Source organism: Orcinus orca, chromosome 11, assembly GCF_937001465.1.
Source record: "Orcinus orca chromosome 11, mOrcOrc1.1, whole genome shotgun sequence".
Taxonomy (NCBI): domain Eukaryota; kingdom Metazoa; phylum Chordata; class Mammalia; order Artiodactyla; family Delphinidae; genus Orcinus; species Orcinus orca.
The window spans coordinates 85,321,088-85,465,266 of NC_064569.1; the positions used below are offsets into that span (position 1 = coordinate 85,321,088).

The 144,179-nt window shown below is 42.7% G+C and overlaps 3 protein-coding genes, 1 long non-coding RNA gene and 1 other non-coding gene across 8 annotated transcripts; 3 read left to right on the top strand and 2 right to left on the bottom strand.

Moving 5' to 3' along the window:
* The first annotated feature begins 12,047 nt into the window (after nucleotides 1–12,047).
* Nucleotides 12,048–105,406, top strand: TXNRD1 (thioredoxin reductase 1). 4 transcript variants are annotated; one of them, XM_049694698.1, is made up of 14 exons: nucleotides 12,048–12,066; nucleotides 50,696–50,818; nucleotides 52,282–52,354; nucleotides 53,927–54,046; nucleotides 68,656–68,798; nucleotides 69,212–69,327; nucleotides 72,764–72,989; nucleotides 75,250–75,342; nucleotides 75,932–76,008; nucleotides 77,298–77,454; nucleotides 82,803–82,910; nucleotides 85,714–85,809; nucleotides 93,663–93,797; nucleotides 103,586–105,406. In XM_049694698.1, the coding sequence occupies exons 2-14, from the start codon at nucleotides 50,732–50,734 to the stop codon at nucleotides 103,646–103,648; spliced, it is 1,494 nt and encodes a 497-aa protein (XP_049550655.1). In that variant the 5' UTR covers nucleotides 12,048–12,066; nucleotides 50,696–50,731; the 3' UTR covers nucleotides 103,649–105,406. The 4 variants fall into 4 exon arrangements, with proteins under 4 accessions (XP_049550655.1, XP_033283477.1, XP_033283478.1 ...); XM_033427586.2 differs by lacking the exon at nucleotides 12,048–12,066 and adding an exon at nucleotides 29,499–29,653; XM_033427587.2 differs by lacking the exon at nucleotides 12,048–12,066 and adding an exon at nucleotides 29,660–29,812.
* Nucleotides 22,368–22,439, bottom strand: TRNAA-UGC (transfer RNA alanine (anticodon UGC)). Its single transcript has one exon. It is a non-coding gene; the product is annotated as a tRNA-Ala (tRNA).
* EID3 (EP300 interacting inhibitor of differentiation 3) lies at nucleotides 36,181–42,330 on the top strand. The gene has a single exon (XM_004269441.4). The coding sequence runs from the start codon at nucleotides 41,087–41,089 to the stop codon at nucleotides 42,191–42,193; it is 1,107 nt and encodes a 368-aa protein (XP_004269489.1). The 5' UTR covers nucleotides 36,181–41,086; the 3' UTR covers nucleotides 42,194–42,330.
* On the bottom strand, nucleotides 60,362–62,601 carry LOC101288131 (kelch-like protein 15). Its single transcript, XM_012532922.3, is given in 2 exon segments — nucleotides 60,362–61,605; nucleotides 61,608–62,601. Coding segments are annotated over 2 exon segments (1,776 nt in total). The 5' UTR covers nucleotides 62,275–62,601; the 3' UTR covers nucleotides 60,362–60,496.
* Nucleotides 105,407–126,868: 21,462 nt separating the features above from the next.
* Nucleotides 126,869–139,583, top strand: LOC125960510 (uncharacterized). The gene is made up of 2 exons (XR_007470243.1): nucleotides 126,869–127,358; nucleotides 138,494–139,583. It is a non-coding gene; the product is annotated as an uncharacterized LOC125960510 (long non-coding RNA).
* Nucleotides 139,584–144,179: the final 4,596 nt, after the last annotated feature.

The window sequence follows — 144,179 nt, forward strand, 5'->3', positions numbered from 1 at the left end:
AGACTTTCAAGCTCAGGTGTAAACAATTGGATTTCACCCTAGGAAGGGTGTGTGTGTAGGTGTAACTTGCTTCCGAGTACTTGGAGAGTGTTGATATGAGAACAAAATATTGCTTGAGTAATCGTTTTCTGAGCTTCTGCAAAGTACTAGAAGTCGTCAGGTAGTCAAGGTCAGGGAAGATGAGGTAGGGGAGTTACCAAACCAGGTGATTTGCTTCCCTTTTAGGCACGTCTATAGGCACTATATCCTAAGGAGCTGTTACTTAAGGTACTCCAAATTTGGATAAATATCTCTTTATGCTCTGGTTTATTATGGGCAGAGAATGAACTGTGCTTCCTACTTGGTTCATGATCTTAGATTATTAGAGAGACAAGGTCAGTGATCACAGCCATGGAGAGGACTGGTTTAATCCATCTCGATTTAACCACAGATTGAAGTTGAGGATTTAAAGACAAACCTGATCAGGTGCTTAATAGGAAGGTTGAGGGCATTTAAATAGCACTGAAGTTTAACTTTAAATTATATTCAGGGTTGCTCTAGGACTAGACACGATGGACTCTTAAGTAAACATAACTATCTGTCCAGGTAATTTATTAAGTTCAGTTTTCCCTCAGCTTGTCTATCTCTTGACTTATTTTCCAGTTCTCACAGAGGTTGAATTCAGAAGACTTTTTTTTCTGGAAGCCTTATGTAGAGACAGGTTTTTTTGGCTCTGCGTGTGTGTGTGTGTGTGTGTGTGTGTGTGTGTGTGTGTGTGTGTGTGTGTGTGTGTGTGTGTGTGTGTGTGTGTGTGTGTGTGTGTGTGTGTGTGTGTGTGTGTCTCTTTTTCCAAATAAGAACAAAGGGAAGGCGGGCAAGCAGTGGAAACAAAGTAGGGAGAACCTTTCATCTTTGTTTTTCACCTGAACATAGTCTGCTTCATTGTCACCTGAGGCTTCATCCCTATTAATGTCATCATGGTGCCTTTTGTGTGGGGCATCATACTGGGAGTAGGGTTACCAAGAGGTAGGTATAGGTCCCATCCCTAGGGGGTTTATTCAAACTGAGAAGGCAGAACATATGTTTAGAAAGAAAAATGATCTAAGATAACCCATGCTAACTTCTAAATGATTAGTATAAGCAGTAAATGGTAGAGAATTTAAAAGAGGGCTGGGTATTAGAAATCTGTTGTATGATTCTGGCCCTCTGGGGGCTCAGTTATCTAGCTCTAGTGATCTTTTGAGATTCTTCTCGCTTGTTTAATCTTTAAAATGAAGAGCTGAGACTAGTTGATGATTGAGATTCCTTTTAGTTCTGAAATTATGTGGTTGTCTAATCTTCTCTGTTACCAAATAAGGTTAAGAACCTGAATTCTGAAGTCAGAGTTTGGATCTTGGTTCCGCATCCTATTAGCCATGTGACCTTGGTTAAGTTATTTACCTATTGTGCCTCAGTTTCCTCATCTGTAAAATATGGATAATAATAGTACCTATCTCAGAACTTTGTTGTGAGGATAAAATTAGTAAATATTTGTAAAAAGCCATAGAACATGCCTGGTACATAGTAAATGCTATTAAAGTGTTGATTAAATAAGAGAACTACTTGCTCTTCCTGTTTTCCTATCAAGACTTAAGACCTGGGATGGTGATCTTCATTCTATCAATTCTGAGCCTTGGTTAAATCGCAGTCAACAAATATCTGTCTCTGTTCCAAGCACAACTGATCCTGTTAAAAAGAGGTTTCTTATTCTAGCCTAGCCTCTCCTTTCATAGCTGCATGCTCACAGTGGTACAGCAGAAGGAACACCTGGACTGAAAAGACCTCAGTTCTCTTTCCGTAAATCTCAGTTCCCTCAACAACAGAATGAGGATGGCAGTGCCACCTTATCTACTGTATCTGTAAAATACACAGCTTTATTGTGAGGCCCAGATGGTTTCAAGTCTATGTGAAAGCACTTGGAGGCCTACAGTGTACGCTTTTATTAATAACAACCACCACTGAGTGCCTGCCATATGCCAGGCACTGTTTGGTCACTCTACTTTTATATTTTAAAACACTAGTAAAGAATTAGAAAATTCCAATTTTGACTCTGCTCTAGTTCTGCAATGAAGGGTTGGGCTAGTGTGGTCAGGGTTGCTGCTAGTGATAGGCCGTCAGATTATGTGTTCCTGACAATCGCAGATCTCCTTGACCTGTAACTACTCTCATTCCTACTATCTTATCCCTGAATTCTCCTGACTTCCTCATTTCTCAGCTCTCTGCCCTGTGTCTAAAAAGGTAAAGCCTTGCCATTTATTTATTTATTTAGGCAGTTTTACTTAATTGCCTGTACTGTGGGAATGATGAACTTTTCCTACACAGCTCGTGGTAGGTATTTGCACACTTATTAAAATGTATAATTATTCTGGCAACTTTAATGTCATTATCTGAATAATTTAATGTCATTATCTGAATAATTTCTGGGTATGCCAGGACTTCTGGACAAATATCCTCTGGTTTTACCTTGGCATGTAACAGTTCCTTAGCTTTTCAGAATATAAGATATTCAATTAATATGGAAATGAATTTTCAATGTCTTTGGCCATGAAAGATGGTTAGGTGTCTCTCCTGGTAAAAACAGTGATTTTCTTCTGAGGGGGTTACAACTTATATACTTGGCTGTTCACATTCATTAAAAAAAAAATACCTTGGAATAGAATTTCCCCCAGGTTATTTCTTTCAGTTTTGCTTTTTATCATCTCATTTAGCAGTTGTGATGTGAGTGAGTCAGAGTGGTGAAACTTTGTTTTTAAATTTGTACTTGGCCTGATTAATTCATATTTCTCTCTAGGATGAGAAATGCATTAATTCAAATTGGAATTGCCCACAAGGAAATTAACTTTCCATAAAGTTAGTTTCCTGCTTGCTGCATAACACATCCTATTGTGATCCTACTGTGAAGTCTGGGTTTTAAAGGGCAAAGATAGGAGATTGGTTCAAGATGGCAGAGGAGAAGGATGTGCTCTCATTCCCTCTTGCGAGAGCACCGGAATCACAACTAACTGCTCAACAGTCATCAACAGGAGGACACTGGACTCACCAAAACAGATACCCCACATCCAAAGACAAACAAAAAGCCACAGTGAGACGGTAGGAGGGGCGCAATCACAATAAAATCAAATCCCGTAACTGCTGGGTGGGTGACTCACAAACTGGAGAACACTTATACCACAGAAGTTCACCCACTGGAGTGAAGGTTCTGAGCCCCACGTCAGGCTTCCCAACCTGGGGGTCCGGCAACGAGAGAAGGAATTCCTAGAGAATCAGACTTTGAAGGCCAGCGGGATTTGATTGCAGGACTTTGACAGAACTGCGGGAAACAGAGACTCCACTCTAGGAGGGCACACACAAAGTAATGTGCGCATCAGGACCCAGGGGAAGGAGCAGTGACCCCATAGGAGACTGAACCAGACCTACCTGCTAGTGTTGGAGGGTGTCCTGCAGAGGTGGGGGGTGGCTGTGTCTCACCATGTGGACAAGGAGACTGGCAGCAGAAGTTCTGAGAAGTATTCCTTGGTGTGAGCCCTCCCACAGTCTGGCATTAGCCCCACCAAAGAGCCCAGGTAGCCTCCAGTGTTGGGTTGCCTCAGGCCAAACAACCAACAGGGAGGGAACCCAGCCCCACCATCAGCAGACAAGTGGATTAAAGTTTTACTGAGCTCTGCCCACCAGAGCAACAGCCAGCTCTATCCACCACCAGTCCCTCCCATCAGGAAACTTGCACAAACCTCTTAGATAGCCTCATCCGCCAGAGGGCAGACAGCAGAAGCAAGAAGAACTACAGTCCGGTAGCCTGTGGAACAAAAACCACATTCACAGAAAGATAGACAAGATAAAAAGGCAGAGGGCTATGTACCCCATGAAGGAACAAGACAAAACCCCAGAAAAGCAACTAAATGAAGTGGAGATAGGCAACCTTCCAGAAAAGGAATTCAGAATAATGATAGTGAAGATGATCCAGGACCTCAGAAAAAGAATGGAGGCAAAGGTCGAGAAGATGCAAAAAATGTTTAACAAAGACCTAGAAGAAGTAAAGAACAAACACACAGAGATGAACAATACAATAACTGAAATGAAAAATACACTAGAAGGAATCAATAGCAGAATAACTGAGGCAGAAGAACGGATAAGTGACCTGGAAGACAGAATGGTGGAATTCACTGCTGTGGAACAGAATAAAGAAAAAAGAATGAAAAGAAATGAAGACAGCCTAAGAGACCTCTGGGACAACATTAAACGCAACATCATTCACATTATACGGGTCCCAGAAGGAGAAGAGAGAGAGAAAGGACCTGAGAAAATATTTGAAGAGATTATAGTCGAAAAATTCCCTAACGTGGGAAAGGAAATAGCCACCCAAGTCCAGGAAGTGCAGACAGTCCCAGGCAGGATAACCCAAGGAGAAACACTCTGAGACACATAGTAATCAAACTGACAAAAATTAAAGACAAAGAAAAATTATTGAAAGCAGCAAGGGAAAAACGACAAATAACATACAAGGGACCTCCCATAAGGTTAACAGCTGATTTCTTGGCAGAAACTCTACAAGCCAGAGGGGAGCGGCATGACGTATTTAAATTGGTGAAAGGGAAGAATCTACAACCAAGATTACTCTACCCAGCAAGGATCTCATTCAGATTCAATGGAGAAATCCAAAGCTTTACAGACAAGCAAAAGCTAAGAGAATTCAGCACCACCAAACCAGCTCCACAACAAATGTAAAGGAACTTCTCTAAGTGGGAAACACAAGAGAAGAAAAGGACCTACAAAAACAAACCCAAAACAATTAAGAAAATGGTCATAGGAACCTACATATCAATAACTACCTTAAACGTGAATGAATTAAATGCTCCAACCAAAAGACACAGGCTTGCTGAATGGATACAAAAACAATACCCATATATATACTACAAGAGACCCACTTCCAACCTAGGGACACGTACAGGCTGAAAGTGAGGGGATGGAAAAAGATATTCCATGCAAATGAAAATCAAAAAAAGCTGGAGTAGCAATACTCATATCAGATAAAATAGACTTTAAAATAAAGAATGTTACAAGACACAAGGAAGGACACTACATAATGATCAAGGGATCAACCCAAGAAGAAGATATAACAATTATAAATATATATACACCCAACATTGGAGCACCTCAATACATAAAGCAACTGCTAACAGCTATAAAAGAGGAAATAAACAGTAACACAATAATAGTGGGGGACCTTAACACCTCACTTACACCAATGCATAGATCATCCAAACAGAAAATTAACAAGGAAACACAAGCTTTAAATGACACAATAGACCAGATAGATTTAATTGATATTTATAGGACATTCCATCCAAAAACAGCAGATTACACTTTCTTCTCAAGTGTGCATGGAACATTCTCCAGGATAGATCACATCTTGGGTGACAAATCAAGCCTCAGTAAATTTCATAAAATTGAAATCATAGCAATTATCTTTTCTGACCACAATGCTATGAGATTAGAAATGAATTACAGGGGAAAAAACGTAAACAACACAAACACATGGAGGCTAAACAATACGTTATTTAACAACCAAGAGATCACTGAAGAAATCAAAGAGGAAATGAAAAAATACCTAGAGACATGACAATGAAAACACAACGATCCAAAACCTACGGGATGCAGCAAAAGCAGTTCTAAGAGGGATGTTTATAGCTATACAAGCCTACCTCAAGAAACAAGAAAAATCTCAAATAAACAATCTAACCTTACACCTAAAGGAACTAGAGAAAGAAGAACAAACAAAACCCAAAGTTAGTAGAAGGAAAGAAATCATAAAGATCACAGCAGAAATAAATGGAATAGAAACAAAGAAAACAATAGCAAAGATCAATAAAACTAAAAGCTAGTTCTTTGAGAAGATAAACAAAATTGATAAACCATTAGCCAGACTCATCACGAAAAAGAGGGAGAGAACTCAAATCAATAAAATTAGAAATGAAAAAGGAGAGGTTACAACAGACACCGCAGAAATACAAAGCATCCTAAGAGAGTACTACAAACAACTCTATGCCAATAAAATGGACAACCTGGAAGAAATGGACAAATTCTTAGAAAGGTGTAACCTTCCAAGACTGAACCAGGAAGAAATAGAAAATATGAACAGACCAATCACAAGTAATGAAATTGAAACTGTGATTAAAAATCTTCCAGCAAACAAAAGTCCAGGACCAGATGGCTTCACAGGTGAATGCTATCAAACATTTAGAGAGGAGCTAACACCCATCCTTCTCAAAATCTTCCAAAAAATTAGAGAGGAAGGAACACTCCCAGACTCGTTCTATGAGGCCACCATCACCCTGATACCAAAACCAGACAAAGATATTAAAAAAAGAGAAAATTAGAGACCAATATCACTCGTGAATATCAATTCAAAAATCCTCAACAAAATACTAGCAAACAGAATCGAACAACACATTAAAAGGACCATATACCATGATCAAGTGGAATTTATCCCAGGGGGGCAAGGATTCTTGAATATACACAAATCAATCAATGTGATACACCATATTAACAAACTGAAGAAGAAAAACCATATGATCATCTCAACAGATGCAGGAAAACCTTTTGAGAAAATTCAACACGCATTTATGATAAAAACTCTACAGAAAGTGGGCATAGAGGGAACCTACCTCAACATAATAAAGGCCATATATGACAAACCCACAGTAAACCTCATTCTTAATGAAACTGAAAGCATTTCCTCTAAGATCAGGAACAAGACAAGGATGTCCACTCTCACCACTGTTATTCAAAATAGTTTTGGAAGTCCTAGCCATGGCAATCAGAGAAGAAGAAGAAATAAAAGGAATACAAATTGGAAAAGAAGAAGTAAAACTATAACTGTTTGCAGGTGACATGATGCTATACACAGAGAATCCTAAAGATGCCACCAGAAAACTACCAGAGCTAATCAGTGAATTTGTTAAAGTTGCAGGATACAAAAGTAATGCACAGAAATCTCTTGCATTCCAATACACTAATGATAAAAATTCTGAAAGAGAAATTAAGGAAACATTCCCATTTACCATTGCAACAAAAAGAATAAAATACCTAGGAATAAACCTACCTAGGGAGACAAAAGACCTCTATGCAGAACACTATAAGACACTGATGAAAGAAATTAAAGATGATATAGGGGCTTCCCTGGTGGCGCAGTGGTTGAGAGTCTGCCTGCCGATGCAGGGGACATGGGTTTGTGCCCCGGTCCGGGAAGATCCCACATGCCGTGGAGCGGCTGGGCCCGTGAGCCATGGCCGCTGAGCCTGCGCGTCCGGAGCCTGTGCTTCGCAACGGGAGAGGCCACAGCAGTGAGAGGCCCGCGTACCGCAAAAAAAAAAAAAAAAAAAGATATAAACAGTTGGAGAGGTATACCATGTTCTTGGATTGGAATAATCAATATTGTGAAAATGACTATACTACCCAAAGCAATCTACAGATTCAATGCAATCCCTATGAAATTACCAATGGAATTTTTTACAGAACTAGAACAAAAAAATCTTAAAATTTGTATGGAGACACAAAAGACCCCGATTAGCCAAAGTGGTCTTGAGGGGAAAAAATGGAGCCAGAGGAATCAGACTCCCTGACTTCAGACTATACTACAAAGCTACAGTAATCAAGACAATATGATACTGGCACAAAAGCAGAAATATAGATCAATGGAACAGGATAGGAAGCCCAGAGATAAACCCATGCACCTATGGTCAACTAATCTATGACAAAGGAGGCAAGGATATACAATGGAGAAAAGACAGTCTCTTCAGTAAGTGGTGCTGGGAAAACTGGACAGCTACCTGTAAAAGAATGAAATTAGAATACTCCCTAACACCATACACAAAAATAAACTCAAAATGGACTAGAGACCTAAATGTAAGACCGGACACTATAAAACTCTTAGAGGAAAACATAGGAAGAACACTCTTTGACATAAATCACAGCAGGATCTTTTTTGATCTACCTCCTAGAGTAATGGAAATAATAACAAAAATAAATAAATGGGACCTACTGAAACTTAAAAGCTTTTGCAAAGCAAAGGAGACTACAAACAAGATGAAAAGACAACCCTCAGAATAGGAGAAAATATTTGCAAACGAATCAACGGACAAAGGATTAATCTCCAAAATATATAAACAGCTCATGCAGCTCAATATTAAAAAAACAAACAACCCAATCCAAAAATGGGCAGAAGACCTAAATAGACATTTCTCCAAAAAAGATATACAGATGGCCAAGAAGCACGTGAAAAGCTGCTCAACATCACTAATATTAGAGAAATGCAAATCAAAACTACAATGAGGTATCACCTCACACTGGTTAGAATAGGCATCATCAGAAAATCTACAAACAACAAATGCTGGAGAGGGTGTGGAGAAAAGGGAACCCTCTTGCACTGTTGGTGGCAATATAAATTGATACAGCCACTATGGAGAACAGTATGGAGGTTCCTTAAACAACTAAAAATAGAATTACCATATGACCCAGCAATCCCACTACTGGGCATATACCCAGAGGAAACCATAATTCAAAAAGACATATGCACCCCAGTGTTCATTGCAGCACTGTTTACAATAGCCAGGTCATGGAAGCAACCTGAATGCCCATTGACAGACGAATGGGTAAAGAAGATGTGGTACATTTGTATAATGGAATATGACTCAGACATAAAAAGGAACGAAATTGGGTCATTTGTAGAGACTTGGATGGATGTAGAGACTGTCATACAGAGTGAAGTAAGTCAGAAAGAGAAAAACAAATATCATATATTAACACATATATGTGGAACCTAGGAAAATGGTACAGATGAACTGGTTTGCAGGGCAGAAATTGAGACACAGATGTAGAGAACAAATGTATGGAAACCAAGGGGGGAAAGCGGCGGGGAGGTGGAGGTGGTGGTGTGATGAATTGGGCGATTGGTATTGACATGTATACACTGATGTGTATAAAATGGATGACTAATAAGAATCTGCTGTGTTAAAAAATAAATAAAATAAAATTCAAAAAAAAAAAAGGGCAAAGATACACACCCCCCCCAGCCTTTTCAGAAAATGTGATTTTTGTTTCAGTGGGAAGTCAGAAGTATGCAGTTGGAATTAGCAAATGATGTCTCATTACAGCTTATCCACTGCTTGATATCCAGATCCACTGCCATTTCTCCATAGTGTGTCTGCTTTACAGACAAAATTTACCATTCTCTACTTTTATCAATAAAAATACACTAGAAACTGGCACTTCTGATATTCAGTACAGATCTTTAATCTTATACTAATGAACAATGCTTAAGTTTAATCAGAGTTAAAATAACCTACAAAATAGTTTCTTGAAGTGGGGTCATGTGTCCTCTGGAATTTAGAGAGTATATTTTCTAAAATTTCACGTATTATCATATTTTGATAATTTTGAAATTTTGATAATTTACTTTTAGGATTTACTCTCTAAATCTGGAAAACTTTTTTTTCTTTTTTTTCTGGTAACAAACTGCAAATGCTTTATTTTTAAAACTAAGCAGATAAGGAAGTCTTAAGAGTCCATGCTTTCATGTTATGACCTTTTTATTTTTAGTCTTAGAAAATGAGCACTGGCAAATGAATTGACTTTTGTCCATGCAGTCTTCCAGCTATAGCTTTCCTTGCCCTTTCCTTCAAGTCCCTTTTTATATAGCCCATCATTCTTAGAAAGGATTCTTATCTTTAAAATTTGGGGGTTTGCCATTAAAATTTATGTAACCTTGCTCATATGACTTTTGTAACTGATTTGTTGGTTAAAAGTTACTTGGCCAAAAAGAAAGAATACTTTGACTATAGTAGGATGTGTTTTTTCTCAGGGTTGCCACATGATGTTTTGGAAACCTTAAGTATTCCAGTGCCTTTTTAAACATGGTTAGTATTAAACCCATTTTATAGTGGGGTAGACTGAGTCACTAAACATGTAAAATATATTTTATGGAGCCATACAGGTGAATCACTGAAAACAGATTAGAATCAACAGATTTCAAATACCCTCTTAAATACCTTTCTGTTAACAGGGAGTATCTTGTGGGTTACATAAAAATGAACTAGAAAGTATTCAGAGGAGAAGGCTGATTGAGGAGGAAAGTAACAAACGTGGGCAAGAGACTCTACTGTTGGTTATAACTTTTTTTTTTTTTACATTCTCCCCCTTGTTTTTCAACTTCTTCCAGGTAAAGAAGTTATTTAAATCTATATCTGTTCCTTATTTTTTGCTCGAACTTGATCAAGCAGGTAAGATTCTGTTTAATATGTAAATTATATCTGATGACTGTACATTTTATTTAATCTGTTCTGTCTTGTTTTTATTTTTCTTCCTTGAGGTTTTTATTGTTTAATAAGCTCTTACCAGTTGATTCCTCTTTTTGACTGTTTAGGCAGGGCTTTCCCCTAGCACTAATCATATTTACCTTTAGTCTTTAGTTTATAGCCTTGGTATTACTCAGAGTTTCCTATTGTTGAAATCATTATTTCTACTAACCTTGAGTCTAGTTACAGGTACAGTATTTGCTAGTTTTATGGTAACTTTATTATTTTTGCAAATTTGCCTCCTTTCTGGAAAGTCATATCAAATAATATTTTAATTAAATATAAATTGAGATGTATTTAGAAACTGTGGCAAGAACATATAAAGACCAGTAATGATAAAGATCCATGAAAGGAACCATTGGGAAATAGTTGCATATGGTTAGAAATCCCGGGGAAAGAAAGGTAGGTAGAGGAAAGTGGATGGCCTCTTCCTAGGACCAGGGCAATCATGCTTTTTGTTCATGGGTCAGAAAATCCCAAAGACTCAGCAGTCAGACATTATTAAGAATCTGATCAAGTGGCCAGCATCATCATTTCTCTTCTAGAAAGTGGGTCCTTCCAGATCAGGAAGTATAGGTAATCTTCAGGCCTAGTAGCTTGGGGAAGCAGAGTCCTAAGCATTTATAGTCTCAGCCCAGTCTCCAAAGGAATAAAACAATAGAGAAGAGACTCAGCTAGAGAGAGACATGGTAACTAGGATAGAAAGCTCATTTCTAGGCTCAGCAGAAAGGAGGTAGTGGTGGGGCAGGAAACTATTATTTGATGCTTCTAAAGACAGATTCCCTAACACAGACCAGATAATAGCCGCCTCTTATGGAATGCCTGCTGTTTCATAGGGACTCTGCTGGTTTTATATACAAAGTCACTAATCCTTACAAGAAGAGATTATCTATATTTTACAGATGAAGAAATTGAGTCCCAGAGAGGTCAAAAAACTTCCCTAAAGTCATATAACTAATATATCTGTAATTTGGACCCAGGCCTAATTCAAAAGTCTATGTTCTTTCCATAACACCATGTTGTCTGTCTCTCCTAGCGTGAGCTTTCTATCATTCCATCAAGGAAGACTCTTGCTCCTAAACACTCCATAGTATATGAAAGGAAATCCCAATAATTAAAATTTCATTCAGGCCAAAAAGTAGCCTTTTAAAAATAAAAGTTTTCCTGGGAAAGTTAAGTCACTTGCAACTTGGTGTGAATTAGAAAAAAAAAAAGTAATTAAACTAACAAGATAAAGCAAATGAACATGTCCTTAAGGATGGGAAAAGTAAGGGAGGTAACACTGGAAGAGGATAGGCAGGATGGGTGTGCCAGGTGCTTGAGGGGCATGAGTCAGAAGGCAAGGAGGTTGGCAAGGGTGCCAAAAGGTGGATGGGAGATCAATTAGGCAAGCATCAACTTCTCTGAAATTTTGATTCTGGCAACACTAATCAGACAGGAAGCTCTCGCCCTGTGAGCCATAGATATATAGGTCACTGCTGGGAGCTCCCACTCCCCCCTTGCTAAAGTCCTGCTTTAAAAGCATGTGTATTGGGATAGGTTGAAGCTGTCTGTGGTTGAAGAGTGGGAGCCTCTTACTAGATGAGGGAGTGGATGGTGCTCTGTGTCCTCACCTGTTGCCTCATCACACATAAGAAGCTTTCTTCCTGTTCATGCTCACAGTCTGCCCAGCTTGCAGGGACAGATCAGGATTTATAAAGTAAGCCAGCAGTTCTCAAAATGTGGTCTGCAGACCTCTGGGGGTGCCTGTGACCTTTGGGGATACTCAAGGTCAAAACTTTTCATAATGATGTTGAAATGTTATTTACCATTCCTGTTTTGACATTTTCATTGACGGTGCAAAGCAATGGTGGGTAAAACTGCTGATGGCTTAGCATGAATCAAACTAGGGGTACCAAACTATACTAGTTTATATTATATTCTTCACCACCACACACACACAGTGAAAGAAAATGTCTATTTTACTTAAGACTATTCTCGATGAAGTCATAAACATTATTAACTTTATTAAATCTCAACCCTTTGAGTATACATCTTTTTAATATTCTGTGTGATGAGAAAAGAATGCATAAAGTGTTTTGCCACAAGGAGTGTGATGATTTTCTCAAGAAGCAGCACTTGTGCAATTAATAGTTTGCGTTGCAAACTGAACTAGCTGCTTTTTTCATGGAACACCATATATACTTGAAAGAATAACTGACAGTCAAACTATGGTTATTCAAACTTGAGTACTTGGCAGGCATTTCCCCCAAAATGAAAAAAACAAGTCTGTCACTTCAAGGAAAACAACTGACAGTGTTTGTTGCTAATGATAACATTTGACCTTTCACATGAAAATTAGAATTTGGGAAGTTGTATCTGCCATGTGAGCTCAATAGCTTTTTAATACTTAAAGACTTTTCTGATGAGGTTGGTGGTACTATTTATGAATATAATTTTTAAAAAATATTCTGGTTGAAATATGTCAACATTTGGAAGAGCTGCATAGCTTAGTGAATGAATATTTTCTTAATGATCAATGTATGATCTTACAAAGTCATTCATGGGTAAAAGAGTCATTCAAAGTGTAAGATAGACCAATGCGTTTTAATGTGATAGAGTATGAAAACCTCATCCACATGGTTTCAGATTCCACACTGCACCTAACCTTTAATCAACCACCACTTGTTGAGTTTTGGTGTAGTATCAAAAAAGAATATCCACAATTATCTGAAAAATCTATTAAGTATTTCTCTTTTTTCTAACTACTTGTCTTTGTGAGACTGGGTTTTCTTCCTTCTTTTGGGCCAATTTTGAGCCTGTGTACATGAATTAAGGTTATTATTTGAGAACAACTGTCAAGGTGAACTCAGATCTATCGCGATTGGTATTGGAGAGGGGCACTCAGCACCGGAAGGCATGGCATTAGTATCTGTGCTTGGGCTGTGGTAATGGTCACAAATCCTATCCTCCCTGTGCCAGAGGCTTATGCATGCTCCTGTATTTAATCTTCAAAATACCATCAGTGAGGTAGGTAATATCACCTTCATACGATGAGGAAACAAAGCATGGAAAAGTATTAATAGGATAGTTCGCTTGCCAGTGAACCCACTGGTAATTCCTGGTCCCTCCCCTCTACTTCCACTGCCTCCATCCTCAGAACGTTTCGTGCTACCTGCCTTGTGTATGGTTTTCATGGCACTGATACTATGGTAGGTGTTCCTAGATGTGAGGATGGCTGTTGTAACCGGAGGTCGTGCCACCTGCCACCGTGGCAGCTGTACCTTGGCTGCCACTCACAGGGCTGGCTGATACACGAAAGCTTGTATCTTGGTCTCGAGTGTCTGCCCAGTGACTTTGATCTGAGTAACAGACAACATCAAGGTAATCATCTTAATTTGGTCTGGCAGCTGCTACCATTCTTCAGCTATCGATGTGGAAAGCAGATATAAGGTTTGAGAGGACATGTGTGACAGTTTGCTGAAAGTATGGATCTGGATGCCATATGTTACTAGCCCTGGGGTTCTGAGGTGTATCATCCTTGTCCCCTGGCTGCTTATAGAAGGCACGGCTTTAATGCCTTCAGCAAGAGGGAGAGGAACTAACATTTGAGACATATTGATGAACTAACATTCCTTTTTTATGCCAGTGTTTCACATCTCTCTCACTCAGTCCTCACAATGACCTTGTGGGGTTGCTGGATTTAATTCTGTTTCGCAAGTGAAGAGGAAGATGCTCCGCGTTTTAGTAGCTTGCTCAGTGTTGCTGTGTCAAGCCCAGGCTCTCTGGTTCCCCAGTCGCCTCTTCAGAGATTGCTTGCCTTAAACAAATAAAAGCCCCTACAGGCAGAGGAGCCCAGGCTAGCTCAGGTCTCACCACTTTGGTACTGATGCTTATTCGTTCAGCAGATGTGTTTTGGGCACCTGTTTATGTGCCAAGCACTGGCTGGAGAGAAAAAGATGAATAAGGCAGTCTCGTTCTTTAAGGTCATTCTGCTTATTTGTATCTGTCTCTCTTCTAAAGGCTGTGGGATCACAGAGTAGCTGTGATAGGGTGTTGATAGGTGTTCTCCCAGTGGAAAAAAGTAGTAAGGGAGGAATTCACGGCCGTAAACAAAAACAAGTTAGAAAACATCACGGCTTGTTCATTTAGAGCGAATGTAGTAAGGAGGGCCTGACAGAGAGCACGATCAGAGATAAAAGTGGAAAAGTAAAGAGACTTTATCCTATAGGAAGTGGGGATCCATGGAGGTTGTTCTGTTTGTTTTATGAATGAGGCTTAAGATATTCCTTAAGCATTTTGGTTTGGTCTGCAGAAATGTTCATTTGAGAAAATATAGAGACTGCGTTATAATAAAATACAAAAATAACATATAGTTATATCCAGAGATAACCACTATTAATATTTTTGTGTATCTTTTATGTATCTTGTATTCTGTTTTATTATTAAAATAGTTTGCATGTTATTACAAGTTCTTAATAATTTTCTCAGTTATGAAATATTCCATATAATATTTTTATTTAGCCATTCCACTATGGTTGGACAAATAATCTGTTGCCAATTTTTTGCTATTATGGAATAACAAGTTAGAAATATTTTTCTTTGGGCATAAAGTTTTTGCTGTATTTAGAATTATTTCTCAGGATAATTGCTGGAATGAATATCTGGGTCAGAGTATGAACATTTCTAAAGTTCTAGAGCCTTTTAAGTGATGTGTACTAATTGATAACTCCACAAGTTCAATGAGTTTTCCCTGTTCTTAGTGAGTCTTAGAAATAATAGGTTTTTAAAAATTATCATTTGCCAATTTGAGAGGTAAAAAAATATAGCTTTATTTCAATTTGTATTTCTTTGATTACTAATGCAGCAGAATTTTTCCATATGTTATATTGTTATCTCTATTATCTGTTCATGTTTCGCAGGAAACCCTTATATGGCAATTTCTATGAGTCACTGCTATAAGCACTTCAAGTGTTAACTAATTCAGTCATACAGTTCTGCGAGATATTAACTGTTTTCTCCATTTCACAGAAAAGGAAATAAAGGCACAAAGAGGTTAAAGAACTTGCTCAAGGTCATACAACCAGTAAGTGACAGAGCTAGAACTTGAAACTAGGGAATCTGGCCCAAAGGCCAGGCTCTTAATCAATGCTGAACTGTTCTCTGAGCTAAGCTGTGCTTATGATCTTATTGGACATGGTACTCCCCACTAATTTCTACACACATGCATGCACACACAGACACACACACACGCCTCACACACCAGGCCAGTTTTTACACCTGTATTAGTGCTATTTACGGAAATAACCACTGCATTGGTTGGACCCCTCATGTGTGCTTTGCTTTTGTATAAATGGATCAAGAGGATGGAGACCAATGGTTATATAGAAGTCACATCAGAATCCATACATATATACTTCTATTTAAGTAAATTTCTGTTTTGGAATGAATGCAAGGCAAGTAGGGAAGCTGATTATCTATTTAAGAAAACAACTTACACATTTTATAAAAGGATTTCTCTTCAATAGGAAGTAGAAAATATATCTTTGTATTATGCAGACCTGGGTTCAAATCCATGCAGGTGGGATAGTGTTACTCCTCTGTTTGAGTCGTTAGGATTAAATAGGGTGTTTGTAATGCATCTAACATGGCATTTAATTAATGTCCTCTTCCCATTGTATTCAGATATGAAAAGGATAGATTAAGCTTTTTATAAGGCAAGATAAATCTTTTTAATTGCCAGATACACATTCTAGTAAATTATTGATTATTTTAATTCTTTTGACAAATACTGGAGGGCCTGCCCTTATACATAAAGGATATGAGTTCTGCCTTTCATGGGCTCATTGTCTATTGTGGGTTATTAGTTATAGTCACCACAAGTAGAGGACTCTTTGCTCCTCTGAGCCTTTGTTTTCTTATCTATAAAGTGAGATTGTATGTAAAATGCTTAGTACTGTTCCTGACACATAGTCAGTGCTTAGTAGTAGCTGCTAATTCATGTAATATTATGCAGCCATTAAAAATGATTCACATAGGGCTTCCCTGGTGGCGCAGTGGTTGAGAGTCCGCCTGCCAATGCAGGGGACACGGGTTCATGCCCCGGTCCGGGAGGATCCCACATGCTGCTGAGCGGCTGGGCCCGTGAGCCATGGCTGCTGGGCCTGCGCGTCCGGAGCCTGTGCTCCGCAACGGGAGAGGCCACGATGGTGAGAGGCCTGCGTACCGAAAAAAAAAAAAAAAAGATTCACATAGAATATTTAATAGCATGGGGAAACTTTCAGTACTATAATGTTTAATGAAAAAACAAAGAGTTTAAAATAGTTTTTATAGAATAGTCATATCTTGCTTGAAAAAGTGTAGGAAGACTGGAAAGAAAGGCACAAAATATGAATAATCACTCAAATATTGTGCATCTATCTTGCCATGCAGTAGGTACTGAGGAAACACAGGTGAATAAGATCTGGTTCTTCCTTAGGGGGAGGTTTTAATAGACAGATGATCACAATCCAGCGTTGGCTGAAGCAGAGGGAGAAGTCAGGCAAGCTGCTTCAGTTTCTGCCGTGAAGAGGGAGGATGGTAGTATCAGTCATTGAGAAAGGAGACAGGGTTTGGACCAGGGAAGATGATGAATTTGGTTTTAGACATGTTGTGATTGTCCAATGTGGATATATAGGCTAGTAGGTACATAGGTCTGGATGAGTGGGAGATACCGATTTGGAAAGGTTTAATCTATAGCTGAGGTTTGCAGCTGTGGGAAAAAATAGAAGCACTCAGGGAAGTCTGCGGACTGAGCCGAGAGTTAGATCTTGATTGCGTCCAGATGGTGAAATTTTGAATAACTCTTTTTCTTCCTTTGCTTTATTTATTTATTTATTTATAAAAGTCCTATAGTGTAAATGTAAGTGTTTCCTACAGTGTAATGTAAATGTTTCAGTTAGGATTAGGTTTTGCCACATGTGACAGCAAACCTAAAATAACAGTGGCTTAAACTAAATGTAAGCTTATTTCTCTCTCACCTAAAAGAAGTTTAGATAGGGGTAGTGTGTCCAGGGCATTTATGGTACTCTACAGTGTTGGAGCCAATGTTGAGTCCTCCTATTTTCATGTTCCACAGTCCTCAGCATTTGTCTTCCATCTTATGTCCCAAGATGAGTGCCCAAAGTCCAGCCATCAGTTGGAAGAAGAGTTGAAGGACAGCATGTCCTTTCCATTTAAGATCATTTTCTGAATGTTGCACATGACACTTTGCTTACATCCTATTGGCCAGAATTTAGTCACTTAGCCATATAAGAAGATGGGGAAATGAAATTATTTTAGGAAGCTGAAAGTCAAGAATCCAGTTCGTGATTCTAGTAACATCTTGGTTTTGCTCACCTGTGGAACAGCTGAGGTTGGTTTGTCTGAAGGGATTAGTACAATAATTTCCATACATTTTTCTTCTACTTCAATTATAAGAATAGAGGCACCATACTAAGGTCATCACATGATGGTAGTAAGCTGGAAAATACTTTGTTTTCTTAGAAAGGCCAATGACTTTACAGAGTGAGGTAAGTCAGAAAGACAAATACCATATGCTAACACATATATGTGGACTCTGAAAAAAAAATGGTTCTGAAGAACCTAGGGGCAGGACAGAAATAAAGACACAGACGTAGAGAATGGACTTGAGGACACGAGGAGGGGGAAGGGTAAGCTGGGACGAAGTGAAAGAGTGGCATGGACATATATACACTACCAAATGTAAAATAGATAGCTAGTGGGAAGCAGCCGCATAGCACAGGGAGATCAGCTCAGTGCTTTGTGACCACCTAGAGAGGTGGGATAGGGAGGGTGGGAGGGAGACGCGAGAGGGAGGAGCTATGGGGATATATGTATATGTATAGCTGATTCACTTTGTTATAAAGCAGAAACTAACACACCATTGTAAAGCAATTATACTCCAATAAAGATGTTTAAAAAAAAAAAAGGCCAATGACTGAACATTGAACTAGAGGCCTAGTAAACTCACTTAATGGGTAACATTGAACCCTATCAAGATGAGTAGGAGGTAGTCCAGCCTCCTTTATTGCAACAAGGCCTCAAAAGAGTTCCTGAGATTATTGAAAGATTAAGTGAGCATTGTAAATCTGTAGATAAATGAATTCAGAAATATTCTGGTGGAGAACCACAACGTTCTCATCTGTCTTTAGAGTGGGAAAGTTGGTCTTAATAATACAAGTTATAAATGAGACATAGGTCACTCTTAGTTCAAATCAGCTCTGGAGTATTAGTTGCCAATCAGGAATATTCAAGGCTACTTTATGGGTGAACATAGCCCTCCACCAACGATTTGTAGTCATAAACTCTCTTGGGATTCTGGAATTTGGGCTCTTGGAGAATTAGAGGGGGATGTTCCTCTCAATGTCAACTACCTAATAGGGTTTAAGAATTTGGAGGTTAATAATGATAATAAAGTATATGGCACTCCTTTCATCTGTAAGATCTAAAAGCTGTTTAAGACTATTAATACTCACACAACCCCTTGGCTCGCGGTGAGGGCGACTGATCTCCAGTTTTATAAGACGAGACGTCTGAGGCTTGACTGCAGTAAAGCCTGTACCTCCTGAGGTTCTGCTGGCCAGTTGGTTTTCTAGATTAAAAAGGTTTTCTTTCCTCTAGAGTTGAAATGGGACGCTGAGAGACCTAAAACAAATGGAATGCAGGAGGGGGATGTTTCTGCACTAGTGTTTGTACATTATGCATGTAGGTACATGTGATACAAAATGGATTAAAGACATGAGGAACTTTTTTTTAAGTTCCTCATGTCTTTGCATTTCTTTTAGCAAGTTGTTTGAGAAAATTACATTTTTCTTCTACCAGAGAAAGAACAAGCTGTGAGCAATGAGAGGGGATGACTGTGAAAAACGGCATGCTTAACAATAGACTGCTAATTAAAAGAAAGATGAATAGGTTACCCCCTTGAATTAAGTTTTAAACGGAGTCTAGTGTAACACTTTTTTTTTTTGCGGTACGCGGGCCTCTCACTGCCGTGGCCTCTCCTGCCGCGGAGCACAGGCTCTGGACGCGCAGGCCCAGCAGCCACGGCCCACGGGCCCAGCCGCTCCACGGCACGCGGGAGCCCCCCGGCACGAACCTGCTTCCCCCGCATCGGCAGGCAGACTCCCAACCACTGCGCCACCAGGGAAGCCCCTAGTGTAACACATTTTTAACAGTTACTGTGAATAACTAAATTGTCAAAGGAGAAAATCCAAACTCTTAACCACACTGAGGTCTTCCTAGATTTGTACCATGCCTAAGGACGTAATGGTGATAATAACAACTGAAATATTGAATACCTACCACATTCTGAGCCCTTTACGTCTACTTACTCATTTAATTTCCACAACTGCCACATAAAATGCAGGTGCTATTTTTTATGGCCATTTACAGATAAGCAAACTGAGGCACAGAAAGGTAATGGAGCTTGCCTAAGGGCATGCCACTTGTCAGCAGAAACGCCAGGTTATGTGATGTCAGAGGAGGCTCCCGTAACTATTGGGCCATACTGCTTGTCAGCAGAAAGCTAGATGAGGCTGTGAGATCAGCTGAAATATTCACAAAAGAGGAGACCTGGGCACATTTGAAGACAGAAGGCTTAAATATTGAATGGTCAGGGATGCAAGTTAAGAAGAGGATGTTTAAGGGATGTGGAGTCCCTAAGAGTACTTGGAATTAGAATAGGTCATGGGCTCTGATAAAGGTAAGCTTTAGCAGAGGTAGAAGAATCCTTATCCTTTTGGGGTTGCAGTGAAGTCTAAGTGTAGAGAGCTGCCATGCAGAAGACATGTAGGAGGGAAAGTAGTTTGTACCTGATGACCTTGAGCTTTTAGATGGTGTGCTGGAGCTGGCTCTTACCAGCACAAGAGAGCCATGGTTAAACGTTCGGGAATATTGCAGGCAGGTTTGTAGCTTGAAATCAGCCAAAGTGGGGGTATTTATACCACGGAAGCTGGCAGATGCTACAAGTGAGGGCTTCTCCCCGCAACTGCCACCCAAAGCTGGTTTACCAGGACACCTTAGACTCTCTTCTCTTTACTTCATGAACATTCGAAAGCCTGCTATCCTGCCAGTTGAATTCAAACCTTGAGTGAGTGCCTGCCTACTATGGGGAAGGCACTGTGCCAAGTACGGGGGGTGCAAAAACCAGCCCCCAGAGTGAAAATGACTGTGGTGGAGAGGAAAGAGCATGAGGACGTAAGTCCTGGACTAGCTCTCAGAACTTTGGCCACTCTCTTATCCTTGGTTTACTCATCTGCAAATGGAGATGATAATATGTATCCCAAAGGGTGAGTAAGAGGATTAATGAGAACATGTAAAGCTCCTGGCACAGAGGTGCTCACTAAGTGACAGTTCTGAGAGTGGCAGACATGTAAACAGACAGCTTTTCTGTAGCTTGACATAAGAAATAAAGGAGTAACTAATTCTGTTTGATCAGAGAAGGCTTCACAGAGATCTTGGTGCCCCAAGCAGGATTTCGGGTAGATGCTTCATGGATGAATTCTGACCTGGCTCTTGTCAGAAAATTAATCTTTTTTTTTTTTTTTTGGCCCTAGAGCATGTTCCTTTTGCCTTTTTTTTTAGCCCTTACCTCACTATACATTATTGAGTAGTAAGACAAACAATAGATTTGGAGATAGGCACACCTAGATTTATATCCCATCTCCAACACACCTGCTTTGTGAGCTTTGGCAAAATTCTTAACTTCCTGGAATTTCTGTTTCTAATTTTATAATATGGGTGTAATACTTGGATGATTTTAAAAATTAACTGAGAATGTAGGGGAAAGAGCCATACACTTAGCTGCCTTGGGAACCCCAAACTGAATCCAGCATATATTTATAGTTTCATCTCCCCTTATGTTTCTGCATGTCATGCAAAAACACACCATTTCTTTCCTACTACTGTGTCTTTGTACCTATTGCTCCCTCTGCTTAGAAAAATTCTGTTTAAGAGTTGAACAGGGGCTTCCCTGGTGGTGCAGTGGTTGAGAGTCTGCCTGCCGATGCAGGGGACACGGGTTCGTGCCCCGGTCCGGGAAGATCCCACATGCCGTGGAGCGGCTGGGCCCGTGAGCCATGGCCACTGAGCCTGCGCGTCCGGAGCCTGTGCTCCGCAACGGGAGAGGCCACAACAGTGAGAGGTCCACATACCGGAAAAAAAAAAAAAGAAAAGAAAAGAAAAAAGAGTTGAACAGCATCGTGGTAATAGCCAAGGGCTGGGCATCAGTCTCGGTTCTGCCAGTTATTAGCTAGGTGACCATGGGAAGATAATTTTCCTCTTTATATCTCAGGTTTTTTTCAGATATCTGTAAAATGGGGGAAATAATGGTATCTTACTCATTGGATTATTGTGAGGATTAAATTAGCCATGTAAAGACCCAAGTTTATGCCTGGCATGTGGTAAGCACTGAAAAATTCTTAGGTATTACTCCCACTCCCATTACTACTACCTTTATTATTCCTCCAGGTGTGGTTCAAATATCACCTGCTTCCCCAATTTCCCTACACCATTATTTGCTTGCCCTCTGTGAAGTTGATGGACCACCACATGTTCTAGGCACACTCCTAGGCATATTACAGGTGTTATTTTATTCAGATACCCAATATGTTCTCAGCCACCCTCTGGGATTGATCAAATTCTTGAAGGTCAGATTCACCTTTATAAGAGGACTGAGAATCTTTGACAGTTACTATGTAAAGACTCTTTTTCCTTTCCTCTTAGAAAAATATGAAATCTACAAGTTAACTAGTAATATCCCCACTGTACAGATCGAATCTTTCGACAAACATTTTTTGAGCAATTACTAAGTGTGGGCACTATATTAAGTGCTGGGAACACTGTGGTGAACATAAATAATCCTGATCCCTGCCCACATGTAGCTATTTACATTTAAATTAATTAAATATAAATAAAGTTTAAAACTCAGATCAGCACTTGCACTAGCCATATTTTCCAAGGATTAAACAAGGAGAAATCAGATGGAGATGCTGGGGATTGAACCCAGGACCTCATACATGCAAAGCATGCGCTCTACCACTGAGCTACATCCCCATATGCTCTAGTTATGTTTTATTTGCTCAATAACTACATGTGGTTAGAGGCTATAGGGTTGGACAATGCTAATATAGAATATTTGCATCATCATGGAAAGTTCTATTGAACTAAGCTGTTCTAGAGGGGGAGGCTGACATTGATCAAATAACCATACTTAAAAATATAACTGCAATTGTGGTAAGTACTAATCAGAAAGAATACATGGTAACACAAGAGCATTTCATAGGGGGATTTGGCTTATGTGACTGAGACATGTTTGAACTAAGATGTGTTGAGTGATTGGGAGTTAGCAAAGCCTGTGGTTAGATTAATTAAAGGGATTGAAAAAAGGCTAATGGCTGGGGCATAGAGACGGAGGGAAGGTTTGGGTGAGATAAAGAGGTAGAAGGACCACAGATGACCTTGTAGAAGGACGATGAGAAAGCTGAGAGGCTTAGTAATTTGACTGTCTAATCAGTGATGGAACCTAGATTTGACTTAAGTCTGCTGCATAATAGATGTATATAGTCAAAGTACTTTGCCTCTGTAATTTACAGATCTCATCTTGCTCCTTTCCTCTTTGGAAATCACTAAATTTCCTCTACTAGATTAATTCTTCAGCATTGAAACATGCTATAATAACTTCCTTCTTAGACAAAATCCCATTGTTTTCTGCTTTTATAGCAAAACTCCTTGGAAGAGTTGGCTATACTTACTACCTCCTTGTCCCTTTTTTCTGTTTCTTGTTGTTGTTTTTTTTTTTGCGGTACGTGGGCCTCTCACTGTTGTGGCCACTTCTGTTGCGGAGCACAGGCTCTGGATGCGCGGGCTCAGCGGCCATGGCTCACGGGCCCAGCCGCTCCGCAGCATGTGGGATCTTCCCGGACCGGGGCACAAACCCGTGTCCCCTGCATCGGCAGGCGGACTCTCAACCGCTGCGCCACCAGGGAAGCCCTCTGTTTCTTGTTGAACCGCCTGTACTTAGGCTTTCTTTCCCCCAATCATTTTCAGTAAAGTCAGCAATAACTTCCATGATTCAGTCCTTATCTTGCAGGTTTTCTCAGCAGCACCTGATATAATTGATCTTCCTCCTTTTCGGAGCACGTCTTCCTTGGCTTTTGATTTAGCACATTCTCTTGGTTTTCCTCCTACCTCCCTTCTCAGCCTCCTTTGCTGGACCCTTCTCCTTTGCACTTTGCCAGGGCTCAGTCCTGGACTGTCTTCATTTCTCTAAATGCATTAACTTACTAGGTAATTTCATCTAGTCGCATGATGTGATGGCTGATTTTATGGTACCCACTTGTTTGGTCAGACACCAGTCTACATGTAGTTGTGAAGGTATTTTTTAATGTGATTAACACTGAAATCAATAGACTTTTGAGTAAAGCAGATTACTCTCCATAATGTGAGTGAGCTTCCTGCAATCAGTTGAAGGCCTTAAGAGAAAAGATTGAGGTCTCCTGCAGAGGAAAGAATTGTGCCTCCAGACTGCCTTCAGACTGCCACATTAAGACTGCTGGAATTTCCAGCTTGCTGACCTGTTCTGTAGGTTTCAGACTTGCCAGCCACCAAATGCTGTGAGTCATTCTCTCAAAATAAATCTTTCAAACTTCCCTGGTGGTCCAGCGGCTAAGACTCCGTGCTTCCAATGCAGGGACAGCATGGGTTCTATCCCTGGTTGGGGAAGTTCTGCATGCTGCGCAGCCAGAAAAAAAAAAAAAAGAAAGAAAGAAAGAAAGAAAATCTCTCTCTCTCTCTCTCTGTCTCTCTCAGTTTCTCTGGAAAACCCCAACATTATCTACAATGCAATATCCATGTCATTAAATACCTTTTATATTTGACTAACAATTTTTATTGTTTATTGTTTGACTAACAATTTTTATTTCTAGCCCTGACTTCTCCCCTGAATTCCAGATTTGCATACCAGCTACCTACTCAAAATCTCCATTTGGGTAACAGTAGGTTTCTCAAACCATACTATGCATTTGTCCCAAACTATTGCTTTCCATCTCTCCCATTCCCATCTTTTCTCCTCCTCCCTGAGTATCCCCCCTTTCATCAGGGAGTGCTCCCATCTACCCAGTTGCCAAGGCCAAAACCCTGGAGTCATCATTGATTCTTTTCTTTCTTTTACACCCCTCGTTCCATCCATCTGTAAAACTAATTAGTTTTATCTTCAGATATATGTTCTCAACTCACTAATCCAAACCTTCATCATCTCAGCTTGGACCACCACGGTAACTTCTTGACTGGTCTGTGTTCCTCCACGCTGAGTCCCTACCTTAGTCTCTCCTCCACACAGCAGAGCAATCCTTTAAGGATACAAACTAGATCATTTCCCTCTCCTCTCTTGTGACACTTTGGCTTCTTATCACATTAAGAATGAAATCCAAATTTCTGACTATGGCCTTTGGGATCTGACCCCTGGCTACTCCTCTGACCTCACTACCTACCACTTTCTTCCTCACTCACTGAGCTGTAGACACATTGGTTCCCTTGCAGATCCATGGACAAATCGGGCAGGCTCCCAGCTTAGGGAGCTGTTTCCTGTTTCCTCTGCTTAGAAAGATTTCCCTCTCTTAAGGCTTGCTCCTTCATCTCACTCTGGTCTCTGCTCGAGTGCCATATACTTAGATCTTTCCTGACCTCCCTACCCTACTTTATTCTCAGGGTACAAAGAATCCTTTCCAAAAAAAGTTTTTTTCGCCCTGTGAAGGGAGAAATGATGTTGGGTGGTAACTACTGGAATTGGGCATATGGGATCTTGGGAGACTTTAAAAAATGGGAACATTACAGTGTGCTTGTATGATGATGGGAATGATCAGGTAGAGAACAAGAAACTGATGATGCCAGAGAGGGAGGCTAATGGGAGGAGTGAAATTATCGAAGGTTGAGAAGTCAAGAAAAGATGAAAATGCGCACACAAGTGGAGAGGCTGGCCTTCATTAAATCAAGAGCGAAGGTGGGGAATATGGCAGCTTGGTGGTTGAGATGGAAGTTGGTGGGACTTTGGGACTTTCCTGGACAGGTCAGTGATTAAGACTCCTTGATCCCAATACAGGGGGCACGGGTTTGTCCCTGGTGGGGGAACTAAGATCCTGCATGCCGTATGGCACAGCGGAAAAAAAAAAAAAAGGGAAATAGGTGGGAGTTCTGTCTGGTTGATTCTCTTTTCTTAAAGTAGAAAGCAGGTCATGAGCCAATGGCAAGGTGTAGGTGTTGTCGACTTAAAGAAAAACACACAACATAGAAGTTGTGAGTTTAAGTTTTATTCAGGGTCTTATTGAGGACTATAGCCCAGAGACAGCACTCAGTTATCTCTGAGGAGTTGCTCCGAAGAAGTAGGGGAGAGACCCGTTTATATATGATTTTTTTTTTTTTTTTTGGCTAGGAAATACACACTGTCAAGCATACATCTTGGTAAAAGATTACTGCTAATCACAAAGAACAGATATCTCAAGTTTAAGTGCTTAGCTAAATATGAGAAGATGCAAGAATCTGGGGTCATTAAAATTCTTCCCGAGATACGCATCTGGCTATTTAAGGGCCTGTTTATCTAAAGCACGGAGTGCTTCATCCTGTTTCCATCCTGAATTCCTCTCAGGTTGGTGGGCAACTGAATTGGGTTCCGACTTAACCCTTGTAGAACTGGGTGGTGAATGTTGGCGAGGGGGAAATTTCCCAGTCTACCTGTCTTGAGTTCTTATATCTGGACCAATAATAAAATTGACACAAGACATTAACAGGAAAAAGAGAAACAAATTTTAATTCATGCACATGGAGATCCCATAGAAATGGTACCCAAGAAGTGGCCAAAGCAGGCAGCTTTTATACTTTTTTAGACAAACAATACATTTGTGAGGAACTGACAGGACAAAGAAACTTAGGTTTTGGGTGCCCAACTAGTGACGATTATCAGCAGAGTTTGGGCTTGGGGTAGTATATTAAAGAAGTAATGAGTTTGTTTATATAGGCTTCCTGGCCCCAAATTCCCTATCTTTTGTGTTAAGGGTGTCCTTCTACCTCTAGATGCAAGGAGTGCACATTTCACATGAGTGACTTATTTCCTATTTTCAGTGAGACAGAAAGAAGAGTCAGAGTGTTCCTCTTGCGTTGGCTGTTTCTTTTTTTTTTAAATTTATTTATTTAATTTCTTTTTATTTTTGGCTATGTTTGGTCTTCGTTGCTGTGCGTGGGCTTTCTCTAGTTTCGGCGAGCGGGCGCTACTCTTCTTTGCGGCGTGCAGGCTTCTCCTTGCGGTGGCTTCTCTTGCTGAGGAGCACAGGCTCTAGGGGCGCAGGCTTCAGTAGTTGTGGCTTGCAGGCTCTAGAGCACAGGCTCAGTAGTTGTGGTGCACGGGCTTAAGTCGCTCTGCAGCATGTGGGATCTTCCTGGACCAGGGCTTGAACCTGTGTCCCCTTCATTGGCAGGCAGATTCTTCACCACTGCACCACCGGGGAAGCCCTAAAGTGAAATTACTTTTAATTTCTGTGTTTTCTCCAGCAATGTTTTCTGGTTAAGTAGGGTACAGAATATGTGGACATCTAGGTTTAACAAGGGTGGCCGTTGCCAAGTCAGTACAATTGAGGAGTTTGGATTTTATTTAGAGGTTCCTAGAGAACTACTGGAGGATTGCGCAGAGATCTGGGTGTCAGGAAGGTGGTTCTAGCTCAGTGTGTATGTATGAGAAAGACTTATTGAGGAATGGTAGTTTAGTGCAAGAGGACCCTTGATTGAACACCTTCATAGACCTGTTAATAGTGTCCTTAGACGACAGCTCAGGAACAGAGGGTCTTTTCCAGCATTTTCTGCATACTTACAATATATAACAGGTTCTGGGAGGGCATGATAAATCAAGCAAGGTTTTGCCTTCTCAAAACTCTCTTGGCTTTAGATGATTTGTAATTATTTTTAGGTGTTTGGGGACACAGAAGAGGGAAGGAGCGATAAACACAGGGTAGAAATCAGGCAAGCCCTCCCACAGGAGATGACGTTTCAGATGAGCTTTGAGGGAGTAGGCCCTTAGGGAGGTAAGATAATTTTAGGCAGGAGGAATAACATGAACCCAGTCAAGAGATGCAAGATGTACCACTAGAACAAATGCTGCATGATGAGAAATGGGGGAGGGGGGTGTGAGTGCCAGCGAGCGGCTCTTCTTCCATTGACCAGCAACTAAATAGAACTAAGGCGTTCTATTTCCTGACAAGGGTAAGGCATCTGGGCCCTGAACTGTAGCAAGAATGGTTTGAAAGGAAAGTGAAGCTTTTTTTAACGGTGATATTTTTTTTTTAACTTAAAAAATAACTACATGGAGCTGCTCTTGGGATTTGTGCTATAATCTGCTCACTTAAGGACAGTTTGAAGTTAAAATGCCTTATCTAGCCTTTTCTGGAATGCCATTAGAAAATGTTAACTATGGTAACTCGGACCTGTCTGTCCCAGAAGGCTCTTAGAGGGCAACCCGTATCACTTGCTCTTAGCACATTAAGTTAAATGATTTTAAAGTCCCTCTGTATCCTAAGACATGCTTTTGCAATAAACTGTAGCTTCTATAGATGTTTAAGAATATGGAGTTATGACGCCAGCTCATGGGTTGTTTTGTGTAGATTAAATGAAAGAAGGCATGTAAACTGGTTAGTACAAAGCTTGGCACAGCAGCTGGGAGTAAATGGTAAGTTCTCTGCCTTAATCCCAGCTGTCTTTCCTTCACATTTTTCATTCTTTGCTTCCTAAGTCATCTTGTTTCCTGAACACCTATGTGCTAGACCCATCTTCTCTTCTAAGGACCTCAGAATCAGGTTAGGCACTCACATAAATAACCACCAAACAGAGTGTCAGTTTAGCACCTTGTAGGGGAACAAAACTTTCCACCCCCAAATGTGTCTCTTTGGTTTGAGGATGATTTGGGGCTGATTATTTTTAAGAAACAAAACCTCAGGAAGAACTTTCTACCTTCTGCCCTTAACCGCCTAAAGGGCCTATTCAGGAAGAACAACTATCACCATAGAAAACTAAAGTATACCATGAACTAGGTGTGGTAGACTAGGGGCACTCAGCAAGGCCTGTTTGATCAAAGTCCTCTCTGGGGCCCATTGTGTCTGCAGAGGGTTTTTTCCCCTCCCTCACAATGCATAGAGTGTGTGTGTGAGTGTGTGTGTGTGTGTGTGTGTGTGTGAACGCGTTCTGAAACTGAGAGGCTGCAACAAGCCTCTGCCTTGCACCTGGGAGGGGACTCAAAAGGAGCAAATTGTGGCTTCACGGAGCCTTTAGAAACCAGCAACCTGAGCGTGTTTCAGTCTGGCAGTATCCAGACAAAGAAGTGGGAAAGACATTCATTTATTTATTTCTTCATCAAATATTCATAGCCACCTGCTAGCACAAGGTGCTGAGTAAGAATATGAGTAAGAGCAGGGAAGTATGAGGGAGTGTGGCTCACTCGGGTAGCTGGCTGCAGGTGCCGGGCATGGCTGGAGTTAAATATACGCAGTTTTCCTTCAACAACATGACGAACCAAAATCTGAGTGGGATAAGGAGGAAGTACTATAAAGCGAAGTTATGTGTTGGTGAAAATTTGTCACTTCTTTTCAGAATTAGTCAGGATGGACTAGAAGTTTTTTTTTTTTTAAAGCCTAATCGCTTCCTTTAGGGAATCACCAGACTGACTAATCCATTACTTTAGGGCAGTAGGTCGCAAACTGCTGTTCACTAAAATCATCCAGGGAGTTTTAAAAACCTCAGATGGCCAGGTCGCAAGCAATACCAATTACATCAGAATGTCTGCGGGTGGGAGCCAGGCGGCAGCGTTTTTGAAGATCCTCGCATGATTACAATCAGTAGCAAAGTTCGGGAGTCACTGCCCGAGGGCATAGTCCAGTTTTGTTCAATTAAGGCACACTCTTGGTTCCGGTTCCAAATATTTCTTAAATTGTTTTTGCTCCTTTCTTGGGTTGGAGGCGCTGTGAGCAGGAAGAGGATATGCTGTCACCCAATTAGGAAATCCCACTTTGCTAAGCGCATCAGCCTAGTTGCCAGTGCTGCACGAAGAGTGGGTTTTTGCTTTGTCATTCTGACTCTGGCGGTTTGCCCGCCCATTCAGAGGAGGGCGCGGCTTCTCGGAGCTACTGGGAACCCGCAGCCTTTCCTCCTCAGTTTGCTTCAGTCCCGCATTGCACCGGAGCGGCGGGTGCTGGGACGTCTGAAGGAGCGCCTGGTGCCCAAGGACTCGTGTTCGTGTAAGCTTCGGGTTTACTGAAAACGGAGGAAGCCCCAAGCCCCTGGGCTGTGAACACTCTGGGCCGAGAGCATTCTCCTGCCGGGTGCCTTGTGGATGCAGGGGAAGGGGAGACGTTTGAATGCGTGTCTGAGTAGGGCCGAGGCTTCTCTTAAGTCGGGTGAGCTTCTTGGCGGTGTTCATTGTTTCGCCCGGGTCGGTGAAAGCTTGGCGTGTTGGTAGGTGAGACCGGCCCCCTGTCGGCTGGTGGTTTCCTGTCTCCAGCTCTTCTTTATAGAGACGGTTTGCAGAATATCGGAGAAAATAGTTTCTGTATCATTTCTTAATGCACGAGTCTTGAAATGTAGGTGATAATATGATGAATAGATTGACAGAGCCTTGTCAGCATTAAGCGAGTATAACGATTAAAGGATGCCTTTCGAGGAATTTTCACACCACTGAATCCTCAGAAATTGTGAGAGATTGGCAAATCACGTGTGTCTTCGTGTGTTCAAGTGGGGAGACCAAGGCTTAAGACTCCTGTGACTTTCCCTAGGCTGTTAAAGGAGACAACTAAGGAACCGGTGCTTATCTCACTGTATCAGGCAGTACAGGGTAGGGGTTAAAGGCTACACTGCACTGCCTGGTTTGAATCCTGGCTCTGCTGTTGACTAGCTGCTTGAATTTGGGTAGGGAAGCTTTTCTGTGCCTTAGTTTCCCTATTGGTGAAATGGACCTGATTGGACCTACTTCAACAGGGTAGTTATGAAGATTAAGTATTAACATATGCAAAGCACTACAGAATCGTTAGCTGCTATTATTATTGTTATTGTCAAACAGCCATACTTTGGGGGCTGGTGTGGTTTTTGTCTCATGAATGGACCTGATGTCAGTATAACTAGAGTCTATTTTTAATTCTCACTGACTCATTCTTTACCTGAGTTCGCCCGTTTGTAAAATTGGACCATTTGCACCAAGCATGTCATTTAGGGTGTTGCTGTATTATTTCAAGGTTCTCTAATAAAAGCACCCCAAGTGGGCAGTGTTCTTAATTTTGCCTCGAGGTTTCAAATTTCAGAGAAACTTTGGAAGTTGGTTTTTTGGCATTCTGTGTATACGATGCAGAGTTCAAAGGAAGATTAAGTTGGGAGGTGTTAGTTGGCCTCGAGGCCATGTTTCCAGCCCGCGTGTAGGTGCGCCGGTCCGGGACCCGAGCTGGTGGCCGGCCTTAGTCAAGGTCAGGGCCGGGGCTGGGGCCTGGGCTGTCACCCGGGCGAGTGCAGTTTGGGACGCGGAAGCCCCGCCCCCGCCGCGCACTTCCCGCCACGGCCCCGGGCGGAAAGACTGACCGGATCCGCTCTGCTTTTGCGCCCCAGAGAACGGGCGGGGCCTCGAGGGAGCGCTCTGCGAACTGACCTTGAAAACCGACGTACCCGTTGTGTTTGTGAAACGGAGAAAGCTAGGCGGCCATGGTCCAACCCTGAAGGTAGGTAGGGGTCCGCCTGAACTGCAAACGAGCTCATCGATCCGGCCGTGGTCTCAAAGCCAGGGTGATTGTGAGCGAACCTCCAAACGGAGCACATCCTTAGAAAACGACAAAGAAACGTGGGGGCCAGCTCACGTGTTAATCGACGTGGATGAGACACACATTTCAGAAGTGGGAAGCTTGGAAGGGCAGACGGCCTATTTTCTTCTTTTAAATAGGTTTTTTAAAGTGTCCTTTTTCTTTCCTTCCCAGTAAATCCAAATAACAAAATTTTTTAGCAGCAATGTAAACTGCTGAAAGTGAGTCGTTTAGAGAAGTACTGAGAAAAGTGGGTCAAGAAATGCTTTATCTTTGTCCGTCCCTATCGTCTTCCTCTTTAATTCTCAGGGAGGGAAACCCAGAAACCCCAGGCTCAGGGGAGAGCAACCAGCAAGCTCCTAGAGTAAGTTCATTTCCCTTCATGTATCTCTTTTCTAGCCCAGAGTTAACAACTGGGTAGAGGGAAAGAAGAGAAAGAAATCTTTCCTTTGGGTGGTAGTGAGTGTGGTGGCGGTCCTCCCTTAGGACCATCCACTGAGGGGTGGATGGGTCATGGCCTGCCATACAGGCAAGATGCTGGGAGGCTGGATGGGTCATGACCTGCCATACAGGCAAGATGCTGGGAGGTTGGGTGCACATTTAGGGGGAGATATGCAACGTGAATGACCAGGTTAGAAAGCCTTAGAATCCTATCACCTTGATATAGCTTTAACTTTTGCTGATTTTTTTGTCCTCCTTGTCTGTATCAATGTAATGTTTAAGAAATGGATCTTATACTTGAACATTGCCTTCTTAGAAGTAAGCCTGAGGCCTCAGTTAAATGTAACAATGTATTTAGATGTGTGTGTGTTTAGGAAGGTTATAACAATTTGTATTTTTATTTACTACCTTTTCTTTTAAAAGAATCTTATTTATTACCTTTTTGAAGAATGGGTATAAGAAATGGAGATAGACTTCAAAGACAAATAGTAAACTAATGGAAAATAATTAATGGAGATTAAGGCTTTTAGCTTGGTATAAAATACACTGTGTTACTCAAGACCTTTAGTTTGCAAGTGAAATGAGACAAAGTCCTGTTAATATTCTTTCCTGTCTGATCTTTTCTCTGCCTGTGTCATAAATTTGTACTTAAAAAGCTGTATAGGCATTTGATCTTTATATAAATTCTACACATTGTCCTAGTTTTAACACCAGTGGGAGTAAAAAGTAAAATCACTTTTTTATAAGCTTTGCACCCACTTTATTGGTAAGATCTGATGTTCTCAATTCTATATGATCATAGTTAATTTCAGACATTTAGTGAGGTGCGATGCCATGCATGAAAAGCCTACCACCAAGTTATAATTAAATTTTAAAAAATGAACATCTCTTTTAAGTAAACTTACCACTCTCCTTTGTATCATTTGATATATTTTTGGTTTTTAATGAGTACTAAGATATGGAAGAAGACACAACAACCTAAGGCTACTGCTTTGAAATGTTTGTGAATTTCTAGATAATTGTTGCCCACGTTTGGAACTAAATGGTAGGTCTTGAAATTCTTTAGGGAACATTGGGTTTGAGTGGAGAAAGGCATTTATTTAGTGGAGAGTTGAGTGCTTATAGAATTAGTGTTATAATCCTGAAGTCCACACCTTAAAAAAGGTTAAGATTTCCTGCTTTAGTTGCAACCTAAATAATGGAGAGGGAGGGAGCTCGTTAAAACATGTGCTTTTCTTTTCTCCTCTTAATATTGTTTCTTCCTTTGTCTTCCTTTCTCCTCAATAAATAGCAGCAGCAGCAAAACCTACCCTGTTTTCACAGTGTACTATGGGAGACCAGGGAGTACAGCCCTACTACAAGGAACTGATACATTTAGATGACTACCTACAGGATGAAGGCTTTAGTGCCTTTCAAAAAACTGTAGACTATGGACCACCTGCACAGAGTCCCCTGGAGTGCTTGTTAAACACACATGCTTGGGCGTTACCTGAGATCTTGTTCATTGAACCCTCTGGAAGGGGCTAGGTTCTGCCTTTAAATTTAAACAAGCCTCCTCAGGTAATTCTTATGATAAATATCACGTTTGAGACTTACTTTAATGTATAAGGTAGTTTGGTCACGATTAGTTGCTAAATAATTAGAATTGAGGAAAACCAAACAAAAGATTACTATTTAATACCTAAAAAGTGTTAGTTAGAAGATGGCAAATAGTAACTCAACAGGCAAGTAACACTTCCTACCTGAATAGAAAAATGGGGAACTGTGCTATCTGTGGTCAGGGCTTGTGTGTCCACGTGTGAAATTAGCACTAGCTAGCTACTAAATTCTAATAACTATGAATATAGTTCCTGTTGCACAAAGACATACGGCTTTCATAAACATTTTAGTTCTTGAGAGCAAGCTTGCAAATTTTCCTACAGGGACTCTTTCTTATATGTAAATCAGTGTCTCCAGGATTCCAGAGTTTTGAAACCACTCATATAAAATGAATGCCTGTCGGTGGTATTGAGAGGTAAAGCAAAGTGAGTGAAAGAGTGCTTATTGGAATACAAAGTGCCAGACATAGTTAAGCCTTCAGTAGTTTAAAATAATAATCTTGGGAGATTAAGACTAAAACTTGCAACATGGGACTTAATTTCTTCCAAGACGGACACAAAGTGGTGCCTGATTAACATCCAAGGGAATTATGGAGCCAGTGTGGGAGGAGCTCAGAGGTGATGGTGTTGTGGTCAGGCTGGGAGCCCCCCACGTTCTGGGCCTGGGGTAGGCACTGAAACAGGCAGGTCTCCTTTCAAGCCTAACTTCTAAAAGTTACCAGAAACCAGACTCCTAACTGAATAGACATCAGGAAATGAGTGGTAATTTAATAACTCTGACCATTCCCTTTCTTTCTTAATACTCTACCAAAATGGGCAGAAAACTTGATTCTCTTCTCAGATAATCCCTTCCGCGGAGGTTAGTAGTGTATGTGCTTTTTGGCCTAGTTAAGGTTGAGGCCTAAGGAGAATTGAAGGACTGCTTTGACTCTGGTTTATTTAAGAAGGTAAGAGTAAGGACTAACAGTGTTTACAAGAGGCATGGATTGTTAGTACAATAAATTTGTTTGGTGCTGATTACATAGTAAAATTTTTACTAGCTGTGAATGCATGGTGAGACCCAATGCCTTCTCCCACTTTAACCAGGTGACAGCACAAGCCTCTTCTTTGCTGTCTGTCAGTCCTTGTACAGTGGTGTCACTCTTCTGGTCCAGGCTTTGGATTTCCTCTCACCTTTCCTGTCTGTTCATTTACCAGGGCCTCACGGTTTCCCACACAGGTGCCTACTTCTTCTGTTAACATTTTGCCCAGGCTACTTCAGGTACTGTTGCCTCCTACCTAAACGGTCTCTAACTGGCTGCCCACTTTTGATCTCCCTGTCCTTGCAGTCCATCTGCTGCAGAACCATCTTCCTGATTGCTTCTTTGCTGCCCCCAGATCTGCATCCAGAATGAGTATATATTTCTTAACTTGGTTTTCTGTGTCCTCCAGGGTCTGGCCCCAACCTGCTTTTCTGGTGATCTCGTGCTCTGCCCCCGTTTACCTCTACTGGAAGCTCGTGGGAATACTGTTGGAGCTGTGGTCCCTAAAATTTCCCTCCTTTGTTCTGTTCTTCATTTTCTTTCCTGACTTTTCTTCCTGCTCAGACCCACTTTTCCAACTGCCTACCTGTGTCAGAGTACAAGGCCAGATTTGCCTGTTTCTCCCTCCTCCGCTCCCGCAGCACTCCCGCAAATCCCTGTCCCTGGGAAAGGAGGAGTCCTGCCAATATCAGAAGTGAAGAGTTAGACTTATTCCTTGTGCCTGGGATTCTAGATCTGCCTTAGAGCTCACCAGATGTTTAAATGAATGTCTGTCAGTGATAGCAGCTACCATTTATTGAACGTCTGCTGTGTGCTAGCCCCTAAATGCTGTGGTACCTAGTTGACTGAAATCCTCCCAGGAGTAGTTCTGTGAAGGAGGTGGTGTGATCCAGTTTTACAGATGAGCAAATGGAGGCCCTCAGAACTTAAGGAGTATGCCCCGGTGACACAGCTAATAAAGCAGCAGAGCGAGGATGGAGCGCAGGCCTGTCTGTAAAGTTCACTCTGGTGTTCTCACACTTCTGGCACTTGGCTCTGTGTTATCGCTATTGGGATGCGTGCCTGATCTCCCTGGTGTGATTGTGTGCTCATGATTCATGGCTGAGCCCTTGCAAATCTTGGTATTCCTAGCATAGCTCTGGCAAATTGGCGTTTGTGCATAGCATGCTTGCTGAGTGGAACTGCATTCCTCTGTGCCTGCTAAATTATACCCTCCTTTAGGATGAAAATGGTTTATCTTTGTATCTTCCATGTGTTATTTTAACACCTAGTATGCACTCAGTAAATACCTGTGGAATGAATGGTTGATGGTAGGGCCAGAGGACTGACTTCAGTGAGGGATTTAGCTACAGGGTGTCTGATTTGGTGAAAGTGGACTGTCTCTGTTAGCGATTAAGCCCTAAGTATAATAGTTCAGGAGAGGTTCTAGGCAGCATATAAAGCAGTTCAGACTTTTAAAAGAGCTGTATGATAGCGGCATTGTCCATCTTCAGTTTATGTAGCTGTGTCCAGGTCAGTTGAGAAGAAAGTCACATTATGTCTATTTAGCTACTGTTTACTGAGCCCCTGTGTTCTCGATGTTGAGCTAGGCTCTGTCTTTGTTATCTCTAACTCAAGTCTGTAGGGCAATGTATATATTTTAAAATACCTTTGTCAACAGATGTTTGTATATGATTTTTTTATAAAGAGTCGTGGCCACTCTGTATGACAGAGAAGACGTCGGATAGAAGACATTTACAAAAGAGGAAACTCAAACTCCGAAGAAAGCACTACTTTTGATTTTAACCCAGAGCTCCAGAGCTGAGCTTTTTCAAGGCTGCCTCCTTTAGAAGCCGAATACCCAGTGCTTTCCTACCCTTAGTCTATCAGAATGATGCTCCTGATCATTGCTGACTTCTGAGGTGTCCCAGGAGAGTTGGTAATGGCTCTTACAAGGGGAAGGGTTCTCTATTCTCATCTCACACCCTTGTTTATGTTACTTCTTCAGGCTTGGCAAATCAGCCAGCACTTGATTTTCTGAAGTGTCAGTTAAATATATGACTTTCAACCACAGAGCAAGGGCGGAGGTTTTATATACTCTAAAGTATTTCAGTGGCAGGTCCAAACTATTTTGTGGGGCTTGACTGTCATTTTATCTTTTACTTCAACTAACAGCAAAGCCTTCTTATTTGAATAGAACAGTTATTCAAAGCCTCTTTTAGATACCAGGTGTTTACAAAGAATCTGCTGAAGTCCAAGGAGCTATTTATGAGAAAAATATACATAAAGAATTGTGCTGGAATTCCCCGGCAGTCCAGTGGTTAGGACTCTGGGCTTGCATTGCAGCGGGCACAGGTTCGATCCCTGGTCAAGGAATTAAGATCCCACATGCCACGTGGCACAGCCAAAAAAAAAAAAAAATTCTATGCCATTTAACTGACATTAGAATTTAAATAAACCCACACTGATTAATTTTAATAAATTTTCCAAAAAAAAAAGAAAGGAATTTTGCATATAATCTCAGACTCTTCATGGCCCTGATTCAGAATTTCTAGTAGAGTGGTTTACCCTTCAAAGTGCTATACACAGTTCCATTAGTTGAAGCCCTAGTAGGTTTTTAAATTTTATATGACAAATTTCTTTTCACTGGTATTATTATAGTGAGATATACTTCTCTGTCTTCTTTATGGATATTTAGCCTTTAAAATATTTTTCTGTTCCTAAAACAACATCCCAGGAGTGAAGCTACTGGTTTGTATACACTTTTTTTTTTTCCTATTTAGTGTCTTAATGTTTATTAATCACTTGCTATCTTTGGGATAACTGAAGATTTAAGTACCTGTTCAATAGTTGAAACTATTGTCAGATCTATCACGTAATTCTCATTCATTCAATACTTACAGTAACTTTATGATGTGAGTACTAGTATTCTCATCTTACAAATGAGGAGACTGGAGGCTGACAGGTTAAGCAACCTAAAGTAGTGCTAATAGCTAATAGGTCATGATTGGAACCCAGGTTTGCCTCCTTCCACTGTCCATGGTCTTTTCAGAAACTCGTTTAAAAAACACAGATATCTGCCTTGATCATTGGAAAGTTTACCTTTAATACTGAAAAGCCAAACAAAGCAAAAATATACACACACAAACATAACCTTAAAGGAAATTCAGATGAAAGAGAACATATACCTAACATCCAGCTACTCCAGCAAATCAAGCTAGGCCTTCATCACATCTCTTCACAGCTCAGTATTAAATCAATACCCTGGCAGGATGAGGGGAGAAAAACTGCTGTGAAAGGAGGAACAGAAAAGTGTCAGGAGGTAGCTAACAGCAGGATAAGCATATCTTTTAGAGTGCGGGACTCAAACCTGACTGGTTCTTGGCTTTGGCTCAGAAGTCTCTTAAATATCTGTTCGTTGTAGATTAATCAGGCAGTAAAACCCCACTGGAAAAGATAGTGGGTCCTATGTGACTTTTAAAATTTGACCATAGAGAGACCCATAACCTGTAACATTCATCCGTACCACCATGTTTGTGTTGAACACTAGGGGTTGTGGGAAAGAGCTTAAGAATGCTTGGAATGAATGAATCTGAACTCCTAGCAAAGGGACTGAATAATAATACTGGAGAAAAAAACTGAAGAAAAGAAGAAAGGAAATGGAGACCCTATGGAGCCTTTAGCAGCAACTCCTGAAAGAGAAAAAGGGGGAAGAGGGAAGCTAAATTATTTTGGAGGCCAAGTTGTGTGTTAAGGGACCTGAACTAGTCTTACTGCAAGAAGAAGGTAGACTTCAGTGAATTCTTTGAAGTACTCGCACTTTTTGCCTTCTGTTAAGAGTCACAGAGAAGTTTACTGGTATAACAAATTATGTATTGCTGTGCATTCTTTTTAAGCTGCATTTATATAATTATTACTAGTAATTGGACCTCGGGTTGGAAAATCACCGTTTAGTAACTTAAGGATTCACAAGTGTAGAAATCCCATTCTTCAAATGATCAGGGAAAATCATTAGGTTTGAGATTTTTATTTTGTAGCCACATCTAAACTTTGCACTCTAGAGGCAGATTTTAAAAGGCAGAGTATAATGCAAGTATGACTTTCTAAGGATGACCTAAGTTACATGTTACCAAGGTTCTTATGAGCAGGGATCTAGCAGAGAATAAATTCAGCACTGAAAATCACAACTTAGTAATATGATGCTGGTCTTGATGTGTGCTGTTGCTCTGAGCAAGTTGTGTGGGCTGTTATCTCCTGTGACATCCCTATAAGTGATACATCAGTAATACTTTATAAGTAGGTTGGGAAAATTAATTTATTTTTCCAAGGCATTTAAAAATTGTTTGAAGAAAGGCTCTGTATGGAGCAAATTGGTGTCAGTCTGTTTTCCATCCTCTGAGCCAGGAGAAAATAGGCACCTTAGGGTGGGAAGGTTGGCTTATCTTTCGGAGTTCTTTTATAAATCACTTTTATTGAATTTGAAATGGATATCAGAAGCTCCCAAGAATATGGTTAACTATAAAAGCAAACTGTTTTGGACTTGGAACTAGGTGTTTTCATCAAAGATTTAAGACGGGTAAGTATTAGTTTGTAATTGGCCAGACTTGGGGGTAAAATATGGCCCTTTGATGATCCTGGTCCCCAGCTTTGTTTTTCTCTTGCTTTTTCTTCATTTCAGAGAAGAGATAAGGCTGACTTTCTGAAAAGCAGTCAACTTTACTTTTTTTTAAAAATTAATTAATTTATTTATTTTTGGCTGCGTTGGGTCTTTGTTGCTGCGCGCGGGCTTTCTCTAGTTGTGGTGAGCGGAGGCTACTCTTTGTTGCGGTGCACAGGCTTCTTGTTGCGGTGGCTTCTCTTGTGGAGCACAGGCTCTAGGCACGTGGGCTCAGTAGTTGTGGCTCGCGGGCTCTAGAGCACAGGCTCAGTAGTTGTGGCGCATGGCCTTAGTTGCTCCGCGGCATGTGGCATTTTCCCGGACTAGGGCTCGAACCCGTGTCCCCTGCATTGGCAGGCAGATTCTTAACCACTGCACCACCAGGGAAGTCCCAACTTATTGTCAGTGTGTAAGATCTATTTCTTCCATTAATCTGTGAAATCTTTTGCTCCAAATAAGTTGGCAATAGGTACTGGAACAAAGGTTTTCATCTACGCTTACACTTTCAAGTGTGCATACTCAAATGCCTCCATGTGAAAATAGCTTTGCTTGGAAGATTTATAACCAAATTCTTGCTTTAGGGAAGCTAACAGTCTAATAGGGCAGGGTAATGTATATGCACAAGTAACAGTACTGCATGCTGTTTTTGAAAAATGCATGTTTCTTTCTGAATTTTACCCCTACTTAAAAAGAATAATGGTGAACGAAGAGTAATGTAACTATTTTGAAGTAACTTAACATGAGGCTTGTCTGTTCATGTATTTGCAAGAAACTTTATGCTAATGTCAAAGAAAAATGAACCAGTGTAGGGCTTCCCTGGTGGCGCAGTGGTTGTGAGTCCGCCTGCCGATGCAGAGGACACGGGTTCGTGACCCGGTCCGGGAAGATTCAACATGCCACGGAGCGGCTGGGCCCGTGAGCCATGGCCGCTGAGCCTGCGCGTCCGGAGCCTGTGCTCCCCAACGGGAGAGGCCACAACAGTGAGAGGCCCGCGTACCGCAAAAAAAATGAATAAATAAAAATAAAGAACCAGTGTAGATGCATAGGAAGGAAGGTAGGGCCAATATACTTCCTGGTGCCTTGAAACCAGAGCTTCAGATGCAATGTGGTGGTCTCTCTCCCTTTCTTTCCCTCTCTCCTTCCCCTCTTGTGACTGATGAGCTAAGCCCTTTCTCCAACTGTATGTGATTTCCTAGTGAACTGGGGGGTGTATTTTTCCAACATACATTAGTCACCCGACTTACAGCATTCACATTCATATCCTTATAACAGATTGTGTCTAAAATCTTCACAGATTTCTCACCTTTTAGGGTTCAGATTTACTACCCACTCGGAGTCTGTGACCCTTACTTTTGGCAAGCCTCCGAACAGCTCTTTGATGGAGACCCTGTCCACTTTATTCTTGTACCCTTGGGTGGCGCAGCACCAGAGATCGCTTTGCGTAACGCTGGGGGACGGGGGGCGGGGGTGGGAGTGGGGTAGGGTAGTGCACCTTCGCTCATGCGCCAGTCCGGACCCTGGTTTACCCGGTGACCCCGCCCCCCACTGGGGTAGGTTAGAGAGGATTTGGCTTTTGAAGGTTTTGAGGGCCCGCCTAGGTAATTAACACAATTTACATTAGTATAATGAAGACGGAGTTCCAAGCAACTACCTTGCAAATGGACCCTGAGAGTTCAGCCTATCTGTAATGGAGATACCGCAGGCCACGATCTTTGGCTTTGTGAGCAGTTTATAATTTAGCCAGATTTAGTTTCCCCCCCTAAAAAGTCTTTTAATCACAGAGCGAAAAAGCGCTGCCGCAACATGTGACAGCAAATGTTTTAAAGCACGGGACGTTTGGTCCCCCATAATTTTGTCATAAGATTGTCCAAGCGTTTCTTTGAAAGCTAGAGGACACTGCCAGTAAACGCCAAAATAGAAGCTGTCGCTTGAACCGAGCGGTGTTACTCTAGGGTGGGGGTGGGACCCATTCTCGCGCGCCTTCTGCGCCGGCCGGGGGCTTGTTTGCGAACACTGAGGGGTCTGGGCTCCGCGGGGCGGGACCGCTGGGAGGCGGGGCGAGCCGGGCGCGGGGCCGGCGGGACTCCGCTAGTGCGCATGGTCAGGCGTCCTTCTCCGCTCCGGCTGACCCCTTGTTTCCGCCGTTGGCCGAAACACTGCGAAGGCCGTTACCTGAGCGCTACCGGTCGCCGACATGGCTGAGGAAAAAGATTGCCTGAGGGGAGACGTAGAGAAGGGCGAGGAGCCGGTGGTGACCATTACCGATGGTGCGTACTCTGGGAAGCAGGCGGCAGAGGAGCCGATGAAGGTGGAAGCGGAGGCGGGGGCTGATGCCTGCTCTGACGACCTCAGCTGTGGGGAGGCCGACATCGACCCAAGCCTGCTGGAGCTGGTTGATGAGGAGAAATGCCGGAGTATCCGCAAGCAGTACCGGCAGCTCATCTATAACGTCCAGCAGAACCGTGATGACATAGTGAACACGACGAGCGAGTCCTTAACCGAGGCTCTCGAAGAAGCCAATGTCCTGTTTGATGCAGTGAGTCGAACGAGAGAAGCGGCCCTCGACGCTCAGTTTCTTGTTTTGGCTTCTGATTTGGGTAAAGAAAAAGCAAAGCAGCTAAACTCTGACATGAGCCTTTTTAATCAGGTGGCATTTTGTGATTTTCTGCTTATATTTGTGGGTCTAAACTGGATGGAAGATGATGGACGTGATGCGCTGAGTGGCTGTGATGATAATATAGTTCGCTCTTTTTGGGAGACAGTACAAAAGGAAGCAACGTCGTGGATGCTGCAAGCTGAAACATTCCACTTTATATTCGGTTCATTCAAATCAGAGCCTTCCGCGCGGAAGCCCCGACTTGAGCACCGGAAAAGAGTTCACAGAATGGAAGAAAACGGGGATATGCCTACAAAGCTGAGGAAGCTGGACCTGAGTAGTAATCAAGAAGCAACAGAAAAAGAAGTAGAAAGAATCTTGGGATTGTTGCAAACGTACTTTCAGAAGTATCCTGATACTCCCGTGTCCTATTTTGAGTTTGTGATTGACCCAAACTCTTTCTCTCGTACTGTGGAGAATATATTTTATGTTTCTTTCATTATAAGGGATGGTTTTGCAAGAATAAGGCTTGACCATGACAGGCTGCCAATATTGGAGCCCATTAATATTAACCATGTGGGTGAGGGGAATGATTCCAGTTCCCATTGCAGGAAACAAGGAGTTATATCTTTGAGTTTACAGGACTGGAAAAATATTGTGGCAACTTTTGAAATTTCAGAGGCCATGATCACAAACTCGTACTAAAGATTTTTGTTCTTAGTGTAGGAGACATTTTGTGGCTTTTCTTAAGCATCTCAAAATGGAGAGTAAAATCCAAACAGAAACACATATTGTATCTCTTGTAAAGTGAAAAAGTATTTTCAAGAACATCAGAAATTGTTTCACTGTGCAGTGTATTTTTCTTGGTAGTTTATAAAGTTGTCATGATCTTCTGTTGCTAAAAAAATCTCACTGGCATGTTCATGGGAAAATTATTTTGAATGCTTCTTAAGACTTTAATAATAAAAGTCAGTTCTGAATTCCATAAATTAAAAGGTATTTGATAATTTTCCAAAAAAAATTAGTTATGGTGCTCTGTGATACTTACTGCCTTGCTTCCTCTGCTCCAGGGAACCACAGGAATCCCAAATGGGGCTCTTGACCAGGTTGGGGAGAAGAGTGGGTGGAAAAAATGGTCAAGGAAGACTTTCTGTAGGGCAGAGCCTAAGTGACGTTAATACTGTAAGAAAAAAAAATTCAGATGCCATGGTTCATTGCAAAGAAGACTCAGAAAGATTAATGAGTGGGTATCCATATTTGAAATAATTTCTCCTGCAATTGGACTCAACAAAAGTAGAATATCTCTACTGTAGTAGGTGAGCCATCAACTAAGTGCTGAAAGGCAAGCAGGAATTGGTCAAAGGTAAAGAAGTTAGTCTCGCAGAGAAATATGGAGGCCAAATACATGGAATTGTGAGAAGTTATGGCTCCAGAGAGACCTGTAAGATTTTTTGGAAGACTACTCCATTTGAATGTTAAACTGGGCAAAAATTGGCATACCTCATCTGTTAGTGACCTCAGGAGTAGAAGGTAACCTTTGCCAGATTATTTCAAACACAAAATCTTTTAACATCCAGTTACATAGTCTTCATGTACTTGCTTCATTTCTTCTCTGGCCCCTAGCTTCCCTTTGTAATTTCTGCTGATACAGAGTGTCCCTCAGAATCAGTGATGTTTCATCATGTTAACAGCTTTGAATATTTGTTTCCAACTCCATTTTGATTTCTTAAGTAGGGCTTTAAATGCCTGGAAACTTCCTGTTTAAACAGAAATATATGATTAATTAATCCAAGTTTTCTTCATTTTCTTCACTTAGCATAAAGCCATAAAGGCTTTTTAGTGTTGTTGCTTGTAATTGTTTTAAGAATATAAATTACCACCTTATTTGGACGCTACTGCTGAAAATTTGAGTCTTTAAGAAAACAAGTTTTGAAGGTGCAGTGAGCATGCCTATGCTTTCCTTGATCCCTATAGAAACTAAATCTTTGGTAGCAGGGGGTCTTGCCATTAAATCTTATTTGGCAAGTGGATAAGTATCTGCTTTGCATAGCAGTAATGATAAACTTTCCCACCAAGTCTAAATGTAATACAGGGAAGGGAAATCCAAAGACTAAATGAATGACTTCGAGATCAAGAGAAGATTGAGATTGAGAGGTTCTTCAGTAATAGTGGAGGTTTTTAGCAAAAAGAGAAATTTCTCATGAAACTGGGCCAATTATTTTCTGAAGTAGTCAGTTTTTCCCCTTTTTTATATGAAGGGATGCTCACCCTTCCCAGTGTCTACCACCCTTTGATCTAGCAATTGTGGAAGCATCATTTGGTCTCTGATCCTCCCTTTAGCATGCCTCTACCAACTGGGTTCCTTAGGTTTTCCAGAGCTTTGCTGTTTGGGGAAAAGATAATCTTAGTGATAGCAAAAAGATCTTGCCTCAGGTCTACTCACCACCAGTTCTCTCTTTAAACACCAAGTGCCTTTACAGGAGTATTTGAAACTTAGTGATGACTAAAAGCATTAACAGAGAATGTGGAGGTTTGGGAGGAAGGTAATCTTCTGGGTCTTCTCTAAAGTAATAGCTGTTAACATATAAATCAGGTTGACCACTTGTTTCTACTTTTAATTGGTTGTCATGACACATAGATTGCCTCATCACTTGGAAATTAAAGCGATTGTTTATCTTGAAGAAAAAAGGAAAATTGACCAATAGATAATTATAGAGATTAGATATGAACCAAGCTGCAAGTCTGCTGGTTTCCCTCTAATATAGTTAGAGTGCCTTATATTTCGCAGGTTCAGTAAAATCAGCTGAACTTCAGGAGAATATTATGGAAATCTTTTAAACTAGGATTTTGTTGTTTGACAGAACCACTCTCTGATCAAAGGACCTGGGATCAGATCCTCTGTAACGTTCTAGTTGGAGACTTTGGGCAAATTATTAAACCCGCAAACCTTTAGGTTTTTTATTTGCTAAGTGGGAATAATTACCTGTTCTCTTAAATTTACAGTAAGGATAAAATGAGAAAATGTATGTGACAAGTACTTTGAATTAATGGGTGTGGTATAGTGAGAAAAGCAAGAGATTTGTAATCACTTAGACCTGGGTATAATTATTGACTCATGGGCAAGTTTCTTAATCTCTAAGGGTTTCTTTTTTTTTTTTTAATTTATTTTCTTTCTTTATTTTTGGCTGCGTTGGGTCTTCGTTGCTTCGCGCGGGCTTTCTCTTGTGGTGAGCAGGGGCTACGCTTCGTTGCGGTGGCTTCTCTTGTTGCAGAGCACGGGCTCTAGGTGCATGGGCTTCAGTAGTTGTGGCTCCTGGGCTCTAGAGCACAGGCTCAGTAGTTGTGGCGCACGGGCTTAGTTGCTCCGCGGCATGTGGGATCTTCCTGGACCAGGGCTCGAACCCGTGTCCCCTGCATTGGCAGGCGCATTCTTAACCACTGCGCCACCAGGGGAGCCCTCTAAGGGTTTCCTTATTGTCATTTCTGAAATGGGAATGGCATGTGATTAAGTGGGATGATATATACCAAACATCTAGCCCAAGGTTGGGCTCGCTGTGAGCATTCATGTTAGTCCCTCACTCAGTAGTAGATCAGTGTCAGAAAGTCCACGCTGCTGCCTCCTTCCATGGTGACATCTCTGTCACGGTTCATACACTTTGCTTTAAGCCTAGATGTCGTGACTTTCTCATATTCTTGCCTTTGTTGTGGGGAAACCATTACCAAGTGATTAGAATTGGTACTTTGTTAATTCACTCAACAACTGTGCCAGGCACAGCTCTAGGCAGGGGGGCGGGGTGGTGGTGGAAAGTGGTGAACTGAAAATTGTCCGTCTCTCATGGAGTTTATATTCTAATGGCTGTATTAGTTTCCTATTGCTGTTGTAACGAACTACCATTTAGTGGCTTAAAAACAACACAAATTAATTTTCTTATGGTTCTGGAGGTTGAAAGTCTGAAATCGGTTTCTCAGGGTGTCAGCACAGCCGGTTCCTGTTGAGGCTCTGAGGAGAGAAATCTGTTTTGCCTTTTTGGAGGCCACCTGTGTTCCTTGATACACTGTTACTCCATTTTCAAAGCTGCCAGTGCAGCCTCTTTGTCTTCACATTGATTACTGTAACGCAGTCTCCCTCTGCCTCCCTCTTAAAAGGATACTTGTGAATAAGTTGGGCCCCGTGGGATAATCCTGGAAAATCTCCCCATCCGCAGATTCTTAAATCACATCTCCAGAAACTCTTTTTACAGGTAATGTATTCACAGGATCTGGGGTTTGGACTTCAGTGCTAGGGGACCATTGTTGAGCCTGTCACAGAGTGGGAGACCACAGTAATTGTCAGTGATGACTGCTCTGGAGAAAAACTGCTTGGAGAGTGGCTGAGAGGCTGGGTCAGGGTGGCCCCTGGGAGGAGGCATTGAAATGGCGTCTGTTTGTTGTGAGACATTTGCCAGAATACTCGATACAGAGTGAATGTTAAATATTACTGTGGCTCTAAACATTTTAGGCACATGATAGCTGGCAGGTCTAGATGGTTAACCAGAACCTCCCTGGTCCTCCTAGGAGGAAGGTAGTGTAGCAAGCATCTCTACTTCACTGACTGGGCACAAAGACAGTTCTCTGATTTGTATTCACCTCAGTATTACCGTTTGATAGTTTTCACCCAGCACCACCTGTCAGCATTGATTGAAATTTTCCCTAGGCCAGGAGTTGGCAATGTTTTTTCTGCAAAAAGCCAGGTAGTAAATATTTTAAGCTTCGTGAGCCATATGGCCTCTGTTGAAACTAGTCAACTGTGCTCTTGTTGCAAAAACAGAAGCTCTAGACAATATTGAAACAAATGGGCGTGGCTGTTTTCCAATAAAATTTTATTTATGGATACTGAAATTCGGGTTTCTTATAATTTTCATGTATCATTAAGTATTGCTCTTGATTTTTTTTTCCTTTATCATTTAAAAATGTTAAGAAGAACCATTGTTAGCTCAGGGGCTGTGAAAAAAACAAACAAACTACAGGCCTGCTGGGTTTGCCCCTCAGGCTGTAGTTTGCCAGTTCCTGTTATAGGCCTGGGGCCCAGGCTCTTCAGAAGGTCTGTAGTATTTAAACCATCATTTAGTTTTATTTCTTTCATGGCCCATAATCCTCCAAAGCAGAGGCTTGAGGTATATCGCCTAGTGGGTGCCAACGTGCTGGCAACAGCAGTCAGATTTCAAAGGAAACAAGCAGTCAGCAGTTCGTATCGTTTATATAGTCACTGCAGACAAGGAACCCAGGCAGGAGAATTTAAGCAGTTTGCCCAGGATCACATAAGTGACAAAGTCAGGTTCAGATTTGGACTAAATCCAAGCTCCTAACCTATTATGTTACACCCCTGGTACTTTTTCAGTGTTTTCCCACAGTTTTATTTTCAGGGATGAGGAAGCTGAACTGAAGCCCAGCCTCTCAGTATACATAACAGAGTAGGAATTAGCACCCAGGTGTTTTATTCTAAGAATATTTTTGAACATCACATGCATGTGGAGTTGGCACTGGTGATGCAGGAATGAGACAAGATGCTTGTCCTTGTAGAGTTGATGGGATTGTGTGAAGATGCCAGCAGGGGCATCAGAGGAGGATCCAGCCTGCTGGGCACAGTCAAGTAAAGGCTTCCAGCTAAATCTTGAAGGACAGGAAGGCGCGGAACAGTCTTCACTAAGTGCTCTGAGAACCTGTGTTAATACAGTTGCAAGAAACAGGAGAATGTTGTTTGGGAACCTTAGGGAAACAATGGAAGAAACGGGCCTTACGTTGGTGTCTTAGGATGTTGGTAAAAGAGCCTAAAGGAATGCTTTAGAAAGGGTGACATATTTATGTACATTGAATAAAAATAATAAAACATCATGCAGTTGATATACTGGATCAGAATTTGATGGGAAGAGGGCATTTCAGGTGAGAGGCGATGCAGGTTAAGTGCAGGGGACAACATCTGTAAAACATGCCAGAGCTTTTTGACTTAGCCCCTTGGGCAGGCAGGTTCCCTTTTGTAGGAAAGGGAGAATTAGTGACTGAAGGGATTTTTCCTACCAACCACGGTGCCAATATGCTTTACCTCAGGCTCAGCAGTTGGGGGTGGGGGTGGGGGGAATGTTGATTTTACAAAAGGAAAAAACGGACTCCCAAGGATTAGGTGATGAGCCCAAGTCACCTAGCCTTGAGAGTGATAGAGCAAGTATTTTCACCTAGGTCACTTCCACACCAGAGCTCATGTGTAATAGTTAAAAAAACAAAAACTTGTGCCCAAAGGATAGGAGTCATGTTTGGGGGAAAAATAAAGATGACTTACTCAGATTTTAAAGAAATCTGAATTGCTTTCAGCATTGTGCCTTTCTGGGGGAGTCTGGAGCACAGTTTTTGCTAGCGGTGGGGTGGAGGAAAGGCATTGAGAGGCAGATGGAAGAATACACAATCTGTAAACCTCACAAACAGCTGCTGGGGGGAGGGGGGTGTATGTTTACACTGCTGTCCTTGGTTCTCAAACTGTGGTCTTCATTCTGCCCACCCCCTTCAGGAAGTCCTTGAGGTCAGAATTATCTTAATACTAGGGTGCTCTTTGCCTTTTTCACTCATTCTCTTGCAAGTCTACCATGGAGTTTTCCAGAGGCTACATGGCAGGCAGAGTGGTGCAACAGACTGAACACAGAAAAGATAGTCATCACAGAGAATTACAGAGATATAAAATAATGCCACTCTTCTCACTAATTAAAAATGTTTTAATCAGTTGTTTATGTTTAACAATGATGTTTGATATTTAAAATTTAAAGATATTTTAATAACTTAAAGTATTTTAATATTTAAGATATTACATTTTTTTTCTTAGTTTCCAATATACTAAGCGCCACATTAACCAAAGCTCTAAATAATTTAAGGTTCTGAAGGGATCCTGAGACTAAGAGTTTGAGAACTCCTGTTCTTTATCAGCTTCTCTGGTCAGTAGTTACCAATATTTGTAGCAGTCGTAATTGGAGAACGCGGGGCATTTTTCTCTTGTGTCTCCTTACCCCATCTGTGTGCGCCTTCCTTACACTGTGGAGGAGAGAGCTGTCTTATATTGTCTATCTTACTTTTATCTCAGATGGGCAACCACTTCCTTGCAGTTGAATGACAGCAACTTCAGTTTTAAGTTGGATTAAAATTTTAAAACATCATGTTTAGTTCTGGGGTCAGCTGAATGCCTCAGTTGCCTGTCTTGCTGATTTTACTTTACAGAACTAAAAATGTTCAGGCTCACTGAGAGCTTTCTTGGTAAAATCTGTGTGCCCGGTTGATATAATTTGATTTAAACTTGAACCATAAGAACCCAGGTCTGATACAAAATTTCAGTACAGAACAGATTTTTATAAACATTGGTAGAGGGAGTATGTAGCTTTCCAGCATGACAGTGCATTTTCCTTCTTTTGTTTCAGTAGATGTGTTGGGGGAGGCGGTTATAAGAACGGGTGGTTTTTATTTAGGCAGCCAGTGATTGTGTTTTGGCACCATCTGTGTTAAGTACATGCAGATAAAATGAGGCTGAGATTAAAAATGGTTATTTTTCCAGAAGAACATCTAGCTGCATCTATTTGTTAATTCTTTTCAAACAGCAGGTCAGCCCTTCCGCTCTGAGATCAGCTAGAGAGAGGAACGCTTGTGACCTGAGGCTTATATTGCTCCGTTGATCTGAAGGGCTGTCATTACCAAATTGTTTTTCTCCCCACAGTGCCTTGCATTGGAGGAGCCTGGGCCATAATGCCAACCAGCCTCTCATGTTAGACCTTTTGTACAGACGGTCAGGGTGATGCAGGCTTGCCCCTGCTGTTGCTGGTTTCCAGGTGCTCTCCCTTCAATCCCTGAGCCATGGTGTGTACCTGCCACGCTGCCCGGGGGCAGCCACGGTGCCATACCTCCTCCACCTTTCCATACTGCACCCCCTTCTACATCCCAAGCATCCAATTCTACTGATCCTAAGCTCTGCCTTTTGTCCCCCACATCTGATGGTAGGCAGGAGAAAAATGTGCAGTCTGGGCTGGTAAATTTGGGGGCTTTTTTGATTACCAATGTTAAAACTTGACTTAAAAAAAAAAGAAAAACATTTTTGTGTGCTTGTTAACAACTTTTCCAATCATTCTCTCATGTTAGCAGATTTTTTTTTTTTTTTTTGCCGTACGCGGGCCTCTCACTGCTGTGGCCTCTCCCGTGGCGGAGCACAGGCTCTGGACACGCAGGCTCAGCGGCCATGGCTCACGGGCCCAGCCGCTCCGCGGCACATGGGATCTTCCCAGACTGGGGCACGAACCCGCGTCCCCTGCTTCGGCAGGCAGACTCTCAACCACTGCGCCACCAGGGAAGCCCCAGATTTTTAAAATAAGAAATAATTTTAAATATTCACCGAAACAGTGTTCCATGCTAATATGAAATGTAACTAATGTGTTTTAAAACTAGTGGAATCAAAGGATGTTTTAAAATTAAAAGTCTAACATTTATATTATAAATGCCAAGTACATGGAAACTACTAAATATAGGCGGCTTCATACATAAGCAGATTAAAGAAATGAGCTTTTAGGGTCACTTGTTTATTTATTTAACCTTTTTCCCCCATTTATTTAAAATGTCTTATGAAAGCAGGGACTTTTAACATTTTGTTCAGGTCAGTGTCAATTAGTGATTTTGTTCTGAATTTCTAGATTTTATGCTTTACCTAAACAATGTAGAAAAAGTTTTAAATATTTGGCTAACCTGTTTCAGTTGCTATTTACCAGGTCCCTATCTTAATCTGTGACCTTAGCCTACTCATTATTCTACCTTTGACTAGAAAGTGAAAATGATTGCCAAATTGTATTGGGTCTATTAAAAACGTATAGTACCGATGTTTTTAAAGCCTAGTTTAAAAATTCTAGGAAAAAAGAGCCGATCAAACTTAATTTAGGTCTAAGTTGCTTTGTTGGACCATCAGGGCCTTAGTTTTGTGTACTATGAGGACACTTCAGGGTAGCTGTCTGTGATGTGGAGATGCATTAGGACAGTCCTAACAGAAAGCAGGTTACTGATGACCACTTGAAGCAAGGTTGAACATTTCCATTGCATGCTATGATGTAAATCAATATTTTTCCTTTGCTTTTCTTTGAGGAAAGGTTTTTCACAAAACTTTTCAGACATTGCTGCTTTTAAGTTATTTTTACTTCCATTGTTTTTCTTCTTTAGGCTTATCAGGAGGGCAGACTTCAAAATCTACTGAAAATGAACGGCCCCGAGGATCTCCCCGAGTCCTATGACTATGACCTCATCATCGTTGGAGGGGGCTCAGGAGGACTGGCGGCCGCTAAGGCAAGGCTTCTTGTGTGTTCTGGGATATGGGTAGAATAGTCACATCCCCGACAACATTCTCCAGGTCCCCTGTGGAATTTGAGCTACTCTTGTGATGTTTTATACGTTAACTTGGGCAGGGAACGTTAAGGACATTTTTCCAGGTTCAGCTGTATATTCTTTGTATAAAAATACTGGGGCCAGTATTCTGGGACACATTTTCATTCATTTTAAGTTTGGTTGATTTTTTTTTTTTTTTAAAGATAATAAGGGGTTTGTATGCAAATGGCTTGAAAAGAAATAAATATATTTTTATTCTTTATAAATACGATAATTATTAGTTGTTTTCACTTTGATGATTTCCCTAATCACAGAACCTCCTCCCCAATAGAAAGATGGAGAGCAGTTGGATTTCTTAAGCTTAATTACTAAAAGTTTTTGCCTCCCCTGTGTACGAAATGAGGTAAGAGTGTATCCACTAACTCTGTGGCCCGGAGGTGATGGAGTACAGGATGTATAAATACAGGAGATTAGGAGTACAGCTCCTGGCCCTGTATTGAGATACATTTTCCATGTGTGAGGGGCCCTTGTGCCTGTCGTTGTTCCCTATCACCTTGTTTGAAAAGATGAGGTAGTTGTCCTCCTCTAAGGTGTAGCTTGTGGTGAATCAGTAAAGGTAGATTCAAATGAAGCTGTTCAAATTGGGAGCAGGCCAATGTCTGGCATCAAGCATTGCTTTGCTGTAAATGATTCAGGAGTAATCTCAGATTTTTTTTATTCTAGCAGTGGTGGCTTTGAAGGACACATAGACTCAGTCCTTTCAAATAAGCTTTGGCGGTCTAGTTGCAAATACACAAAGCTTATTCTCTGAGAAAGATAAAGGATACTCTGCAAAATGAACTTGTGATGGTCGTCACTCCCCTAAAATAGATTTGGAAACCTTAGAGAGATCATCAACTTCTCCACTGGCTCTTCGCGTGAACATTTTAGGAAATCTGACAATTTCAGAAGAAAAACTTTTCCAGTATTCTGTTCAGAAACTGAAGTAGATAAAACTTCGAAGTACTTATAAAAATATTGTCTTACTGGATACAGGTTAGATCAAGGATTGTAGACTATCAGTATATCTGTTTTACTGCCTGTTTACCACTTGCTTAGAAATGGCCACATAGTTTTCAGATTATTGCTTACTTTATTATCGTTTGGCTGGAATTACATAAGAGGATTCTAGGGATTCCAGCTGACTCTGACAGTTCTGCAACTGTAATCTGCATATTCTTTAAAGCTACCCTTATTGACTAAGTATTGCTTAACTTTTACCTTGGAGTTGCACTAATCGTTTTGGTATATGAAATTCTCAGGTATTAATGATTGGTTATGCTTTAGGCATTATAGCTTAGTAAAAATAACATGGGTTTTCAACAGCCCATTTCCAGTCCATCATGTTAACCATTCCAACTCATTTTAATAATTTTATTTTCCAGGAGGCAGCCAAATATGGCAAGAAGGTGATGGTCCTGGATTTTGTCACTCCAACCCCTCTTGGAACTAGATGGGGTAGGCTTTTAAAATACCTTAGAAGTGACTTTGTAGGAGCAGGTTTTTCCCTGGCACTGGTTTAAATGGCCCCTAAAGTCCAATTTTAAAATTAAAAATTAAATAAGCAAAAAGAAAAAAACCCCAAACATGTACTTCTTTCACTTGTGCTAAGTTAAAATGGACTCCAGTTAAATGTTGAAGTAGGTAAGTCTTATCAAGATGACTCAGCTGCTTCAAATTAGAAGGAGGCAAGAAGAAGCAGGAAGTCTGGATAAGACAGCGTCACAATTTCTAATTCGTTCATCAAATATTTGTGAAGGTGTCACTTCTGTGTCGGGCACTGTTCTGGTGCTGGGTGTAGTCCCTCTGGCCTGTGGAGCTCACATTCCATAATGACACTCGACTAAGCATTCTCCTGAGAGGGCTTCGATTTCCTTCGCTGTGGAGTCCACTGCCATCTTGCAGTCTTACTCATGCCATTTTGGCTACCTCCCCACCTGCCTAACGGAGACAAGTTATCACCATGTTCTTTAAACTCAGGGACACTAAATCTTTACTTTTTTTGGGTGGGGGGGTGGTGTCATGAATCCTTTGGTGAGAATCAGCGAAGGCTATAGACCGCCTCCGTAAAGAGATGCTCGTATACACCAAACTTTCTGTGTGCTCCCAGGCCCACTGCAGTCCAGCCACGCCCAGCTCAACAACCCCTTTATCAGTTCTACTCATAGGGCTGGTGGCAAGTGTAAGGTTGTATGCAAAGTAAGGCTTCAGTTTCTGGCATTTTTATCAGCAGTCAATTAACTTTGAATCTTTGAAGTATGTGGAAGTTGTGGAAATCTGCTCATTTTCATTTTAGGGTAATGTTGCTGTGTTTGGTCTATAAGGCTCTCTGAACTTAGAAATGTCACGAGACTTAGGAATAAACTCATATAAAAAGTATTGGCTACATTAAGCAAATAAATTATGATGTTTAATACAATAGCACTGGTGCTTGGGGCAGGCCACCCCAAAATACACACAGTGGCATATTGATTATTTTGAATTAAAGTTACTTAAGAAATGGCCAGTGCAAGAGGGACACTCTGGCTCTCCTTTTTGTCTCTGAAAGCAGGAAATAAGTCATGCGAAAGGTGCACTTCCTGCATCTGGAGGTAGAGAGGCAGCCTTATCACAAAAGATACGGAATTTGGGGCTGAAGAGCCTATTGTACACAAACCTGTCACCTCTTTAATTCGTCCCAAGCCTAAACTCTGTTTAGATGCTTAAATAATTGGGCACCCAAAACCTAAGTTTCTTTGTCCTGTCAATTTCTCACAAATGTATTGTTTCTTTGTCTAAAAAGTATAAAAACGGCCTGCTTTGGCTACTTCTTAGGTCCCATTTCTATGAAACCTTCATGTGCACAAATTAAAATTTCTTTCTTTTTCTCCTGGGGATCTGTTATGTCAAATTTAGTATTAGTCCAACCACAAGAACTCAGGAGGGATAGAAGGGAAATCTCCTCCTCTGTGATGTTAGTAATAATCGTTGCCTCTTTTCTTTGGAGGATTGTAATACGGGCTATAAACTGATTTCTCAATGTTGTTTCAGGTCTCGGAGGAACATGTGTGAATGTGGGCTGCATACCTAAAAAACTGATGCACCAAGCAGCTTTGTTAGGACAAGCCCTCCGAGACTCTCGAAACTACGGGTGGAACGTCGAGGAGATAGGTATGTGGGGGAAGCTGCTCTTCCGTTTGTGCTTCTGAGGGGTTCAAGCTGGGATCTTGCAATGCGCCATCCATCTACAAGTAACCCGGAATTCGTCTCTGTTGTTTGTTTTTTTGTTTTTGTTTTTGCGGTACACGGGCCTCTCACTGTTGTGGCCTCTCCCGTTGCGGAGCACAGGCTCCGGACGCGCAGGCTCAGCGGCCATGGCTCACAGGCTCAGCTGCTCCGCGGCATGTGGGATCTTCCCGGACCAGGGCACAAACCCGTGTCCCTTGCATCGGCCAGCGGACTCTCAACCACTGTGCCACCAGGGAAGCCCTGTTGTTTGTTTTTTTAATGGATAAAATCACGGGGGTTATCCTGTGTCGTGTTAGCTCTGTAGCTATTATTATGTATGGTAAGAACAGATATTGCACTTGGAGTACCTTTTTACAATAGAAAACCAGAATTCTTTCAAATAAATTCTCATAGTTGTATAGAGTTTCCTAAGGAAGTGCAAACTACATTTGCTTTCCTTTGAAGCTATTACATTTTTCTCTCACCAGAAAAGTCTGTTCCATGAGCTGATATTTGGGGGGATTGTTTGTTGAGAAGGGGGGGTTTTGTTGGATTAAAAATATTTAGACTACCATAGAAACCCTAGAAAAGTTGAACAGGAATCCGTTGACTTTAGAAGGTGTAGATGACATTATCTGTAGAAGAATAAAATGAGGTCTGGCACAGCTTCCTGCCTAATTAATTACGTAGGTCACTATGTCCTTGAAGAGTGAGACTCCAACCCTTATCTGATTTTAGTTCTGAGGGACATTGGAGGGAAAATCTTCTAGCCAGCAGCTAGGGTAAATTGTTTTGTGGCTTTTTCTGAGTTTAATTAAGAGTTACTAGATACCCATGTGTAAAAGGTATAAACACATGCTTTGAAAATTTTTGCTCTTCCTCTAACCTAGTCATGCTTCCTTTGTTGATGCTTTTAACTTGAAGTTTTCTTATGCTGGGGTCATATCTCTTTCCTCAGACCCTTAGAAGGCTGCTTTCTGTCAGTGACCTTTGGAGGCCTGAGACTGGTACTGAGAGTTTTGTTATTTGGTTCTAAGGTGCCATGCTCCATGTCCTTTTCCCTTGCCCAACAGAAAGGCAGTTGAGCAGACTCTTGACCTATGGAACGTGAATTTAACACTTCATCTGCTGGTGGTCCACCTCTGTTTTTCACCTCTACCCTCCCCGCCACCTCCCAAGTTATTTACTCCCGTGTCTGAATGCCCAACTGAGTCTGCTGTTAATCCACTCTTTGCCTTCCTGGGAGCCTACTATCAATGTACTACCCAGTTAACAACAGAGTCTCTCTTCAGTTAATGTATTAGACTTTTTAGTAGACTTTTTAGAAATCCTACTAGTGAAGTTATATAATATTACTATCGACTGCTTGTTCTTTGTACTTGAGTCTCTGCTGGGGAAATACACAAATATTTATAAAGATAAATAACACAAATCTGTAGGTACACAGGTTTTGTTATCATTGATGTACCAACTAAGTACCCTGGGAGCCCAGAGGTGGGATCGGTAAATGATTTAAGAGGTGACTGGAGATGACTTTTTAGATGTTGTGTCCTTGACAGCCAGCAGAGGAGGGGAAGGTCAGTTCATTTAGACAGTGAAGGAACGAGGTACATATTTGAAGAATAGTGAATACCCTGGCATCTCTAGAGCAGGGAGCATGTGGGGAACATAAACGAGGACATTTGCTGTGGGCTGAACACCCTGGGTGGTTTGGAACAAGGGTAGGAGGAGGAATGTGGACCAGCTTAGGGAGCTGCACAGTTGTGCTGAGGGCAAGTTGGAACAGATGTTTTGTGATTGTTGGGATAGTAGCGGGAAGAAAATGGGGAGAGGAGATAAAGACCATAGCTGTAGCAGAAAGGAAGCTACCATCTTTCCCCACTACCTACCTCAGCCTCCTGCCAGCCTTATGGATTCATCGAGGTCCTGCAGGACAGGAGTCGTGATTAAAGTCAGATCATCTCATTTTCCTCTTTATTCTCCATTCCATCTTTTTTTTTTAAGATTAAAAATATTTTATTTAAACTTTTCTTCATAAACACTTTTAACATTTTTTTTCAATTTAAAAACAGAATGGATAGCATAAACATGCTTTGAATAGATTATATTCACGGCTTGGGAAAAATTACCTGACAAAAATGTAAAGACTTCCAAAACAGGTATAAAAGGCAAACCTTAAATTATTCTAAGATTTTTAAATCGGCCCTAGGATTATTTGACTACTGGCCCAAAATGTACCTAAAGGTCAAAATATTTTTTCTATAGACAAAATATGCCCAAGGGGTATAGGGCATATACAAGTTAGATAGAAAATAACCTCTCTGATCACCTCACTGGAACATTCCTTCAGAAAGCAAACACCTAATCCTTACTGATATACTGATTAATAAGGTTTTTAATGTAGTTGTTCCCAAAGATGTAAAAAGAAAATCTAAGAACATTAAGGAGGAACAAACAAAGCTGACAGCATTCTCTCAATGTTACTCGTGTAATATTGAAGTTATACTGGTATACTGAAAGGAAACGACTTCCATGAGTTTACCTATTCCAGTCTATGTCTATTGAATATTTGACTTTATAAACTCTTGATAAACTAGTTTTTCAGAACTTTCATTTTTTTTGTTCGTTTGTTTTTTGCGGTACGCGGGCCCCTCACCGCCGCGGCGTCCCCCGCCGCGGAGCACAGGCTCCGGACGCGCAGGCCCAGCGGCCACGGCTCACGGGCCCAGCCGCTCCGCGGCATGCGGGATCCTCCCGGACGGGGGCACGAACCCATGTCCCCTGCATCGGCAGGCGGACTCCCAACCCTGCGCCACCAGGGAAGCCCCAGAACTTTCATTTTTAAGATAAATCTCTTTTTAGAAGATATTTATCCCCAAACCAACTCTAATCTGATAGAACGTATGATCCCTAAAAATGTTCAGAGTACCAAAAAAAAAATAAAAAAATGTATAATAGGCAAACGGGAAAAATGGCACGAGCAGTTTTACTGCCATACAGCCCTCATTTATATCTAATTTACACTATTATCTATGTTGTTTTACTTCAGTCTAAAATTTTAAATTACGTATTCTCAAAAGAGCGAGTCTTTTCTGAGAGATAGCTTATAAACTGAAATAACAATTTATATTATAAACTGAAATGTTATGACCTACAACCACATATACATATATAAAAATAGTCCCACTGAACGTTTGACATGTTTAGATAATGTAGCTCAAATAATTTTTTATAAAATATTTTAAAGCTTAGTTTCATGTAATTAAGACAAAACCATTTTTACCACTTCTCCCCACACAAATGTGTGTCCTTTACTATGACTTGAGCAGGCTTCCCAGAATGAGGTGTCCAAAGGTGCTGCTTTAGAAAAGATAAGTGAAGGGCTCAGTCAATATTTCACAAATTATAGTAACACACAGAGTAATGAGGACACAGAGAAAGCTGTCTCAAGAAAAGCTAATAATTCTATTAATTAAGCTTTACTTTTTAAAAACCAGTAGTATTTCTTCCAATACAAAACCTTCAACGTGAGAATCTTGAATTTTATGAAAAGGTTGTAGTGCAAGGATTTTCTTTAAGCAGATTAAAATAAAAACTTAGAAGGTCAAAGACATGGAAGAGAACAAACGTTTCTAATTAAGATGCAATTAACAAAAATAAGCTATTTTTGTAAAGTCTGGCATTTAAAATGTAAAGTGAAAATTAACACAAAAAGATCACAGCAATTACACTGTATAGTTTTAAATCTTACTGAATTTAAAAAAAAACTATTTTGAGCACATATAATGTATATAAACAAAAATGGTTCCAAATGAAGCACACAAAAAATAAACTTGAAAAAAATTCTATGAAAAAATTTTCCATAGTTTAGTATAACAAAAATAAATCTCTTTCAGCAATTAAACCATAATTTAAAAAGGGAATGTAAGTTAATCATGGATTTAAAATAAGCTAAATTAGCACTACATATAAACAGAAGAGTTTTCTCATACATTCAGAACCCAAGCAATAACAACTATTCTTAAAGCTCAAAACTGATTACAGCTGACATCAGGTCAGACATGACTTACGTGTGAAGCTAAACCCAGAGTTAGTTCAAGTTAAAAGATTTCACAAATTTTCCAAAACATGAACTTCGATCTTGGCCTTGTGTTTTTACAGTGAAGACCAAGAATATTCAATTGTTTGCCCAGATCTTACTTTAACTAGGACTACGAAGTCATATCTAAGCAATTAAAGAGAACCACCACTGGAGTGTAAAAGCCTGATGGGGTTCCCTGTCTCGGTCTTTTCCAGCAAAAGACAACAATGAGGAAAATAATGAAGACGTTACTGTTATTTTCTTTAAAGCAAGACGGCACACATATAAAACACTAAGCCAACTAATATATTAGAAAAAGAATTAAACGGCTAATCTAACTCCTAGACTTCAAAAGTGAAATGACTAAAAATGATTTTTAAGATGTAGAAAAAGACTTTTACCCATATTACCATGGGAAACAGGATACTGAATTTCGTTTTTAGAAACTGAAAGTAAATGATAGGACCACTTAATAAAAATTTAAGTCTCATATACAAAAGAATGTTAAGTTGATTTCTAAAGCCAATCCCAATGTTTCGCTTTTTAAAAAACTACTTATGTACCTGACTGTTTCTAGCCTCCAGTTGTAGAGTTTTAAAATCAGGTTTTTTTCATAGTTGTCTATTTTAATTGCAAAAATGAAACAAGTCTTCACATTTCCATGATTTCACTCTTCCATTTTATATTCAGTGGCGGCAGCAGCAAAAAAAAAAAAAAAAGTAAAACTAGAAAATTTACACAACGGCCATATAGAAGGCATTGCAATATTGTACCAATATCCTAAGATCTGGCAAGTTTTGCCAGTGTAGATCTAGTCTGTATCATATATAGAGTCTACTCAGAAGAAAATGGCATCAGTTTGGATGATCCACTCCCTGGTTATTCTTGCTTAATTTTGACAACTATATGCTTTTTCTTCGAGTTTAAAGAGTTGAAAGGTGCGGCTAATCCTAAAACACTTACTATAAATGCTTTTAAACAGTTATTCTTGATCCATTCTGAACTTTGAGGTTACTATCTTTCATGCTAGTAGCTTTCAGTAAATAAAACAAAAGCTGAGGGCTTACATCCCCAGTGCCACTAAATATTTTGTACTAAATAAACAAGTAGATATGACCAGTTAAGATTATAATTCTATTCCTTACCTCTAAGTCAAAACTGAGCTCAAATTTTCCACAAGTTGCTACTTTCCATTCAATAACAGATGCAGCAGCCTTATTGAATGTAAAGAATGGGAGTTGCACTTACTTTTAAGGGGCCTTTATTTAGGACTCTGGTATTACCTAAATTCTCTTTAAAAGTGCTTGCACGCTGCAGGGCCAGGGCTTGTCATATACCACTCCAATGCTCACTAAAAACAGGGTAACATTAAACAGACTGCAAAGAAAAACATTTTCAAAAAGAAGACATAACATCGATAAGCAACACTAACGTTTACTTTTGAAAATAAAACATAAAATGTTAGTTTTCATAAAACCATACATGTTTCAGGAATATAAGGAGTTTGAGTATTACTGAATCAGTATGGACTGAAGGTAGGCTACTCTGATACCAAACGAGGACTCCAGTTATTTTAACTTTCTAAAAATGTTAATACATGAAAAGACGTTACATCTAGAATACAACAAGTATGGCAAACTGTGTGTGCAAGTGCACTAGCTTAAAAATATAGAATCCTAACCACGCATAAAAGGGGCTGTGCCTTATATATTCATAAGATGTAAGCAAGTGTGGCTGTGCTTTCACTAACACAATGCAGATAAGAGAAGGCAGCTTAGAAATAGTGTTCTGAATATAAAAAAGTTAAATTTGTAGAAAATTTAAATTTTTGCATTTTCAGCAAAAAGCCATGCAAAAAGGTCAAGAGTTTTAAACTTAAAAAATAAAATCAAAAAGTCTAACAGACTGCAATACACCGAAATAAATGTTCAAAAAGATTTCAGATAGAGATAGGAACTGAAATTACATCCAGTGACACTTATCAGATCTTCTCTTAGAAGATGCATGACTCCTACACTGACATTTGAAAGAAATGTTTAAAGCATAACATCAACTTCCCAGATAAGTGAATCGTTCTATTAAACTCCTTCTGGAAGTAGTTTCAAGAGCTAGTGCTTAGAATTGACTTTTTGCATGAGTTTGAGGCCACTAAAAAGAAAAAAAAGGATGCGAGAACAGAATGAAAACATTTTCATGTATTAGACCAATGGCTTTGATAGTAAAACTAGTGAGGTTCTTCTTTATGTTTTTTAATTAACTACTTTGTCTCAAACAAATTTTTGTTTGGCTTTATTGAAGGGAGAAAGATGCCATTAGTTGCAACGTCTGACCTCGTCCAGTATATATTCTGGAAAATGCAGGTTGCATACTTGTAAACCATCCAGCTTGCAGGGCATCTGCGGGTACTCATCTTTCTTCCATTTGTTTTCATCCGGATCAAAAGTGAGAATAGAATAACTGTAATGACCATTGTAGCAAAGGCCTCCAAGAACCATTATCTGTTTGTCCAGCACAGTCACACCATGGCCACTTCTACCAATTGGCATGGACGCCAAGATGGTCCACTGATCAGTCTCTGGGTTGTACACTTCTGTGGAAGGGCATCCCTGAGACTCAAAAGAGGCCCTCAAGATCACACAGACACCACCGAAGACATAAAGCTTGCCGTTGTAAGAAATCATCTTGTGAAAACATCTAGCGTAATTCATTTTGCTCTTATTCTCCCAACAGTTGGTAACTACTTGAGTTCTCCTGGTCCGCTGTTCTATGGTCCCTTCTTTACTGGGGTCAAACACGCACACTTGTTTGGAGGTGGAAGATGAGGTGATTCCACCAGTGATAAACAACTTGTTACTGAGCACTGTCCCCTCATGTCCATACTTGTTAACTGGATAAGGATCCACAAATTCCCATTTATCATTGGTGATATCATATCTCTCTGTTGAATAGAAAGTCTCATCTCTGGTTCTGCCTGCTACAGCATAAATAAACTTTCCAATAACACCAACTGCAAATTCTGAACGTGGTACAGACATGTCTGCCATCCGGAGCCAAGAGTTTTGTCTCGGGTCATACCTGAACACTTTGGAAGAAGCATGGAATTTGCCGTCTGGGCCCAGTTCTTCCCCACCCAACAAGAACACGAAGTTATTCACGATAGCAAGGCAGTCCGGACGCAGAGGTACTTGTGGGCCCTCCAGTTCCCACCAGACTCTTGGTTTCTTTAAGAGAAGTATTTTACTGTTAACCATGCTATGTCCAATCATGCCTCGGAACACTGTAGTTTGGGGTTTGGCAGAGCGGATGCGGCTTGATTCCATGTCCAACAGAGGCTGCTGGTGAACGTTCTGAAAGTAATTCAAGGCTTGGTCAACTTCATAGCGCAGCTGTCGGGAGTATCTATAAAATTCTGATGTCTTAACCTGATGTTCTGAATGATGGTATCGGTATGTCTCCAGCGTCTTCTATCATGCCACAGCCAAGACTGCACAGCCTCGTACAGCTCTGTCTCTGGGAACCTGCTCAGATGATCATTATCCAAGTAAGACATGAGCTTCTCAAAGCTCAGATAAGACAGGAAGTCAGGCCTGGACATGAGTGGTACGAAGTTGTCTAGCAGAAAGGCGTCCAACTTCTCCCTGACTCCCTCGATGTTTACACCGAAATCATCTAAGAGTCTCATAATTTCTGCACAGTTTTCTAAGCAGATTTTTGCTAATAGAAAAGAGCAGCAGAACTTCACCACTTCTCTAAGTTGAACATACATGGCAGCCTGAAGAATATCATGAACAGTGCTCATACTCAGTTCTATAGTTCCATAGTACATATACTGAAGGACGTGGCTGAAACCGGTAGCAGTTAGACCTTTTAAATGAATTTTGTCCTGATCTCGCTCCCTCATATCTGCGGTAAACATAATTCTGAAGTAATCACTCTGGGTGGCCAAGAGTGCTTTATGGGCCTGGAACTGATGATCTTCAATAACCAGAGTGACATCAAGAAGCAATCCCTCCTCATACAGTGCTCTGAACCCAGCAGAGACCCTGGTGTCATGGATGGAGAAACAGAATCCTTCCACGTCCCCTGCCATGAATCACCTAACACAGCAAAGTATGCACAAGATGAAATTAATATCATAATTTTTATCAGCACTCCATTAATCCAAAAGCTATATACTTTCATTTTGGAAAGGTAGAACACAAAAGCGCTGTAAATGAACATGTGAAACAAAACCAACTTGTTCACAATCCATACCCTGGAAGCTCGGGGGTCCGTCCAGCCTCTAGTGGACGGCAGTCTGCATCAGGAAGAAGCGGGCCGGACGGTGGGCGGTCGGGCGCCGGGACGGCACTCAGCTGGCTCCTCGAACGTCTATAAGGGGCCGCTCCGGCGGGGGGCGAGTGTGCGCGCCTGCGGCCCCCATGAAACCAGTCCTGGGAAAGAAGACAGCGCTGAGACGCGATTCGAGACAGTCGGGATCTGCGCGAGGCAGAGCGGCGTCGGGGCCGGGCCCGGCCTTGCCAACGCCAGGGGCCTCGCAGCACCCGGCGGGGGTCGGCGGTAGGGCTGACTCGGGGCCTTGGGCAGAGAGAGGGGCTGGGGGGTCGCGGGCAGCAGCAGAGGTGCAGGCACTGGCGACGTCGACCACGGCGTCTCTGGGCTTCTCTCTCCATTCCATCTTATTCCAGTACATATGTAAACCTGCTGTCCCTGGAGGGAGATCCCGTTGTTCCATTTGGCAGACGAGGAGACTGAAGCTCTAGGGGGTGGGTTAGTGCGCCCGTGTCATAGCTGAGAAATTGGCAGCACTAAGGTTTAGACTGAAGCCTTACTGACTTCACAGCAGATGGAGTGTACACAAGTGGTGTTCTTTAAGCCTTCGTGGCTTCAGTGGCAATTCCTTTGTAGGACCAGAGTTTTAGGAGCTGTTGTAGTGGCAGGTACTTTCAGAGCTTTTGACATGGCTCTGTGTTTACCTCTCCTCACCATGGTCCCCCCAAAAGGGGCAAGTTCTATATGTGGTCTGTAGGCCATACTCCTCTGGGTCTTTGGGAGGAAAACCTAAGAACCACTCATTTTATTTTCTAACCACTCTCATAAGATCTGTGATCCGTCTCAGCCCCATCATTCCACACATACTCTTTTTACCAGTATTCTCAGTGAGACTTCTTTCCCCAGAGCACCTAGGGTTAAGATCCTTCCTTTGCCCCATTAAAGTGTAGGTTGTTAGCGTAGACAGACTTGGGCACTAGTGCTGACTCTGCTATGTACTACCTGTGTGGTGAGGATTAAATTCAACAGTGTGATTAAAATACCTGCCACTCAGTGAATGTTAGTTTCTGTCCCTTCCTCCTGGACTTGCTTCTTGTAACTCTTCCCTGTTCAGAGCGTCAGTAGATTGGAGCAGACTCCGCCAAGCACTTTTCTTGGCTCTTTGTTTAATGGGTTGTAGGAAACATTTGTGGATCTTACAGGAAGTTGTATATTTGAACAGTTTATTTCCCTCTTAAAGAGAAGGACATGTAACAAGAATACTAATCTGAAAAAGTCTAGTATTTATTGGGAAAAATAAGGTTGTTCCAAGCAAATTTTGATTTGTGCTGTAATAATTTCCATATAGTGTCTTCTTCATAGTGAATGCCACTGGCCCTTAAATCTCAATCAGTAACAGTTCTGGAGAGCTATAACTCAGAGCCATGAAAATGTTATTCATTCATATAAGGTCTAGTACTCAAATTGGTATGTAGAAGTAGTGGATGTTAGCTTCAAAACTGTCAACTCTTATGAAAAATGAAGTAGGTGGAACAGAATACTTAGTGTGGTTAGAAATGTAGGAAAGTACATATAATGGGTCTTTAGAATCTTTACGAGATAAGTATAGGCGTGTGCCAAATGAATTTTATTAACAGGGTCAACAAAGTATAATTCTAATAAATTCAGTAATCAGGTGGGTGGTAAAATATAACTTGAGGAATTGACGAACCTTCTTTCCAGTAACAGAATATATAGGTAGCTGTCACGTAACAATAGTAACTCCTTTACTTATTTATGTTGAACTTATTTCTAAATTACATGATGAGGAACTAATAAGTGTACAAAGACGAGGCAGTAAAGAAGCCACTACCAGCACAGTCCAGATCTGCACATTAAAGCCAGCAGAAGCTCCTGAATTCCGTGGGGTTTTAAAACTTGAACCAAATCAAAGTTATGTTATTTTTCTATCCCTACAGAAATTATTTATTCAACTAATTTAACAGTTTTAGTTAGCTCTGTGGTGTTTCTTCCCCTTTTCCAGATTTTAAGGTAGAAGCATATAACTTTGTATACCTCCCACCCCTGTACGCCTTTGTCAGCAGCAGCAATCCCAGGGTCTTTGACGCGAGCTGTTTGAAGAGCTGTGCCTACTGTTTAAATCCCCTCACTCTTCCTAAATGGAAGCCCGGTGGTTCGCTTACTGTCATCTTCAGCTTTCCTCATTAAGCCTCAGGAGCAGGCTGTGGCCTGGCTGTGGGAACCAGAGCTGGGCGTCACGGGAGTGGCCTGCTGTGCCTGCCGGGGCCAACACCAAGGGAGAGGGAGCCCACCAACTGGGGGAGCAGTTGTTGCCTCCCTCCTTTTGTGCTAAAACGCTTGTGGTGAAGAATACAGTGGATTTAGACAAACATCGCTTCGTCATTAGATCTTCAAGGAAGAAGGAAACTTGGAGGTGTATTTTTCAAATGAGAAACCCCTAGAGGCTGCTGGTCCGTGTTCCCAAGAGATGAAGCATGAAGGCTTATTTTGCATTTTTCAGAAAGAAACACATCTAATCTCATGTCCTGGACCAAAGAACAGCACTCCCGTTTTCTTGGAAGACTGCCCTCTCTGACACTGCAAATAGTTCTGAGCGTGGTGAAGGAGGAAGGGCCCTTTGGACCTGGACCAGGCAGCACAGCTGAATCTGCCTGGTGATGGGGTTGGGGTGGGGGGTGACATATCCAGGACTCAGCCTGTGATCTGCTCTTTTCCTAAAAGCTCCAAGCTGAGACTGTGCCGAGAAAAGAATTATGTGAGCTCAGTCATGTAAACTGGATGAATCGGAACTTTCTGAAAGATTTATTGGCTTCATATTTTTTCAGATTTATCTGTTTGAGTTCTCTTGTGCTCAGGAATTAAGTGTGCCTTTAAAAAATTAAGCGTTTGTGAAGTTTTAGGATCCCAGAGAAAGCAAGGTCATTGGTTTGCAGTTGGGGGCTTGCAGAATTTCTGGATGTACGTATTCTCCTACCACACACCTGAGGGTTCACATACATGTCTGTGCTGCCATGAGTTTATGTGTGGCCCTGGGCAGGTCACCCATCCTTCATTTCCCTGTGTATATAGTGGAAGGAATTTGTGCCCCTTCAGGGACTTTGAGGTGCAAGTGAGCAGGTGAGGCGAAGATGTAAGGATGCTAGTAGTTTGATTAGTATTGTCAAACCCAGGGGTGTACAGTAGGAGGGGGGCGGATCCGGGGCATCCGAGAGTTGGCTTTAAGACCCAGTTGCTGAGGTGGGCGTAAGGGCACACCCAGGTGAAATACAGGTCCTGCCTCGCCAGCTAGAATCCGCATCGCAGAGGCTCAGCATTGGATTACAGCTGGTAGACCAAGCAGCAGAGTCAGGAGGCCTAGGGGGAATGCTGGGCCATGCCAGCGGATGGGCTGAGTGCGGTTGGGGAGCATCCAGGTGGTATTTGGGAATGCAGGAAGGCAGTGGACTTGGGGCATTACTGGAAGGCAGGGCAGCCCTAGAGAACTGGTGTTCTGGGCATGTAATCAGTCCAACAAGGATCCATTTACTACCAGCAGGATGTAAAGTAGGAATTTGGATTTTATAAGACAGAAACTCAGTTATCAGAACGGAATGCAAGACCCAGGACCATAGGAGCAGGTGGAGGACCTTGGTGCTGAATCCTAAACTGGTGGGCTGCAGCTTTTATTTTTTTTAATTAATTAATTAATTAGTTTATTTTTGGCCGCGTTGGGTCTTTGTTGCTGCTTGCGGGCTTTCTCTAGTTGCGGCGAGCGGGGGCTGCACTTCGTTGTGGTGTGCAGGCTTCTCATTGCGGTGGCTTCTCTTTCTTGTGGAGCATGGGCTCTAGGTGCGCGGGCTTCAGTAGCTGTGGCTCTCGGGCTCTAGAGCCACAGGCTCAGTAGTCGGGGCGCACAGGCTTTGTTTCTCCGTGGCATGTGAGATCTTCCTGGACCAGGGCTTGAAACCGTGTCCCCTGCACTGGCAGGCAGACTCCCAACCACTGTGCCACCAGGGAAGTCCTTGGCAGGCGGATTCTTAACCACTAGTAGGCTGCAGTTTTTAAATTTCTTCTGCCTGAGCATAACCACACTAGAGATTGGTGCCTGCCTACTGTACCAGAGGATGAAGGAACTTTGGTAGAGAAAGGGGATTTAAGGAGTTTGGAAATCAGGTGGGGCCTGACAGTTACAAAGGAAGGCTTTAACAACAGAATTAAGGTTGAATTAGGTCTGATCATTGAATCTGAATTTCTGTCATTGAAATAATTTATTGGTACTATTATTTAGTCCCAGCTATGTCTTCTTTTAGAATATGGTATCTCCTGTAGGATTAGCAGAGTAGCATCCACTTAGTGCTTCTACCACTGTAAAGTTTCAGAAATTAATCTGGCCTTTGATCTGTTGTTTCTCCCTGGGGCTTTATTGGCACATTGCACTGGACAGTTCCTAATTGTAAGGAACTGTAGCGGAGGATAGCATCACTGGCCCTTGGGCATCCCTAATTCACAGTGATAGCCAAAGCCACCACCAAAAATGATGTCTGGGATTTGCTTAAAATATTTTAGTAAAAAGACGTATATGTAATGAGATTGGTAAAATGTTGGTAATTGTTGCAGCTAGTTGATTGGCAAGTGGGAGCGAGTTACACTATTCTGTTCCATTCCTGGTGGGGAAACAGTGAGTCCTGCCTCTTTTTTTTTTTTTTTTTTTTTTTTTCCGGTACGTGGGCCTCTCACTGTTGTGGCCTCTCCCGTTGCGGAGCACAGACTCCGGACACACAGGCCCAGCGGCCATGGCTCACGGGCCCAGCCGCTCCACAGCATGTGGGATCCTCTCGGACCGGGGCACGAACCCGTGTCCCCTGCATCGGCAGGCGGACCCTCAACCACTGCGCCACCAGGGAAGCCTCTGCCTCCGCTTTTTGTAGTGGTGGTGGACGGACACCGGATGGACAGGCTGGTTGAGGCTCCCTGCAGAATCCCTCACGCCCCAGCACGTAATCCTCCTGGCCTCATGACCACATGGCCTCCAAGGTCCCTTTTTTTTTCTCCCCAACTGAACTGATCTCTGAAGGTTTGCTCCAGTTCTGACATTTTATGGTTCTATTAATTGAATCTTTATAATCTGTGCTCTGGGAGGCCACAAGCCAATTTTTGTGCTGTCATTCCTACTTCCAGCGGCTGGCCACTGGTACTCATAGAATTGATTGCATCACTTCCTGCCTGACCAAGCTACTTAGCCCTGACCCTAAGACTCAGACGCTCATTTCTGTGACAGGCTTTCAATGCATGTTGATTCTCTTCTCCTTCCTTCCAAACCACAGCTTCCCCAGAACATGCCTTCTTCTACCACCAGAGTATATTTTACCCGTATCTTTTTTTTTTTTCATCATCATTGTTGAAGTTAGTAATGAATGAATGACAGGATTGATTTTTATCCATTGAAATTCAATATTATATTAGTGCCTTGGCTCAAAGGATTCATTTTATGGTAGAATTTTAAGACTCTTCCTTTCTTTGGTGAGATGGGAAGTTTGGGAGGCAATGAGGCAGGCTCTTAAACTTCTCTGTCTAGACTAGGGATCAGCAAACTTTTTCTGTAAAGGGCCAGATAGTAAATATTTTAGGCTTTGTGGGCCATCTGGCTTACGTCACAACTGCTCACCTCTGCAGTTGTTGCATGAAGGCAGCCCTGGACAATACGGAAATAAATGATCGTGGCTGGATTTCAGTAAAGCTTTATTTACAGAAAAGGTAATTGGCTGAATTTGACTGGTGGGGCCTTAATTTGCCAGCCCCCTGGTCTAGACACTGTTAACCAGTTTGGTAACTCCAAATCTGGCTACACCAGAATCTCTTAGAGATTGTTACACATTCAGAATCTTAGGAATCTTAGGTTCTCAAGAACCTAAGTACCTTGTTACCCCAGCAGTCAGTGTTCCCAATCCAAGGTACAATTCCCATTCGTTTCTAGATAAAGAAGAAAAAGCTTTGGGTATGGTTATTTTAGTCTTAAGAACTGCCAGAGATTCTGCACTATTTAATTGTCTGGTAGTTTTCTAAAAGGGAAAAATAGTTGAAAAGATTGTTTATGTGCTTGAAATGAAGGACTTGCCCTTTTAGACTAAATAGTTACCGAGAAATGATATTTACCAGGTGGCAGCAGAAAAGCTAAACATTTTGTCTTACTCTCGTGCAGTGAAACATGACTGGGAGAGAATGACAGAAGCTGTCCAGAATCACATTGGCTCTCTAAACTGGGGCTACCGTGTGGCTCTGCGGGAGAAAAAGGTCACCTATGAGAACGCATACGGGCAGTTTGTTGGGCCTCATAGGATTAAGGTAACCATGTGACAGTGTACGTAGCTGTTTTTGGTGTGTTTTTAAGCTTTTGTTGGGGGAGGAAAAGAGAAGGTGATTATCCTAATAAAGATGATGGCCACTGTGACCCAGACCGTCCAGTTTGGTGATTTTGCAATTACTTCTTAGGGACTTTCTCTTGTGGTGTAGTAAAGGGTAATCTGGATTTGGGGCCACATTAGCTGGATTTGAGTCTTGGCTCTGTCGCTTCCTAGCATTGGGACTTTGAGCGATCCCTTAACTACTCAGAGTCTTAGTATCTCTTTCTTACTGCATTAGCAAATTTTTATGAGGATCAAATTGGGCAATGTGGTAAAACAGCCTTTTTAATTATAACGTTTACAATTCTAAAGGATAATAATTTATTAAGAATTGACATATTGGTTCCTTCATAGGCAACAAACAACAAAGGCAAAGAGAAGATTTATTCTGCAGAGAGATTTCTCATTGCCACTGGTGAAAGGCCACGTTATTTGGGTGTCCCTGGTGACAAAGAATACTGCATCAGCAGGTAAGGACAAATTGCAGGGAGAAAAGGGGATTTTTGCTTTTTCTTCAAACCCATTTAATCCTTTTCCTGAAACTTAGTTTTTCCACCACATTTTTGTCCAGAGGGACAGGGAATTAGGAAAAAGAGAAAGGAAAAACTATTTTAAACCAGAGAACATTAAAATTCAGAACTATAAACATTGGTCATCTTATCACCAAGAGTTAATATCGCTGCTAACATATAGATACATGCTTACAATATTTATATTTGAAATTTATATTTGTGTGAGTATATGTTATACGTGTATACTATATAAAACCAGATGGATATTCACATTTTATAAAATAATTGATAGATACGTTTTTGTTTTTCCAAAACTAGAATCATATATTACCTTTATGTAGATGCTAAAAAAATTAGAGGATAGCAGGCCATTTAGGTTTCTCAGATCCTAGTTTTTCCTTACTCCTTTGCCATTTGTATGGTTGCATTGTCAGTGTAGAGGGACCTTCTGAAATCAGTGAGTCAAGCAGGAAGGTTTTGCTGTGTGGTTTATTTTTGTCCATCGAGTGATAATAATGGTGACATTATTGTTCAGGAGTTTTGAATTATGAAGTCATTAAGACATTGTTGATAAGTATGTCTTCTTGGATGCTTTTTGCCCAGGACTTACATGGTTTTCTGATGGTGTTATAAATTACTTGTTTTCAGGCTTTTTTTTTTTTTTTTTTCCCCAGGCTTTTTTTTCTTTTGTAATAGGAGTTTATCCTTTGAGCCTCATCGGGGGCAGCTCAGATGACAACTCTTGTCATTGCTGTCTTGGATGGGCTCCCTTCTCATATTTTAAAAAACTCATCTCCCAACAATGCTTTTATGATCTCTTATGTCTTGTGTCTTCCTCATTCTGCTAGAAGATTCTGTCAGGTTTTACTTTTTTTTTTTAACATCTTTATTGGGGTATAATTGCTTTACAATGGTGTGTTAGTTTCTGCTTTATAACAAAGTGAATCAGTTATACATATACATATGTTCCCATATGTCTTCCCTCTTGCGTCTCCCTCCCTCCCACCCTCCCTATCCCACCCCTCCAGGCTGTCACAAAGCACCAAGCCAATATCGCTGTGCCATGCGGCTGCTTCCCACTAGCTATCTACCTTACTACGTTTGTTAGTGTGTATATGTCCATGACTCTCTCTCGCCCTGTCACAGCTCACCCTTCCCCCTCCCCATAACCTCAAGTCCTTTCTCTAGTAGGTCTGCATCTTTATTCCTGCCTTACCCCTAGGTTCTTCATGACATTTTTTTTTCCCTTAAATTCCATATATATGTGTTAGCATACGGTATTTGCTTTCTCTTTCTGACTTACTTCACTCTGTATGACAGACTCTAGGTCTATCCACCTCATTACAAATAGCTCAATTTCGTTTCTTTTTATGGCTGAGTAATATTCCATTGTATATATGTGCCACATCTTTTTTATCCATTCATCTGATGATGGGCACTTAGGTTGTTTCCATCTCCGGGCTATTGTAAATAGAGCTGCAATGAACATTTTGGTACATGACTCTTTTTGAATTATGGTTTTCTCAGGGTATATGCCCAGTAGTGGGATTGCTGGGTCATATGGTAGTTCTATTTGTAGTTTTTTAAGGAACCTCCATACTGTTCTCCATAGTGGCTGAACCAATTCACATTCTCACTAGCAGTGCAAGAGTGTTCCCTTTTCTCCACACCCTCTCCAGCATTTATTGTTTCTAGATTTTTTGATGATGGCCATTCTGACTGGTATGAGATGATATCTCATTGTAGTTTTGATTTGCATTTCTCTAATGATTAATGATGTTGAGCATTCTTTCATGTGTTTGTTGGCAGTCTGTATATCTTCTTTGGAGAAATGTCTATTTAGGTCTTCTGCCCATTTTTGGATTGGGTTGTTTGTTTTTTTGTTATTGAGCTGCATGAGCTGCTTGTAAATTTTGGAGATTAATCCTTTGTCAGTTGCTTCATTTGCAAATATTTTCTCCCATTCTGAGGGTTGTCTTTTGGTCTTGTTTATGGTTTCCTTTGCTGTGCAAAAGCTTTGAAGTTTCATTAGGTCCCGTTTGTTTATTTTTGTTTTTATTTCCATTACTCTAGGAGGTGGGTCAGAAAGGATCTTGCTGTGATTTATGTCATAGAGTGTTCTGCCTATGTTTTCCTCTAAGAGTTTGATAGTTTCTGGCCTTACATTTAGGTCTTTAATCCATTTTGAGCTTATTTTTGTGTATGGTGTTAGGGAGTGATCTAATCTCATACTTTTACATGTACCTGTCCAGTTTTCCCAGCACCACTTATTGAAGAGGCTGTCCTTTCTCCACTGTACATTACTGCCACCTTTATCAAAGATAAGGTGTCCATATATGCGTGGATTTATCTCTGGGCTTTCTATCCTGTTCCATTGATCTATCTTTCTGTTTTTGTGCCAGGACCATACTGTCTTGATTACTGTAGCTTTGTAGTATAGTCTGAAGTCAGGGAGCCTGATTCCTTCAGCTCCTTTTTTCATTCTCAAGATTGCTTGGCTATTCGGGGTCTTTTGTGTTTCCATACAAATTGCGAAATTTTTTGTTCTAGTTCTGTGAAAAATGCCAGTGGTAGTTTGATAGGGATTGCATTGAATCTATAGATTGCTTTGGGTAGTAGAGTCATTTTCACAATGTTGATTCTTCCAATCCAAGAACATGGTATATCTCTCCATCTCTTTGTATCATCTTCAATTTCTTTCATCAGTGTCTTTTTATAGTTGGTTTTCATATTATAAAACCCATATGTTGAAAGTTTTCCCCACCCCTCTCCCCACTCTTCTTTTTTTTTTAATATTTATTTATTTGGCTGTGCTGGGTCTTAGTTGCTGCATGTGGGATCTTTTAGATGCAGCATGCGGGATCTAGTTCCCTGACCAGGGATCGAACCTGGTCCCCCTACATTGGGAGTGCGGAGTCTTAACCGCTGGACCAGCAGGGAAGTCCCTCTCTCCCCCGCTTGATAATTGGTGTTGTAGGTGAGGGGAAGTAACACCGGGTTTGTACCTCAGGGAGAGCTGAGTGGTGGGAGGAGGGTGGGAGTTTGGGTTTGCAAATGTATGGTTGTAAACACGTAAGTGGAGAATTATTCTGGATAGTACAGAATAAATGTGTTTGACTGGGAGTTGGGCTAATGTCAGAGTTGTATGGTTTACTGTGCTCAGCCATGGTAGCTCGAGCTGCTTCCAGAGCAGCTAAGTGGCAAGAAAGGAGAGTGTCTAAGACTTTATAAAATCTCAAATATTATGTGTGTAGCTAATTGAATGTTTTTAATTTTAAAAGTGTCTTGTTCTTAGGAAAGTAAAAAGGTCTACTTTGATATGGTCATTATTCACATATGAACATTTTTCTCTTCTTTCTTTTCTTCCTTTTAAAAAAAATTTTTTCTTTTTCAGTGATGATCTGTTCTCTTTACCCTATTGCCCGGGTAAGACCCTGGTGGTTGGAGCATCCTACGTTGCTTTGGAATGTGCTGGATTTCTTGCTGGCATTGGTTTAGATGTCACTGTTATGGTACGGTCCATTCTCCTAAGAGGATTTGACCAGGACATGGCCAACAAAATTGGTGAACATATGGAAGAACATGGTATCAAGTTTATAAGACAGTTTGTACCAATAAAAGTAAGTGGGGTTGCCTATATGTTTGTTGATTTTATACTCATGTTAAAAGGCAAGAGAAGAGAGTTGGGGTGAGTGATAGAAGCCTCTTTTCGGCATTATAAACCATTGGGAATGCTGTAATTCCTCAACTTGTGTGATTTAGGTGTATAAACTGGTACCTTCCTACCACCTAAATAGCTTTGTTCTTGTTTGCAGATGAATAATTTCCTTCCCTTCTCAACTTTACCACCTTTATTAGTTCTCTTCTGCTTAATGCTTTCCTTTATGCATTCCATTATTTTATTATCTTTGGTCTATTATACTTGTTTCGTTCTACATACCAGTTATTTAAATAAGAGTTTAAGATGACTGATTTTTTTTTTTTTCTTGCAAAAGACATTTCTACTTTGTATACAGTGTAGTCCACAGATGCATTGTATTATTCTGGCCTCCCTGGAAGTGATTATCTAATTTTGTTATGTGGGCTGGCCTGTTTTGCTCATTTAATCTTCTTTTGAAAATGCTGAATAATATGCCAAGTTATATTTGAGACTTGTTAACATTACCACAAATGTTTTGATACATAAGAGTGGCAAAATCGATCACTTTGCATACCTCAAAGTAACAGTTTCCTTTAGGGCAAGTAAGGATGGGACAGTTTTGTTAAAATTAAGGAATTTTAGCTGTCATTTTAAAAATTGCTTATTGGGTTAATAACATAGGTTTTCTGTGGGACCATGAATCTCTTGATGCCGATAATCTCTTGATGAGCGTGGGCATCAGAATGACTTGGGTGCAAACGCTGTTCTCCCAGTTTCTTACTATTATGACTCTGGGAGAATTACTTAACTTCTCTGGGCCTCAGTTTCTTCTGTAAAATGATGATAATTGATAGCACCTATCTTAGAGTTCTCATGAAGATTGCATTAGCATTACAACGATGATTAGAAAACGACAGCTGTATGTATATGCTATACTGATAGAAAAGTGGCGTCTTCCTTTATAATATCTTAACATTTGGGGCATTGTAGGCCCTTTGAGAATGTGGTGGACTATCCCTAGTGAAATAAGCTTGTGTCTGTGTACATAATATCTTGCTGGGGTTACCAGGGTGTCCCTGATCCCCGTAGGCAGGTGGTGAACGCTGGCTGTATTATAAAGTGACCCAGTGGACGAAGCCTTCTGTGGAGAGGAGGGAGAGAGAATGCATTTTAGGCAAGAATATAGCATGTGCAAAAAGGCCATGGGGAATGAAATTGTTCTAAAGGCAGAAAATGTGCTAGTTACAGGAAAGGCCTGACTGGAACACAGAAGTGAGTGAGGCAGAAAGGAATTTGAGGGAGGGATGAGGCCTTTAATATGTTTAAGCAAATCTAAGCCATGGACCAATTCACTCTTCTCCAAAAATTAGAATATTTTAATTTAAACGGAAAGACATTTCCAGTATGTTCAAAGGGGCTTAACTACGTAAGAAAGGAAGGGAATTTTAGAAGGGAATCTTTACTATTTGTTGATGTTGAAAATAAAATGACGCTTCACAGTTTTCCCATACAGAGTGTATTGTATTTTAAAGGTAGGGTAGAAATTGCAGTTGATTTTATGGGTCTCTTCAGTAAGTATTATACAGAAACCCATGATTTGGCTGTTGACGTCTATGTGTAGTAGGTTAATATGTTCAGACTCATTTGCCAGAGCACAAGTACCAGGGCTTGCTCAGCCTTCCTACGTCCTCACCTGAAGACAACCCCTAGTTATGACAAGCACACATACCTCCTCACCCACTATGATTTTTAGGGCTTTCTGGCTCTTATCTGTATCGTGATTGATCTATTTCCGTGTCTATTCTTTGTTGACAAAGCTGAACATATGTAGTCAAAAGGGAGTGTACGGATGTGAGCAGCATGGGATTAATGGTTCTGGGTAAGTCATAAGATAGGAGCCTGGCAGAAGCAGTAAGTCATTGGTTTAATTTTAGAGACTGTAGTGTACTTTCTCTGGCTTTCTCCTTTCCTGCTTTCTCTCTGAATTTTATTCCGTTTGAGAACTATTTGAAGGAAAGCCCCTCTAGCAAACATTAAGCAGTGAGAAAGAAGGAAATACATAAAAGAACCACATGTCATCCTAAAGATGTTAATGCGAGGGAGGTGGGACATAAAAGACCTTCCAAGCCAAATTTCATGTTTTAACTTCGGTTTAACCAGATAGAAGGAGAGGACATAATTAGCCATCTTGATACTGATACATGTCTTTATCGTGGAGTAAAACTTTATCACTTTTGTAGGTTGAACAAATTGAAGCAGGGACACCAGGCCGACTCAGGGTGGTAGCTAAGTCCACTGATAGTGACAAAACCATCGAAGGAGAGTATAATACGGTAAGGAATGGACCTCGGTCCTACTTAATTAGAAAACAGATAGTGTGCTCACTGGATGTTTGCTGGGTTGCTAGTTCCAAAACCCTTGGTTCTGTTCCTATTCTAAGACACCTTTATTACTTATGATATTATAATTTGTTTTGGTATAGGGATGGATTCAAATATTCTCCACTATAACTTAAATACTGTTTATCAGATGGCTATTAAAAGGTATCAACATTTAAAAATGAGCTAGAATTTCTCTGCTCCATGTTCTTTCATTTTCCCAGCCCACCACTTTAAAAAAATAACTTATTTCAGTCATAGGCTATGCTGTCTTTGTCGCTATACTTGGCTAGACTTATTAAGGAATTGTTAACTCCCTTTTTCTTAACAAGAAATGGGTAAGACTTTTTACTATGTCATGTTTAGAAGATTTAATTTAAATGATTTTGATTTGTTTAAACTCTTGCATTATTATCTTAATAGAATATGTCTTTCCAGGTCTGGAAAATGAATCACATCGCCTTAATAAACAGAAAAAAATATGATTAAATAACTCATGCAAAGCCTTTCTATTAACAGTCACTATATATTAATAATTTTTCAGGTATTGCTGGCAATAGGAAGAGATGCTTGCACAAGGGAAATTGGCTTAGAAAACGTGGGGGTAAAGTTAAATGAACAGTAAGAAAAAATCTTTATTATGTTTTATTAAGTACTATTTCAGTTATTTATAAGATCGATTAATACTGGAGTTTTAGATTTTAAAGTTAGTTTTTACCATAGTTGGAGCGTTCCCTTTTTAAGCTTAGAAGACTCTTCTTTCAGTGCCAGTCATGATATTTCCTATTTGTCTTTTTCTTTTTTTCCTTTTCAAAATCTAAATGAGAGGTACGCTGGCTTGCATTTTGTTTCTTCAATGTATATGTGTACAGAAAAAGATCCAACTTCCCAGTGAATTGCAGGTATATGCTTTGAAAGCTTCATTGAATATGCAGATCTGAACCATGTTCAAAGCTACCTAGTTTTAGGATCACTAGAGTGGTCGCTACATTTCTAGTGACAGCTATGAGTCTGAAAACTTTGATGTTTTATAAGTTAAAATCCCTTTGGACTATACCACTGCACTGGGTAATTGAGACTCTGTTGTCTGCTTACAGGAGTAGCATGGGGTATTTCCCAGTATCACCCTTCTTATATCCAAGTAAAAACAAGTGCTCTGAGAGGCTAGCTGCCTTGGAAATTGAAAATACAGGGTGCCCCCTCTACCCCCTTCCAGGAATAACATTTATACAGAAGAGATTTCTTAATCTTAATGCGAACATTTTTGCTTTATTATTTTCTTTCCCCTTTGGGTTGGAGAGACAAAGGAGTTGGGGAGGTCTGATAAGATTTAGCAGACCAAGTGTTCCACCATTTTAACAACCTACTCGCCTGTTTCCAACTGGGGCCAAGGTTTAGATTTTGTATAATGTTAACACTTATTCTGTAATTACTGGACTCCGTGGACTACTGTGCTTAATGTTTTATACACATTCTCATTCAGTCCTCACAACCCCTTAAGGTAGATGATGGTATTCTTTTTCTTCTCACCAATTATTCCCATTATCATTATTCCCATTTGATAGGTGGGAAAATGAGGCTTAGAGATGTTAAATAGCCCTCCCAACATCACAGAGGTAATAACTAACAGACCTGGTTATCACACTTTAGAATCCTCATTCATTCTTAACCAGTGTGTTCTACTTTTCCCATCCCAGGGTTTCTTACAGTTTTCTTATTCCTCTGATTTTCAGAATAGCTAGAATTTCTAAGCTTTTGGTTCCTCTGAGTTTTGTTGTTGTTTTGGTAATACATGAGAACATTGCCCTCAGTTAGAGCCACAGTTTGGGGCTTCTTTGGGAGAAAGGGGATTTTGATCTACTTACTGAATAGTGGTAATTGATGATGATTTTAACTGAATGAATTTGCAGGACTGGAAAAATACCTGTCACGGATGAAGAGCAGACCAGCGTGCCTTACATCTATGCCATTGGCGATGTGTTAGAGGGGAAGCTGGAGCTCACCCCAGTGGCAATCCAGGCAGGAAGGTTGCTGGCGCGGAGGCTGTATGGGAGCTCCACTGTCAAGGTGAGTGTTGGGGCTGTCACCACGGACATGCTGTTGTAATGGTACCTCCCGGTGCTCTGTGTAGGGTGGTTGTGAAGTTTTCCAGGTCTTGAATAATTTAGTTGTTTTGATGATGGCATCCTAGATGTGCTTTATTAACTCTATTCCAGACAAGACATTGCTAAGACCACTGTACCTTTGTGATTTATTATGGAAATTGTCACTCTTAGAATCACACTAAGAATAAAATGAGCCTGGTTAATCAAGTTTCAGCACTATTATGTTCCATATACTCCTAATAGTTGCACTTTACATCAATTTCATTATTACCAATTTGAGTTATAATTTTCTAAATCTTTTTATGGCCCCTGTCTAGGCTGCAAAAGGATTTGGGGATCTAGGTAGCAATGTCAATGTGCAGAGCTATTTAAACCAATATTCAGGCTTTATTCCCCTGTCCTTTCTAAAAGCAGATCTTCTGCTCTTGGAATGTTGAATATGTAAGTGATTTTAAAAGTCATTGCAGGAAATGGAAACTCTTGGTTGTGTCTCATGGGACTAGATGGCAAGAAAAGAATAAATATGCTCTAATTAGTTTTTTAAGACCTTTTAAAGAACAGTTTTAGGTTCACAGCAAAATTTAGAGGAAGGTATAGAGGTTTCCCTTATATCCCCTACCCATTACCAACGTTCCTTCCCTAACTATTTTTTTAAAAGGATTCTAGAAATATCGATTGTAAAGAATTTAGTCACTACCCATTTTCCTTGTGCATAAGTCATCATGGGTTGATTTAGTTTGGTTACAGCCACTGAAACTTCAAAGAATACTGCTTGTAGAATTTGTGACAAGCATTTTGAAAGTACCTGGGGTTGGTTTGGATTGTAGCATGATAAAATCTTATGTTTTGAGGATAACAGGATTGAGGTTAAAAAGGGTTTTTAATCCAGGGTTGTCTGATCATCCAGGGAATAGTAGTTGGTTCATATCACTGTTTTTTTGTGTGTGTGTGGTACGCGGGCCTCTCACCGCTGCGGCCTCTGCTGCCGCTGAGCACAGGCTCCGGACGCGCAGGCCCAGCGGCCACGGCTCACGGTCCCAGCCGCTCCATGGCACGTGGGATCCTCCCGGACCGGGGCATGAACCCGCGCCCCCCGCATCGGCAGGCGGACCCTCAACCCCTGCGCCACCAGGGAAGCCCCCATATCACTATTTGAAATAAACTTATCTACCTCTTTAACTGTTGGAGTTTTTGAGTAATGGTGAACCAAGAAAGGGGTATTCAGAAATAAAATGTGAGGTGCATTTGTTTTTGACCTTGAGTCCTTGTGATTTCCTAAAATGGAAAGAGATTTTTTTTATACCAATAATAACCAGAGGGCAAATATACAAAAATCTGGTACTAAATAAATTTAAAATTATTGTAGCACAAAATTCCTTAAAAAAAAAATAGTGAATCCACTTACTTTGGACATATTCTTCTGTGTGTGAGAATAGTACTGTATTCTAGCATCTGCCAGGTAGAGCAAATTCTTAAAGTGCCTTAAGCTTTTATCAGCATCAGAATTTAATGTAAATTGAAATTAAAGGACTCTTTTTTTGTTGTTTGTTCTTTTTCCCCCGTTTTTAGTCTAACTAATATGACAAGTGCTTTACCGAACAGGAAAATAAACAGGTGGTGCTAAGTCCCTGAGTTTGAAATCTCACCAGTCTGTCCTTCAAATATAGTAAACAAAGCTGAAATGCTAATAGGTATCTAGGTTAATTGTATTTGGGGAAATTACACAGTTTTGTTTTGTTTTTAAAGAACTGCATAATCCTTTTAATTTTGCCCAGTATGTATTAATAGAACATTCCCACATATCTGAGAACGTCAGAGGATCCACATCTGCCTTCCTTCCTTTTTTTTTTTTGGCGTTATGCAGGCCTCCCACTGCCGTGGCCTCTCCCGCCGCGGAGCACAGGTTCCGGATGCGCGGGCTCAGCGGCCATGGCTCACGGGCCCAGGCGCTCCACAGCATGTGGGATCCTCCCGGACCGGGGCACGAACCCGTGTCCCCTGCATCGGCAGGCGGACTCTCAACCACTGTGCCACCAGGGAAGCCCTAGCATCTTTATTATTACTTAAAGTGGTTCTTTGTAAATCAGTTCAATTTTACAGTAAAACTATTTTATGTGGAAACTACAGAGAAACCACGGTACACATATCTGCAACTTGAGGATGGGTTGTGTTCTAGAAGCTTATTACGTTGTTTATTGTGAAAACTGCAAAGTATTTTATCCAAATAAAGTATTAAAAACAAGGATTACATTTCTCAGGTTAGGCCACAATAGTCTATTTAAGCCAATTGGAAACTGAATTTTGAGACCAAGGAGAAAAAATGTCTTTTATGTGGATCCAGATTTCCGTCTGATATACCATTTTCTGCCTGAAGAACTTCCTTTAACAGTTGTTTAGTGCATGTCTGCTCAAGGGGAATTCCTTGGCTTTTTTATTTTTAAGTTTATTTTGCCTTTATTTTTTTGAAGATATTTTTGCTGAATATAGAATTCTAGATTTACAGTGTGTATTTAAGTATTTGCCCATTGTCTTCCGGTTGCATAGATTCTAAAGAGAATATGCCCTCATTTTTATCTTTGTTCCTCTTAAGTTTTTCTTTTTAATCACTGTTTTTTAGCATTTTGATCATTGCATGTTTCGGCATTCTGCTGGTGGTGTGTAGAGATTTGGGGTTTATCTGTTCATAGTTTTCATCAAATTTGGAAATTTTTTAGCCATTCAATTTTTCTGCTTTCCCCCTCTTTTTTCCCCCTCAGCCTCACATTAATGAATGTTGGTTCCCTCAGTGGATCTCTAATGCTCTGTTCATGTTTTTTCTCCCTGTTTCTGTGCTTTATTTTTTTTAGAGAGCCTATTGCAATGTCTTCAAGTCCACTGATCTTTTCTTTTGCACTGTCTTGGGATATAAATCCCATTCTGTGTAGTTTGCACTTCAAGCAGTTTCTTTCATCTCTACGAGTTTTACTTATTTAAAATATATTTTCCTTTTTTCTCCTCAGCGGATTCCTATTTTTCTCTAGTTTCTTGAGTCTACAGAACACATTTATAATAGCTCCTTTTTTAAAAAAAACAAAAATATTTATTTATTTAATCTTTGTCTGTGTTGAGTCCCCGCCGCCGTGCACAGGCTCCCTCTAGTGCATCGAGCAGGGGCTACTCTTCGTTGCGGTGCGCGGGCATCTCATTGCGGTGGCTTCTCTTGTTGCGGAGCTCACAGCCTTCAGTAATTACGGGCTTCAGTAATTCCGGCACGCGCGCTCAGTAGCCGTGGCTCGCTGACTCTAGAGTGCAGGCTCAGTAACTGTGGCGCAGAGGCTCAGCTGCTCCATGGCATGTGGGATCCTCCCAGACCAGGGATCAAACCCGTGTCCCCTGAATTGGCAGGCAGACTCCCAACCACCACGCCACCAGGGAAGTCCTTATAATAGCTCTTTTAATGTCCTCTGCTAATCCCCTTCTCTCTTTTGCGATGTCTGTTTCTGTTGATTGATTTTCCTCTTGGTATTAGTTTGTGTGTTCTTGCTCATTTGCATGTTGTGTTACTTTGGATGGATGCAGACTTTGTGCATTTTACACTGTTGGGGGCTGGGTTTTGTTGAATTCCCTTATATAGTGTTGGACTTTGTTCTGGTGGCCCGTTATGTTACAGGGGATTAATTTTATCCTCGTGTAGCTTGCTTTTCAGTTTTTTTAAGGTTTGTCAACAGCAGCCTTTCATTTAGGCCCAATTTAGTTCCACTACTCAATTGTTGCCCTTTCAAGGACTCTGCCCCCGTTCCTCTTACTACGAACTCTCTCTACTCTGGCCTGTGGGAACAGAAACTGATTCCCATCCTGTAAGAGCTCTGGTCATTTGGGGGCTCACTGATTTCCAGTGGTTCTTTCCTCACCCTTGAGTGCTTTCCTCTGGCATCCATTTACAGATCAGTCCTCAGCCCAAATCTCAGGAGGCCCTCTCTGCAGATCTTAAGTTCTCCTTGTGCAGCTCTACCCACTTTGGTGTTCTGCCCTGCGGCTTCGGGCCACATTGGCTTCCCTGAACTGGGATCTCTGTCTCCATAACTCAGGAAGACCCTGCACTCTGTTCCCTCTCTTTGCACCAAGCCCTGGAAACTGCTCTGGGCAGGAGACTAGAGCAATCGCTGGTCTCACCTCATTTGTTTCCCTTCTCACAGGGACCACAGTGCTGCACACCCTACCATCAGTGTCTTAAAAAGTATTGCATATTTGTCCCGTTTTTTAGTTGTTTAAAACAGGAAGTAAACCTGGTCCATTATGGCTGTAAGTGGATGTCTGCCTTTACTTTTGAATCGGAATTCCAAGGATTTGTGCTCTTTTTAGAGAAAAAAGACTATATATGCTATTTCTAGAGGGAGGCACATTTTAAAAATCTCACCCTATGGTGTTAGAGAGGGAGAATTGTATTTTTCATATTTTAAGCGCTTACCTTAAATTTAGGCTTTACCTCTATGTCCAAATGTGACTGGGTAGGTTTTTACCAAATAGCATTGGCAAACATATCTGGCACTTACATAATTACATTTTTCACAATTCACATCAGCATATCAAAGGCTCTGAGGAATCTGATAGTTGAGAAACCTGTTTATTTGCTAATTACAGCATTTTACAAACTTGTTTCACTTCAGAACCCTTCCGACATCTACGCCTATTAAAATGTGCTTTGGAAATACTGTCATAATCATGAACTTTTTTGTTGCTGTGGCCTTCATTACCATTTTAATGGCTGCATAAGATTGCATTGGAAATATGTACTACAGCATCACTTCCTTATTTGCATTTTAAAGCCGCTCCAATATTGCCACTGTTGATGAGAACTGCGGCATTGCTCAATTAATGCATGTGGCTTTTGCTATATATTAAATTATTATTATAGATTTCTAAAAGTGGTGTTATTGGGCCAAAAATTATTAAATGTTCTTATGGCTCGTGATTTGTATTGCCTGATTGATTTTCCAATAAAGTCTGTTAACTTCTGCCACTGATAATAGGAGACTTTAAGCATTGGGTGCACTGGTGGTGTTTTTGGCTGCTTTATGTAAGGGAGAGAAAGGATGTCCTTGTAATATCTGTTGGTAGATGGGTGGAGAGGCCACGCAAGTTGTTTATTCATGACTAGTATTAACGGACTTTAAACCGCTGCTGAAATTTTATCATATCAGTTAATGGTTCTCAGCATAGTAGGTTTTTATTAGTCTGTTTTCCTCTCCTAAATTTGAACCTTTTTGAAGTATATGCTCTTTTGAGTTATAATTCCTTCTGTCATAACTCTTTTCCTCCATTTTGAAACAGTGTGACTATGAAAATGTTCCAACGACCGTTTTCACTCCTTTGGAATATGGTGCTTGTGGTCTTTCTGAAGAGAAAGCTGTGGAGAAATTCGGGGAAGAAAATATTGAGGTAAGTTCTACTCTTTACTACTACTTTTCCCCCCAAAATTTAAAATAATTTTCAGCATACAGAGAAATTGAAAAATAGCCCAAAGAATTTCTGTATACCCATTATCCAGATTCATGTATTATTAACATTTCGCCCGTTTGTTTTATACTTTGCATGTTCCCTTCCTCTTCCTTTGTGCATCTGTGTGTATTTCTTTTTCCTGAACCATTTGAGAGTAAGTTGAATGCCCCTTTACCCCTAAATACTTGAATGTGTATTTCCTATAAACAAGGACATTTTCCTGTATAACCACACAGTGGTTACTATTTTTTAGACAATGTGATGTTGATACAATACTTTTATCTGACCTGCCTTCCATTTATCAGTTTTATCAGTTGACCCAGTAATACTTAGTTCTACTTTTCAAAACCACTTTTACTGTTTCTTTTTATTATTTATATGGTTAAAAATACAAGGAAGGAAACTAAAAAGTACCTACATTTCTACTGTCTTATTAACTTTTTTTTTTTCTACCATTACCCTCTAACTTTGCCAGTCACCTTTTATCCTGTATATAGTCAAGGAAAATGCACATGAAATAACTACTTTTATATATACGAATAATGCTGCACATAGGGTCTGCTGTTTTAAATCACTTGGGAAAAAAGTTTCCAGTAAAACCTTCTAAAAGACCAGATTTGTGAATCAGAGTAAATTTTGTAATATAAAAGTCTATTTTAAATTTCTTAATCTTTTCTTTATTATATGCTTCAGTAGTAGCATGTAATATCAGTCTATCAGTAACACATTATTTTCATATTTCTTGATGAATTGGTAGATTGGGATTGACATATTACACTAATATGTATTAAATGGATAACTAATAAGAACCTGCTGTATAAAAAAATAAAATAAATAAAATTCAAAAATCAAAAAAAATAAATAAATAAAATATTAGCCTAAAGCCAACATGCTTTGGAAGGCAATCCTTCTTCTTCTTATCTTTTTTTTTTTTTTTTTTAAATAAAATCACAGGTTGCATTCTAAAATTAGGAAAGTTAGTTTTTGGATTGAAAAATAATAAAATGATATAATTTGTCGTTATGTTCATCTTTTCCACTAGGAATGCTAAACATGAGTTGACTGTATTAAATAGGAGCTTTCTACATTTTTTTTTTTTTTTGCGATACGCGGGCCTCTCACTGTTGTGACCTCTCCCGTTGCGGAGCACAGGCTCCGGACGCGCAGGCTCATGGGCCCAGCCGCTCCGCGGCATGTGGGATCCTCCCAGACCGGGGCACAAACCCATGTCCCCTGCATCGGCAGGTGGACTCTCAACCACTGTGCCACCAGGGAAGCCCAACACTTCTTTTCTGACTGTAAAAAATAATATATTCTCAAAAAAAAAAATATATATATATATATATATCCTCATAGGAAATTTGAAAAATTAGGAAAATATAAAAACAAATTTTAATTCATGAAAAGATAACTGCTATTAATACTTCTGCTTATACTAATCTCTAAGTATTTATATGTTATATATATTGTGTGTGTATATAATTTTGTGTAGGTATATACATTTTAGTTTAAGCGTGATTAAGTTATGTGCAGTTTTCTGTCGTACTTTGCAGTTAACGTTAGGTCACAAGCCATTTCCCTCTAAAAACACCGCTTTTAAAAATGACTTGTGCAATATTTCCTTTTAGGGGTGCTGTATGGTAATTTGGTAAGCCTTTCTTTTATTAGATTATTTACAGTTTTTCACTGTTATAAATAGAATTGTGAACATCTTTGCTACTCATTGTCTCTTTCTCTGATTTTTTGCTGAGGATAGATTGCTATCAGAAGGTATTTAACTTTTAAGGTTCTTAATGTATATATTCTGTGTTTCTTCACAGATAATCTTTGGAATTCGTTTTATTAGAATTCGGATTTTTTATTATAAAAACAATGCATTTGAGTTGAAATCTTGAAAACTGCAAGGGAAATAGTAAACAGTTACTCATAGGCTTATGTTTACAGCGCAGCAGTTGTTAGCCTTTGGGGGTAATTGCTTTAACCAATTTTTTCTCGGTGTAATGGTTGCAGTACTATGATACTACACTTTCAATATTGTAACACACATTAAAAAAAATCACATCATATTACAAGATAAAAGAATGTTATATAATGTTTACATAATCAGTATGTTTTTAAAAGGTCCTACCAACCATATATGTTTTGAATTGAGGCTAGCAGTTGGAGGAGAAAAAAATCCCTTCAGTCATCCAAGACTTAAGTTTATGAAATGTCAGTAAGGATGTCTGTTTGTCCTTCTATGTACCATCTTCCCTCCCTCCTTCCTTCTCTCCTTCAGTACTTTTGGTGAATAATTTCAGAGGAGAAAATTTTTGGAAATATTAAGTCAGAGAACTAGATAATTGCTATAATTGTTCCTGGCACCTTACTTGTTTCTTGCCCAAAGTTGTCATTCCTGTGAGGTAGCTAGATGGTGTTTTTTTGTTTTGTTTTTTTTCTAATGCAAGACAGCAAGTAATTACATGGCTTCTTTCTCTCATTTGTTTGCTCTTGTTACATAAGGTCTATTCGTTGGAGGTTGAAATGTAATTAAGGGATGAGCTTATAGCAAAAGGGCTTGTCACCTATGAGTTTAAAGTTATTTACCTTCTGACCAGGTTCCTATGTATCCATGAATTTTACTGTTTAATGAAAGTCTAATTACTAAACATTAAAGAGCCTCCACCGTCTTCACACCACAACTCATGTTTGACAGACATACTTCTTAAGATGATGGGTCTAAATTGTGCTTCCCTCTTCTTAGGTTTACCATAGTCACTTTTGGCCATTGGAATGGACGATTCCATCAAGAGATAACAACAAATGTTATGCAAAAATAGTCTGCAATATCAAAGACAGTGTAAGTGCTAATCTTATTTACACCTTTCTACTAATTTTTCACATGGTACATACATTGCATTCCTTTAGCGTTCAACCTGTAGGTCTCCTGTTGGGATGTTATCCCAGGGAGAGGCCCATGATGACACTGCTTGACTCACGTCTGCAGTGGATGTAGTGGGCAGGCAGTCAGAACTTTCTGGAGGAAGGAACCAGAGGGACAACTTGAGAACTGCTTGTGTTTATTAGAGGGGACCAATGAAGCTGTCAACTGTCTACAAATAATGACAAAACAAAAAAGAACAGTAATAACCCAAGTTTGTATCCTATCTGTCACCATTCAAAGATATTACATAATTATTGACTATATTCCCCACATTGTACATTTCATACCGGTGACTGATTTATTTTGTAACTGGAAGTTTGTACCTCCTGATATCCCTTCACCTATGTGGATTGAATCTTTATGAGAATTGGTATTTTTAACTTAACTGAGATCTTACTTTTAAAAAAAGTGTCCCCAGTAAAACTATAAACAGGAGTTAGAGCTAAGATGGCGGAAAAGTAAGACGCGGAGATCACCTTCCTCCCCACAGATACACCAGAAATACATCTACGCGTGGAACAACTCCTACGGAGCACCTACTGAACGCTGGCAGAAGACCTCAGACCTCCCAAAAGGCAAGGAACCCCCCACGTACCTGGTTAGGGTAAAAGAAAAAACTAAACAGAGACAAAAGGATAGGGACGGGTCCTGCACCAGCGGGAGAGAGCTGTGAAGGAGGAAAAGTGTCCACACACTAGGAAGCCCCTTCGCGGGTGGAGACTTCGGGAGGCGGAGTGGGGGAGCTTGGGAGCCGCGGAGGAGAGCACAGCAACAGGGGTGCGGAGGGCAAAGCGGACAGATTCCAGCGCAGAGGATCGGGCCGACCGGCACTCACCAGCCGAGAGGCTTGTCTGCTCGCCCGCCGGGGTGGGCGGGACTGGGAGCTGAGGCTCCGGCTTTTGTCGGAGCGCCGGGGGTTGGCGGCGTGAACACAGCCTGCAGGGCGTTAGTGCGCCGCGGCTGGCCGGGAGAGAGTCCGGGGAAGGGTCTGGACCTGCCGAAGAGGCAAGAGACTTTTACGTCCCTCTTTGTTTCCTGGTGCATGAGGAGAGGGGATTGAGAACGCTGCTTGAGAGAGCTCCAGGGACGGGCGCGAGCCGCGGCTAAAAGTGCGGAGCCCAGAGACAGACATGAGACGCTAAGGCCGCTGCTGCCGCCACCAGGAGGCCTGTGTGCGTACACGGGTCACTAGCCACACGCCCTTCCGGGGAGCCTGTGCAGCCTGCCACTGCCAGGGTCCCGGGATCCAGGGACAACTCCCCCAGGAGAACGCACGGCGCGCCTCAGGCTGCAACGTCACGCCGGCCTCTGCCGCCGCAGGCCCGCCCCACACTCCGTGACCCTCCCTACCCCCCGGCCTGAGTGAGCCAGAGCCTTCGAATCAGCGGCTCCTTTAACCCCGTCCTGTCTGAGCAAAGAACAGACGCCCTCCGGCGACCTACACGCACAGGAGGGGCCAAATCCAAAGCTGAGCCCCGGGGAACTGTGAGAACAAAGAAGAGAAACGGAAATCTCTCCCAGCAGCCTCAGAAGCAGCGGATTAAAGCTCCACAATCAACTTGATGTACCCTGCATCTGTGGAATACCTGAATAGACAACGAATCATCCCAAATTAAGGAGCCCTGTGGATGAAAGGCTCTTTGTGCTGGAGCCAGGAGTCAGTGCTGTGCCTCTGAGGTGGGAGAGCCAACTTCAGGACACTGGTCCACAAGAGGCCTCCCAGCTGCACATAATATCAAACAGCAAAAATCTCCGAGAGATCTCCATCTCAACGCCAGCACCCAGCTTCACTCAACGACCAGCAAGCTACAGTGCTGGACATCCTATGCCAAACAACTAGCAAGACAGGAACACAACCCCACCCATTAGCAGAGAGGCTGCCCAAAATCACAATAAGTCTACAGACACCCCAAAACACACCACCAGACGTGGACCTGCCCACCAGAAAGACAAGATCCAGCCTCATCCACCAGAACACAGGCACTAGTACCCTCCACCAGGAAGCCTACACAACCCACTGAACCAAACTTAGCCACTGGGGACAGACACAAAAAACAACAGGAACTACGAACCTTCAGCCTGCAAAAAAGGAGACCCCAAACACAGTAAGATAAGCAAAATGAAAAGACAGAAAAACACACAGCAGATGAAGGAGCAAGATAAAAAACCCACCAGACCTAACAAATGAAGAGGAAATAGGCAGTCTACCTGAAAAAGAATTCAGAATAATGATAGTAAGGTTGATCCGAAATCTTGGAGATAGAATGGACAATAGAATGGACAAAATGCAAGAATCAGTTAACAAGGACCTAGAAGAACTAAAGATGAAACAAGCAACAATGAACAACACAATAAATGAAATTAAAAGTACTCTAGATGGGATCAATAGCAGAATAACTGAGGCAGAAGAACGGATAAGTGACCTGGAAGATAAAATAGTGGAAATAACTACTGCAGAGCAGAATAAAGAAAAAAGAATGAACAGAACTGAGGACAGTCTCAGAGACCTCTGGGACAACATTAAACGCACCAACATTCGAATTATAGGGGTTCCAGAAGAAGAAGAGAAAAAGAAAGGGACTGAGAAAATATTTGAAGAGATTATAGTTGAAAACTTCCCTAATATGGGAAAGGAAATAGTTAATCAAGTCCAGGAAGCACAGAGAGTCCCATACAGGATAAATCCAAGGAGAAATACGCCAAGACACATATTAATCAAACTGTCAAAAATTAAATACAAAGAAAACATATTAAAAGCAGCAAGGGAAAAACAACAAATAACACACAAGGGAATCCCCATAAGGTTAACAGCTGATCTTTCAGCAGAAACTCTGCAAGCCAGAAGGGAGTGGCAGGACATATTGAAAGTGTTGAAGGAGAAAAACCTGCAACCAAGATTACTCTACCCAGCAAGGATCTCATTCAGATTTGATGGAGAAATTAAAACCTTTACAGACAAGCAAAAGCTGAGAGAGTTCAGCACCACCAAACCAGCTCTACAACAACTGCTAAAGGAACTTCTCTAGGCAAGAAACACAAAAGAAGGAAAAGACCTACAATAACGAACCCAAAACAATTAAGAAAATGGGAATGGGAACACACATATCGATAATTACCTTAAATGTAAATGGACTAAATGCTCCCACCAAAAGACACATTGGCTGAATGGATACAAAAACAAGACCCATATATTTGCTGTCTACAAGAGACCCACTTCAGACCTAGAGACACATACAGACTGAAAGTAAGGGGATGGAAAAAGGTATTTCATGCAAATGGAAACCAAAAGAAAGCTGGAGTAGCAATTCTCATATCAGACAAAATAGACTTTAAAACAAAGACTATTAGAAGAGACAAAGAAGGACACTACATAATGATCAAGGGATCGATCCAAGAGGAAGATATAACAATTGTAAATATTTATGCACCCAACATAGGTGCACCTCAATACATAAGGCAAATACTGACAACCATAAAAGGGGAAATCGACAGTAACACATTCATAGTAGGGGACTTTAACACCCCACTTTCACCCATGGACAGATCATCCAAAATGAAAATAAATCAGGAAACACAAGCTTTAAATGATACATTAAACGAGATGGAGTTAATTGATATTTATAGGACATTCCATCCAAAAACAACAGAATACACATTTTTCTCAAGTGCTCATGGAACATTCTCCAGGATAGATCATATCTTGGGTCACAAATCAAGCCTTGGTAAATTTAAGAAAATTGAAATTGTATCAAGTATCTTTTCCGACCACAATGCTATGAGACTTGATATCAATTACAGGAGAAGATCTGTAAAAAATACAAACACATGGAGGCTAAACAATACATTACTGAATAACGAAGTGATCACTGAAGAAATCAAAGAAAAAAAAATAAATAAATAAACTTATGAAAACCAAAAAAAATTCATATGGGTACAATGTTAACAAATTAATAGATTTTGTTTGAATTTTAACAGTTTTCCTACTAATGTCAGGGTTTTATTCAGGATTAAATCCAGGATAACACACTGAACTTTGTCATCATCTCTATTCCAATCTGTGACAATTTCTCAGTCTTTCCTTTTTTTTTAATGACTTCTACACTTATGAAGAATCCTGGTAAGCTATTTTGTAGAATTCCTTTAATTAAAGTCTGTCTAATGTTTTCTCAAAAAAAAAAAAAAAAAAAACCCAATCCAAGATTTTGCTTCAGTTAAGGGCAAAATGGAATTTTCATGTTTATACCAGTCTCATCTCTTTATAATCCTAAAATTTAAAACTCGTGGAATCACATCTCATTTTGATTTGCTGGTTGTTTTTAGGATCTAAATGGCTATTTTTTTTTTTTTTTTTTTGCGGTACGCGGGCCTCTCACTGCTGTGGCCTCTCCCGTTGCGGAGCACAGGCTCCGGACACGCAGGCTCAGCAGCCATGGCTCATGGGCCCAGCCGCTCCGCGGCACGCGGGATCCCCCCGGACCGGGGCACGAACCCGCGCCCCCCGCATCGGCGGGCGGACTCCCGGCCACTGCGCCACCAGGGAAGCCCTAAATGGCTATTTTATGGTGGGTAAGATCTCAGACTTTGACTCCTCTATCTGTTTGAAGACAATAAAATATGATGCCACAATAAAAAAAAAAAAAAAAAAACTATAAACAATGCTAAAGAATCCGTATGTTAAAAGGCTAATAAACTCATTTTCTTATCTTGGGATTTGAGTATAATTAACTGATATATCCTGTTTAGAAACTACCACTGTACACAGTAGCACAGTTGCAGATTGCTTTTTGCAGAACCCAAGGTTCTAGGAAAACCTGGATCCTCTACAAAAAAGGTCATCATAGATGCATTTAAAAACTGGACATACTATGATAACCTCTAACAAGCTATACAGAGTAGAAATAGAGGACAATTTCATGTAGAGTTTTATCTTTTTAGACATAAGTTTTAATAACGTCATTTGTATGAGTATACATTAGATACCATGCTACTGTAGAAGAGAAAGGAGAAAAGGAGAAAATGTCAGACGTTCTCATTGGCAGCCTTATGTCTAGCAAGAGATACTTCATTTGCGCAAGGCAATCAATGAAACCTCAAAAGTTTCACACTGAGCAAGTCTTTAATTTTAACTGTAGCCAGTTGTTTTATCCTTGTTTTTTTTGAACTGCCGTGTCATTTGTGCAAATCGAATTTTTTTTTTTTTGGCGGTACGCGGGCCTCTCACTGTTGTGGACTCTCCCGTTGCGGAGCACAGGCTCCAGACGCGCAGGCTCAGCGGCCATGGCTCACGGGCCCAGCCGCTCTGCGGCATGTGGGATCTTCCCGGACCGGGGCACAAACCCGTGTCCCCTGCATCGGCAGGCGGACTCTCAACCACTGCGCCACCAGGGAAGCCTGGCATTTTTTATATAATATGAAAAATAATTTTCATTACCGGTAAACTCACCTTAATTAAAATGACTGAGGCGATAAATAGGATGACAGTGTTGTCAATTATTTTCATTAAAAAAGATAGTATTAGGGCTTCCCTGGTGGCGCAGTGGTTGAGAGTCCGCCTGCTGATGGCAGGGGACACGGGTTCGTGCCCCGGTCCGGGAAGATCCCACATGCCGCAGAGCGGCTGGGCCCGTGAGCCATGGCCGCTGAGCCTGCGCGTCTGGAGCCTGTGCTCCGCAACGGGAGAGTCCACAACAGTGAGAGGCCCGCGTACTGCAAAAAAAAAAAATACAAAAAAAAGATAGTATTAGAAGAGACGAATACTTGTCATTGCTCTTTTGTCATTAGCCGTCTCATACAAAAGCTTGCTTCTGGAACTTGACCATCCTTGAGGCTTGCTTTATTCATTTTGAGTCAGTCACTTCACAGTGTCTAGATGTGCTTGGTTTTAGATAATACTTGCTTACCAGGCTTTTATGCTTTTTGTGTGCTATTCTTGTTTTATACGAAATACTTAAAATTTACAGAAAGGGTTGGGAGAATGTACCTACCATCCAGACTCAAATGAATATTAACACTTCGGTGTATTTGCTTCAGAGCTTTTCTCTTATCAGAGATAAACCATCACAGAGGCAGTTTATAATAGCCTATATGTAATTGAACACTTGAAATGTGCCAGAGACTACTTAATGGTCCACATGTACGCACTTATTTAATCCTTACATAACCCTGTGAGGTATGTGCTATTGTTATCCCCATTCATAGACGAGGAAACTGAAGTGTGGAAGTTAAATAGTTGTGCCAGGGTACTTACTAGTTAATGACAGAGCTGGAATTCAGTCCCAGGCAACGTAGAATCTGTGCTGTTAACCACTAGCTGGTGCCGGTGCTGTCTTTCGTATTCTTTCTTGATCCTCTACCCCTCATTCCTTCCCTACTCCAGAGGCAGCACTGTCCTCAAGTTGGACTCTCTCACCTGTTCATATTTGTATACGTTTGCTGCCTATTACTTACCATAAATGTCATACAATGTGGTTTAAAGAAGAGTGGTATCCTCAGCTAAATAGAAGCCTGCACTTTTTTTTTTTGAATCTCAGTTTGAGATTTATCCATATTATTGCATGTAAATCTAGCATATTTTAAGAGCCTAGTATATTTTGTGTTTTATTTATCCATATACACAACCCCTGACTGTCAGGATGAATAATGTAAGAGTCTAACATGGAATGTATCACATACAGAATGCCTTTCCTGATTGTTTCCAGGGAGCATGGCACCTTAGGTCAGGCTCTGCACCTCACCACCCGAGCTACCTGGTCTGTTGTGAGGGTGCTGGACTGGATGCACTACCCCCGAGCTGGCTCGGAAAGTCTGTGCAGTAGAACGCAGCAGGCTTCCCTGCTCTTGGCAGAGGTGGCCTGAGTTTGGGATTTAGAATTTATCCAAAATAATTCCCACACAGGTATTTCAGAGTTGCCAAATATTTTTTTTTCTTGCTTTCACTCATAGAGATTGACAAATATCATACGATATTGCTTTATGTGGAAGCTAAAAAAAGGGTACAAATGAACTTTTTTACAGAACAGAAATAGAGTCACAGATGTAGAAAACAAACTTGTGGTTCAGGGGTAAGGGGGGGATAAAGTGGGAGATTGGGATTGACATATACACGCTACTATATGTAAAATAGATAACTAATAAGGACCTACTTTATAGCACAGGGAACTCTACTCAGTACTCTGTAATGGCCTATATGGGAAAAGAATCTAGAAAAGTACATATACGTATATGCATAACTGATTCACTTTGCTGTACACTTGAAACTAATATAACATTGTAAACTACTATACTCCAATAAGAAATTTTTTAAAAAGTGTTTTCACATTGGAAGGATCTTAAGTCTGTGCTATCTACCCCCAAAACTTTAGTGTAAATGATTTTTTAATTTGAATGGTTGCTCTTCAATGTTTCAGCTACCACAGGTCATTTATCTGGAGCTTTGAGACAATCAGAGGAGATGAGGGCACAATGGAACGGCCCTTTGAAAACATTTTCCAGAACATTTTGCTGCTTATGGGTTGCACACATTTTTGCTTTTCATGTGTCTCTTCATCATCATCCATGGCCGATTCCTGTCTTTCCCTTCTTGCTTGATGTGACCACACGTGCTGTACTGGCCCACGTTGGAGTATCTGCAGCCTAGACAGCTTTTAGCAGCAAGCATTAGTATAAGCCTTGGCCATTTCTGAATGGGGGTTTTAGATTAGACTGGGGCAATATTCCAGTCTGTTAAGGGGGGAAAAGCCGCATAATTTTATTACTTTTTTGTACCTTAGGAGCGTGTTGTGGGCTTCCACGTACTGGGTCCAAATGCTGGAGAAGTTACCCAGGGCTTCGCAGTAGCTCTCAAGTGCGGGCTGACCAAAGACCAGCTGGACGGCACCATCGGAATCCACCCCGTCTGCGCAGAGGTGGGTCACTACGTTTTAAAGGCTCTGTTTCAAAGTGACAGCGTCACCTGGCTTACAGGAGGCAGATCTAGGACTCTGCAGCTGGTGTTCTTTCTGCTGTACTCGAGCTACTTTTACCTCCTTAGAGCTTATTAGTGGTGGAGAATATCTCAAAAGAAAGCCTTGTCTCTAGAAATGATTTTTTCTCTTTCATATATTTCTCATTCCTGGTAACCAGATAGTACCGTCATGCTATTAAATGGTAAAAATGATGAGAGTGCTTTATAGAGATGTGCCTCAAATCTTTTATTTATCATGTGTCCTAAATTATTTTCCTGGCAGTCAGCTAATAATGCTGTTCGTACCCAGAAAGAGCATCAATCCTAGTTATCCCTGAGCTACCTGGAGGCTAAATGATGTCTACCTTGTGAGCTTTTGACATTAAAGAATGAGAATGAAAGTGAGGCTTGTAAAAGATCAAGCAAATGGCAGTAGAACTGGAAATTGACCAATGTGGGCCTCTGGGTGTCAGTGTTTCTTCATGCCTGTCAGTGCTCATTCCAAGAGTCGAATATTGTGATACCACCAAGTAGGGCCTGGAAACCAAAAAAAGTGTCTACGCTGGAGAACTTGGAGGTGGGGAGAGGTTATCTCATAAAGAGGCTTAGGCATGGAACTGAGAACTGCAGCCTGGAAAAATGTTCTCATTTCCTTTTTCTTTGCCTTTTCCCTGAGTAGGGATAGTGTCTTCCTCTGTATTAATAAGCACCTGTTTAGTGGCATTATTCACAGAAAACTTTGTGTGTATGTGTTGTTTTGTTCTGTGTGGGGTTTTTTTCTTCTTTTTTTGAAAACTGTTGTTCTTGTGAAGCAAAACTAAATTTCAAACATAATAAATAAAAATTGAAAAGAGAATAGATTTTAAAAGCTCTTAAAGAACAGGCAGTATGTCTTTTTTTTTTTTTTTTTTTTTTTTTTTTTTTGTGGTACACGGGCCTCTCGCTGTTGTGGCCTCTCCCGTTGCGGAGCACAGGCTCCGGATGCGCAGGCTCAGCGGCCATGGCTCACTGGCCCAGCCGCTCCGTGGCACGTGGGACCTTCCCGGACCGGGGCACGAACCCGTGTCCCCTGCATCGGTAGGTGGACTCTCAACCACTGCGCCACCAGGGAAGCCCAGTATGTCTTTTATTCAGTGTAATGACTGAGACTATCTAGGGAAGGAGCCAATTAACTTTTTTTTTTTTTTTTCAAGAACACTTAGTGTGTTAGTTTCCTGGGGCTGATGTAACAAACCACCACAAACTGGGCGTTTGAAGACAATGGAAATCTATTCTCTCAGAGTTTTGGAGGCTAGAGTCTGAAATCAGGGTGTCAGCAGGGCTGTGCTCCCTCCAAAGGCTCTAGAGAGGATGGCTTCTTTGCCGCTTCAGCTTCTGGGGTTGCAGGTCTTGACATTTCTCAGCTTGTAGACACATCACTCCAGTCTCTGCCTCCGCTTTTCATGTGATCTTATCTCCTGTGTATCTGAGCCAAATTTCCCTCCTATTGTAAGGATAATTAGTCATTGGATTAGGGCCCACGCTGATCCAGCATGATTTCATTTTAACTTGGTTACATCTGCAAAGATCTTGTTTCCAAATAAGGTCATGTGCACATTACCAGGGCTTAGCACTTGAACATCTTTCTGGGAGACTTAATTCAACCCACGACAGTGAGTATATTTAAAAGTCTAAGATACTTTAAAATAAGAACAGTCATCTCCGACAGGGATAAAGACATAACTTCCCTACTTGGTTCTGCGAGTGTCTAACTTTTTAATCTGAATTTGGTTCTCAGTGGGCTGGTTGAAAAGGCTGACGTGTGCCTGCCTCCTGCCGCCTCACTTGGTTGTGTTGTATCGTGTCGTGTCGTGTTGTGTTGTGAGACAGCAGCAGTGAGAGCGCGGCAGTATCTTGGCAGGATGACTGCCAGCTGGGCAGAGAGGTGCAGTGAAGAGGCAGGTGTCCTCCTGAAGCCCGGGCCCGCAGGGAGGCCAGCCAAAGGCCTGCTCCCGCCGTACGTCTGGCACCATGGGAACCCTTTTTAAGTCTTGATGTTTGCCACTGTGCCTCTCCATCTGTTGGTTCTCTTATGACCTTGAAGCTCAGAGGTGAATGTTCTTCTCCTCTGATGGAGCTTTTTTTTCTTTTTCTTTTTTCCAAGCTGGCGGCTGATTAACAAGATTAAAACCCTGGATGCTATTTTCTCACCCTCTGAGCGCACCTGTCGTGCAGCCATGTGCCTAGCACTGTGCTGGGCCCTGGGGAGCAGCAAGGATTTAGGATGTGCGTCGGAGCAGGGAGGCAGGTGAGGGAAGTGCCAGTTGCAGTCCAGTGCGGCGAGCCCTAGGGTCAGGGGACGCCAGATACGAGAGCTCTGTGGAAGAGCTCATGGCCTTTCAGGTCCCTGAGCGCTGCTGTAGCTTGAAGAGCTCAGAGAGGGCTAAGAAAAATGATAAAATTAGGCTGGAGAAGTAGGTAGGAAGGTCATAGCCTCATAAACCAAGGCGGGACATTTTGACTTTATCCCGGGGCCATTGCAGTTCAGCTATGAGTGCTTTAAAGCTGGGGCGGGGTCGGGGTCCGGGTCCGGGGTTGGGGGGGGGGGACGTGATCAGACACCTTACTGAGAGAAATCCCTCCGCCTGCGCTGTGGGGAGGGGTCCCGCCGAGGCACGTCTGGAGGCGGGCAGGGGCAGGGGCCTGAACCGGGGTCGTGGCAGTGTGTGTCAGAAGACATGGTCCAGGCGGGAGGGAATAGGAGATGGAGTTGATCGCACTAGCCCGCTGTTTGGAAATGGGAAGAACTGAGAGTGGTTCACATTTGCGGCTTGAAGTAGGGAGCAGTCGTAGAAAGAGCAGCTTCCCGGGGAATCACACTGCAGAAGCGCTGAGGTTCCTGAGGGTTTACTGACCGTGTCAGGACCCTGCCCTCCGCGTGCTGACCTACTTATTAGTCCTTACAGGAACCCCACAGGGTGGGTGGCAGGAGTGTCTCCATTTAACACCTGAGGGAATTGAGGACAGAGCGGTTGAGTGACCTGGCAGCTTGGAAGTGGCAGAACCAAGATCCAAACTCAGGCAGGCTGGCTTCCGAGACACCACGCAGTGCAGACGATGCTCTACACACCTTCCCACAGCATTTGACGTGGAGACGCTGTAACTCACAGGGCCAATGGGCCATGCTGTGCAGAAAGTATCTAGGGGAGTCCCTGGCATTCGGCAGATACTCAGTAACTGCATGTGTTAGCTGGTTTTCCCCAGGGTATTTCATTACAGAAGATGTGGCTTGACTAAAAAGTCATCGTTACAGTATTTTGGGGGAGAGGGGAGGTGGAGCAAGGAGGTCTATTTCGAGAAAGCTCCTCTGGTGATTGCTTTTACCTCTGGTTTTGAGCAACTTGCTTAGAAACTAGATTTTGAACAACCAAACACTTATGACAAAATTCTGACTGTGGAAATCTTCCTTAAAGCTTCTTGATTAAGGGAAAGTAAAATTTGATCAGTAGGGGATTTTTAGGGGCACTCTTGCTAAATGCTGAGTTCTGGCTGGCATAGTATGTAATTGGATTTGCTACTGGACCCACTGGTTGTTTTTTCTGTTTGTTTTTTTAGCAGCCATGTGCTGTACAGGAGTGCCACTCAAAATGCAGTCCAGAGAATGTTTGTTACTAGTCCGTAATGAGATCGGGATGGAAATGAAGAAAAAAGGTTTAGAAACTTAAAGGGTAATTTGACAGTATCTGATATAATAGAAAATTTGGGTTTTAATTTTACATGCCTTTTAAAAGTTTGTTTCCTAATCATTTTTATCAAACTTCACAAATGTCAGTCCGTTGGATGGATTAGAAACAGTAATACTTTGAAAATTGGTCCTGGGCATTGCTTTCAAGTGTTTAGAACTAGCACGGCTCCCGTGCCAGCTGTGGGTGGTTTGCAGAATGATTCATTGAATGAACTCTTCTGTACCATTTCGATAGAATAACCTGGGCAATTGCACAACCTTTGGCTCTCAGAAGTAATTGCTTACAAAAGTTGATGAATTCCTCAGTGGAGGCTTTGCTTTTTGGAGCAAAATAGTTTCCAAAGGGTTTCCTTCTGGAATTGCTGGAGGAGGAGGAGGGACTCCTGTTGTTTTGACTGAAGGCCCCTTGGTTTCAGTACGAGAGAGGGGGTCTTAAGGCCTGGGGTGTCAGTGATGGCACGAGCGTTATTCAGTGTGAGGACGATATGGTGATAATTTATTCTGGACATCTGAGCAGTAATAGTTGAATAGGAAACTGATTACACATCATTTTGAGTAATAATTTCAACTTAAGTTTATTTGTAGAGGGGAAAAAAATGGCTCAAGAAGAAGGAGCATCAGAGAGAAGACCCTGTGAAATGTCTTAAAATGACTTGTAGTGCCAAATGTCAGAAGTTTTGTTTTATTAATAGTCTACATAATCACAGTCTTCAGTGAAAGGGGTCTTGTGAGGCTGGGAGGTGTTGGCCAGATAAGAAATGTGAGGTACATGTCTATCGCATTTGCCCTTTTGTGAGTGTTCTTTGTGCTGGGATCGAAAAGCTGCCTCTGCTCATTTTTTTTACATGTATTTTTATGAAAATTCTAAAGCAGTTCTGCACGTATAAAATATGTGTAAGAACTGACCCCATCAGTTTTTCCGTTTAGACTAACCAGCAGCAGCAGTTTGGCTTCCCCCATCTCTTTAACATCAGCATGGTTTCCGGTATAAGAAAAATAGATAAGAGCTCTTTTTTTTTTAATATCTTTATGGGCGTATAATTGCTTTACAGTGTTGTTAGTTTCTGCTGTGCAACAAAGTGAATCAGCTATATGCATACATATATCCCCATATCCCCTCCCTCTTGAGCCTCCCTCCCTATCCCACCCCTCTAGGTGGTCACAAAGCACTGAGCTGATCTCCCTGTGCTATGCGGCTGCTTCCCACTATATCCATTTTACATTTGTTAGTGTATGTATGTCCGTGCCACTCTCTCACTTCGTCCCAGCTTACCCTTCCCCCCTCCCTGTGTCCTCAACTCCATTCTCTACATCTGGGTCTTTATTCCTGCCCTGCCACTAGGTTCATCAGTCACTTGATTCCATATATGTGCGTTAGCATACGGTTATTTATTTTTCTCTTTCTGACTTACGTCACTCTGTATGACAGACTCTAGTTCCGTTCACCTCATTACACATAACTCAATTTCGTTCCTTTTTATGGCTGAGGAATATTCCATTGTATATATGTGCCACATCTTTATCCATTCATCTGTCTGTGGACATTTAGGTTGCTTCCATGTCCTGGCTATTGATAAGAGCTCTTTTTTTCCCCCTTAATTTGTTTCCATTTTTGATGGGTTTAGTTTTTTAACCACATGTCCTACAAGTTCTATTTCTAAATTAATTCCTGAGAAATAAAACATAAGCTTGCAAATTCACAAGCCTGGAATTTGCTTTAATGTATTCCCTACCTCATTATTTTTCTTCCTTTATGAAAATTGGAGAGAGAGCATGTTTGATGGTGTTTTAAATTGCCCGTGATAACCATCATCCGAACACAGCTATTTTCATTATCGCATATTATCTTTCTGTCCTCATCCACAGTCACACATTTTTTAAACAAGGGAGTTATATTGCTTTTCAAAGAAGAATTGTACTAGTTTACAGTGTCATCAGCGTTGAATCTGAGTGCTAATGAAAACGTTGCAAAATTCAGTGTAACTTTTTCTTTAATAAGTATGAAAGATAGCTATTTCAAGGATTTTCACATATCTTTATTAACAAGGATGAACCTTTTTTTCCTTATAATTACTGTTTTTTTGGATGCAAGTTGTTCACACATTTTTCTTCTGGGTTCATACTTTAAATGTTTTACTAGCCGTCATTACTTGGGTCTGACTTTTTTGAGGCGCTGCTGATATATAGGAAGAAAAAAGGCTTTGTTGCTGCTTTTAAGGCTAAAATAGACCACGGGTTTTTCTCAGTATTGTTCCTCCTTTACACAAAAGTATTTTCCCCTTTTATTCACAAGTATTTTTGATGTTGATTCCTGTTGCTTTGACCTATATAAGTCAAAGTGGCCTCGATTTCTTGTGCTCGTTCCTCTTTGTATTAAAAATCAGGAGACCAGGGCTTCCCTGGTGGCGCAGTGGTTGGGAGTCCGCCTGCCGATGCAGGGGACATGGGTTCGTGCCCCAGTCCGGGAGGATCCCACGTGCCGCGGAGCGGCTAGGCCCGTGAGCCATGGCCGCTGGGCCTGCGCATCCGGAGCCTGTGCTCTGCAACGGGAGAGGCCACAACAGTGAGAGGCCCACGTACCGCAAAAAATAAATAAATAAATAAATAAAAATAAAAATCAGGAGACCAGTTGTTTCTCAGGAATCAGAGAATGCAGCTGACCAAAAAGCTTGTCCAGGTGTGCTGACAGTAATACAAGCACTTGATGAGTCTCGCTTCCACTGGGGTCTCTCCCAAATCAGCCATAGCCTCCTGTCTCAGTATGACACTTACTCAGTGGTTCTCAAAGGTCGGTCTGGGTTAGAGTAGGACAAATGGACTCTGCAGAATCTTACTTAGAGTTACCTTTCAACTTACTTGGTGTGACCGAAAAGATTTGGATTGAAATTTTTTTTTTTTTTTTGCGGTACACAGGCCTCTCACTGTTGTGGCCTCTCCCGTCGCGGAGCACAGGCTCCGGACGCGCAGGCTCAGCGGCCATGGCTCACGGACCCACCCGCTCCGCGGCATGTGGGATCTTCCCAGACCAGGGCACGAACCTGTGTCCCCGCATCGGCAGGCGGACTCTGAACCACTGTGCCACCAGGGAAGCCCCTGGATTGAAATCTTAATTGTATTCAGTAGCCAAATAAGTTTCTAAGTTTAATTGATTTTACACAAAGTCCTTTTATGTTTTCATGCCTGGGCAGTATAGATGATCAGTTTGGGTGGTGATTTTGTTTGGGTTTTTTTTGCCTATAAAAACAGAGGTTTATTCCTTGTGGTGCTCTAAGGTCATCATGGAACAGCTGCAGCTCAGCTCCAAATCCATCATCACTCCAGGACCTGGCTGGTGGGGCAGCCTCTCCTAGGGGCACAGCTGGCTGAATGGCAGAGGGACAAGGAGGTATAGGAAAAGCACCTTGGTGCCCAAGGCTTCTGTTCAGGAGTGATGCTTCCCACTTCCACATGTATCCTTGGCCAGAGCAAGCCCCTGCCCCCCACGTCTGTGTCCAGTAGGGCGGGAATGTATAATGTGTGGTCCACACAGTGTCATCACAGGGAGGTGAAGGCACCATATGTTTTGGAAACTAACAAAAATCTCATAGTTCAGTCAGACTTAACATGAAGAGGGATCAGATTTGACAGAAAAGAAACAACATATCTAAGACTTACTAATTGATGGTACATCAGCAGTAATGGAAATAGAGGAATTAAGGGTCAATGAAGGGTCAATTCCAGATGCGTGGCGCGTGGCCTGGTCAATCAAGTAGTGGCGCTGCCATTCACCGGGAGCCATCTGCCTAAAAGGGAGTAATTGCCTGAATGAGACCATGACGAGAGCATCTAAAGGGGAGAGAGCTGAGGAAGGACCCTTAGGGCCATGCTGCCTGGCCTTGTTCATGTCATGCACGTGTGGACGGTGGCATTGTTTGGGCAGCACACTGGAATAAGCAGATCAGGCACCTGGTTCTGCAGCCCACCCGCCCTGGGGCTCTGACCACCCTAAGGGCTGGGGAAAATCAGTGTTTCAGGGACGTGCCACCTGGAACGGTGGTTAAGAATCCGCCTGCAGGGGACACGGGTCCCCCTGGTCCGGGGGGAAGATCCCACATGCGACGGAGCAGCTAAGCCCGTGCGCCGCAGCTACTGAGCCTGCGCTCTAGAGCCCGCGAGCCACAACTACTGAGCCCGCGTGCCTAGAGCCCGTGCACCGCAATGAGAGAAGCCACCGCAATGAGAAGCCCGTGCACCGCAACGAAGAGTAGCGCCTGCTCGCCGCAATGAGAGAAAGCCCGCGTGCAGCGACCAAGACCCGATGCAGCCAAAAATAAATAAATAAATTTATTTAAAAAAAAAAAATCGGTGTTTCAGCAGCACACCTCTAAGCCATGGCTGAGGAGTAGCCACAAAAGAAGGAAACAGGAAAGAGTGCTTTCACGGAAGCAAAAAGAAGAAAGAATTGTTAGAAGATCATTGAGATCGACAACAACAAATGCTACAGAGAGGCTGAGAAATGAAAGCGGCAAGGTGCCCTCTGGATTTGGCAATTTAGAGAGTTACTGTTACGGATAGACTGTAGGAGAGCTGCAGGTTTCCTGTTTGGGGAAACTACAAAGTTAAGCAACCAATGGTTAGTTTACCACGCAGTGGGCTTCTAGGCTTTGAATTTTGCGTTAAATTCTCAGTGCGTTGCCTACACTGGTGTTCCTCAAGAAGTTCTAATCTGTGGTCTTTAGGCAACCTGCGTTAGAATCACTTGGGACTCTTGCTAAAAATGAGATTCCTGGGGCCCACCCTAGATCTGCCAAATTAGAATCTGTAATTTCCGTGTATTTTAATCAGCGTAAACAGGCTTTAAGGTTTGAGAGCCCTTGTTTTTTTGGTATAGGCAATCCTGAGTAGTAGCAAATCAAAGCCAACTAAAGTTCTTAGGCTCTAAGTCCACAGGGACCAATGTTTCAAGGATGTGAAACCAGGAGGACTTGTCAGTCACTGCAAGTGAGAGCATCAGTTCGTCAGGCACTTTGGAAATCTAGCCAATCCTGCCCTCGCACCCAGCAATTGTACCTCTAGCTCCAGGTGCAGGGAGATGTACCAGAATGTCATAGCACGTTGCAGATAGCATATTGGTTATAGCTTGAGTGGCCAGCAAAAGGAGCCTGGGTATGTAATTTGTAATATGCTCACTATTTGAGTGATTGAATACTATAGTACAGGGGTCCCCAACCCCTGGGCGTGGCCCGTTAGGAACTGGGCCACACAGCAGGAGGTGAGCGGCAGGTGAGTGAGGGACGCTTCATCTCCCAGTCCCCGTCGCTTGCATTACTCCCTGAACCGTCACCCCCTTCCTGCCCGCCCCCCTCCATCCACGGAAAAATTGTCTTCCACGAAACCGGTCCCTGGTGCCGAAAAGGTTGGAGAGCACTACTATAGTATATATACTATACTCTAATATGGTATCGTATACTATAGTAATTGAATACTATTCAGTGAGAAATGGAAGAATTAGAGCTATCTGTGTCCGTATGCGTGAATAATAGAAATAAAGTATTGAGCCAAGAAAGCAGGTAGCAGAAGAGGATGTATATACCATCTTGCCATTTGCATATTAAGTTTTTAAAAACCTACAAAAGAAAAGCACCAGTCAGGGGGCGGGGAGGGGGAAAGTTATCAGGAAGGGGATACACATGGGGCTCGAACCATGTGTTACGAAGCTCCCTGAGTTGGGTGAGCACAAGGGTGTTCGTGATAGTACACTTCACTTCTTTCTATGTGTCCAGAATATTTCATGGTACATTTCTTTTAGAGAACTGATAAACAGCCAGGGTATTATTTCAATCACCCTCATGCAAGTAAGTGCTTTATTGGATATAAGCTACATTTTTTTCTCTTTCACCTTGGTGTTGAAATGCTTACCTTGGTCATATTACATCTCTGTTGTAAGTAGTTACTCAAGTCATTCTTAGTCCCGTGGTGTTATCTGAGCTGCGCCCAGTTAACTTCTGCGCCCGTGTCCGAGTCTCATGCTGTCTCCTTCCCTGCAGGTATTCACGACACTGTCGGTGACCAAGCGCTCGGGGGAGAACATCCTCCAGACCGGTTGCTGAGGTTAAGCCCCAGTGTGGGTGCTGCTGCCAGGACTCCAAACCACTGACGTATTTCTTGCCCAAGTCCAAGGCGAAGTTTGCGGAAGGTTCTGGGGCTTCAGCAGCCACGTGTCCTGTGCTTAGAGCCCCGAGGCCCCCTTGGATCTCATGGGCCGGAGGTGACGCGTGGGTGGCAGGCAGCATCGCACTGGGGTCAGCATGACGCACTCGAAACTGGCTTTCGGCAGCGCTTCGCAGAGGGGCGTCCATGAAGTCACCAGCCTCAAGCCCGCGCGGTGGGTGGTGATGGAACCGTCGAAGCAGTTTTTGCATGGCCTTTCCTTTGTAGGTTTTCTTATTCTCACTGTCAACCTTTCTCAGGTTGGTTATTTTTTTTCTCCGCCGTGTTAGTGAAAGTAGAGATGATAGCAGACAGTTTTTATCCAAAAGCAAGTCGTGGCCACCGTGTGCAAATAAGGTGGCTCGTTGCTGGGACGGCGCACTGTGGCTCCTAGGCTTGTCCTGGGGAGAGAGCATCTCCCCAAAACAAGTGGTCACCACTGGCCAGGTGTGCTCCCAGGCACTATACCACTGATGATGAAATGGCTACCTGGCCAGCCTGTTAGGAGGAATATTCCAATGCAGGGAACTTGGTCGTACAGCGTGATCTCCACTGTTCTTCATCACGGAGGCAGATGCACAGCTGAAATGGGGAAAAACAATAAATGTCGTTGTTTAGTCCATTGTGTGCTGGTTTAAGTGAGCTGAGATCTTTTGCAATGGGAAACATTTAACGCTTGTTTAAAGACTTTTGGGGGGGTAGCTTTTGCTTTAAGCTAAAATCACAAAATACTACAGCTTTATTTTTCATGTGTGTTATGCATCTATCCCTTCCTAAGAACTATATTCATAGGAGAAATGTCTTTCCACACTTAACAATTTAACTCTTGTGGTAATTACTTTTTTAAAGAAAGCTGTTAATATCATAATTTATTATTTTGAACACAGGTGGATGTGAAGGACTTTCGTGTAAAAACCAAATGGTTTTGGCTTTTTCTGTTGACTGTACTTGGTGGAATTTGGGCAGAAGTGTTTCTGCTCCATTAGCATTCCAACTCGTATTATCACAAAGAGGTATTAACCCTACAGTTACAGATTTCTGCCTAAATGTACTGGCGACGGATCATATTTAGGCCGTTTTCCCACTTACAGAAGTTGGATTTTAAACATGTTGTGGACGTCAGACCTCCCACCAGCAGTTCTTGTAGCTCCTTTTTCATTCCCTCCCCTCTGTGTGTGTGTCTCGGCTACAGCACTGAGTGGTTGATTGAAAGTATGTTTCTCCGTCACCTCAGGGAACTCAGCGCCTGCCCAGCATTTAGTCAGCAGATCCCCTGACCCTGTCTGCCTCACAGCCCTGCCTCACCCTCCGTCCCATCTGGTTGTGTGGAGACAATGGGAAAAGGAAAAGAGGGGAGGGGAATTGCGACAGCTGACTGTGTTCAGTTTTCTTTATTTATTTTTAAATTTGTTTTTTTCTCCAAGTCTGCCTATCTCTGAAATTAGAAGATAGGCAGTACAGGGTGATCATGCCTAATCATGTTGTGATTCTGTCGTCTTTGTGGAATAGAATGTTCTGCCCCCACGAGAAGGATTCTGCTTTATAGACCTGTCTGCGTAATTGCCCAGTGTATCAGAACTCATATTAAATTCCGTGTATTTTTGTTACAAATCTTCTGAAAAGAAACAATGTGAAACCTTAAAAGCTGTTAATATCCACCCTGTGTGGCTCTTGTTGAATGGTGGTCTTGGGACTGTTCAGCTGACAGCCAAATGGACTTCCGGGCTCCTGTTGGCGATCGTGAGAACTAGGTGCTGAGTAAGTTTCATCGATGCTGTGCTGCGGGGCCTGGTGGGTGTGCTGAGGTTCACATTTTAGCCGTGTTGGCATTCCGGATTCCATTTTTCAGCTTATCCCCACTTGATCTGTCCATCTTAGTTTTTAAGGTGGCAAAACCGCCCCACCTGACAACAGCACTGTGAGGGTACGTGAGCCTTCCTTTCTCTCTGAACTGGATCGGGCACATGCCCGGGGTTCAGTAAGTGTTTCCATTGATGTTTATTGTCAGGCTCAGGTTATTCACTCATATGCACTTAATTTTCTGATGCATCAGTTGATGAGCAGAAACTCCTATCTTGTGGTAATCCTTAACAAAAACCTTCCCAAAGTTCCTCTCTGTCCTGAGTAACTGCAGAGTGCTAACAGTACCACTAAGTGCTTGTTACTGCCGCATGTACCAGGCACATAACAGCCCTCTCAGGAAGCTCCTGTGCCCGCTTACAGGTGGAAGAGCAGGCTCAGAGGTAGGAATCTTTGCTCAGGGTTACACAGCTAGGTAGTGGTATAGCACACTTTTGAAGCCAGAGAAGTCTGTGACTTCAAAGGCCCAGACCTCTCGACCACCTTGCAGTCTGCCTCATTCATCTCTGATGGGTGGGAGCTTTCATGAAGGGCGACTGAGCTGAAGCCTGGGGTCCCGTCGTGTTTTCACGTGCCCTCGAGCAGTGTGGTCCGCACAATCAACAAACACCTTGTCTGAGATGTTTTAGTGCTTTTTCTAACTGGTCGTAACACTGCCGGTGTATTTCCACACTATTGCCAGGATCTTATTCCTCAGACTTCCCTTGCCCCGAGTCCTCAGGGTCTTCCAAAGCCCTGTAAATAGGCTCTGGGCCCTCTGTCAGACCCTGGGCCAGTCACCTGCACCTCTGGCCTCTGCCCCAAAGACACCGCTCCTAACCCCCCTGCGCTGGGTTGCCTCCAGCCAGAGCTCTTTCTGCGTGTACTCCACAGGACTCTGTACTTTCTCTAGAGCACTTCCGGTTACCCTGCACGAGCCCCCTTCTAGATAATTAGGGTTCTTTGCATCTGTGTGCCGCGTAGCTTCCAGCACGAAGCCTACACGTGCACTACGGAGGCACGTAAAGCTTCGTGTAATTGGGTGGGCAGGTAGAGCCTTACCACTTGGATCTGTACCTATCAGAGATGACCACTTCAGGACACTGTTAATCTCTCGTGTCAGGAGCCTTTGACCCAAATGTTAATGAAAGTAGAAAGGGCATAAACATAAAAATGGCCAACGTCACTTGTTGAGGAAATACAATTAAACTGCTGTGAAATACCACTTCTGACCCATTCTGTGGCACAGTTTAGAGAGTCTGACAGTATCAAACGTTGGCAAAGCCGTGGTGCAAATGGGACACATTTATTGCTGTGAGGAGTGTAAATTGGTACAGTCACTTTGGAAAATGATTTGACGTGACCCAGTAAAGTCAAGATCCTGTGCATACTCTAGGTATGTACCCAGCACAGATGCATATCTATGCACCAAAAGACACGACACTGTTAGCAATAGCAAAAAAACGAAACATGGAAACAACCCAAATATTCATCAGAACAAGAATGGACAGGTCAACTGCGGTGTATCCATACAAGAGAAGACGAAGTAACAGCAAGATACATGTTACAAACAGTGGATCAATGAGTGAAAAAGTCAAAGGCATATGTACAGTGTGATTCCATTATATACATAAACAGGCAAAACTAAGCAATATGTATATGTGTTTAGATGGACAGTTGGAGTAGAACCACAAGGGAAACAAGTTCAAAATGAAGAATCTGGAGTTTAAGCTGGTGGTTACCTATGAAGGGACAGGGCAGAGGCTGGAGTCAGGAAGGGGCACCCAGGACCTAAAGGCTTCTTTCCTAACCCAAGTGGAGGACTTGTGCATTTGTTGCATCATTATTTATGTTTGTTACAAATGTTCCTTTGTATCTACTCAGTAGTTTATTCAAATAGCTTTAAAAGGTGGGGAGGGGGTAGCTGGGAGTATTAGAATGCCCGGAGCAGGAATGTGTCCATCAGGGTCTCACGCAGGAGCTAGGAGACCAGACTCTAAAGACAGAGAATACAGCAGAAGGCCTTTCCTGACCATCCATGAGCCCATCCTTGATACGAGGTCTGGGAATGGGCTAAACGTGCACTAAGTTTGGGAGTAATTGTGACACAGCAATCGATAATGAATACGTGGGAGTTGGAGGGGTTGCACAACAAGCAGGCCAGGTCCTCTTTCCTTAAACCCACTTAAAATCAGAGCACTCAACTTTTAACATTTCAAAAGATTTTGTTTAGAAAAAGAAAAGAGCTTAAAAAATCTTTTTTTTAATTTGAAATTCACTCTAAGGAGCCAAGGTTTTTCCTGCAGACCCTGTTCTGCTGATGCCCTGTATCACTGATGCCATACGTTGCCCCCTGGGCACTCCTAAGAGTCTCCAGAGGAGCTGAGCCGAGCAGGGTTTTCTGGACCCCTTGGCTGTCTCTGAGCCTGATCCCATCACTGCACAACCTTACTGCAGCTGTTCGTTTCTCAGGCGCTGTTTCATAGGCTTTGAGATGGGCAAGGGAGGTCAGCTTCTCCAAGTCCGTCTACAGATGCAGAAACTGAGGGCTGGACAGGTGAAGCTGACTGATCAACATCAAGGTCAAGGTTAAACAGCCAAACACAGATCTGAGACCAGAAGCCATCTGGCTTCCAACTATGTGCTTTTCTACAACATGATGCTACTTTGTTCCTGCCACCATCTCTTTTGTAAATTCTCCTACCTGCTTAAAAACACCCAGCCATGTAAGCACACTCTGATTGCTGTGAAGCTGAAGGGCATGGGAGCATGTGTTGACTCTGAAAAAGCCAATAGGTAGGTCCTTGGCCCTGTGGTCAGCACACAGTAGGTGTGCAGGAAATGCATGCAGACTGACCTGAAGGGAGGCATCAGAGCCCTCCGTGTTGGCTTTCCTGCGTGCGTGATGGGGACGCCTTCTTGTCTGTCAGGAAAATGAGGTAGAGCCTGCCTCGCAATTGCAAAAGCAGCACCTTGGAAGAGCAATTGCTAAAGGAGTGAAGAGACAAGAAACAAACTTCATGGCATGTGCTGTACATCAAGGCACAGTGGATACAGAGTGAATGAACACTGATGGTTAATTTATGTGTCCGCTTGACTGCGTCACAGGGATGCCCAGATAGATGGTTAAACAGTATTTCTGAGTGTGTCTTGAGGATGTTTCTGAATGAAATTGCATTCATCAGTGGACTCAGTAAAATGGTTTGCCCTCCCCAGTGTGGGTGGGCATCACCCAATCCATTGAGGGCCTTAATAAAATGAAGGAAGAATTTGGCTCTTTCTACCTGATTGCTTGAGCTGGAACATTGACCCTCCACGGTCCTGGTTCTCAGACCTTTGGACTCAGACTGAACTACTCCACCGCTTTCCTGATTTTCCATCTTGCAGATGGCAGATGGTGGGACTTCCAGCCTCCATATTTGCATGCGCCAATTCTTGATAATAAATGAATCTGTCTGTCATCTGTCTTATCTTCTACTGGTCCACTTTCTCTAGAGAACTTTGACCGAAACACACACAGACCTCACTCTGAAGGTGTGTGCAGTCAGGTAGGGTGGGTGAATGTACACAGTTACTCCCTCATTTTTTCAGCAAATACTATGTACCAGGTACTGTTCTAGGCAGGAGAGTTCAGCAGTGAACAAAAACATCAATAATCCGTGTCCTCAAGGGGTTTACATTATAGTTGAGGGAAATAGGCAAAACTAACATAAGTCATTATATTGAATAAGTGGTGATAAGTGCCACAGACAAAAATCTAAGCAGGGAAGGGGAGGTGTGTGGGGCGTGGGGAGTGGAATTTTAATTAAGGTGGTCAGGGAAGACCCCATAGAGAAGGTGGCATTTGACTGAACACTTGGAGGAGGTGAAGGAGATCCTGGGGGAAGGAACATTCCAGGCAGGGAGGTCAGCAAGTGTAAAGGCCCTGAGGCAGAGAATGACTGGGATGTTGGGGGAATGAGTCTAAGTCCATCATGGTGGGTGGAGTCCAGCAAGCAAGGAGGGGAAGAATAAAAGTCAAGGTCAGAGAGATAACAGATCAGGTAGGGTCTTGTTGGTTGTAGTAAGAAGCAGCAGCATTGGGAGCCACTGGAGGGCTCTGAACAGAGGAGGGGTGTGACCCCACTTCCTGATCACACTTCCAGGTGGTCAGGAGCACACGGGTGGCTGGTCTGAGGGCAGCCTGAGGCTTTGGGTGGGTGGAGGCTGCTGCAGTGATAGGGGTGAGAAGATGATGTCTTAGTCCAAGGTGGTAGCAGTAGGTATGGTAAGTAAATCCCAGTCTGACATAATTTGAGAGGAGAACCAATAGGACTTAGTGTTGGATTGGATGTGGGATGAGAGAGAGAGAGAGAGAGGTTCAAGGATGACTCCTACATTTTGGGCTTCAACACTGGAAGCATTGAGGCTGGAGGTGCCATTTCACTGAGATGGGAAAACTGTGGAGGAGGGGCAGGTTTGAGAGGAGTATCAGAAGCTCGAGTTTTAGGTGCCGAGGTTGAGATGCCTTGTAGATATCCGAGTAGAGGTTTTGGACGGTTAGCTGGACACATGAGGCTGGAGTTCCAGAAAGAAGTTCAAGATAGAGAGTTAAATGTCAGGGCATCAGCCCAGAGAGGCTGTTTAAAGTCCTGAGAAAGATGAGGCCCTGAGGGCATGAGTGCAGATAAAAAGGAGAAAAGCTCTGCTAGAAACCAGCAGCTGCCCCAAAGGAAGGTACCCCATGCCAGGAGAACAGAGCAGGACTAGGGTGAAACTGTGCAACTCAGATTGGGACATGAACCCACATGCTGTGACTCGAACCCAGCCAGAACCCAGATTGGGACTTGAACCCAAGGCCTTTTAATTGAGATCACACACTTGGTCTCGGGATTTAATGAAGCTCAGGTTCTTGATGTCTCCTTGCAGAAAGAATTCAGTGAGAGACAAGGTGATAGGTAAGAAGTGGATTTATTTAGAGGGAAACACACTCCACAGACAGAGTGCAGGCCATCTCAGAAGGCTAGAGGCCCTGAATATGGGCTGGGTAATTTAATAGGCTGATGAGTGGGAGGATCATTCCAACTATTTTGGGGAAGGGGCGGGGATTTCCAGGAATTGGGCCACGCCCACTTTGACCTTTTAGGGTCAGAACTGTCATGGCACCTGTGGGTGTGTCATTTAGCTAATGTATTGCAGCGAGCGTATAATGAGGCTCAAGGTCTACTGGAAGTCGAATCTTCTGCCATCTTGGACCTAGTTGGTTCTAACCAGTTTTTGTCACGTCCTATGGCTGTCATTCTTTTAAAATGTCGTGCCCTGCTCCCTTCCCCTCCTGTTTCAAGGGGATCTCCTGGGGACCCTTCCTGTGAGTGCCAGGTGGCAGGTTTTAGATCCACAAGGGGTGGTAAAAGATTCAAGGGGTGGAAAAAGGATGTTCCACACAGACAAGCAGTCAAGACATGGAAATAGAAAATGAGAGGAAGGTGGAGAGATGAGGTGTAAGTTGCCTCAAACAGCGGGCCAGCGCTTTGGGGCATCATCCTGGGGCTCTGGGAAGCAGAGAAAGTACACAACTGCGGGGCCGAGACGGGGTGAGGAGAGGCACGCTGAGGGTCCTGTAAGAGCAGGAGCGGCCCCTGCACGACTCAGAATTAGATTCCGCACCCTCGGCCCCTCCCTCACCTCACCCTAATCCCGGCCCTGGGTAAATGATGAGTAGCCAGGTTCGGTGCAGATTAGCGTCCTCCCCTACTCCAGACCCATGCAGTGTAGGTTAGAATCACAGCTCTGCCACCTCTTGGCCAAGTTGCTTAACCTCACTCTGCCTCGTTTCCTCATCTTCAAAATGAGAATATTAATTGTACCTTCCCAGGGTGGCTGTGAGGGTTAAATGAGCCGATAACACGTAAAGCACTGAGAGTAAGCATGTGGTAAAGTCGACTGTTACTATCGCACTGTTTGGTCAGAATAAAGAGTGGAAGGAGGGTTGGAGAGAGAAATTTTAGGCAACTGCAGGTCAGAGTAAGAGATAAAGGGAGGCTAAAGAGGGAACTTGTCATGAAAAGATGAGGTGATGGGTGTTATCAAGAATGATAAAATCAGTGGGACCCAGTTCTGTGCTTTCATTCCACAATTATGTGTAAAGTTACTACTGTGAACTTGGAGTTGTTCTGAGAGCTGGTTGATTGGAAAGCAAGGGAAAGTCTAGTCTTCCAAAAAGGACTCTGAAGGACAGAAGGAGACAAGTGGCGTCAGCTCAATCCCCAAACTTCCAGCTGGGCAGTTCAGCAGAACAAGCCTAAAAACGGGCTAAAGGGAGTCCCAGGTGATTTAGGGGCTGTGGGTCTGGAAACGGGAGGAAGGTTTGAGTCTCCAGCAGGGCCTGGGGCAACACTTAACCGCTGCTGCCCAAGGTGGCCTGACCCATGCATGGGTCCCTCAGCAAAGAGCGAGGTCTGAGCCCCGTGAGCTCCGAGGCAAGTCCACTTGCTCTTTGAGTCGCACGCGAGGCCCCAAACCCACAATGGGCAGGCGGAAGTGGAGGTTGGGTCATAGGTAGTACTTCTGGTCTCCGTGACGGGTCTCACCTGAGAAGGGAACTACCCATTCATTCACTGTGTATTAGTTTGCCCAGGCTGCTGTATCAGAATACCGCAGACTGTGCAGATTAAACGACGGAGTCTGGAAGCCAGAACTCCAAGAGCAAGGTGTTGGCAGGTTTCGTTTCTTTTGAGGCCTCTCTCCTTGGCATTTGGACGGTCACCTTCTCCTTGTGTCTTCACATGGCCTTTCCTCTGTGCATGCATCGCTGTGTCCGTGTCCAAATTTCCTCTTCTTTTAGGACACCAATCATGTTGTCTGAGGACCCGACCACATGCCCTCTTTTGACTTTAATCACGTCTCTAAAGACCCCATCTCCAAATACAGCCACATTTGGAACTTAGGGCTTCAACGTAGGGATTTGGAGGTGGGGAGGGACACAGTTCAGCCCGTAACACGTTCATTCTCAAACATTTCAGAGCCTACAGTGCCCTGTGCTAGACCCATATTCATGTTGAGCTAAAAGGACAAATGACATTGGTTTCCCTTTAAAATAAATGTATTAAATAGCAGTATAGCTGATACATGGATACAGGAAAAATCACAAAGGTGAGTTTTTTAATGGCTCCAGTTTAGAAAACACTGAAAAAGACCAAAATAAGCAGTGAGAACACAGACTATTTGACCGACATGATCATTCAGTTTGTTTAACTGCCCTTACAAATAGAAAATACACATTTTTCTTTTATGTCCATGAAACATTTGTAGAAACCACAAAAGAAACCTGAGTCCATTTCACAGAGATGTGATATAACAGCTATAATATCTGATTACATAAATCAGAAGCAAAAATATAAATTCAGGAAACTTTACACCTGGAAATTGAGAAACATTCTTCAAAAACTGAATCAAAGAGGTGATTAAAACTATGATAACTGAAAATAACAGAAAGGAGAATACTTACGGGATACAGTTAAAGTTGTATTCAGAGGAATATTTAGAGCTTTTTTTTTTCCAATAAAAAAACAAACCCAGAAAAATTGTTAAAAACAGTTTTCAAAAAAATGAAATAAAGAAAATATAGAAAGAAATAGTTCAAGAAGCTATTGTTTTTATGCAGTGACTAAGATGAGGAAAAGGAAGGGAAGCTATGCACCAGGCATTATGCAGAATGATACAGGCTTTACTTTTTTAATTCTCACAATAATCTACATAGGTCTTATTCCCATCTTTCATAGGAGGAAACAGGCTTAGAGAGATTCTGTAATTTGCCTAACAGTATATGATTCTTAGATTACAAAATCGAGATTGAATCTAGGTTTTGAGCACTTGTTAAAATACAGATTCCAGTGTCTCACCCTAGACCAACAGAATCAGATCCTCAAGGGAATCAACCACCATGGGGAATGTGTATTTTTATCAAGTACTCCAGGTGATTTTTATGAGCAAGCCCATCTTGGAGACACTAGGGTACATCCTGTGGAGAAGACAACTTCTCTGAACAGAACGGTAGTAATAGCAAAAGGGAATTTAGTACTTGTCCAGGTACTTTGCACACATGACTCCTTTTCTATAATCCTCACAACTGCCTTTCTGAGGTCAGTGTCATTAATGTCCCATTTTACAAATTAGGAAGTGAGCATAGAGAGGTTAATGAACTTGCCCAAGATCACAGCCAGAAAATGGTGGAACGAGAATTTGCACTTGGCCTAGCCCAGGGCCTGCATTCTTGGCTCCTGCATTAGAAACAAATACCGCACATCCTCGAGTGGACTTAGTGGGGTCGATTGAGTGGAAGATGGGTAGGTGGGTCTCAGGCTCAGGAGGCAGGGGAGGTGCCAGGTTTGAGCCAGTATCTATACAGCAGGGCTATCGACAGCCACAAGGTGAATTAGTGTTGCTGAGGCAGAGAAGGCTGGGCTGTTTTATCCACTAAGTACTATGAGCAAAAGACCTAGTGTTTATAAAGACATTTGAGACCTTTTACAAAATGCTTCAAAATATGAAGGAAAAAAAAGAAAAATTGGTGCAGCAAAAATTGCAATGGACGAGTCTTTAAATGCCTCCGTAATATTATTTCAGGCAATCAACTGCCGTTGGATCCAATGCCCATATATTTACAAATATTATATTTAACACAGGAAGGGCTGCAGTTCACTATGTTTGGAATGACGGGGTAGCTCTGCAAGTACAAGGGCCTGGGGGGAGCAAAGGCCTTGAAGTGGCCCCAAGAGGAACTATGAAGAGAAGATGCATTACTAATGGGGGCTGCAGACAAGGAGAAACAACTGCACCCCCAGGCCACTTCCTGTGCAGTGAGTGGTTCTGTTTTCATCTCTGTAAGAGCCCTTAGAACTGTGGTACCCGTTTTTCAAGTGAGCAAAATGAGGTTGGGAGTTACCTAGTCTTGTCCAAGCTCACACGGCTTGTGTGGAGCAGAAAGAGAAGGTATGCTCCCTAGTGTCCACCCTTGTGAACAGCAGGCTGCCGCTTCTGCTTCGCAGCGCTCCGTTATTTTGCTTGGAACACAAACTACCCTCTTGAATAAATAAAGCCGCAGAGCTAAAAAGTTGCAGGGCTTGCAAATCAAAAGAAAAGGAGAAACACCTTAGCAGATAATACTGGAGAAACTCGATCACTATGTATAACTATAAAATTGCATCGTCATCAAGCACCGTATAACAAAGCTAGGCTTGAAACAGTAAAGACCTAAATGTATATGGTACAACCATAAAGTTTATATGACAAATACCAAAAATATCACTGTGGTCTAGAGGCGGAGAAGGACTTCATACACCGTGACCTCAAGGCACAAACCATAGGGAATTCCCTGGCGGTCCAGTGGTTAGGACTCTGCGCTCTCACTCCCGTGGGCCCGGCCGGTTCAATCCCTGGTTGGGGAACTAAGATCCCACAAGCTGAGAGGTGCGGCCAAAAACAAAAGCACAAACCATAGGCAAAACGACTGCATCAAAAGATCTGACCCAGGGTTTCCCTGGTGGCGCAGTGGTTGAGAGTCCGCCTGCCGATGGCAGGGGACACGGGTTCGTGCCCCGGTCCAGGAAGATCCCACATGCTGCGGAGCGGCTGGGCCTGTGAGCCATGGCCAATGAGCCTGCGCGTCCGGAGCCTGTGCTCCGCAACGGGAGAGGCCACAACAGTGAGAGGCCCACGTACCGGAAAAAAAAAAAAAAAGAGAGAATGAGCCCTACAACTGCCTGTGTACATTAAAGATACAGGCACACACTGCCATGGCCCGAGTCTTACAAGGACCCCCGCAGACAGCGCATATCCAGCAGATCAGAGCAGCCGACTGTGGAGCTATCACTACAGGGAAGGTGAAGAAAAAGAGAGCCTCTCAGGGTCTCTCTTTTCTTCCCCATTAAATGGGGATAATAACAGTGCTCACCTCCCAGAGTTGCCTTGAGGATCAAGTTGGTTACGCACCTGATCAAGCGCTTAGAACAGGGGGCACAAGGCCGGCGGTGCTGGGTGAGTGGATGCTATTGTTATTTATTTATTATTTATTATTATTATTATTTATTATTCTTATTAGTTGAGTGTGAGTAACTCAGCTCTCAGCAGATGAGGTCCAAAAATGTGAAGGGGCAGCACTGAGATTCAAGTTCAGGACAATTCCGTGTCTCTCTACTCCAGCCCCACTCACTCCCACCTACGACTAAAGCCTCCAAATGTCTGTCATTCCTGGGCCCCAAGCCAGGAAGTCTGTTGGGAATTGAGAGAGCACTACACATTTTTAAATACCTTCCCGGGGGACCCTGAGCCCAGCTGACGTGGGGTGTGTCTCAGAGCCTCCGCTGATGCTCAACGATGTGAGGGTGGCCCCAGGGCAAGCGTGGGGCCAGCAGGAGGGAGACCAGAAGGAAAGGCCTGTCCCTGCCTTGGGGACAAGCACAGAAGCCAGGGAAGAAAAGGCCCCTCCATGCTCTGGCCCCCATCAGCCAGCGGGAACCCACATAGGCCTCATCTGAGAGTAGTTAGAAAATTAAACAAGAGCACAGCCTTGCTTTGTGCCTTTCTGTTTAGGAACCCTGTAAGGTAACTTGATGGTGGGTGTTATCAGGAGCCAATACCCCCCAGCCCTTCCCCAAAGCCCTAGCATGGAAAGGGGATTTTGTGGGACGAGTCCCCGCTCTAGGGTGTGGGGTGGTGATTGACTTCGTCATAGGCACCTCCCTTCCCCGGCCCCTTTCCTGCTGTAGTGAATTTGAGCCCAATAGTTGGTGAAATGAATTTCTCATGGTGAAGTGAGGAGACAGGAACGTGATTAGGAATTCAATTACCTTGCCTCCTGTGTGGCTTGCACAGCTTAATGACTGCCTTGGTCTAAATTTCTGTTTATGATTCTTGTGGCATTCTGCCGGAGTCCACGTTCAGGGCCATTAAGCAAAGGAAGGGAAGAAAAGGCCATCAGCAGCTGATCAGGGCTGGGCCTGCCAGGGGTCATTTCTTGGTAGGTGTGGTGTCAGGCAGCTCTGGAAGACGGGTGGGACTCCCCCACTGCCACATGCAGAATTTGAAGAGCTGTGCTTCACAAGGGCTTAGCTCGCTGTCACTGTTATAAACTCTACTCTCCCCTGAATCTATGAAATAAGGATACTCTAAGAAAAGCACCGCTTCTCTGCACACCATCTGAGGCACTTTCATGCATCATCTCGTTCAGCTCCCAGATGGACCCAAGAGCTGGCCATTATCATCCCATTTTCTAGAAGAACCTCTGGGTGGTAACACATGTGTAGAAAGGTAACACATGGTTTCTTCAGCAAATAAAGTGCAAAAGGGGGAACAAGATGGAAGGAACCAGGGTTCCTTCAAGGACCTTCCATCTGCTGGATGAGAGACAAAGACACGTGTCTTATCTGGACCACTCTTTGATATAGCAGCTTAGCCTGTACTTCAACTAAGGCAGCCGTTAAAATTTTTTTTCCAGAAAATATTTAATGATATGAGAAAAAGCTTATAGATTGTAGATCAGGGGAAAAGCCAGTATATTAAAGGAGATGCTTAGGGCAGTGAAACTACTCTGTATGATGCTATAATTGTGGATACATGTCATTATACATTTGTCCAAACCTGTAGCATGTACAACACCAAGAGTGATCCCTAATGTAAACTATGGACTTTGCGTGATCACGATGTGTCAATCAATGTAGGTTCATGAACTGTAACACATGTACCGTTCTGGTGGGTATGTTGATGGTGGGGGAGGCTGCGTGTGTGTGCGTGTGTGTGCGTGCATGTGTGCGCACGTGCACGTGTTTGTGCGTCCGTGCGTGCGTACGTGTGTGCGTGTGTGTAGGGTCAGGGAGTATGTGGGAAATCTCTACCTTCTGCTCAATTTTACTGTGAACGTAAAACTGCTATAAAAAATCTAGTTTTTAAAAACCCCAGCTACACAGGTGTACACCAAATATAGAAGACTCACACGTTTTTCTGGGGTGTGGCCTCAGCCTTCCCACAGCTCCTTGAGAGGCCCACGTGTTTACTGAAGGCAGCGCCTGGGACTTGGGGTTTTGTGTTCCAGTGAATAACTCTCTATGTAAGATGCTCAGGTAGGTTCAGCTGGGCCTGAGGGTCTCAGCATCCCTCCAACCAGTGAATAAGCAAGAATCCAGTGATCACAAGAAAATCAAGCCTGTTACTACATAAGTGACCATAATGGCGTGACACGTGGCATATCACAGAGTGACTGTTTATGACAGTTGTAGGCATTTCTGAGTATGTTTTCATCTGATCCTTTTTTTTTTTTTGCGGTACGCGGGCCTCTCACTGTTGTGGCCTCTCCCGTTGCGGAGCACAGGCTCCGGACGCACAGGCTCAGCGGCCATGGCTCACAGGCCCAGCCGCTCTGCGGCATGTGGGATCTTCCCAGACCGGGGCACGAACCCATGTCCCCTGCATCGGCAGGTGGACTCTCAACCACTGCGCCACTAGGGAAGCCCTTCATCTGATCCTTTTGAAATTAATCTTAGCATTGTTCTGTGCAATGGTAAGCATGCCCCACCTCTTTTGAATTCAACACAGCTCCTAAAACTATTTCTGAGAAGTACACGCTTCGAGTTATAAGGGCCGATTTTGAGAGTCTGCAGATCTTCTGAAATCTGAATTCAGTTATGGATAATGACGGTATTTGACTCTCTCTAAACTTTGTTCATTAGATCCATGAGGTGTTGTATCTGAGAAGAATGAGAGTGTTAATTGTATTTATAATGAAATTCATTAGTGCATAAATAAAATGCATTAATATTTTATTCATAACAATTAAGGGCCGCGAGGCAGGCCAGCACTGTGCTGGGTACAAGGAATTTTGAGCTATTGCTGCATTTCTGCAGCTTCCCTGCTCCTTTGTTCAGACACACGGGGACCCAGAGGTACTCACGCAGGCACGAGTGTACATGTCTGCACCGAGGCCCCTTGCACAGCAGGAAGAAGGACGGTGTCCAGGTGACTCATCCTTTCTGGAAGCAAATACATGTCAGGTGTGATCTAATGGAACCTCCATTACTTGGATGTAACCGTAGAAACAGAGAGACCCCAAATGGTCTGATGTTCTGTGGGAGACAGGAGGCCCAGGTCCTACCAAGAGATGCCCTCTGTGGCTGGGAGCCTTCTCAGTAGGGTCTGTGCCCTCTGCCTGGGCTCCCCTTCCTTCAGGGGAGAAGGGGTCCTGGGGAGGGGCTGCTCTTGAACCTCAACAAAGCACTTTCCAGCCTCTCTCACTGGGGGGAGGAGGAGGCGGGGGTGAAGACTCTGCCCCCCAGCCCCCTCCCCTGCAGAGATCCCCGTGGACCTCCTGTGCGTGTCATCCCATACCCGATTCGTACTTTTTGTCACCTCTGTGTATTTACTTAGCACTATACCTTAAAGTGACTCCCCTTCTTTTAAATGTAAACACATTTATTTGAAAAGAAAATATATATCAAAATCATAAATGGGAACTAGCCTCATTTGCCATAAATAGATATTAATTTTTTAAATAAATGCAAAAGCATATTTGCATATGCTTACATACACATAAAATATTTCCGGAAGGAAGGCACATGGATCTCCTATGGAGAGAAGAGCTGGTGGCTGGGGATGGAGGTGGGGACAACGTTTAGTGGCTATTCCTGTATATCCCCATTGATACTTTCTGCTTTGGGAATTCAATAAAAACAAACAGTTTGAAAAAATGCAGTGAAAGCAAAGCATTGGCATTAAATTCTGGCTAGATACGTTGCTTCCTGAAGGTGACGAGCTTGAGGCCTCTCGCTGATAGAGGTTCAGCAACTCAGGGCGCTGGTAAGGAGGTGACACGCGTCCAGCTGAGACTTTCTCTCTGATGTGATGAAAGGACCCAGCGCAGTAAGACGCTATCTTTCCCACGCTGTCATTCACTCCACCTTCCTTTCTGCCCTCAGTCATCCTGTCCCCAGGTCGCTGCAACCTGGCGCTGACTTAGGGTCGTCAGCGTTGCTCCAGCGTTGCTTCCAGGCCCCAGGAAGTAGGAATGGAAAACAGTCCTAGAGGCCTCTAACCAACTATTCCTGCCCTGGTCCAGGCATCCTCAAAGGGGCCCTGTGAACTCCTGAAACTTTATGCAACGTTTTATGCTCACCCGTATCTCCTAGGGAGATGGTGCCTGGTTTTCATCAGATTCTCAAAGAGGTTTGTGGCTTCAAAGCTGCTCACTTTGCAGAAGCAGAAACTGAAGCTCAGAAAGGAGTGATGAGCAGCTCACCACTCCCCACCACGGTTGGCGTCTGTCAGCAAACTCTTGTTGGACACGTTAGTGAGGTCATGGGTGTGGGGAGTGGTCCTAGATCTCTAACCTGCAAGGACCCATTTTGTTCAGCACTCTTCCTTGGAGCAGGTGAGGGCTTCCCAGCCTCAATTTCCAAAGGAGGCGTGGAGGCCCAGAGAAGTGGCTTTGAGGTTGCTCATGGCTCCAACATTTACACAGTGGTCGAATGTCACACTCGTGCAAAGCAAAGCAACCCGAGCGTGGGGCGCTCCGCCCTGACCATGGGAAAATGGGAATTTCTGACATCACCAACTGAGAAGGTGCTGAAGACAGATAAGGCGCTGATGATGCGTGCTCCAGGGCACCTCTGCTGTTCAGGTTGTGTCCTTCCCAACTGTTAAGATGATTCAAAGACTGGAATGTGCATCAGGCCTAATTGCTCTGTAATTTTTGAGGTTGTCTCTCCCCTAGAAAGTGGAGCCCCAGGACTAGGTTTTGGCCGCGTGTTAGTTCCCAGCCTCAGGTCTTATGCGAGGTTGAAGGATCCTTCCTTTGATTAACAGATGTTTTGGCTGTTTGGGAATTTCTAACCCGATGGTTCTAGAGCAGTAGTTCCCAACTCCTGAATGTCCCCAATAGGGGACATTCAGCCGAGTCTGGAGCCAGTCTGGGGAGGAGGTAGGGAGGGAGTGCTACAGGCATCTAGTGGGCGGAGGCCAGGATGCTGAGAAACATCCCGTAATACACAGGACAGTTCCTGCCACAAAGAGTTATCCAGTCCAGATGACCAGCCTTGTCAAGGTTGAGAAACCCAGCTCAGGGCTACTTAGAATGTCTTTCCAAGCTGTTTCCAAGACTCCTCACGAAAAACCCCACAGGCCTCTAAAGGGACCCAGGCATTTGGTATTGGGTTGAGTCACCTCTATACTTTCAAGGCCTAGGATAGAAGCCAGATTATAAGAGGAGGGAAAATTGCATCTGCCAAGAGAAACTTCCCGAACTAGGTGGAAAGACTAGGGTTCTGAATTGCAGGAAGGAGAAAGAGCCACTGAAGCCGTTGAGTTATCTGTTCATTTATTCACTCAGAGACCAAGGCTCTGTGCCAGACTTGAGGGCACATCTGTAAGTAAGACCAACAGGGTCCCTGCCCATGGGGAGCTTCCAGTCCAGTGGGGGGAGCAGACCGTAAACAAATAATTGCATAAATAATTATTTAATTACATTGCAATAAGTGAGACAACATACAATGAGTATTTGAAGAGGACCTGAGTATTTGAACAGGGGGAACCACTATAGTCTGGGGGGGTGGGGACATGGGAACTGGATGGGACCACGTGAGTGTTTACACAGGCAGATGGAGGCTGAGGGTCATTATGTCCCTTTGTGCACATAGCAATTGTCCATTTCTCCTGACATCATCCAAGAAGGTGGTGGCCAGGACCCAAGGGTACCAGTGACTGCATTCAACCATACCTCTAAGATGGGAGGGAAGATTTGCTCAGTATTACTTAAACCAGACTTCTGACAGCTAAGACAGTTTACTTTTCCTTTCTGTGACTAAAGTTCCTACTGGTTAATGTCTGAAATTAATTGAGAATGCCCTCTTGCTGCACACAAACCTGGACCACTGACCCAGGAAGACATATCAATTGCTTGAATGAAGTACTAGACATTCATAGCCAATAGATTTTTCTGCTACATGGAATTTCTGCCACCACTGTGGAGGCAGCTGTGAAACAGTGGGGAGAGCCCAGGAAAAGGCATGAGAAAACTTTCGTTCATGTTCTGTTGATTAGCAAGGGGACTGTAAACCAGACACGCAGTGTCTCTGGCCTTGCTTTCCTCATCTGAGTAATGGAGATAATAACACCCAAGGGTATTGTTTAGGAGCGGTTTGGGCTGCAAGTAACAAGCACTCAGTAACAGGAGCTTAAAGGAATGTTTCTTTTTCTCACATAAAGAGAAGTCCCAAGGCAAGTGGTTTTGGCTACTGGAGCAGCAGCTCAGTGATATCAGGATTCCAAGTATGTTTTTTTTGCAATTCTCTTGTCCTTTCCCTCATGGTCAAAGGATGGCTGCTGCAGCTCCAGGCATCAAGTCCATATTCAAGGCAGTAAGAAGAAGGGGCAAAAAAGGGTGGAACTGCCTCTTTACTCTTAATTCAGCTGCCCCAACATTCTCCAGCAGACTTTTGCTTTTATCTCCTTGGCCAGAGCTGTGTCCATGGCCACCCCTAGCTGCAAGGGAGTCTGGGAAAGTGAGGTTTTCTTTTTTTTTTTTTTTAGCTTTTCTAGTCTAGTGAGTGGATTAGCCCATGAACAGCATGTAAAGCAGAGACAACCTTGGGTAGTGGAGGGAGGCAGAGCAGAAACTAATCTTTGTTTCATGTCATCCTCCTCCTACAGCCTCCATCACTCCCCCTCACAGTTGTTGTAGCACTCAAAAAAGATTGTGTGCATGAAGGAGCTTCGTAAAGTTATAGTCATCACGAAGAATATCAGAGCTGCCAGGAGGGAAAGCAAAACTAACCATCCTAAACCAGTCTGCTTTTCCCCCGTTTACCTGTTAGAAAGTTTGGATTTGAGTTAAATTATCATTAAACAGTTTCAGCATTTGCTTGAAAACCTCACCTCTTGTGATCCCTCCTTGTTCTGTTCATTCTTTGTTCTCAGTGCAACAGGGACCAGTCAGTTCTCTCTACAAATAAAATCAGTGAGAAAACTTCCATGTACGCTTCAAGGCATATATAGCGCAGAGAATGCCGACTGGGCTGGGGTGTGTTAATTCATCAGCGGGAAAAAACAACCTCTGTCAATATTTGCAGAGAAGAGAAGTCTCCACAAATAAGAAGGGCCACATTATGGAAATGGAATGTTTTGTGCAGAGAGATATTTTAGAATCAGAGGGTCAACGCAGAGGCTCGGAGGGTTAAGTACCTGTGCATAAGAGTAAGGCACAGACAAGTCTCCTGGCTGAGAAATAAAATGAGACTTTGTAACCTACCCCTCCCCACTGCCCCACGTCCCCATTTGAAGAAATAACGGGCATTTCCCAGGAACAATTTTGTGGAAAAATCTAGAGGTGTTTATGCCAAAAGGGCCTCGGGGAGACCCACCTCTATGAATCACCACAGTGTCCTGTGTCCTGAAATGGACTGGCTGCTTTGTTCCTCTTCAGTCAAAAAGGATTTAGGGGAGGGTGGCTGAACCAATAGCTTCTTAAACTGGACAAACTGGGCTCAAACCTAGCTTACCACGTACTGTGTGACTTTGGGCTTGTCATTTAACCTCTCTGTACCTCAATCTCCTCAGCTATACAATGAGGTGAAAACATCAGTACCTCCCTCGCATGGTTGTCATGAGGACTAGATCAGTTAACTTTGGTCAGTAGGGTACTGACAACGGAGCTCACCCGCAGAAAGTGCTCCATTGGTGTTAGTGATCATGATTGTACGTGAACCATTGGCAGATGGCGGATCTGGCCGTCAGGAGACACTGGCTTTTCCCCAGTCACGCCCATGAATGTCTCATGTAATCAGTGAAAAGACACGTTTTTTCTTTCTTTCCTCTTTGGTAACCGGAGCAGTGGTTTTGCAAGCAATCATGCGTTTTCAAGAAGGCAGGCACAAGCGACGGGGGTAACCAGATGCTGATCAGTGGCATAGCCCAAAGGCTAGGAATCCAAGCTTTGCCATCAGACATGTTTTGGTTTGAACTCAGTCGCTGCTACTCACTAGCGGGGTCCTGGGGAAGTTATCTACCCTCATGTGTAAAGCAGAGCTGGTAAATGCTCCTGGGTCAGGGGGCTGCTCAGAAGATTCAATAGGACAATGATGTAAAAAGGTTGGCACCATGCCTGGCACACAATAAGGGTTCTGTAGGTTAATTTAGTAACGATAACTCAGTCAAAAGCAGCCTGTGGCCGAGGGATTTGCGTCCCGATTTTCTGCCCCGTAATCTGTCATCCCACCAAACGGCAGACCCAGACCAAGTGCAGGTGGAAGTTTTGCTTAGGCCCTGGCTTTGGGTGGAATGCTGCCATTTTCCCAGTCTGCTCATTTCCGGTCACCCCTCAGCCTGCTGACAAGGTCCCGGAACCCTGGAGGGCCAGTCCCAGTGGCTGGGCTTTGAGGGGAGGTGGGTGTCAGGACCTGGTGTTGGATGGGGAAGGGGGCTGTAAGCAGAAGAGACTGGACGACCTCCCCACTGCCTCTGGAGTCCCCATTCCTGTTTCCATGCAGCGTGAGGGCGGGGAGAGTGGCTCCGGATGCAATCGCATCCTTCCCTCCGTCGGGAGAGAAGCGAGTTATCCAATCCGGGAGCTCAGGAGAAGGTACTAAGCATGCTCGGCACATCCTTTCCCCTCTGAGAGCAGCCTGTCCTCAGAAAGAATACTTTCCACCAACCCTGCACTCAACATCCTAGCAGTTTATAGGGGCAGGCCCAGGGGGTGGAGAGAGGCCTGCAGAGGCCCAGACCTGCCCCCATGATGGGGTGCAAGTTCATGCTGCAGTGGCCTCTTAGGCACCTTGTGCATGGTCCCTGGTCTCCTGGCCTCCAGCCTGGCTCGTGTAGAAATGAGCTGCTGTTAATGGCAAACAAACTGATGGTTACTAGAGGGGAACGGAGGGAGGGATAGATTAGGAGTTTTGGACTAGCAGATACGAACTACTACATATAAAATAGATAAACAACAAGGTCCTACTATATAGTACAGGGAATTATGTTCAGTATCCTGTAATAAACCATAATGAGGGAATTCCCTGGCGGTCTACTGGTTAGGACTCTGCGCTTTCACTCCTGAGGACCAGGGTTCGATCCCTGGTTGGGGACCTAAGATCCTACAAGCCTAGTGGCCTGGCCAAAAAATAAAACCATAATGAAAAAGAATGTGAAAAAGTGATGCCTATATATACGTACATATATATAGGTATCACTTTGCTGTACACTCATACAACATCGTAAGTCAATTATACTTCAACAAAAAGACAAACGAATGAAATGAGCTGCTGTTTTGCTCTCCATCCTCTGACTCCTGCAGGCTCTGGTGGGGGGGTAAGAGAGGGGTATCGCGCTTCCCCCCAACTCTGTGCGTCACTTCTACAGGCCCCAGTTGATGCTTCTTGGCTGCAAATCCTGCAGTTTTTCATTCAGAGGGTCCTTTTTGTATTTGAGACTCGCTCAGGAAGATCTGAAAATTATTAAAGGATAGACTGTTTAGCCTTTGGGGCAGAGGCTGTGTCTGTTTTGTTCACTTATTCCCTGGGCCTAACATAATAGGAATCCAATAAACATCTGTTGAATAAATAACTGAAAATTTATTTAAGTAGTGAGTCTGTGAATATACCCTATGTACAAAGATGTTTGTTGCAGCATTATTTATAATAATGAAAAATGAGTTTTTATAGTCTGGTGAGGAAATCTGTGGTATTGAATACAATGAAATGGATGCTATCATTAGAATCAACATGAGGACTATAAAAAACATGAAAAACTGTTTATGGAATAGAAAGGGAAAGGATATAAATGAAATTTAATAACACTGTGATTAAAACAATATGAACATGGAAATTTGTACGGATTAAGATAGGAAGGCGCATTTAGAAGCAAATTATTGTGTAAAATTTATGAGCAATGAAGAAACACTTGATGAAGTCTCACAGTGGATTCTAGAATATTTTCTAAAAATCTTTTAAAGAAACCCCAGCAGTCCTTTCTAAACAGATGAGCCAGTTGTCTGCTGTTTTCCGGGGTCTATTTGGTAAGCTGTGAAAGGCCCCACTGGATAGGGGGCTTCTGAAAATTTCCATCTCCCCACCTCCTGGTGCAAAGCAGTTCGGACCTGACAAAGTTATTCTTGGCAAATGTAATCTGCCTGAGTCCTCAGCGCAGAGAGCGTCCAGCAACCAAGGTGCTATAATCTGTGCTGGTAAAACTTGGTCCAGAGCGGGGATTTGACAGAGGGCTTTTCAGGCTTTTCTTTACAAGTCTGTTCCTTCTCCTTTTCTGTTTTTCAATTTTGGTAAACAACCCAGGGGTGTAGTCCTGCGTTCCTCCAGGTCCATGTGGTTGGGACACAGGGAAGGATGCCTTGTCCTGACTCCACCCCCCCGCCTCTGCCCCCGCAGCCCAGCCCAGACCTCTGTCCCCCCAGCCACTCCGGCTGCCCTCATCCACCCCTCCCACCCTGGCACCCGCCTGCGGTCTCCCAGAGGACCCCAGCGCTCACGGAAAGCCAACCTGCGCCCGCTCTCGCACCTCTTCCAGCTGGACCGCCCGTGTCCTTAAGGCCACAACTTGACTCTGTGTGGGACCTGCTGGGGTCCTGCCCAAGCACTGGGGTAACTTGCCTCTGGAACTGCAGCCTTCGAACTATCCAGGGCTTCATTTGCAACAACTGCACCCTGGGACAGTGAAGTAGGTCTCTGAGGAGGTCCAGGGGGGCTGGCCTGGGCTCTGCCCCTCCAGCCGGCGTGCCAGCGAGACAGAGGGCCCCAGCACCACCACGGTGGGCACAAGCCAAGCGGGGCCCCTGGGCAAAATTCCACCGCATCTCCTGGTGGCCCCTTCCTCTTACCCAAATTTCTGGGCCTTCCACTTGGGTGAGTTAGAGCAGAACCCTGAAGGTCAGCTTTGGGGGCTGACAGATTAGAAGCGTCTCAGTGTTTATCTGGTCCCACCTGACATCACAGGACAAGCAAAGGCTTTCATTTCTCTTGTATTTCCCAGTGCTACCATTTACTAGGGCAAGTTCAATAACTGCTGTCATCTATGCAGCGCTAGTTAGGGATACGCTAAGTGTTTTGTATGCTCCGTCCTCTGTAATCCTCTCCACAGCTCTGGGGTATGTGTACTCTTCAGAGATGAGGCCCAGAAAGGGCAAGCTACTGGCCCAGGGACGCCCAGCTTGCAGCTGGTGAAGGCAGGATCCAAACACAGATGGATTTTCCTCCCAAGCTGACGACTTCGTCCTCACTCTGCGCTCCGTCCTCCTGTCCCGCTAAGCTAATATCCCTCACAAAGCAGCGGAATGATATATATACCACGCTCTCTTCTCCATAAATCTACACTGCAAAAATTCTGACCTCTGAAAGTTGCTTTTCCTTTCTTAAACGTGCTTCTAGTTCCAACACTTATCTACTGGCAAAACCTGCCCTGAGCTGCCACAAGGCTCTGTGTGATCTTGATTTATCTCACTTATTGTGAACGTTCATGTGTTTTACTGAGGAAAATTTTTAAAAAATTTTTATTGGAGTATAGTTGATTTACAATGTTGTGTTAGTTTCGGTGCACAGCAAAGTGACTCAGTTATACATATATCCACTCTTTTTTTTAGATTCTGTTCTCATACAGGCCACGGAGGAAACCTTAATGATGACTTGGATTGTGGGTCTGTCCTGGAATCTGCTGGAGATACAATACGGTGCATAGAAGGTACGCTATGGTACTTCTCTAGAACCTGGAAAATTCTGAATTCTGAAATACATCTGGTCCCAGGGGATTCAGGTAAGAGCCGTGGACCTGTATAAAACTGCCCACTCACCTCACAGGGCCCCCCTGCTTACCCATTCCCTGCAGGAACTCGACAGATGTAGGCAACTTGGTCATAAATGTCAAAAGTTGACATGTACATGCTCTTTGACTCAACAATTCCTCTTCTAGGAATTTCTTCTCAGGATTTAGGAATAAGGATATTCATCCCAGCAAAAATCTGGAAACAGCCTAAACATCCCAAACTAGGGAAACAGTTTAAATAAGGGCTAATACATTCATACAGTGGAATGCTATGCAACCATTAAAATCGCTGCTTGACTTGTAAATTTGGTAAAATGGAAAAATACTCATTATGTGCTGTTACGTGGCCTGGGGTGTGGGAAACCCAAATTTACAAAATGGTACGTACTATATGGTCCCATTTTTGTGAAAAGGGAAAAAGAAAAAGATAAAATGACAAGAAAGAACAGTGTCAGCACATTTGCACTCCTGGAAGAACGTTGTCTGCTTTGCATTTCTCTCAGACAAAGGGCAGCACTGCGCCATCAGAGCGCTGAGCAGGCTGGACTGGCTGTTGATCTGTGATGACAAAGGACACCATCTGTCCTTACGTCACTAGGACCCTTCCTGTCTTCATCACTGCTCTCCCGGGTGAGGGGCCCCAGGCATAGGTGGCCAAAGCGCCAAAACAGATTTTAATTGGGCACTTTCTGTAAACTGATGTGGGGTCATTTAGGGATTTTTTCACCCCTTCCTTCAACAAGCATGTCTTGTCTTTGCCAGGCACTGTGCTCAATGCCAAGGGTGTGGAAATGAATGAGACAGGAGGCTCCTGAACTGTACGCTGCCCAGCGGCTGTGGCGGTGTCTAATTCATCTCTGTCTGCCATGTTTAGCATGGGACCTGCCCTCTCCTAGGTGGGGCTGGCCAGACGAATGACGGATGAACAGGGTCCCTGTCAGGGTCTAGGGAAGGGAAACAGATGAAGAAATACGCCTGATGAAGTGCAGTTGGTGGCATGTCCCAAGGTGGGGGGCATACACAGGAGGGAAGATTTATTCTGGGGGGACAGGGGGAGGGGAGGGCTGGGGCTAATTCAGCCTTTATTGGTTTCACAAGCACTCTCTCTGGATGGATGATCTCATTACGCCTAACCGCATGGTTAACGCCAGCGCCAGCGCAATGAACGAGCTTATTCAGTGCCTTGGAGCAAAGAGGGTAAAGGCCTTCGAGGTGCTGGGACAAAGGGGCCCTCAGGTTACGTCCCTAATAAAGGATGGTGACAAAGAAGACAGTTCAGGCTCCTGCCCGTTTAACCCAGGGGGCTCTCTTCCCCTTTGATCTCTCAAGTCATGGGGACCCTGGGGAGGGGTGGAGTCCTGAGGGAATTCACAGGTAGAGCTGTTTTATTTTTCAGAATAGTTTCCCTGCCCAAAAGATGCCTTGTGATCTGCTTATCCCTCCCTCCCCCCAACCACGGACAACCACTGATCTCTGTACGTCTCCATAGTTTTGCCTTCTCCAGAATGTCATACAACTGGAATCCTACAGGACGTAGCCTTTTCACACGGGCTTCCTTCACTTAATAATATGCATTTAAGGTTCCTCCATGTCTTTTCATGGTTTGATAGCTTGTTTCTTTTTAGCGCTGAATAATATTCCATTGTCTGGCTGTACCACAATTTATTTATTCCTTCACCTGCTGAAGGGCATCTCGGTTGCTTCCAAGTTTTGGCAGTTACGAGCAAAGCCGCTATAGACATCAGCGTGCACGTTTCCATGTGGACGTGAGTGTTCAACTCCTTTAGGTAAATACTGATGGAGTAACTTGGTTCATGGCCATTCTGCTTCCTGGTTCATGACCCAATAGGAAGGATCTGGCTAGGAGATGCACAGTCAAGGGCAGGACCAGAGGTGAGGTGGATCTGGGCACCGATAGACAACTGGGATTTTTAAAAGTGTGTCAATCAAGGATAATACCAGCATTGCCTACTTCATAGAATTGTTGGGGAGAGGGGTGTCAAATGAAAAATGGATGTAAGAATGCTTGGTAAAATGTAAAGCGTGATACTCTGAGGCTTGAGGTTTTATATTTGTGCGACAGCCATTTGGCCACTGTATGGAGGTACTTGATAAATGTTATCTGCTTAGTTTTTTTAAAAAGTATTTATGCTCATTAAAATCAGTTACTTAACAGGTCGCTCCAGAGTGCCTGCTCTGTGCTAGAAACCAGGTTCCGGGGATTCAGTGATGAACTGAAGGATCCCCTCACACAGACCTGACTTTTCAGTGAGAGCCCCTTGCCCCTTCAAGCGACAGTGACGTGAAAGTGCAATTGTAGGCCAGGAGCTCTGAGGACCCAGAGGCACTGGGGTATCTGTCCTTCATGGGGAAATGAGTAGCGGACACATGAAGGGGTACATTGGGCAAGGGAAGCCCCGTGTCAGCCTGGAGCCTTCCTGCGTCATCTTCCCAACCCTGGAAAGTTCCCTCTTGACCTTTCGGAGGCATTCAGAGAGACTGGTGTCTGTCCACCAACCAGAAAATACAGCCACCTGCAGCTTCCTGATCACCGTGAGGTCACTTCAATCCCTTAACCGGGGTTTGTGGGTTCCCTTCCTTTAATAATAATTCTGCCTAATGGTACTGAGCGCTCTGGATATTCCAGGCACCATTCTAAATGGTTTGCATGCAGTAACGCATGTAAAATCCTCACAACTCCACGAAGGTAGGTCCTGTGTTCTTCTTTTTATATCCGTTTTTCAGATGAGGGTGCTGAGGTAGAGAAAGGTGAAATAGCTCGTCCAAGGTCCCAGCTGATAATCCGTAGAGTTAGGATATGAACCCAGGCAGACTGAGCTCAGCACCCATTCCCCTAACCCCTAGGCTCTGACGCCTTTGATTGTATGACGGTGGATAGGATGCAGTCCACACACAAGAGGAGCTCAGGGCTTATCAAGGGAGACAGCCCTATAAATAAGTAGCTATAATGCGATGCAGTCCGAACTGTGACCATGGTATGTGTCTGGTGGTGGAGAAATGCTGAGGAGGTGACTGCCCAGCAATTGTCTATCTTCCTTCCTCTCTCCCCTTCCTTCCCTCTTTCCCTCTGTTCCTACCTTTCTGTCTTCCATCTCCAAATATTGATTGAGCATTTATGATATACAAAGATATGGACCAGGCTATAAGACATACAGGGTCCTGTCCCTGTGGATTACTGTCTAATGGGGAAAGCAGAGAGTAAGCAATAATTATACTGATCCCATGAGTCGTGTGTAGGGTTATCAAATTGTCCTGGCTTTATCACACAAGGTCCCCAATTCTGGGAACCCCCTCAGTCCTGGGCAAACTGGGATGGCTGGTTATTGGTTACCCTAGCTGTGTGAAAGGGGAAGCAAGAATTATTAACTTCTGTTTGATTTACTTGTAAATTTGCTCATTTGACTTTTTTTTTTTTGGCTGTGCCACGTGGCTTGCGAGATCTCAGCTCCCTGACCAGGGATTGAACCCAGGTCACGGCAGTGAAAGCCCAGAATCCTGACTACTAAGCCACCAGAGAACTCCCTTGACTGCTGTTTTTATGTTGCCTTTCTTTTGATCATCAGGGAGGTTGAACGATGCTTTCGATGCTTTTTAACCAGATATATCTACTTGTCTGTGAATCAGTGGCTCCTATTATCAGAATTTGTCTACCGAGGCAGAGGCTCTCAAACTTGAGTGGACATCAGAATCGCATGGAGGGAGGGCTTCTTAAAACACAGATGGCTGTCTCTGATCCAGCAGGTATGGGGTGGGGCCTGAGAATGTGCATTTCTATCAAGCTCTCAGATGAGGCTGATACTGCTGGTTGGTTGGCCCATCCTTGGAGAAGCAAGGGGAGAGCTCTTCATTTCGCAAAGTGGTTCTCAACCTGGCTGCACGTAGCATCACCTGGGGAGCTTTCCAAAATACAGATGCTCAGGCCCTCCCCTGGCTTGAGTGAATCAAACCTCTGGGAATGGAACTTGGGCTTTGGAAGTTTAAAAAAGTTTCTCATGTGATTTCATCATCACTGTAGGGATGAGCAGCAAATGGGAAGATGAAGAAAATAAAATGCTTTCTACTTTATTTGAAATAGGTTATTGTGTGGGTGTGTTTTATATTTTTTTAAATAAATTTATTTATCTATTTATTTTTGTCTGTGTTGGGTCTTCATTGCTGCGCGTGGGCTTTCTCTAGTTGCGGCGAGCGGGGGCTACTCTTCGTTGCGGTGCATTGGCTTCTCATTGAGGTGGCTTCTCTTGCTGTGGAGCACGGGCTCTAGGTGTGCGGGCTTCAGTAGTTGTGGCTTGCAGGCTTTAGAATGTAAGCGTAGTAGTTGTGGCGCACGGGCTTAGTATCCCCATGGAAACTAAGTTGCTCCTGGACCAGGGATCTAACCTGTGTGCCCTGCATTGGCAGGCAGATTCTTAACCACTGTGCCACCAGGGAAGTCCCGTGTTTTGTATTTTTAAAAATTAAACTAAATTAGCCTAAACCGAATCCCGAAGATTTTCTCCTGTCTTTTCCTGAAAGTTTTACAGTTTTATGTTTGCATTTAAATCCATGATCCATTTAGAGTTATTTTTGTATTAAGTGTATAGTTTAGGTTAAGGGGTATTTTTTCTTTTGGTTGTGTTTTAGGGTTGTTTGTTTGTCTATGGAAGCCCACTTCCACTACCACTCTGTATTGAAAAGGCTATGTTTCCTCTATTGAATTACTTTTGCACCTGCCAAAAATCAGTTGAGCATCTTTGTATGGATCTATTTTGGGGCTCTCTATCCTATTCCATTGATCTATGTGTCTATTCCTCCACCAACACTACACACTCCTGATTACTTTTGCTTTTTAAGTCTTAAATCTGAGTAGACTGATTCCTGCACTCTGTTCTTCTCTTTCAAAATTGATTTAGGTATTCTAGTTCCTTTGCTTTCTCATATAAAATTTAGAAAAATCTTGTCTATATCTACAAAAATCTTGCTAGGAGTTTGACAGGAATTGGGTTAAACCTGTATATCAAACTGGGGAGAATTGACACCTTTACTGTATGGAGCTTGCCAATCCATGAACATAGTATGTCTCTTCATGTATTTAGATCTTCTTTGATTTCTTTCCTAAATATTTTGTGGTTTTCAGCAGAGGAGCCCTATACATGTTTTGTTAGATTTACACCTAAGTATTCCATCTTTTTGTGAACAACTGTAAATGGTATTGTTTTCAAAATTTTGATGTCCATGTGTTCCTTACTAGTATATAGAAATACAACTGATTTTTATATATTTATCTTGTAATCTGTGTCTTTGCTAAGCCCACTTATTAGTTTGAGGATATTTTTGTAGATTCCTTGGCGATTTTCTACCTGGATAATCATGTCATCTGCAAACACATCTTCCTTTCTGGTCTGCATGCCTTTTATTTCCTTTTCTTGCCTTACTTCACTGGCTAGAACTTACAGAACTATTATAAGAGTGGTAAGAGTAGATGTCTTTGTCTTGTTCCCAGTTTTAAGTGGAAAGCATTCAGTCTTTCACCATTAAGTAGAGTTTTGTGGGGTTTTTGGTAGATATTCTTTATTAAGAAAATATTCCTCTATTCTCATTTTTCTGAGTTTCTTTTTATCATTAATGGGCATTGAATTTTGTCAAATGCTTTTTCTGCACCAACTTATATGATCATGTGATTTTTCTCCTTTAGCCTGTTAATAGATTCCACTAATTGATTTTCAAATATTGACTCAGACTTGCATCCTTGGGATAAACCACACTTGGTTGCAGTGTACAATTCTTTGTATATATTGCTGAGTTCCTCTTGCTAATATTTTATTAAGGGTTTTTGAATCTAAATTCACGAGGAGTATTGATCTGTAGTTTTCTTATTTTGTACTCCCTTTGTCTGGTTTTGATATCAGGGTAATACTAGGATAATACTAGCTTCATAAAGTGAATTGGAAAGTGTTCCCTCCTCTTGTATTTTTAAAAATTTATTTATTTATTTATTTTTGGCTGCGTTGTGTATTTGTTGCTGCGCACGGGCTTTTTCTAGTTGTGGCGAGCAGGGGCTACTCTTCATTGCAGTGCACGGGCTTCTCATTGCGATGGCTTCTCTTGTTATAGATCACAGGCTCTAAGCGTGCAGGCTTCAGTAGTTGTGGCACATGGGCTCAGTAGTTGTGGCTCGTGGGTTCTAGAGCACAGGCTCAGTAGTTGTGGCACATGGGCTTAGTTGCTCCGCGGCATGTGGGATCTTCCTGGACTGGGGATTGAACCCGTGTCCCCTGCACTGGCAGGCAGATTCTTAACCACTGCGCCACCAGGGAAGTCCTTGTATTTTTTTTTTGATCAAGAATATATATAGTGTTATTTTTTCTTTAAGCATTTGATAGAACCTTCCAGTGAAAGCATCTGGGTCTAGAGACTTCTTTAGGGGGGAGCTTTTAAATTACAAATTCAATTTCCTTAACAGTTGTAGGCATATTCAAATTATCTAGTTCATATTGAATGAATTGTAGTCATTTGTGTTTTTCAAAGAATTGGCCCATTTTATCTAAGAAGTTGTTAAATAATGTGAATTCTCAATGGCTTTTTAAAATTCACTTTCCTCTATTAGTTCCCCTCACATTGAAATGAGATGCTGATTCCCCCACACACCTTCCCTACCCTCATTCAGGTCACAGAGCTGATAAATGACAAAAAGCATTATCCTGTGTATCAACCCAGAACCAGCATCCTGGACCCTCAGGCAGAGCCCAGGATGCGACAGTCCCAATGTAAGCTCACAGAGTTTCAGGGAAGCAGCTGGCCTCGGGCTTCTCTCAAGTGTCCTGGAATCCGAGAGGGCTGGAGATCCTCTAAGTCCTCCAAGCCTGCCTAGAGCGACCTCAGAGGTAGGGAGATCGTTGGAGCCCCTTCCTCTGGCCAGGTTTCAGAAGAAACGCTGGGGACCCTGGGCACCACTAGGTGGCGCTCAGAATGCACACTTGCTTGCAGTGGCCAATGGTGGCTCCCAAGATGCTCAGCTTAGCAAGACAGGGCTGTGGGGTGTTTTGTCCTTTCAGTGAGATGAGCTCTAGAGTGCAGAGCCTGCAGAGACCCCAGGAGCACTGGGCTGGTGGAGTTTGCAGCAGATCCTCAGATTTCCCTGCAGACAAAGGTGCTGAAGCTCGAGAGGGTGGAGCTGTCTTTGAGATGTCAGAAACACCAAAGAGCAGCTACGGAGAGGAGAGCGTCCACCGGGAGGCTCTATCTGGTCAGGGAGCAGTGACCCCCCAGCCAGTCCTGAAGCAGAATCCTGAAGAATCTACCTCGGTCCCCTTCCAGGCCTGGCCCCTCACCGTCCCCCCTCCCATCCTAATTCCTCGACCAGGGATCAAACCCACGCCCCCTGCCCTGGAAACGCGGAGTCTTAACCACTAGGCCACAGGGAAGTCCCTTTTTTTTTTTCTTTCAGCCCTTGAGGAAAGAGTCCTCTGGTCCTCTGGAAGCCGTTGGGACGCTGAGGTTATTCCTGCCTCTGCCACTAACTGTGCACCTTGGGCAAGTCTTGTGCAGCATCTTTTCTAGATTCTGGACTAAGTCCAAATCCTGACTACCACTCACAGGCTGTGCCACGTTGCACAGTTCCTTAACCTTTGTGCGCCTCAGGTTCACGTCTGCTGCGTGGAGATGCTGACACCCACGTCATGGTGTTGTGGCGCTTTAACCTAGGTTGACGTGCAGGACAGTGTAAGCCCTCGGCGGCTCTTAGCGGTTATTTTTATCGTCACTCTTATTACTAGTTTTTATTCCTTTCCCACCCCAGCCGGAGCAGTGGATGTATCTGTTTTCTGCTGCTGCTGTAACAAATGACTACAAACTTTGTGGCTTAAAACAGTGCAGACTTATTCTCTTACAGTTCTAGCGGCCAGAAGTCTATGATCAAGGTGTTGGCAGCATTCTCTCTGGAAACTTCTGTGGAGAATTTGTTTCCCTGGCTTCCAGAGGCCACCCACATTCCTTGACTCATGACCCCGTTCTCACATCCCTCCAACCTCTTGCTTCTAACTCCCATCCTCTTTCCTCCCTCTTTTTTGTTTCGGCTGCGCGGCTTGCGGGATCTTAGTTCCCCAACCAGGGATTGAACTCATGCCCTGCGGACTCCACTGCTTCCTGCAGTGGAAGCGCGGAGTCTCAACCATGGGACCGCCAGGGAAGTCCCTTTCCTCCCTCTTTTAAGGATCCTTTTGACCCTGGACCCATTCAGATAATCCAGGATAATTTTCCCATCTCACACTCTGTACCTTAATGATGTCACCTAGTGAGGAGAGGAGCAGGTTGTGAGAGACTCCAGGGAAAGTTCTCTCTTCCACAGGACAGGAATGAAAAGGAAAATCCCTTAAGCAGTAGGTGTGTAAAAATGCCATATGCAAAAGATTTTCATCACGGCATTACCTGTAACAGTGAGTAACTCGAAGAAACTGTAGAATTTGGTTAAGTATGTGCTGGTGTATCGATAAAAAAATGCCCTGCTGTTACTTAAAATTATATGGTAACTATAAAACATGAAGAAAGGTTTAGAGAATAATATTAAGAGAAAAAAATTATGCACACAACTCTGTGTGTGTGTGTGTGTGTGTGTGTGTATATATATATGCTGTGATTATAACTATGTAAACATTATGTGAATTTATAAGAATTAAAATTAAAAGGCCATTATTAATAAACGGAAATCATTACTTTTAGGGCTGCTGGGATTTTGAGTAGTTAAAAATACACTTTAAACTATTCTACGGTGGACTCTATATATTTTATTTTCTCTAAAGACCCCCCTGCAGTAATTTCTGAACAGGCGAACCAATTGGTTGCCATTTTCCAGGGCCTGCTTGGTGAGCACATTATCCCAATTTCCCTGGCAGTCACCCTCCGCTCTCGAGGGTCCCAGCCTTCAGAGGGACGCTATGTGTGGCAGAGTGGAGGGATGGAAAGGGACAAGGTCCCTCAGGATCTCAGCGAGGTGCTGGCCCAAACTCTTGCCCTCCTCCTGGGTGGGCCAACATATTTCCCAATTGTTTAACACGGCTGGGATTGGTCTTTTGATGGAGACAGAAAGCATCTTAACCTCAACCCTTTCCATGACTTCTCCACAGCTTTCATCTCATTTTAACAACACTATAAAGTCAACATACTACTTTAAGTATTGTATATTAACGCATATATGTGGAATCTAGAAAAATGGTGCAGAGGAACCTATTTGCAGGGCAGGAATAGAGACGCAGATGCAGAGAACAGACATGTGGACACAGTGTGGTGGGGAGTGGAGGGTGAGGTGAATTGGGAGATTGGGATTGATGTATGTGCACTGTCATGTTTAAAAAAGATAGCTAGTGGGAACCTGCTATATAGCACAGGGAGCTCAGCTCAGTGCTCTGTGGTGACCTAGATGGGTGGGATGGGGGTGGGTGGGAGGGAGGTCCATGAGGGAGCTGATTCACTTCATTGTACAGCAGAAACTAACACAACATTGTAAAGTAACTATACCCCAATTTTTTTTAAAAAGCTGTTAAAAAGAGCCACTTTTGATACATTTCAGTGTTCATTGCAGCACTATTTACAATAGCCAGGACATGGAAGCAACCTAAATGTCCATCAACAGAAGATGTGGTACATATATACAATGGAATATTACTCAGCCATAAAAAGGAACAAAATAGTGCCATTTGCAGAGATGTGGATAGACCTAGAGACTGTCATACAGAGTGAAGTAAGTCAGAAAGAGAAAAACAAGTATCGTATAATATCGCTTATATGTGGAATCTAGAAAAATGGTACAGATGAACTTATTTGCAAAGCAGAAATAGAGACACAGATGTAGAGAACAGACTTATGGGTGGGAAGAGGGGGTGGGATGAATCGGGAGACTGGGAATGACATATATACACTGTTGATACTATGTATAAAATAGACAACTGAGGGGAACATACTGTATAGCACAGGGAGCTCTACGTAATGCTCTGTGGTGACCTAAATGGGAAGGAAATCTTAAAAAGAGGGGATATATGTGTATGTATAACTGATTCACTTTGCTGTACAGCAGGAACTAACACAACGTTGTAAAGCAACTACGCTCCAATTTAAAAAAAAAAGAGCAACTTTTGGAAACTGTGTTCTATAGAAACAACTTTCCTTATGCCTCCCTCCCCCGCCATGTCCTTTGTCCCATCTTTTGCCCATCTTTTCCTACCGTCTTTTTTTCTAGAGCTGTGACCCTCAAACTTAGGTTATGTCAGAATCATGGGGAGGAGCCAGTTTTTTAAATATCAATTCTTGGATCTCACTTTCAGAGTCTGCTTTAGTCCAGTTCCCGAGTGTGGTCTTTGTATGTACATTTTTACCAAGCTCTCCAGGTGACTGTATGGGCACTAGATTTCAGAACCAGGGGTGTCCCCTGGAATTGTGGGCAAACCTAGAGGGGATAAAGAGAAGAGACCATCTGAAGAGAATCAACACTGTGCTTGCTTCCTTTCCCTTCAGATACATAATCAAACATCCAAATGAAAAATGATGACGATATTGGCAAATTATATATCCAATGCAGGGTTAATCTCCTAAATATATAAAGAACCTGAACAACTCCATAGCGAAAAGAAACAAACAATCCTATTAAAAAATAGGCAGAGGATCTGAATACAAGTGGGCAACAGGTACATGAAAAGGTATTCAACATCACTAATCATCAGGGAAATGCAAATGAAAACCACAGTGAGAGATCACCTCACACCTACAGGTGAATGTGGCTATTATCAAAAAGATGAGAGACAATGTGTTAGAGAAGGTGTAGAGGACTCTTGTGCACTGTTGGTGGGAATGTAAATTGGTTCAACCCCTACGGAAAACAGTATGGAGGTTCCTCAAAAACTTAACAATAGAACTACCATATGATCTAACAATTCCACTTTTGGGTATTTATCTGAAGGAAATGAAAGCACTAATTCAAAAAGATATCGGCACCTCCACATTCATTGCAGCATTATTTATAATAGCTGAGACGTGGAAGCGGCCTAAGTGATAGATGAACAGATTAAGAAGTGCTTGTATACGTACACAATGAAGTATTGTTCAGCCATAAAAAGGAATGAAATCTTTCCCATTTGCAGTAACATGGATGGATTGGAGGGCAGTATGCCAAGTGAATAAGTCCAACAGAGAAAGACAAACACGGTATGATCTCACTTATACGTGGAATCTAAAAAAACACAACAAAACACGGAGCTCAGAGGCCGGAGGTGGGTGTGGGGATGGGAGGGTGAAATGGGTGAAATGGATCAAAAGATACAAATTTCCAGTTATAAAATAAGCAAGTCATGGGGATGTAATGTATGTATATTTGAAAGCTGCTATGAGAGTAGTCTTAAAAGTTCTCATCGTAAGAAAAAAAATTTTATGTTAACTAGACCTATTGTGGTGATCATTTCACAGTATATACACTGTATTATGAAATACAATATATTTCACAAATATTGAATCATTATATTGTAACCTGATGCTAATATAATGTTACATGTCAATTATATCTCAATTTAAAAAATGACTTGTGACCTGCAAATCCAGAAGAAGCTTTGGTAAAGATTTACATGCACCTGATTGGGGTCAAAATTCAGCGGCCGAGCTGAAAACTGTGCCCTCGTGGAATGACAGATCGCATGTGCTCAAAAGATGCATTTAAGCAACTGGTTGAGATTCTGACGGAGGTCAACAGCTCTTTACAATTAGATGAAGGTGTGGACTTTGATGATTCAACCATTTTTATACACTTTGTTCTATTTATAATGAGAATGCAATACTATTAACATATTTTCATTGATTCTAAGATACAACCCCTGCCCCCCTGTACACACACTTTTAGCAGCTGTGTAATTGGGATGTCTTATGATCAATGTGTCAAGTCATAACATGGTTGTCATTGCCTGACAGATCCAGAGAGTAGCACCCTTAAAAGAAACACTCCCTCATCGATGCCACTGATTGCCTGGAAGCCTACTTCGGGTTGAAAATATGCGCCCTGACAGCCTTGAGCTGAAAATCACTAAGAAGATTTGGTCTCTGTGAAGAAGTTTTCGAGAATAACTTAACCAATTTTTTTTTCACTTACACCTTCCTCTTTAGGTGGGCCCAAGGGCGACATGTGATATACCTAAACAAGTACTTTTGATAAACCTAAAATAAAAATGTTGAGCTAAAGCATTGCATCATAGCTTAATTGGCAGCATTTTTTTTTCTTTCTTAGTTGTACATGAAACAATGGTGCTTCTTACAACTGATGGCATCTTAGATACAATGAAATGAAGGAACACCTCACACACAGCACTCCCTGCTTGCCAGGCATTAACATTTTATACCCAGGACTTCCCTTGTGGTGCAGTGGTTAAGAATCCGCCTGCCAATGCAGGGGACACGTGTTCGAGCCCTGGTCCGGGAAGATCCCACATGCGGAGCAACTAAGCCCATGCGCCACAACTACTGAGCCTCTGCTCTAGAGCCCGCAAGCCACAACTACTGATCCCGCATGCCACAACTACTGAAGCCCGCGCGCCTAGAGCCTCTGCTCTGCAACAAGAGAAGCCACCGCAATGAGAAGCACGCGCCCCGCAACGGAGACCCAACGCAGCCAAAAATAAATAGATAGATAGATAAAACTAGATAGATAGATAGATAAAATGCTCCAATCTTTTAAAAAAAATGTATACCCGCTAACTCATTCAAATCCTCCTGATTTTTACTCTGTTGTACAGATAAGCAAACTGAGGCACTTGGGAGATAAGGTCACACGACTAGAGATTGGTAAAGCTGGGTGGGGTTCCCACCCAGGCAGTCAGCTCTAGGGTCCAGGCTCAGATGCCTCACCGCAGGATCTCACGTAGAAGGGTGTAAATGTACAATGTGTCAGGTAGTAACCGGTGAAGTGTTTTCAACTGGATTGGTATTTTAGCATTTGAGGGAGCATAGAATTAATTAGGGAAAAAAGGTGCAAATATGTTGCAAAGACAAGGTCAAGTGTGTGACAGGCAAAAGGGCAGTAGAGGTAGCCTACATCAAGGTTATTTCTCACCCTGAACTCCCCAGCAAGCACTGCCTCATTTTACCACAAGCATCTCACATCAGAGAGTTTCTCTCGGTTTTCTCCTTGCATCCAATGAACATTGAAAAGAACAGAAACAAAAGCTGTTTGGCTGCTCATCTTTTTCCACATGACATGGAAACGGGGAGTGACTTTAATGAAGACTTTTGCACAGATATTTGCTGCCTTTGTCAGAGAAAGAGACGGTCCCGGTGTTCAGGGATCAAATTAGGGGTTGAATTATTCTTCTTTGCAAAGGATTAAGTAGACATGAGCACAAAGGGTAAAAATGTGGATTCAGTATTTGACCTGATGGTAAAGGCTGACCTCCTAAGTTTACTTTACTTAGCAGATTTTTTAAAAGCCTGAATTAGGGTAAATTTTATATTATTTTACTGCTTTTACACACATGACAAGATTGATACGATGACAATGAAATTTGCGAGATGGGTACCTGCAGTTGATCACGAAGACTGAATCTTTGAAGGATTAGTTCATTTACAGGTGACAAAAGTTACAACCTCGGTGATAAAACAACAAAAGAATCAGTCGTCTCTGTTCATGGAAAATTTCTTTTGAAACCTGTTTTTTTCTGAGGTAAAAACAACCATCAAAAAAAGAGACTGGGGGCTTCCCTGGTGGTGCAGTGGTTGAGAGTCCGCCTGCCGATGCAGGGGACACGGGTTCGTGCCGCGGTCCGGGAAGATCCCACATGGCGCGGAGCGGCTGGGCCCGTGAGTCATGGCCGCTGAGCCTGCGCGTCCGGAGCCTGTGCTCCGCAACGGGAGAGGCCACAGCAGTGGGAGGCCCGCGTACCGCAAAAAAAAAAAGAGAGACTGGGATCAGAGACCTTAAAGCCCATTGTCTGACCCAAGCTTCCTGCCCTCTCAGCAAGAGGATGCTCGTAGACTGTCCCAGGACAGGAGCCCCAAAGAGGTGCAGGAGGCTTCTTCACTCCCCGCCGCCCGCAGCAGCACTGTGTCCTGTGAGTTCCCTGCCACCATCTGCCATCTGACTTATACAACCCACATCTTTATGGGCATCTGAATTCTCAAAAACCAGGAAAGGAAATTGCCTGGGTCCTGAATCTGCTATGCAGCAGGCACTCCCTTCAGTTCAGCCTGAATTTTCTGAAATTTACAGTCTTGGTAATTTAGCATTGACCAAAAAAAAAATGGCAGAAATTTTTAGGAAACTTATAAGTAATTTAAAGCATTAGTTTTGTATTAAGAATCAAATGCAAAAAAAAAAAGAATTAAATGCAACTGTGTTATTGAGGAAAATGTGAAATCTAGATGAATTTTTTTTAAAGGGAAAATTAAAATTAGCAGATCCATTTCGGGCTTCCTGGTCTGCTTCGGACTAGACACCCCCCAACCCTGCCCCCAAAGCCCCCAGGGTTGAGCATTCATTTTCAGCTGCCCTGAGGGATACTGATGTGGAAAAGTTTGAGAAGCTCCACTTTACAAAGAGTCCCTTGAGCCTCATGGCTATTGATCATTAGGCAGAAAAATACAGCCAGTCCCTTCTGTCCTAGGCTGCTTTCCATTGCTGTCCACCCATGACCATGGTCTGCCCGTTGATGGGCAAGGTCTTCGGAGTTGAAGCCTCTCTCGGTAGAATGTCCCCTGTAGTTTTAGCCCAGGAGCCCATGTAGTGTGGTTTTCAAGGTTAAATTAGAGACCACTCTAGAATTTCGGGGCTGAAATGAGGCCTTTTCCTCTCTCTGTCCCATCTGGCTTTGGTAGGGAGTCGGAGCTGTGATGGGCTCGATCTGGGAGCCTAGTGAAACAAACCAGAGCACTTTGAAAAACCAACAGAATCCACACCTCTGTGCATAGAGAGGATGGAATCTTTGCAAATCTTTGAATAAGTTTTTCTTGTGGTACTGAGCTTTTAAAAGAAGATAACACATTTCCATGTATTCTGATATTCATTCATTCAACAATTTTTTTAACATCTTTATTGGAGTATAATTGCTTTACAATGGTGTGTTATTTTCTGCTTTACAACAAAATGAATCAGTTATACATATACATATGTTCCCATATCTCTTCCATATTTTTGTACTGCTTTAGGCATGAGGAATATAACGGCAAACAAACCAGATAAAAATCCCTGCTCTCAGGTAACTTACGTACTAAGGTGGGGAGAGAGAGAATTTTAAAAATCATTAAGATATCTAGAATATCTGATGGTGATCTATAAAGAAACATAAAGGAAGAGGATGAAAGTATGTGTGTATTAATGGGTTGGTTGCGATATTAAGTCAGATGATCAAATATCACTCAACAGGTGACATTTGAGCAAACAATTGAGGGATTCTGGGTGTGTTGTTTTGAAGGGACAGCCTGTTGGGTTGCCTGATGGATTGGATATAAGGTGTGAGAGAAGGAGAAAAACTGAGGAGTGTTCCAAGGTGAGACAGGCCCCTTCTGGTCCCCGCTTCCTGGTAGTCATGTCTCTGTGTAATTCTGTTCCTCTTGAGTCAGGGTCGGGCCTAGTGACTTGTTTCTAATGACTAGAATATGGCAAAGTCGATGGAATGGTACTTCTGTGATTAGGCTACAAAAGATGATGATTTCCTCTTGCTGGCATATTCTCTCTGTTGCCCTCTCAGCTTGCACACTTCAATGAAGCAAGGTCCACATGGCAAGGATCTGAGGGCAGCCCCTGGCCAACAGCCAGCAAGGAATTGAAGCCCTTAGTCCGACAACCCGTGAAGAATCAAATCCTGCCAGCAACTATGTGAGCTCAGGGCGGGTCCTTCCCCTTTTGAGCTTTGGGATGAGACCGCGGTGCCTGCTGATACTGTGATTACATCCTGCGAGAAACCCTAAAGCTGAGGGCCCAGCTAATCCATGTCCAGATTCCTCACCCACAGCAACTGAGAGATAATACATGTATGTTTTAAATTGTCATGTTTGGGGATAATTGATTGTGCAGCAATGTATAACTAACACACAAGAGTTTGGGTCTGGGCAACTGGAAGAAAAAAATGATCACTAATCATATCATAAGATGAGTGTAGGTAGAAGAGTTTTCTGGTTGAGAAATAGTCAATTCGGTTTTGGATATGTACAATACACACCTATTTCTGTTTCTGTGATCATGTTTTAAATGGTAGTTAGCTACCAATATCTATCATCTAAATGCTCTCCCATGAACCACTTTAAAAAATGTTAATGCAGCTTCAGAAATCGGATTCTGTAATAATTTTAGTCACAATTATTTCTAGAAACCGAGAACATCAAATCCAGTACCAACCTATTAATTCTGGTGTCTCATTTTTGGAGTTTGTTTTTTTTTTAAGTTTATGCAAATACTGGGATAATTTCATCTTTTTATCTCTATAAGGAAAAGATTTGCTGGAAGAAATTGACAGTACAAACCATTTAACAGAAAGAATCTTTAATTTTTAGCATTTGAGAAGTATGTATGTATATGTTAACAAAGTTATTCCCTGTCAGTAGAAGATTGCCAGCCTACTGAGGTTTTGAATTATGATAGCCTAGATGGTGACCAGCAGTAAGGCATGGAACCAAGAGAAATGAAGGAGGTGAAACTGGCAGGCGGCGGTGATTGGTAGGGCGCTGGGGTTAGGAAAAAGGAACTGTGCAGACATTGTATACTGCTTATCCACTCCCTCATCTTTCTTGACCAAAGAGCACCATTTTGGTTCTGGTAACAGGTGGCCGGTGCGACCCGAGAGACTGGGTCTCTAC

Excerpts from the sequence above, each read along its gene's own strand:
- EID3 (XM_004269441.4), top strand. The coding sequence starts at position 41,087 with ATGGCTGAGGAAAAAGATTGCCTGAGGGGAGACGTAGAGAAGGGCGAG.
- TXNRD1 (XM_049694698.1), top strand. The coding sequence starts at position 50,732 with ATGAACGGCCCCGAGGATCTCCCCGAGTCCTATGACTATGACCTCATC. Across the intron at positions 52,355-53,926 it reads CCCTCTTGGAACTAGATGGG|GTCTCGGAGGAACATGTGTG; the intron begins GTAGGCTTTTAA and ends ATGTTGTTTCAG. Across the intron at positions 93,798-103,585 it reads TCCACCCCGTCTGCGCAGAG|GTATTCACGACACTGTCGGT; the intron begins GTGGGTCACTAC and ends CCTTCCCTGCAG.